The following is a 115233-nucleotide window of genomic DNA, read 5'->3' on the forward strand; positions in this document are numbered from 1 at the left end:
ATCTTGTTTACACTATTTGTACCACCAAATAGCGACGGCTCCCCTCACGCAATTCTAAATATCGTGAGACGAATCTACAAAAAATTCATCCTGACAATCAAAATAAGGATTTAACGTTTTTCATGAACATCATGGACAAGTTTCTAAAGGCACCGTCTGTCTCAGGCTTAGTAGTAACATGATCACAAAAATGCGACGATGGTTTGATAGCCTCTTATATTATATCAAAAGTAATTGCTAAATCAGGGAAAGCTTATACCATCGGCGAAAAGTTGAAACTGCCGGCTATCCAGGAAATTTCAGAAACGGTTTTACACCATTAAGTATGTATAAAAAATGTCCCATTAAGCAAAGATACAGTGAAACGAAGAATTTTTTATCTGATAAAGACAGTGCTGTACTCTTAAGTTGTTTGGATTGCTAGTGTGATGTTGTTAATAGTCGTTGTGTATTGATTTTCATTTGTATGGGTTGAATTTGTGTAGTTTTATAGTAAAATTGCTGTTGTTGCATAGCATTTTGAACCATGTTTTGCATTAGTCGTTTCTCTGAATTGTGAAGGATCCGTTCGGATTTTCTTCTTGTCAAGTTCCGTTCATCTGCTAGATGCCTTTGGCCTTTTTCCTTTTGGTACCCATCTCACTTTTCCTTTCTCCGTTTTCTCATCCGAGAAGTTTTCCATTTCCTGAATTCATTATGTCATGTGCCCTTGGGCTTAATTTAAGGAAGCGGAAACGTTGCACTTGCAATAGCTTGGTAATATAGAACTGTCTAAGACGAAGAATTTGATGAGATGGTTGAAGATGTTGAGGCCTTTTGCAAACTTTTTTATACCTACCGAATTTTTTCTTCAGGCGGCATATTTTGAATGCCGCATTTTTCCGTGGAAACATTATTTTATAGAGGTTAGTCATGTATATCCCCGAAACAGATGAAGAATAATGAGATTCGGAATTACCACAAGGAATTAAACTGAGAAGAATAGTAGTTTTTACTCTAGATAAAGTATTGATAGAAATCACGAGATTTCAATAGCTACATACTCTTGCCATATACCTTTTTTATTCCATGAAAACTTCTGAGCGAAAATTACGAATATCAATTAAACTGTGATCACGATAACATTAAACAAGCAAGAATTCCTCATCAGAGAAGTCTTCCAGAGTTTTATTTCCATTGTTGCTAGGAAAAACGAAACAAGAAAGCGGAAGGGAACGCTTTTGAAGTTTCGCAGTTTATTCTAAAATATAAACGCCAGGATAAGGTTTCAAATATTGTAATACTACTGAAAAGTTTCCTCACAACTATTGTAAGCGCTTCTAGTTGTGAGAAGAGTTTTCTAAATTTTTACGAAGTATTTTCAAATATTTATTTTCCGTTTAAGAAATTGTTCTATGCTGTTTACATAACAGCAGTTACAACAAGAAAGCAAAACTCTACAATGTCACCAATGATTTTATAAACTAAAATACAAGAAAATTAATAATACAAGTTTAAAATATTAGAATTAACCTTTCTTCAAAACTAAGCGTAGAGTTTAAATTTATTTCCCTATATGTCATTTTTACATTTTTTTAAGTTATTTGTTTTTATATCAAAAAAGGCGGCAAACTCATGGACCGCCCTCGATTCTAGCTACGCCACTGCATATATGCTTGCATTTTTAATTATACAAATAGTTTCAATTAAATCTCATAAATCCATTTAGCCTCAGTTACGAATTCTGAGTACCCAGTTAGCCGCAGGATCTGCGTATCATCATTTTGGTATAAACGCAGGAGGTAGAGTCTTGGATCTCTTCGAAGTAGAGACACAATGTGAACTCTTGTACCTTGATTATTCTTTTATTAAGAACTTTGCGAATGAATTTTGGTTCAAGAGTTCCTGTCCCTTTTAGCAGTTTTTCTGTTTTGTTAAGAGTCAGATAATTCACAATGTGCAGTCTTATCAAATGAAGGACTAATGTACTGAATGTCAGTATTTAACTGATAAGCTAATAATCATATTTTAGCATATCTTAATAAATCTGATGTGGCCATCACATGCCTTCCCGCCAATACCATGTTTTAAATAGTAACGAGCTTTAAGTATCACTTCCAGTTGATCTAATTTATTGTTCCAATAAATAGAAAGGTCTGCAATATGAAATGTTTATCATATTTTATTAGATATAATAAGCCATGCGTAAAAACTGATTTTTCTAAATTTATACCAAAAAAATCAAATGTTTGCTCCTTTATCTCTTTAGTAGACTAAACCGTTGAATAACATTGTGGTTTTTAATTTTAAAAAATTAAGTGATTATAATATATATAACATAAAGACTTTGAAACCAATATCATAATTTAATTTGCTTCTGTGTTATTTCTATAGAATGAACAAATCTAAATTCATTTTGATCTGCAGTATAACCCTGCGTTATTTAGATATAAGAAACAATGCTCGTTAGTTTTTGGAATTACTGCTGAACAGTGACTATCATACTTTCCGGGATCAGCAATAGGAGTTATCTCTTAAGAGTTCTAAGTAAATACCGCTTCCAATCTGACATATGTAGTCAAAAATCTAATATATTGTTCTCAGTCATGCATCGCATAGTATGCATGCAGGTGTTTTGAATACCAAATATGAGAAGTTTCGGATTGTCTCATAATGTATATTTTCACGAAAATCTTTTCAGAGTTTAGGTTTTATCCAAAATCTAATACACTTCCAACTGATATAAAAGTTTTAAATCCTAAAATTAAAAAGATTTGTAGTATATTTTAATAAAAGCTTTACGAGCTCCAAGTAAATTACTACTTCCGATTGTCCAATTTTACCCAAAATCTAATCAAATCTTTATATGAATGAAGAAAGCTGTTAAACAGAGAAAACTAATTTTTTTTAAACTCAGTATAAGAGTTATTTCGAACAAAGAAAATCGTCAAACATATATACCAAGACACAAACAAACAGCCGTCATTGTAAAAATGTAAAAATTGTAATATGTGTTGCGAATGCCTTAATTCTTTTTTTTTTAAATTTATTCTGTTATTAATTAACAAAGTAAGTGATTTTAAATGCGAAAAACGCAGTTCTTTATTTCTATTATTATTAACTAGCAGCTTCGCTGCCAGCCTTCGTCTGGCTTTTAAATGTACCTGAAAAATAGCTGAAGGGAACATTAAACGTTAAATTTAAAAACTGCGTAAAATTTTACTCTGCAGAAAAACTTCATAAAAAATGTTATTACGTATAACAAAATTACAATTAAATAAGCACTATCCCTTAATACAAATATTAATTATCCATATAAATAAATTAACCAATTTCCCTTGGCAAAATCTTAAGAACTCAAATGGTATAAAGGAGGTTAAGAACTTTGTTTCCTAAAAAAATCACTCAAAACTTTTCAATATCTTAAAAACAGTGAAATGAGCAATAAATAACATAAAAGAATACAAAAAACAAAAAATTCTGAAAAGCAAAGTATAATTAATGATATTTTATCTTATATTTTCAAGAGAGAAAATTTACAATGAAATAAGCTATATCCCTTAATACAAATATTAATTATCCTAATAAGAAAATTAACTTACTTTCCGCTGAAGAAAAAAAAAACTATGCAAAACTTTTCAATATCTTACAAACAGTGAAATAAGCAAAAAATAACATGAAAGCACTTCAAAAAACATAAAATTCCGCGCAGATTTTTATTCTGCAGAACAACTTTATCAAAAAAAAAAAAAAAAAGTTATATATATATATATATATATATATATATATATATAATGACAATGAAATATGCCAATCTCTTAAAAACAGTGACATAAGAAATACGGTGAAAAACTGTTGCCAAACCCATATTTCTAAAAGAATGAAACTATTCAAAATGATGCGATTTCATCAAAAATCTATCAACAACAATAAGACAGGAAAATTGTTGCCAAAATCACATTTTTAAAGATGTGAGATGTGTACTCGGAAGCTTCATTTAAAAAAAATTTTAAAAATACGAAATATTATCATTTTTCCAAAATTCTTTTTGTAAAAGCAGTCGCAAGGATGAAAGTTTAACGTGTCCAAAAATCAAAGAAAAATAACCTGTACCTTTTTAAAAATAAACTTTTTTAGAAAAAATTCCGTTGAAAAGGTGTTAAGCTTGTAAGGATCTTAAGTTTTACTAACGTTTATTTTATTTTAAATCTTTACTATCACTTCTTATTTTTTACTTCCGGCCAGAATTAGTAGCGTTAACTTATTTATGCAAAATTTGTCTGGCGAACGCCAAGTACTTAAGTTGTGGCTTTTTGCCAAGCGAGAGAGAGGAAGGAGTTAATCGAAGCAGACCGCTTACCTTAGAAGTTTTACTCAGTTGCTGGTTGCCTTCCAGGCCAGAGGTTTAATCCTCTTGATAATTTTACGTATTGTAGTGTTAACAGTTCTCTGTACTACATACGGCTTCCTGTTAATATAAGGCCAATCTTCCACGTTTATTATTTTAAAGTAGAGTTTAGTTATATTTTTATATTCTTACGTTTAGACCACAAGTAGTGGGTCTTTGTATTCCGAAGTACGGAAATTATTGTAAATAGAGAAAAATAAAGGGTTTTGTATACCCTTCTTGTGTATCCTGTCTACTTCCCACAGTTATTGAACATAGCTTTAGTAAGCTCCCTGTACCGAGTCAGGTCCTTGCATGTTCCCAAAGAAAGTAAGACGGAACATTGAACCTGATAAGCTCCCTTTGTTAAATAAATTCGTATTTAATCGATTTATTCAAACACGAAATTTATTTTAAGTCCGTAAAAGCTAAGTGCCTACGTTTCATGACGATGTGAAAATGGAGTGTGTAGAGTAAAATCTCGCTTTCCTATAGACTATTATGTCTCAAAATGACGCGAATTCGTCACAAAACATAAAATAAAAAAAATTCTAATTCAAATTTCAAAAAAATCGCTTCGAGGTGCACTGGCTCTTGTCTAGATGCACTTATGTACCAAATTTCGTAGCCGTGGGTCTATTAGCTTACGCGCAAGCGCGAACGGAAGACACACATACACACAGACAGACTCTTTTATTATATGTAGAGATTAATTGCTAGCTCGTCCCTTTAGTATCATTATATTTTTCTTTTTTATAATGACTGTTGCCTTTTTTTAAGCAGTTGGCTGTGCAAGCTATGGCTAATACGTTAAAAGAGCTAGTATAAAGGGCTAGTATGTTAAAAGACAATGAAAAAAGGAAAGGAAAGCAAAAATAATAAGAAGGTTAATAATTTGTAAAAATAGTCTTTCAAAATGTAATATTTAAAATGTACAAAAAAAAAAAAAAAAAAAAAAAAAAAAAATGCAGCTACGTCAGGAATTGATCATTTCCGGTACTTAAACGTTAGCGCAGTCACCTTATAATATCCCACTTTCCTAGCGTGCCTTCGTGGTGTAGTGGTCAGCACACTGAGCCGGTATTTCAGAGGTCCGTGGTTCGATTCCCGGCGAAGGCGTAGCTAATTTTTCATCTAGCCTGCTTCCGAAAATACCTAATGTCTCTACAACGATATCGAATTTTCTCAGATTGCGCCAAACCATAGCAACCATGCTCACAAAAATTCTTCATGCAATCATACATAGTTCTTCAGTTTTCATCGAAATATCGATAATAGTTCCAAAACAAAACATACGCTTATGAGATTTGCATGGTAGTAGAAAACTTGCGTTGTAATTTCTGCAGAAATACAGTATTTTTGTTGCAAATTTACTAAAGGGAACAACTGCTTTGAACTGCTCTTAAAACAATTACTATAAAATTTCTACTAGGAACAAAAAAGGGGGGGAAAGAAGAAAGAACATGAAAAGAAGAATAAAAAAAAAACCGCTTTCATGTAGGTTTATTGATTGATTTTCAAAATAAATTATAGAAGGCATAATAATAATCTGTTTGTGCGTAATTAAAAATTCTTTGCAATTACAAATCATCCCCTGTAAAAGTGAGCCAAACTTTGACAAGGTGGCTACGTTAATACATAAGTACCTATTTTCCACTTTGCACACCTGTTCATCTTTTACTATTGAAAAAATTTCATTTCACGTTCTTGAAAACTTTTTAATCATTTTTATGGAGGAAAAAATATTAAACTCAGATTATTTTAATTTATTACTCTCTGAACTGAAATTCATAATGCATGTTTTCCCCAAAATTATGAACTCATATAACAGAAATGTTGCAATTAAATGTTTGGAAATGTTGGAATATTATTTGGAAATCTTAATCCAGTAGCTAATTATGGCCTCTCATAATTCATTAGCATAATTTTGCTGCTGCTGCAACGCTGTAATATATTAGCTCTAAAAACAGCATTAACAGCATTTTACGCTCATTGTAATAATATAAAATAATAATGTAATTCTACGTCAACAGACAGGTAATCATTATTAGCGTTTATTCAAAACCATCTTTAATAAAAGAACTTTAGAAAACGATAAATATGAATATAATCATAAGGAATGCCGTAGATTTGTGCGGTATTACATTATGAATGCAACCATACTGAAGAGAGAATGAAACTTAGCACGACCACTACAGCTTTAAGCCTACCATTTCGAACAGTGATCACTGTTTTTGACAGCATAATGAAGCAATGATATTAAACATCACATATAATATTCTCTAAAGCAACTATCTCAATGGAAGACCAAAATCGTTTGCATTTCTTGGAAGGTTTCGTAGAGATTTCAAGCCGTTATGAGATAAAAACCAAGGGTAAGAAATTATGACTAAAATTATTCATATTTAAAAGCACCTTTTACTTTGCATTAGACAATATCTTATATATTTATAAATTAAAAAGTTCATCTAGTAAGAAGAAATGCATACTGTGTATTAAAATAAAATTAAATGCTATTAATAGAAAATTTCAGTTACTTTTTATAAATCTTCAGATCTCACAGAAAACATCATCCAAAAACTGGACACCAATGACATAGATAACAAATATTCGCGTCGAAACCTTTTTTCATGGCATTTTAATAAAAAATTGCAATATAAATACAGGAACAAAAAGTATTATCACAAAATTAATTAATTAACTTACGGATTCTTAAGTCCTGACATTGTCCTATTATTTTACTGCATTAGACATAAATACTCTATCGTGAAATTGAATTTGCACAATGAAAGAACAAATTTGTCTGTGAATAAGATGTAAAAGCCGGATGGAAGCGGATTAATCCAGATCGAAGGTAAATATGGGAAAGAAAATGCCTTGTGTTTATCATAGATAAAGAAACAGAGAATGCATATCACTAAATTCTCAAAATGTAAACTATAGTATCGTTCCAAAACACATTAAACGTAGACTTCAAAACAAACAAAAATATTACTAACAAGATTTGTCGTAAAATTATTATTCCCAGAAAAAAAAAAAAAAAAAGAAGAAGAAGAAGTTTAATTCCGGTTTCTTTCTTTCTTTTTCTTTTTTTTTTTCTTTTCTTTTCTTTTCTTTTCTTTTTTTTTTTTTTTTTTTTTATTTTATTTAAATTTATTTTGAGTTATTTGAGCAAAATTTATTCTGAGTAAAAAATACATACACTCCCTTAAGGAACATTCAGAAAATTCTTTCATTCCCAAAATAGTATTATTTCTTTTGAACTGACGAAACGGGGGTACTGTGCGCAATTATTCGATGATTCAACTGAGCAGCAACCATGATCGCCAAGCGGATGTTTAAAGTGAATGTGGTTTCTGAGAGTAATCAGTATTCAGTAGTTATGGCTTAAAGGCACCATATAAGAGAAGGTCAAAAGTGGCGAATAATTGGTAAAATCAAGCGAGGTCAAACACAAATGAAGGTCGTCCAAGGTTTGAATATCTCCAAAGTGTCATATCAAAAGTTTGCGGCCGCTTTTTAAGCACCGGATCAATTGATAGACAGCCTGGTCAAGGGTGATCAAGACCATTTTCCGTAGTGTTTTTCTCTTGAAAACTAGTAATTACAAAAAAATAATAAAATTTCGATGGAAAGCTTGCACCCAAATGTTTTAATATGCTCATGCCAAAAGATGATTTAAAGATCATACTGTTTTCAAAAGGATAATGCAAGAATTCTGAAAGAAACAGGCGAAGGATCTTCAGCTTCCATCCTCTATGGGCCTTACCAGTAACTGAGTATCTAAAACGCTGAACACTAGTAGTTCGACCAGAGTTCAGATCTTGGCAAACAGGTGAGTTGCATTAGCGTTTTAGCGGTCTTTTTCTTCTGTTACATAAGTATGAACCAGTTTCTCTTAGAAAGACCTACACATGAGCCGCCTTCCTTGGCAGATAGATTTTGTTTGCTTTTCTTTATGATTATAAATGATTATTAATGATGATGATCTTATGATAATGAAAGAATAAATTTTGGAAAGAAGCAAATTATTTCATATGTTTTTCAGCTATAAGGCACTCAGTAGTTCAAACAATCACAAAATATCGTACAATTTAACCGATGGTCTGTCCCTGAAATCTGAAAGAAAGTAATCCTTTATCTCTGTAATGGAGTTATGACATCTAGCGATGCGCGACGCCAGAAGAAAATTTACCGAGAAAGGAGTTCCTCTCAGAGTTGATTTAAACGTGAGAATTTCTAGCTGAAAGAGTCCCACTGGAAGCTATGCCCCAGCTGCGTGTGCTTGACATTTTGTGACGCTGGCGAAAATGTCTCACTTGCTGCTCTGTCTCGCGTAGGGTTTAGCGGAAGTCAACCAATAAGATATCCCGAAAGCGAAAAAATATTTCTTTCGACGCGCAATCACGGATAACTTGCTGATAGTTGATCTATCTATACAACAAAGGAGGGGAACATAGAAACCCATACCTGGTTACAACTGAAATCTCGGCTACCGAACACTTCCTGCTTTCAGCACAAGAAGCATATATTAGATTGCCAATGTATAGCTCACTCAGTGTACCATCCAACCAGGTTGGGTTCATCAGCTATTCCTGAGAAAATTTCACGCATATAATACGTTGAAGTAGTGAATATTGTAACACTTTTATCTTAAAGAAACGCATTACAAATTTTTCAGCCCAAAATCTGAGGTGCAGATGAGATACACTTTTGTGGCAGTAGATGTCTATTCTTTTGCTATTTAATTCATCATATTTCATGGATGATTATTTTTCTACGATTTATATTCCTCAACAATTTCAGTACTTATGTTTTATTTGATATCTAAATGCGATGCTCTGTTACTGGCTACATGAAAATATTTGCTGATTGACGATATTTTGAATTTTCCAGGAGTTTTTAGTCAGGCATAATCTGGTTCGAAAATCAGGCTCATATAAAAAAAATACGTAACATTTATTTATACAGAATGAACATAAGCACCGAAATCAATAGCGTACACTCCTTTTTTCCCTAAAGACACGTTATCCCTGGTTTTTGCAACATTGTCTACCAACACTCAGGTTCCAGATTCCACTATAGCCGAACTTGAGAAAAAACCAAGCTTTCTGCCGGCAATCATCAGTTGTGTTGCTTGAAGCGATGCAGAGATGAGAGTGACTGGACTGACTGTTCCAGTATTGCCAGAATACCGCACAGAGTGCAGTGTGTCCGGCTCTATAAAATAATGCCACAAAGGCGCATCACGTGGTATAGTCCGGGCGTAGTATTCCCGAAGGTAGGGAGCTAGGCAGGTAGGAAAGAAAGGGGACCGATACATCGCTCGGTCAGAAATAAACCGATCATGGACAGCAAGGCCTGTGGAGTAGTATCATAAAAATTTTGAAATCACAAGGGAAAAGAAATATGATGCAGAAAACAATTAATTTAGGTATACAAACAGATATCTAAAACGCTAAGTAAACATATTTACGGCTATATACAAATATACAATGATAAGATATCGCACTATGTGTTAAGTTGGAAAATTAGAGTCTTTAACGAGGTTTGTAATTATACGGAGTACCGTGTTTTGAATCACCTGGAGCCTGTGCAGATCTTTTTTCTTCGCTGCACTCCAAGTCGGGGAAGCATAGGAAATAATTGGCCTGATATTCATTATGTAAATGAGACGTTTTCTACGTAGTTCTAAGCTGGAAAATTTGTTTAAAAGTGGCTTCAGGCTATTGATCACACCGTAAGCTTTCTTACAAACATTTGTGATATGGTCGTTCCAGTTCAGCTTATTGTTAATCACGACACCCAGGTATTTGGCCTTATTAACCTGCGGAACTTCCTCATTGAATAAATGAAGTTTTCTTTTGAGAGGCGTTTTAGTGTGATTTCTTCTGATTACTAAAAGTTGGGATTTCTGGGCATTAATGGAGATCCTCCACCTAGTACACCAATCCTCAATTTCCGGCATGATACTTTGTAGCTTCTTGACGGCGTGATTAGCATTGACGGACCTCACAGCTAAAGCTGTGTCGTCCGCGTAGCATCCTAGAAAATTGTTCCTGTCTAGGTGGGCCCTAGGAAAGTCTGCAACGTAGAGTAGATAGAGCACGGGTCCAATAATGCTCCCTTGAGGAACCCCAGCGTTGATCTCCTTTGTGTCAGATAAATCATTACCTATAGAAACTGTGAATTTCCTCCTAGTGATGAACGATACGATAAGTTCAATCAACTCTCTATCAGAGTTGAAATTAAATAATTTGTAAATAAGCCCCTCATGCCAGACGCGGTCAAAAGCTTTTGCTACGTCTAGCATGAGGATAGCAACATTATTACGATGATGTAGAGCATCTCCGCAGAATTCTACGAACCTGACAAGTTGCATCGTAGTGGAAAGTTTACTGCGAAACCCGAATTGCTCCGGTGGCAGTACGGCTAAGAATGGCCTGAGCCTATCCAAAATAACTCGCTCGTAAATTTTCACCAGACCCGAGAGTAAACTAATGGGCCTGTACCCCTCAGGTCTGTTACCGTCCTTACCAGGCTTTGGGAGTAATATAATCTTTGCGTGTTTCCACGCACTAGGGAAATAGCTGCGTTCATTCATTCATACAAGCGTTCAATATACTTCTGAATTTCGTGATTACGTTAAGTGAGAATTTCTTAATAGCCATATTAGAAATTGTGTCGTGGCCAGGCGCCTTGCGTGCTTTTAGCTTTTTAATCAACTCTTTAATTTCCAACGGGGTGACGTATTTAATTCGCTTTCTTGCCGTGGAGTCATTTAGCCAGTCTTGAACATTATAGCAGATATCGTAGACAAAATCAAAGTCTCTGGGCGACCGATTAGGAGTGAATTGCTGCTCTAAGTATTCCGCCAGAATTGCGGGCTTCTCAACATTAGTAATAGCAATTTTCTCATTCGTGAAAATCGGCCTTGAGCAGGTGGGTTTATTCTTTAACTTTTTAATAAACGCCCAAAGGGAACCATCCATAGGGTTCAAACTTAAAATTTTCTCCTCCCAGGAATTGTTCCTAAATTGATCGATCTTATTTTTAATAATTTTGTTCAATCTATTGAGCTCCCTTTTAACTTGGAGTGACCATGTGAGATGCCACCATTTCCGCAGACGATTTCTCTCCTTAATTATATCTCTAATGTTACTAGGGAGTCTTTTTGCATACTGCTCTGTTGAGATGTTACGAGAAGCGTTATCAATGACTTTGTTAATACAGTTAGTGAAAACAGCAGAGTCAATATCTTTCCTGGTCTACAGGCTCCCAATAATAGGTGGGTTCAACTGTAACGATTCTTCAAAGATATCAGAATTTGTAACTTTAATTATCTCATCGCAATGAGCCTTTGATGCGCCAAGCGTGACAATAACTGGGATATGATCAGAGTTTAACTCGTGCATAACCTCATAAGAATAAGAATAGTCATAATAGTCATAAGAATTGCAGTGTTGGTTAATAGAATGTCAATATATCGGCCCTTTATAGATTGCTCGGCCTTATAGATTGCTATACGTGTATTCGACCGGGGCGTTTAATGCAACAGGGTGCTTTAGTAAGTATTCATACAAAGTCTTCCCGTTCTTATTGTTGCAGCGGCATCCCCAAACTGTATTTTTTGCATTCAAGTCTCCAGTGGTGATAAAGGGCTGGTTTTCTGGGCAGAAGCTTGAAATAATATTGCCATATTGTAGATTGAATTTTGTGTGGGGCGGCACTAATCTGAAAGGCCAATAGCCAGGGAGGAGTCGCCTCGCACTACGAGTTGTCATTCAAGGGTACAGTGGGCGGGTTATAAACTGAATTAAAATAAATAATTCCATAAGAAGGGAGATTCACAGCCACAGTGACTGTCTCATGTCCGTTGCTTCTATCAGTATCAATAAGGCATGTCTGCAGAGATTTGCGAACATAGATAGCGACACCCCCACCTAGATGACTCCATCTATAAGTGCGAAAATTGATGATATTAATACTTTTAGTGGGAGTGACATGGGTCTCGGTGATTAGTGCGCAGGGGCGTAGCTAGAGGGGGACAAGGGGGCATCTGTCTCTGGGCGCAGAATCCAAGGGGCGCCAAACTGATGTTACGACATTTCAGAATTAAATGTTTTCCATCCTTGGCAAGCAGTAGGGGGCGCGAAATCTTAAGTTGTCCCTAGACGCTGAAAACCCTAGCTACGACTCTGTTAGTGCGATATCAATATCATGACCAATAAGAAAATTGTGAAGCTCCATGAGCTTATTTCGAACGCCCCAAGCGTTCCAAAACGCTAATTTAATGAGAGCTTTGCTAATGGGTCTCTTATCTATTATTGGGTTCAGGAGTGAGGTTATCTTTGTTTGAAATTTTTACCTGTTTAATTTGTTGTGTAAGTAAAAAGCCTGAAATTTTAATAACTGACACTAACTCCGCGAACACTTTCTTTGCTTCATTTATTGTGCCCGTGTAAAGACCCGTCGATCGTGCTTGTGCAAACGACTTATTTTCTACCAGTCTGCTTGCGTATGTTTTAGTTTTGTCTTTACTGACCTTTTTCGGGAACTTATCACAACCACTGAAGTTCGAGGTATGTTCCTAATTGCAATTCGCGCAGCGAGGGGGCTTGCTCTTGTCCTTATTGAGGTATACATAGGAGAAATGCTTCTCACCGCATCGAACACACTTTGGTGAGTGGTTGCATCCTGCCTGGGTGTGGTGGAACCCTTGGCACCTGTAGCACTGCAAGGGTGCCGACCTGCCTCTGTAAGGTTCAATTTTAATTTTGAGATCTAGCAGAAATTCTTCATTATGTATACTCCCTGATTTGGAACGCTTGGTTGCGTGGAAAGTGTGTGGCTAGTATTTTAAAGACTTTTAAATCTGTGTAAATTGCTTGTGTTGATTTTTGAGTGCGTTCTTTGCATTGGTTATGTTCTCCGCTATCAAGATATATCAAGTTTCGTGGAAGAAAGTGCATATTTAAGTTTTTATGAGTGTTTTTCGAAATCGACCTTGCTGAAACGCCCACCTGGCATGGTCGGGTAAGTTTATATTCATGATTCGTTAAATATTGTGTGTAAATATTATCTGATTGAAGAATTCTGTTCGGTATAATTGTATCTTACTGTAATATTAAATGCACAATCTTATCTTGTACATTTATTGAGATATTGAACTCTGAAAATCTTGAGTGTACGAGGCCTAACGTGGAGGACATTGTTTACATTGCATGTAGATGTTCGTCAAGTATAGGGGGAAAAAAAAAACATTTGGTGCACCATTATATGAAGTTTTTCTGCCCGGTGGAAATGAAGTTCATATGTCTTTTTGGTGCACCGGATTTTCTGGTCTTTCCCCCCGCTGGTCAATTTGTTCAATTTTGATGCCAGAACTTTAGTTTTTACTTTAAAAATTATTTTGAAGTGTTTTAAGACTATTTTATTCTTCAGAATTAGATTTTTTGAATTTTATTGAGAATTTTAAGAAGATATTGATTGAGTTAAATGTTCTTATATAGGTTTTAGTGTTTTTAGTGTCTCCCTTACCGCAGTTATTTAGAATTTTATTATATTACTCTTATTGTCTATTTTACAAACATGGGTGAAAGAGATAGTGAAATGTCGAATATAATTAAAGAATTCTATAGGATTATTGATGAATTAAAAACGAAGCGAGTACCCAAGGATTTAATCTCTGAGTTAAATACTCAGGTTGAGGCAGTTGTGAAATGGGCACATACGTCTACGCTTAAGATTATGGAATTAGATATGCGTAAGAGTAGTGAGGAGACTCTTTTAGAATTCAAAGAGGAGATAAAACAAATGATTGATGAAAGACTGGATAGTAGGAGAGATAGAGAAGTTGATGATCAAAGAAATAATGATAAAAAGAAAAACAGTGAAAAGAGATCTAGGGCTAACGATTTGATTATAAGACCAGTTGATAAAGATGTTGATGTCTATGATGAACTTAATGCTGAACTCCAACCACAGGATATAGGTGTTAAAAGTTTTAATACTTTTAGAAAGAAAAATGGTGATATGATTATCAATTTAAAAGATAGGTCAGATATACTTGCTGTTGAAAAAGCTATTACGGAGAATCCGAAATTAAACACACTTATTAGGACTCGAAGGAATAAGTTTATTAAGCCGAAGGTTATTTTGTATAATATTAGTGATTCCGTTGAAGAAGACTTGGTTTTGAAAAGATTTAATGAATTTTGTGTTTGTGATGGGAAATGTTCGAGATCCTTATTTCGTATTAAAACTCAAGAACATGGAATTTCACATAGGATTTTTGAGATTTCTGCTAGGTGTCAGCAAGATATCCTTGAAGGGAATAGAGTTATGATTGGTTGGAAAGCATACCCTGTAAAATTATTCATTCAACCTAAGCGTTGCATGAACTGTCTTAGATTTGGGCACACCAAGAAGAATTGTAAGTTTGAAAGGGTTTGCTCTGCATGTAGTAGTAGACATGAGAGGAAAAATTGTCATAGTGAAAAGAAAGAATGTATCAACTGTAAAGAAGCTTTAGATAGATATGGTATTAATGTGGAATATGACCACGATACCTTTTGGAGAGAGTGTCCCTCGATTATAAGAGAGAAAAAATTTATTCGGGAACATTTAGATCTAGAAACTTGAGGTGATTTAGCTTCTGCGGTGGGGAGATTTTGATTTGATTTTAATTTTAAACTTTTTATTTATTCCTGTGGCTACGAACTAATAATTTACGGCTTTTACACTGTGTGAAATAAAGACTTTTGAACTATTGTGTAATTTATTTCTAAAAGAAGACTTCTAGGAAAGGATATAATTGAAAATCTTGGAAGAAACTATACCCTTGCCTCCCAGGTAAGTTCAGGATAATTATTGCTGATTTTAACTGTATATATTGTTTTTAAACTGTATATATTGGATTTTAAATTATATTTATTATATTGAATGGTTTTATTTTGGATCCTTTTAACTATGCACATTTTAAATTGTAATCTTAATCATTGTAATGCTGCGGCATGCCGGCTCTCTGCAATAGATAATATTTCTGAGGATATCCCTGATATTATTACAGTTCAAGAACCTTATTATATTGGAAAGAAAATGGCTTATATTAAAAACAGTTGGAGGACCATCCATGCAGATACAGGAAGAGCTGCTATTGTTGTCGTAAACCCTGGGATTGAATTCATAGTTAAACACGCTTCTGATATTATCGTTGCCATTGAAATACAGAAAGAGGGAAGGAATTATGGTGTGATTCCAGTTTATTTTTCTCCTGTGGAATGTTTGAATACGTATCTTTTAAAATTAGAAGAAGTTATATCTGTTTTTAAAGACAGTTTTATTATTATTGGAGATTTTAACTCAAAGAATTTTATTTGGGGGGGCTAAGAGTCTTGATGAAAGAGGGGTTTTAACTTCAGATTTTATCATTTTAAATGATTTGATTTTATTGAACAAAGAAAATTCTAGACCCACCTTCTCTTCTTCATGTGGAGATGGATATACGGATTTGGTGTTGTGTTCTCCAAATTCTCTTATTGAGAACTTTGACATGCAAATATTGGAGGAAAATTCCCTTAGCGATCATAACCATATTTTGATAAGTATAAAGGATGTTAGTATTAAAGATAAGAGGGATATTATTCTGTCAAATAATGTTAAAAGAATTGATAGTGTTGCGTTAAGATGAGAAGGTTTATTTTTGAGATTGAAGACCGTATTGTCAATACGAAGGATGCTGGGGAATTTAATGATTTAATTTTGTATATGGAGAAGCGAATTGAAGAAAGAATGAGAAGAGATTTAAAGTGTGAGATACGACAACGTAGTGGTACTGCTTGGTGGAATTATGAACTGAATACTCTTAGAAGGAGAGTCAGGGCTATCCGCAAGAGTTGCCAGGTGAAAGACTTGGATGATGAAACTAGAATACGAAGAAAAATAGAATATAAAAAATGTTTGGCTTTTTATAAAAAGAAAATTAAAAAGGTGAAGGGTGATTTCAGAAATAGGGCTTTTATTCAAGACAAGGAATATTACGAAGGAATTTTTAAGGTTGCTACGAATAAAATTAAGAAACAGATTATATTACGAGATAGTGATAATAGAGCGGTTACGGATGTAAAGGAAGAATATTTGAAAATTGTTAAAAAGACACTGAATATTGAAACTGATGAAATTGATGATCCTGATAATAATGGTGATAACTTTGGTAATGACGACTTAGATGGTGTATTGGACTTTACCTACGAAGCAATTAAGGAAGTCATTTTAAGTCTTAGAGACAGAGCCGCTCCAGGATTGGATGGAATTCGGGCAAGAGTTGTAAAAAGATTGTTTGTGAACTATCCTTCGTTTTTTATTATTTTGTTTAATAAATGTTTGTCTTTGCATGTTTTTCCTATTGCCTGGAAGATTGGAAGATTAATTTTGTTGCCTAAAAAATGAAGATAAATATCGCCCAATTTGTCTATTAAAGGTTTTTGCTAAGGTATTGGATAAGCTAATTGTAAATAGACTTTTATATGTCATAAATGATAAACAACATCTTGCGGAAAATCAATATGGATTTAGGAAAAGAAGATCTGCTAATCTGGCACTCTTTAGGGTAGTTGATAAAATACGTAGAATAAAAAGTATTGAACATGTCGCGGTTGTTTCTTTCGATGTCAAGGCTGCTTTTGACTCTGTTCGATGGTCCTCCGTATTAAATAAATTATTTGAGCTGAAGATTACAAAAGATCTTTATTTACTTATCAGGGATTATTTTAGTAATAGAAGAATTGTTTTTAAGAGATTTTCAGAAGATTTAGATATAAATTTGGATATGTTTAAAGGCTGTCCGCAGGGATCGTGTAGTGCTCCCCTGTTCTGGGCCCTAATAGTTAATACTCTCCTTGTGGATTTTGATGTTTCTAATGCAGAAATAATTTGTTATGCAGATGATATTCTGCTTATTATTAAGGGCTCCTCTCTGGAAAAAATACAACATACCTTTATAAAAGTTGAAGAGCAGATGTTGAAGTGGAGTAAATCTGAAAATATTTATTTTAATGTGGAAAAGACTTTTGGACTTTTCTTTCCTAGAGGGGGTGCTAGAACTAGAGCACCAAAATTGAAATTTGAGGGTAAGAATATCCGTTTTCAGAGAAATATAAAATATCTGGGTGTTATTATAGATGAAAAGCTAAATTTTATTGAACATTTTAAATCTATACATAGAGAAACTGATAGAATTTTACATTTTTATCGTAGTACTTTTAATACAGAAACTTTGCATAAAAAAGCGCCGATACTGAAGAGAATTTTTAAGTGTTATCTTACCTAAGATTTTCTATGGAATAGGTGCTTGGGGTGCTAGGGCAGGGGAGTTGATCCGCTTGCGAGATAAATTGAATACTTTGCAGAGAAGCTGGATGCTGGCAGTTACGAGAGTCTTCAGGACAGTCTCTACAGAGGTGGTCTGCCTCCTTGCTGGTGTCCCGCCCCTCTCATTCCAGTATAATTTTTATTATAAAAAATTTTTACTTTCGAATAATTTGGTTGATCATATAGATATAAATGAATGTGTTATTAAAAGTGAAGCGTTTCTAAATTTTGATGATGACTGTATTCATCCTAGTAATAAGATTTTGATTCCTTATGACTGTGCATTTCTCGAATGTCAGGAAATGAATATTTTCACAGATGGTTCAGGACTCGAGGGGGGTATTGGAGGTGCGATCGTGGTATTCTTCTATGGAATTGAAATACAAAATTGGAAATTTCGTTTAAATTCTATGAATTCTGTCTATCAAGCAGAAATGTATGCTATTTTTGAAGCTCTCAATTGGATTAAAGGCACATTGAAAATTAGATATAATATAAATATTTATTCTGATGCATTGTCGGTGCTACAGACCCTCTCGGGTCCTGAAAGTAAAAACTCTCTTGTATTTGACAGTATGTATGACAGACTTGTATAAAAAAGACATATGCACAATTGAAAGATATACATAATATTAAGCTTCACTGGATAAAAGCACATGCAGGATATGAAGGGAGTGAGAGGGCGGACGAATTAGCTAAGTCTGCAGCTGTGGATGAAAATGTGATTATTAAAAATATCCCAGACTCTAGAAGAAGGGCCACCTCTACTCTATATAATTATGTTTTGAACGAATGGAAAAATAATTGGGAACAATCTAATAGAAATTGTGGTTTACTGAAAAATATAAATATTGAAAAGAAAATGAAGTTATATAAAGATATAGATGCCAATCAAATGCTTACGGGACATGGACGCTTCCCTGCATATTTGAAACGTTTTGGATTGCAGGACAATGATAAATGTAATATTTGTAATGTCACTGGAGACTCTATGCATTTCTTTGAGAACTGTATTATTACCGGGAGTGCAAGGGATAGATATCAAAAATATTATAGAAGTGATTTCAAGAAAAATTATAAGAACTTTGTGGAATATTCTAGACAAATTATGAAGATTGTGAATAGCTCAAGAGAAGCCATAGGAATCTACGTGTGAATGGTGTTTTTGCATTGTATTTGCTTGGTTATGTGTTGTCTTATTTTTATTTTCTAACAGTTTTTTATTATTTTATTATGTTCTTTTGTGTGAATGTTTAAGGTCCAGTGATGACATGAAATTCACTGGTCGTATTTATGATTTTGTTTAGTTCTCTTTTTTCTAACTTTTTTGTTACTCGGTTCCTGGGGCTTTTGGTTTCCCGGGATTCATAGTTTAATATTTTATTTGTTTGTTTTCTTTGTTAGTTTTTTGAGCACGGCCGGGTCTCTGGCCCCTCGTTTGTTGTTAGATGGGCCGGCCCTTGTGATAAGTCATATGACCAAGTGTTCTTGGTTGGGTGGGCTGAGGGCTGCGCCCCCGTTAATTCACCCCCTGATTTGGCATTTTTTGGGAGTGAAACTAAAAATAGTGGAAGTTTAGTGAAATCATCATGAGATGAGAGTACATGATCTGGTCCCGTATATAGGATGGTACATGGGAGAGGGAGTGACATATTGTCACGTGAGACGAATCCGGGCATCTGGTTCGTTGCAGAGATATGTCAGAACATATTTCTTTCGTAACAGAATACAAAAAAGATAAGCATTTGATAAGTATTTTTCCATAAATGAAGTATAAACGAATTATGGCAGACTAAAAACACTTAAGTAGGGAAATTTTTATTTCCACAGATTGAGAAGGCAACGAAGGGTCTAAGATATTTGTCTTCTGTTAAGATCTCGTAATGAAAAGTGTTGAAGAATTGCATAAACTCATATTCCTTAGCGTCACGAAAAAACTTTTCATTAGCCTTATACAAACCAATACTCACTCATTCACATGTCTATTTAAGCAACATTACAGACCGGAATTCCAACATGCATCCATTGCGCACCACATTGTCTACCACGTAATTTGCAAATTTCCGGCACTAAGTGCAATTTTTTGTTCGATTGTATTTAATAAATAATTACAGCATCGGAGATGGATTGTAATATTAATTTAGTGAGCATATTTTTTTTATTCTCCTTTAACTTTGATTATCAGTGTATTTTACATTTGTTGTTTCATCAAAGTTTCTTAGCTATGAGCTAGCTATACGACTTTTTTATATACAAATATCTTGGCAATAAAGAAATTTACATGCATTACACTAAAATCATAATTCTAATATTATACTCTAGAAAGTGTAGCTTTGCCAGGAGTTAAAACATTTTCTTTCGATTTTTGCCTTACCTCTGGCCATTGAATACTGGTAGGTCGATGGAAGTTCACATTGTAGGCTGCCTAGATGGGTACTGTTTTCCAAATATATAATTGAACACGAATTTTCTTTTCTTTTTTAATTCAAGTAACCTTCGAGTTAAAACTTGAGCTTCGTTATAACGAGTTAAACAAATAAACAAACTTTCCGGAATCGAGCCTTTGAATTGGGCTTAAATATGTGTAAAAATGAGCTTTTTTAGGATTGCAGATATGAAGCATTATTATAACAGATACCTACCTGCATTTGGGGCTCTGTGGCTAATGAAATCCTCCCTTCAAGAGGGCGCTGCTAGCACAGTCTTTGTAACAAAATTTTGTTTCTTAATTAACAGCCTGAAATATAAAAAAAAAAAAATAAATAAAAAAAAAAAAAATAAATAAAAAAAAATTCTTTCACACTCCCTTAAAATAGCGCTCCTTCCACTCAGGCGCCTTTGTGAGAGGCACACTCGCACGGGATGGCCATGCTTTCAACATACATTACATGAAGAATAAAATCATTTGAGTTGATTATTAGGTGCTACTGCCTTCTACAACAATTAGTTCTAAGAAATGAAACTTTGAAATGCACGACGTAGCGTAGAAGTCCTTTCGCTTTTCGAGGGATCTGCAATGAGTTAAATGAAACCTTATGAAAATGTACAGTTCTTTTGCAATGACGTCACAGTGCATTTGACAAAGAGGTCTCCTGCATCACGAAAGGAGTTGCCACTGCGAAAGACATACACTGGCTTCCAAAAGTTAAGCATGCAATGCAAATTAGCACATTTCGAAAGCATAATTGGATTTCAGCGGATGCAGATCGCACTATGCAAATATCGTAATTTATACCCAATGACTGTCCGAACATATGCTAATTAGTTAGTGGTTACCACCAAGTCTTTGGTATTCTGTCAAATATTCAATTTTTTATACGTTCTATGTAACGGTCCCAATATCCTAGTATCTCTTCTTTGCCCGCATTCTTCTCTCCTTTAATGGTTTCTTGGCCAGCTTCACCTTTTCTTTGAATGCAGCCATCTTAATTGCTCACCATCACTCTTCTCACCAGCATTCAATTCCACATTGGATACCAAAAATTGTTATGCGCTACGGGTTCGTCAGGGATTGAATGCTTACGGTATCGATGACAGCTTAATAAAATTTATTTCCAGAAAAGAAACACTTTCCAATTCTGGAACTTTCCACAAAAATATTCGTACAGCTCTTCTCAATATGATAGAACACAATCAGTAGTTACCCCTTTGAACTACCAAGAATGTTAAACATAATGCAATGCTAAGCGCACGTAATAAGTGGGGCTCGTATGGAGGTCTCTCAGTACTCAGTACTTAGAATTGATGCTGTATTCGCTCTTACATAGTTTTTCCCGACCGCCGGGATATTTCAAGTACCTAACATTTCTTGAAATTGCTGAAATCCAGTGTCGCCAAATAGTCGAGGAGTTTGGCAACAACAATTATTCTCGAAAACATTGCCAGCTTGGCGCTATCTTGCGAATTTGGTGAGATAGCCATTTGCCTCAATTTTAAATAGACTTGGCCCTGTAATCTTACTTTTCTGGCAAAGCTTCGCCTTCTTACAACACTTCGTGCTATATCATATAACAGATACTAGAATTTTAAACATACTTCACTACAATTATTTAGATATATACAAAATTCGTAACAACAGAATAAGGTTATGTAAGGATAACAATAAAGGAAATAAGCAGACCATGAGAAGCAAACATTGTTTAGATTAGATAATTAGAAGAAATGATTTAAGATTAAAAGATACAAGTCATAAAATCCTAACTATTCTTCCACGCAATATTCACCTGCAGGCATTATTCCTATTTTTTACTAAAATTTTCGATGATAAAATGCTTAACCAAACCAAGAATTTGGACAAAGTGGAATACTCAAACTCTATTAAAAGTTTGTCACTAGAAGACAGTAACAAATATGCACGATTTGATACGAGCAAGAATTGAATGATGAATACAATCAAAGTACACCCAACTATGAGTTTAAAAATATGCATATCTGGGGGATTTAAAATATTACTATTTACACAGTTCTGTGTTGTATCTCATTTTAAGCAGATGAATAAATAAATGGGATACTTGCATAAATTAAATACTTTAAAAACCTAAATGAATTTTTCCTTATAAAAATATATCATAATCACCCTTATCAAATTTAGAAAATGAAATAAACAACCAAAACAGTCATGGAATAAATTATTGGAAGATCTACTTTATAAAATTAATATATTATTTCGAACTTCAGACAAACTTAAATCATCTATAATTACTTCAAACTACTGCTGAAATGGAATAATTTATAAGAGTTTCATATCTTAAAAATAATAAAATGATTAACAGCTAAAACAACAACAACAAAAAAGATAATTCTACCTAAAATGAAATTCTTCAAAATAGTTCCCATTTGATATTCATTCATTAATGCTTTCTTGATACCCATTGATTAATGCTTTCTTTCTTCACTTAACCTTCTTTGGCTGTGATTTTTATATATTTTAAAATGTGTAGATTAGCAATTCCTTCTACATAACGGAAATAAGTTATAAATACCGAAAATACACCTAAATTAACGCTTTTAAGATAGAAGAAAGGAAGATTTAACAAAGATTAAATGAAAGGAAGATTAAAGGAAAGAGAAGAACAAAGAAAAGAAGAAGAATGAAGGAATAAGTTTCAAACGTTTTTTACTAAGGACAAATTTTGACATTTTATAAAGAATTACTTACAAAGATACACTTCATGAAGGACTCTAAAGTACTACTTTAAGATTTTTATTTATTTTTTTTTATATGGCACTATATGGCAATGTAAAAACCTTTTATTTATTAATAAATACTAGATAAGGGTGGACGTGGGGAGAACCGATTAACCGTAATGGTAGGGGGATGGTGCTCACGTCCTCCGTTACTACTACTACTACTACATTAACACTTAGTTTAAACAAAATCTATAGATATATCTCACCATTTTCCATATTTTTTTTGCTACAGATATATATAGAGAGAGAGGGACCATAAATTGTTATTATCACAAATACTTTGTTATCCTGATCCTTTTCTCCCTTCCCATAATATGGCTTGAATATCATTTAGAGAAAAAAAAATCATCTTAACAGGTTAAGCATTTTCAATTACTATTCATAATTTTTTCCTACTTAAGTCACAGAAATAACCTTGGAGGGGAAAAATGTCCTTGGAATATAAGGGAATAACATTTAATATATGCACAATATTATGTCCCTCTCCAAATACGAAATGTATCAGTTACTTTTTCACATCAAGTACAAATGGTTATCCTCTTATTCTGTAAACTTGTATAACATTAATTATATTTTAAGACTGTTTACAATTTTATTGTAAAAAGGAGCAAAGTAACTGTTTTATCAAAGAAAATTCTTAAAATTAATTTTGAAAATATGAACAGATTTATCAGGCAGTCCCTATTTACTATCATTCACCTTTGCAATCTAATGAACTCCACTAGCTGGTTGTCCAAGGGATTTATTTATGCTTTGTTTTGGACAGAAAAATGTATCTTTGAGATATTCCAATATTCTAAGTGTCACTAAGCCAAAGGCCTATTCCAATTAATTATCAGTTTAGCAATAATAACTGAATGGATTTTAAGTGTTGTATTAAAAAATAATTTGTTTCATCAATTAAAGGAAACAAATTTTCTCAGATAATATAAGGCCTAGAAACTGCCCACACAAATTAAACAAAATCATAAAATACTTTCAATTGAAAATAACACCACGAATGACAGTTGGAAGAAAAAATATGCTTTTATTTATTGAACTCATATGGTCACAGACCTCAGGATATTTTACAGATATTGTACACAGTAACAACACATGCAATACTTTTGCATATTCGTGTGCAATGGCACAATTATCAATGTTCCCTTATACTGAACTGCACAACCACCCAGAAAAATAAAATCATATATAAAATAAAGATTTTACCCTAAATAATTCCAAAATATAAATTCTTTATCATATTTAAAAAAACAGACATAAATGAAACAAAATTAGAGGTCACAATTCTTTGAAGTGGATAATGCATTTTTTCATTACTTGTCTGAATATATAATCCTCTAAAATTTTGTGGAAATACCTCTTGTAATACAGTTATTTTTTTACATTCTATTACCTACCAATTAAAGCTGTAGGTGGATCAAGAGAATTAAAATGGATTTTGCCCTTTCCAAAGCATTCATTATTTATATTCTTTGAAAAAGTAAAATCTTAAAACACTGAGAAGTGATAAGAAAGGAAAGACATGTACTTTTATTTATATACTAGCCTTTTGCTTATGCCTATCTACATATTTATACACGTTTGTACAGAGAACAGCAAAATCAAGTAGCCTAATGATTTGAATGTAACTGCACATAGACACAGAAATGGATACATACGTGCATACATCATACAGAAAACTGTTATAAAGCAGAAAACTAATACGGATCATTTACATGAAGTTAAAAGTCAAAGTTAAATATATTTTCTTCTTCAAAATATTTTTTAAATATGTGCATTTAAAGTGCCAATACCAAAGTGCTCATAAGCATATTTATTTTACAAATAAATACACAGTCAAACAATTAACAACACTTTAAACAATCAAGATAGGGCTACCTTTGCCTTCGTCTGTACGTTGTACTTCATAGGACAGATATTAATGTATGTGCAATATTCTGATTCAACAAAGGAAAAAATAGAAGCTCTAAACATTAGAAAATCATTAAATTAATTTTTATTACATTTTAATACTACATTTTCATTATTAATTAGTTTGAAAAATGAAATGACACTTTTTTTTCTTAATGTGACCAATAACTCCTCCATGTCATCAACATAATATACATATACTTCACTTGATCATATAAAGGAATTTAACCAAAATTAGCAATATCATATAATGCAACTCCTAATTAGGCTAAATTAGGAGCAAGCCAAACTGAGACAAAACACTTGCTGAAAATGTGTAACACTTAAATTATTCCAAGAAATATGAAAAGGATAAGGCATATATATTAAAACCCCTTTTCAACATCACACCAAAACACAGAAATCTAAACATTTTCAATTTTTAAAAACTATAAAAAAATAAAATGCATTTCAAAAAATTATCTACAATGAACAGAACTTTAAGAAATTACAGATATGAATAGGTTAAAAATGAAAGAAGTGTTCTTAAATTTCATTGCTTCTAATACAGAATTATATTACATACTTTGATTAATTTTTTTAAGAAATTTAGAAAACATTTCATAATTATATAAATGCATGTTTTTCATAGAAGATATTAATCTAATTTTTTTTAGCACTCTGAAATAAGGAATTCTTTGCTAGAAACTGCATTCTTAGATCACAGTTCTTGTTCCAAAAGCAACCCCCTCTCCAAAGAAAAACCTCACAAAAAGTCATTTATAAATAACAACTCATAACTTTAAGGATGTGAGATAGATTCATTTATACAGTTTTCTGCAAACGCAAAAATTGCATTTACTTGCAGATTTTCTAATTTAAATCATAGCACATAAAATAAGGAATATTCAAAATGAATATCTAAACAGAAATATGGTTTCTCTTGTCACTTCATAGGTATGACCACAAAGAAATTTTTGATAGTTTAATAAAGGAAGTTACATCAGAACTTGCAGAATTGCTGAAATATACATCAGAAAAATGAGCTCATAAATTAAAATCTTCAAAAGACATTCATCAAGTAATTTAAAAGTCAAACAGCTCAAAAAAATTCAAAAAGTAAACTCTTTTGAAAACTTACAAGATAATCAGATACTTGAATTATATTAATTTAAAATGTTTCTTAAAAATCTGATGAAATGTATTCAAATGTGCTTTCAAAATTGGCAAAAATCTATGCACACACACACACACAAAATAACAGCAAAGAACTTGAAAAATTATTTAACTGTTTCAACTTTCTAAATTAAAAAAATTTACAACTTTCTATTCAGATCTTAAATATGTTTAAAGATTTTACACTAATATCAATACATATTTTTATACATCAAATGGTTTAATATAACAAACAATAAAGTATTTTAATTCAAATATTAGAGTATTTTTCAGAAATTTTATGATCAACTCAATAATACACTTACATACATGAACAGAATAAAATTTTAACCGATTTCAAAACTTTTGAGAATTTTTCCTTAGCTTCTTATACTCTGACATCACAATCCAATACAATTCTACTTGGAAGAATAATTTCTTACAAAGATGCAACATTCAAATACAATAATTCAATGAACATATGGCACAAAAGTACATTACAATATTAATAATAGTAATTAACATATTACAAAAAGCTGAAGAGAAAGTTTGCACTGCAACATACAATCCAAAATTTACTAATCAACTAATAACTCCATATTAAGATTTCTTATGTAAATTATACATTTTATTTAATATATCTGTAAACCTTAAAAAAAATGTCATGCTTAAGAAATATGTAATATTACATTTATTTATAATCTTCCCATGTGGAAAATGCTTTTTATCTGCTGAAAAGATATAAACTATACTGGTTTTTACAAATAACACATTTTTTATTATATCAATATGACAGTGAATTCAGCTTCTAAACAGTAAAAACTGTAAAAATGGTTAATAGTAATAAAATGAATTACATAAAAAATATAAAAACTCGGAATATTTATTGAAGGTTTAAGGTTGATATAAAATTGTATATTATTATATAAAGTTTATGATAATCAAAATCTAAATTATATATTAAGTATCTGAAATTGAGAAAATACTAGTTTAAAAAATTATGCAAAAAATTACTTTATATTTCAAAATAGAATTTTATTCAAATTTTATATATAAAAATTTTTAGTTGACTGAAATTTAACAACAGTATTATCAAACTTAAATAAGAAAAATGTGCTACATTAGTATAACTTCATTAAAGTTCTTAATTGAAAAGAAAAAAGGAAATTCCAAAAACAAGAATTTTAAAGGAACCACATATATACATATGCACACATAATTTAATTAAAATTATTATTACAGAAAATGAACATATATAACTCTTATATATTATAATAGTAAACTAATAATATAATAGTAAACTAATAATATAACTCTTATATATTATAATAGTGCTTCTCATTAAATTTCATACATGTGTCTTCAAAATTATAAACAGTCAAAACAAAATGTTCTAAAATTTGGAAACAGATGAAGATAACAGATTTAACCCTCTGAGCGTTACAGCTGGAAAATTCCATATAGAAGGCTGACTTCTACATTCATTAAACATGAAAATTTCTCCTAGCTTTTAGTGTATCTGATTTCGGTTTGGATGTATATTGGAAAAAAAGTAATCAAGGTACAAAATGAGAGAGTCAGTTTTTAATAAAAATCACGAAATTACCATGACATTTTGAGGAACTTTGAAATTTCAGGGCTAAACTCGTAATGCTCGGAGGGTTAAAAAACATCAATTACCAGCAACTGACTGAAACAATAAAGATATTATTTTCTCTATTTACAATATACATAAAAAGAACAAAATAAATGACTTATTGTCAAAACTAATAAGCTTACATGTTTGATAGTAACAAATAAGCTGATTTTGTGAGAACATAGTCCTTAATGCATATTTTTCATCATATTTACACAACAATCATTGAACAGCAGGGCAGACATCAATTTATGAAACAAAATCATCATGATATTGAACAATTAGACTTTTCCTGAACATTTCCATTAGCTTTCTCAATTTCTAAGATGATTGTCTTAAAAATATCACTTACACTCTAAAAAGAGAAAAAGAAACCATAATTATTATTAATTTTTGTATATAACATCACTCTGATGAAAGCATTTTTAAGGACCTGAAAAAGATTATTACGATTTTATTTCCTTAACTGCTAATAGTACACATGCATTTCGCATTATGCAGATTTTCAAAGCACAGTGCAGACAGAATTTTATAGAAACAGTTTTAACACTGGTTGTAAGAGAAAGCTATAAATATCAAATTTTATTTTTATATGTTTCCCCCAGAGTAAATAGTCCAATTTTAAATATTCCTTACACAAATATTATTAAATATAAAAATACCATACTTTCACATGTAATATTCAAATAGGTAAAGTTAATAATTTTAAATATAAGTCATAATTTAATCAGAAATGTTATTTTATCCAATTTGGAACCATTAATTTCAAAACAAGTGATATTTATTTTAAAATTGCATCTTAAATTTAAGGAGTTTTCCTTAAGTCCAACAAACTAGTTTTCCTCACATAATCTATACACAGATAGATCCTGTACTCTTTGTTATAATCAAAATAATCCAATCTAAAATCAGTTCATAAATTTACCTGCAAAGCACTGAATTTTGATCCACAATAGGCACTGAAAAGTAACTATGGTAATAAATATTGATATAAATTCTTTTTTATGTATGTCTCTGAATTGGAATATTAATCTTTTCCTAGGGGCTGGGACATGTATGTCCCATGCATTCACTGCATTAAATTACTCGAAAAAATTTATTTTATTATGGAGATCTGAAATTTGCGAATGATAATTTAGTCAAACTGAAAGCAAAATTAAAATGGCTTCAGTACATACAAAATTAGTCTCTATAGCCCATGTGCAAAGGCTAATGTATGAAACACTTCCTGTATTTCATTTAACCAAGCGTAATACTTATTTGATTTACTGGAATGTTTGCTATGCAGAGATAATAAGAAAAGTTAAGATAATATATTTACAGAACCTTTGTACAGTATTCAAAGTATATCCCTCAAATTCTCTACATTACTTTGAGAAAATTTTTATTGCATACTTCAAGGATCAACATTTATGAAAATAAAGACTGTAATACTTTTCTCAAAGTTAGTTTATAAAGCTAATAAAAATTTTTATATCTTAATGTAGTTCTTCTAAAAGAAAAATTTCTTTATATAGATGATATTTCATGACATTCCTAATACATTTTAAAAGACTAAAAGCTAAACAAAAGAGAGAATGCCCCCCATTTATAATACATATAAAAAGGTTCTTCTACACTAACTGCATTTAATAAATAGTGCATTTTCAGAAAATTCATTTTAAATTATGAATGCACTGTCATATGAATGAGCATTCTGATTATAGAAAAGACAACCATAAGAAAAATATGTCTTCCCTTTCAGGACTCTCACTCTCTTCTCCCAAAAACAACTAAGTATATGCATGTAGATCCAAGTAATTCATGACTATGCACTTACATGGATTATGATACCAAGTATGGTAAATGCTAGCCTTATGGATAATCAAAGCAATTACAAGTGAAAATACCACTTGGCTTCAAAATCTTTAAAGAACAATACAGTTGTTCTGCAATGACAATAATAAAATAAAAGTTTAAAAAAAAGAGAGAGAGATATTTTAATGAACATCCCTACACACACACACACACAAACAAAGAATTGTGCCAGAACTTTAAAGCTGTTTTTAAATATATAACTATATTTAATATTAGTCACTGCTATAAAATGAACAGATTTTATCTTTTTATACTTTCATAGCTCACTTCAGATAAGATTAGCAAGTCTTGATGTTTTAAAACCTGCTTTAACACGACCATTAATATTTAAATTATCATGATTTGTTCCAAAAAAAAAAGTATTGGAACTTGGAATACAACATAAAAGAACGCATATGAAAATGGCGATATTAAATTTATATGGTTAGACTGAACTTAATACTGGAACTTTAGTCCTAACAGACACATAGCAAATTTTCATTATGTCTGAGATAGTACAACAAAGTCTTAAAAAGGTTTTAAAACAACCTTTTTATTTAAACTGAACTGTTAACAAAACACAGCATAATTCATGCTACAGATAACTACAATTAGTGGCAATGCAAATAAAGTAAATAGTCTAAGCATACACAATTAAACAGCTATAAGCTGGCTCAATAAATTTCTGATGTATCAGCTTTAAGTATCGATGGCAAGAGCAAAGCAAAGATGGAGAATGCAAAGCTGAGATAGATACAAATAGCTAAGGTTGGCAGAATCTAAGCACACTTCGCTGCTGCCAGGAAACACTCTCTCTGTCAAGACTAAAAAAACTCAGCTTAAATACACAACCACCTAATTTGCATTCTGGTGAGGAATACAAAAAGAAATTGGAGATCAAAATAATTAAAAATGGTAAGTTTAGAATAAAAGCTTTATATGCTGAAAAATTGTTTTGCGAATGGCTGCCAGAGCTTGGCAAATTTGTAAAATTTTCAGACATTCAACTTAGGTGGTTGTGTATTAAATTACTTGCCAATTTTGAAATATGAAAAACTATGAGGTTTTCTAGCAAAAATGGAGAATATCCAGGTGGATTTCATGCTGCGCAGCAACTCCATTTAAAAAAAGCTTCAAATTGAATTTAATTTATTTTATATTGCATGTATTCAGGTTACTGAACTATCTGTACGTGCTAAAGTAAAATAAATTAATATTTAATTATACATTTTCTAAATTTTACATTCTTTGGCTAATTTCCTTTTGTAATTATCTCACACTTTTATATTAAGAAAATTCTGAGTAGGGAAAGAAACTTTTTACATATCAAAATACTTTTAAAAGACAATGAAAAAAATAATTAATAAACATACTATTGTGCAGTTAAACTCAATAATGTACAGTACATTAATGTAAAATAAAAATAATAACTGATAAAACATTAATTGCATTTTTGTAAAAAGTTCTATAAATGTTTTCAGTAGACCAAATAAAATTCAATACAAAAAATTATGCTGAAAATCACTAGGAGTGGGGGAATGGAATTTGAACAATTTAAATTTCAATAATTCAAAACATTTCTTTCCTTGATAAGGAACATTTTCCTCAATAATGGCTAAAAATTAAACTAGGAGATTCAATGATTTATTGGAAGAGCAGGATATAAGATAAAAACCCAGGATAAGCTAAAAATGAAATAAAATATTCTAGGTTGGCACACTAAAGCTACATTTAAACACATGAGTAAAAATAGCAGCTTTCACAGGTAATCCATTTGCTTGAAACAGTTAAAGCTGGATAGAATGGCTGGATCAAGTTTTTTCTCTTTACTGCTATACTTCTCAGAACTGATGTCCAGATATTTGGCAGAATGAAATGAAGGTTTCTGTATCAACATAATCTATCAGCAATTTTTAGCGCTTCTCTGATTAAAACTGCTTTTATGCTGGGGTTTGTTAATGATGGAGATATAACAAAAGATGCACAATTGACAGTTTATTATGAAAAGATGCACAAGCAAATTTAATTAAAGCCGACAATATTGTTAAAATAATTTAATAAAAAGGATAGTTTTTGCACTGGAGAAATGCTGTATTCATGGTACACAATGAAAATTTTTCAACAAAATGTTAAAATAAATCTCTTAGCCCAAATATATATTAACTCCAGAAATTCCAATTGAATTTTAACTGTATATCCTGGATTTTTAAAAATATTTAACAGCCAAATACTATTTTACTTATTGGCAGAAAATTATTTTAGATGCTAAATATATTTCATTGATTCAATATTTTACTACAAATTACATACAACTATTGTAATATGCTTTAAGCACTTTATATCACTTTTAAGTTTCTTTTTTAATATTTTAACTACATAACTAGTCACTTGTCTTGTAATTAAAAAAAGATTCGATAGAATATGAAATTACATTGCTTGTTTTGAACATTTCAAAATTATTATGCACAAACAAAATGATTAACAATTAAAATTAAAAAAACAAAATTATAAAATATTAAAAATATTTATTTTCTGAACAGTACATAATTTTTAAACATACCGCCATCAAACTATAATTTTCTGAAGTATGAGGGCTTTTGAAGTTAATTTATTTTTGAAGTTATTAAAATAGCTAATTTATCCAAGAGAGAAAAAATACTTCACTCTGTGTTTCTAATCATCCACTAAATTTAACTTCTGACTATTCCTAATACTTTGCTATTTTAAAATACACTACATCACAGAAATATGTATATTTCATGAGCTAACTCATTTTCATAGTATACATGCACATTCTTCCACTATTAAATTACAAAATACTACCGTCAAAAGTCTTTAATCCGGACTCGTCGGGACTTTGGCGATTCTGGATTATCGGTTTTTCAGGATTATAGATCATCAGTTTAAATCTGGTAAGATGGCATGCAGAAATTATAAAATTAAAAATATGAAACCATAATTTATGAAATAAAGAGCAATTATGACCTAAAGGGTATCAAAATTTACAAAAAAAAAAAAGCTTTATATTTATTTGTTTACTTTATTAAACATTAATTTCAACACGCATGCGTAAAGCATACATTACGCATAGTCGAAATTAGAAAATTGCGACCAGAAAACTATTTGATGTGTATTTTTGATATTTAAAATGACGAGGAATTTGATTTAAATCATATCAAAGACGGAGTACATTTAGTACGGAATTATAAGCCGAATAAAATAAAAACATCTGCCCTGAAGATAAGGATAGTGCTGAGAGATCAACTTACAGTTTATTGTACGCCGTGTCTCCCCCCCCCTGCAGAGGAGCGTGAAATTGATAAACATATTTTGGAATGGCTAGAGAATCAAAGGATATGCCTTTATCCATTTTTTTGCAGCAATTCCACTTTCTGTTTGATGGACATCGAAACATGCTTTCGCTTTGTAGATCCTTTGGTAGCTCCAGAATCAGAAATTCTTTTTGACATAATCGAAAGTTCAAGCTTACTTTTATAAAATTGCTCTAACAGTCTGCAAAAAATAATAAGCCGGATTCAATTAGAAGATTAAGGAACAACGCAATCTGCAACATTAACTGAAATAGATAATTAGATAATTTTAGCTTAGCTTATACCATCCGTTATACATTAAACGCGCATGCATAAAAATATTATGCGCATGCGTTAACACATTATGCGTTGATGCATGCACAAAAAGTTTGTAGCTTTGAGGTCCAGATTATAGATCATTCCGGATTAAAGACTTTTGACTGTATATTTTTCACATTTATTTACCTTTAAATTTAACTTCTCAATTAGAACCAGCTTCTAAATCTTTAAAATTGAACTGCTATTTTAGATAATAAAAACACAGATTTAATATTGCCTTTTAACTTATTCTCATAAAAGCATCAATTCTACTTACAAAATACATAAATGTAAATGAAAATCCTTCTACAGTGAAATATATTTGGGCAAACAAGTAGAACAAAAAATAGGAACCATACTCAAAGACATGATTCACAAGTCCTATACCCTTTGAGCAGCTTGATAGCTTATAACCAGTTATGAGATTTGCAATCATTTATTACAAAATTAGGTACTTTTCTGTTATCAGGACCAGATTCAGAAATGCTATATAGGGGAACCTCGAGAAGCACCTCTATATACGAGAAATTCGAGTAATGAGGAAAGTATGAGCAAAATATTTGTCTCTAAAATACGAGCACTGACTCGAGTAATGAACAATGACCGAGTAACGAGCTGTTGGTATGTGTCGTGCCATTTCCCGATCCGGCTCGACTCAGGAAATCCCCTCGTAAGATCACTTAATGATCTTTGATCTACCTGTTTGTGCACTTGTGAATCAATTGTTTATGACATTTGATGTGAAAATAATTGTTTCACAATGCCTCCTAAGAAGATTGTTGCCTCAGATAGTGCTGCAAAGATAAATAAGGAAGCCAAGGATGTTGAAATTAAGAAAGAAATCATAGATAAAGATAAGCGTGGTATAATGAGTGATGGAATTGGCGAAGACTTACGACCTTTCGACATCAATGATCTGCACTATTCTGAAGAAGCAGGAAGAAATTAAGAAACTTTATATAGCCAAAGGAGTTACCGTTACTTCCAAGCACCGTTCAAAACTCCTAGAAGATGTTGAGAAACTGTTGTTGGTGTAGATTGAAAAGCAGTTAAAAGGTTGGTGGTCGGAAGCTATCATGAAGGTTAAACTATAATTATATTATTTACCAATGTTATTTATTAGAAAAATTTATTTTTATGTTGATATTTTTGGAAGGTGTGGAATGGATTAACTGGATTTCCATTATTTTAAATTGGGAAGTTTGTTTCTAGATACGAGAAATTCGTTATACGAGCTCAACGCTGGAACAAATTAAACTCGTATCTGGAGGTTTCACTGTATACGTATGTGTGTATTCACATACATACATACAAATTTCTGAATCTAGTACTCATAACAGAAAAGTACCCACAATTATACAATCCAACTAACAAGTATTGTTTACATACACTCATTCTCAAAAAGTAATGTTGCTCAGAAAAAAAAAAAAAAAAAAGCATCATAAGCTATAATACCTGATGTATCCCCCAAAATGGGGAAAATACAAGATGTGACTTAAAAAAAAAAAAAAAAAAAAAAAAAAAAACTTTAAAAAAAAGAGTACAGTTGGCAAAAACTATTTGGAATTGTAATGATAGAGTGGGTTTCCAGTAGTCAGACTATTAATCAACACTACTTACATTGCAGTACTAAAATGACTTCGTGAAAAAATTAGGAAAGGAAGGCCATAGTTGTGGAGTGATGGATGGCTGTTGCATCAGGACAGTGTACCCACTTACATAGCCCTATATGTCATGCAATTTCTAACCAGCAAAAACATTACTGTGATGGGGCATTCTCATTATTCACCTGATTTGGTTCCATGCAACTTTTTTTTTATTTCCTAAAGTTAAATCTTGCTTAAAGGGAACCCATTTTACCTCAGTTGGAGAGGTTCAGGCAAAAAAGGAGAATCTCCTGAAGGACTTCCAAAAATATCATTCCAGAATTGTTTACCAGCAATGACAGCACCAAATGCAGAAGTGTGTGAATGATAAAGGAGTACTTTGAAAGTGATAATATCATGGAGAACTGATTCTGTAAGTACAATGATTTATTGGACCAGTCTTGTTTGTTTTGTGTCACACCTCATATATACATATTACAGCTGAAAAAGGAACATACTTCATTCTGCTTTGCTGATGCTTCTAGAAATTCTGCTCGCATGCTTGCTGCAGCTCTTTTCCCTTCTTCAAAAGGAACAACCCTGTTGAAGAAATAAAATTTAGAAAGTTCGTTTAATTACTCCAAAATACAGCATGAAATATGGAAACAAATTTTATGCAAAGGTTATCTTAATCCTTTACAGTTACTGCTAACATGATAATGTTAATTTCCTTTAAAACTCTTGAACCCTTCATGATAAAAATACCAAGGAAATTTATCACAAAAGATGTCAACCTGAACAGGTTTCAAAAGTGTATAATGCACTGCAAACCCGATATCTGGACATCCAATAATGGAAATGATCTATTAGTCAGACCCTCTCTCTCTCTTTTTTTTTTTTTCCTTTTTACAAGAAAACAGAGAATATGATAGTAAGAAAAAGCATGTATGTTTGTAAATCAATTTTTCTCCTAATTAGCTGAGAATTTTCTTATGAAGAAACATTATCTGCAAGAGCACTGAATCATCCTGCATGTTTTTTCCCTTTTAACCTTTTGATGGCCATCAATGAGATCAGCTTGCATTCCAGTCACGCACCACATTGGGCAAATGAACACAGCTTGCATTATGAACCTATGACTGACAGACATTGCACATAGTTGTAAAGAAAGAACAGCTTATTCTTGCAACTGCTGATGGGTTAAACAGCTACCAACTTATAGGCCACATTTTTATTTTCATCTCTTCAACGGCTGGAGGCAGCTGTTTTCTAGCTTATCAATCCTTACACATGGTAAGTAAAGTGAAGACAGAGGAGTCACATCTGACTGAAGCAAAAATCTGATTATTTTGGGAATTCAGTAATTGGATCTTGCACCATGTACTGTACATGAAAATTAGCTTTAAGTTAAATAATCCGAGCTCTGTTACTGATGGTGTAACTTAAAAGTTTATTTGAAACAAGCTACTCGTAGAAAAAAATAATTAAAGCAATTGAAAGTTAAAACAGAGGCATTATATTTATATATAATTTTATTTTTTAAAAAACGTTATCTATAGACATCCTCACACTTAGCAAATAAATAATATTAAAAATTTTAATATAGAATTTTAAATTCAATTTTGAACTCCACGATTAAGTATTCTAAATAATGCTTCTAATTAAATTCTAAATTAAGTTCTACTTCAAAATTATGCTTTAAAGAAGAATATAACAACTGCTTTAATATCAAAACTACCAAGCTAACATATAAAGGTAAATGAACAAGAAGGTGAGAAATTCCTAATATAAAAAAGTGAGAAGTTGGTAAATATACTTAAATAAATCTTTTGACAATTAAATGTCTCTTCTACACATGCTTACTTGTACCATCATTGTAATGATGTTATCTATAAAATTTAATAAATAAAGTATATCTTTACAACACAATTGCTCTCCAATGTTCTTGTGGATTTAATTTCTTAATTTAATCCCCCCAAAAAATAGAATCGAAATTGGGTTGAATCTCAGTTGAATGAAAATTAAGAATGCAGAATTTTCAGCCTTTTATTTTTGAGATCAGAAGAACATGGTGACATTTTAACTGATGGTATTGGAGAAGATTATGTTACAGATGATATTCCAAATGTTTTAGTTGTTTTTATGTTTAGTTTAATATTAATATTTCTGAAAATAATTTTTAAAATATTCAAAATGAGTTACCAGTCTTAATCTATATATTATTGTTCATATACGACTATAAAAACATTAAAATGTAATTCCCATTTTAAATCAACTGTCCTGGAGGAAAATTTAAAATTAAGTGAAAATTATAATTTTATATGAAATTTAAAAAAAAAATTACTCTTCTCCTCTACAGATGCTGCAACTGCAGTAACTTATAATTATGCCATAATACAAAAACTATTACGTGAAGAAAATAAAAACAAATTTTTAAGAAAAGTAATCAAAGAAATATTGTTAAAGAATTAACGTCTAACTCATATTGATGAATACAATTTTTTCTTAGCAGATGAAATTTGTGATAATGGCAAAATGGCCATTCTAATAATGTTTTATTAAACCTAATTTTTAAAACAACTACATTTTTTTGTTGTTGTTGTTTACTGTACTAAAAAAATCATCACATTCTCGTAACAAAAACTGCAAGTTTCAATAGTAATTCAAATTTCCATATGAACCCATTTTTCCCCCAGTACATGAATATATTTTCTAAGTAATATACATACTAATAGCAAATTTTAAAATAAACATATGCGACTAATAATACTTGTTATAAATTAATTAGCTGGTGTGCATGATGATTACTTGATGAGAAATGAGAGTGTAATTATTATTAAAACTCAAGATTTCAGAAAATTTTATTCCATATATAAACTGCTCTTCAGTTTGCTGAAAATCTGTATCATTTTGCATAAATAATGATTAAAAGAAACTGTGTGCATTGTTTTTAAAATACTTTGTTAGCAGTCTATGCATATTGTATATTTCATAAATAAAAGACATTTTATATGTCATTATGTTTGCATAATAAGTGTGAGCAATAACGATTGTCAAAAATTGTATGACCTATATCATAAAGTCTGCCGCCTAGCTGGTATAGTGGTTAGTGACCTTGACTGCCAAAGCGAGGGACTCGGGTTCAAATCCCGGAGAAGGTATGGTTGTAACTTCAGTCCCTTTATAGGAGGCAGCGGTGGCCACCTATTAGGTGCTTCCATAATAAAATGGCCAACACTTCCTGCTCTTGTAGTGAAGTAAGGCTAACGCTATTAAATAAAGTGCTAAGTCATGTTAAAAAAATATATATATATTATAAAGTTTAATTATTATTGTGCTGAAAAACTGCAGTGCATTAAATAAATTATTATTAAAAAAATTGTGTTTAAAAATTTGTTATTATGTTACAAATTTTAATTTAAAAAAATTGCTTAATATCAAGCTATGTAGATTATAAATTTTAAAAATTAAAAACATTTTATGTGATTCTGAAACATTTAAAAATTTTGAAAGTAATTTTATAGTAACTTAATGTATGATTAAATTTTGCTTTTTTGTTAAACTTAATTATGAACTGATCTTGAGTAATATTATTATTCAAAACTGCATTAATTATATTACACTTATTAAGTCTAGTTATTAGTTATGCTGAAAAACTGTAATGTTTTCAATAAATAATGCTTAAATGGAAACAAAGATTTAAGTATCAAGCTGTTTAAATAAATTTTTTTATGAATCGCATAATATTTTTTGTTTTAGATTTGCTTGTCATGGATATGTACTGCAATAAATATTGTGAATTATTTAAAAACAGCTTAAAATTCAAAAGTTAATTTACAGTAATTCACCAGCCTTGCTAACCAGTGAAACAGTCACATTTCTGTCTTGATCAGCTACAAGCCTGTTTCTTTTCCTTTGCCAATTACTAATGATGTCAGGTTGCAGTGCCGAGATCTTGTTATTTTGGTGGTGACGGCTATGCAAATGTAATCCAGTTAACAGACTATGATTTCACTACTGAACATTCATTCAAATGACCATGCACGATTTACAATGCTACCTATTAATTTGCAGTGTACATAGTTTCCAGTCATCACTGTAATGTGTATTATAATTGAACCTTATACCTTAAATGCCTCTTTGGCATGCTATGTATTACTTTTTCCCCCTGAAACAGGCAGTGGGGAGTGATGACGTAGCCATGATGACACTGAGCGTGGAGATGCAACTGACAACATAAAAATTAGCGTTTTAAATCTGAAGAACCAGCGTTTAAAATGAGCTGCGTGTGACAGATAGCTATAATTTTTGCTGCAGTATGCATTTTACACCGAACATTCAAAAATTTAATAGTACTTACTCAATTTTAAAATAACAGATCGAATGCGCTACTCTTAGCATAAAGTTCCTTTTTTTTTTTAATTAGCAGGGATTTTTTTTTCCCTTTAAATGCCTGTTTATTTCTAACTATTTCTTTATCTGCATGTTAACTAAGAGAACTGTACTACTGCTTATAAGATAACTATAATAACAGTTATATAAAATTAATCAAAAACCAACCTTAAATTGGTTAAGTTAATTAAGTTTTCAAAGTTTCTGCTAATCTAAGTTTAAGTTTCAGCCTAATTGTAAATTTTACATTACCATATTTTTCTCCCGATTCAATATAATAACATGTATTTTTTAAAATAATTTTGTAACTTAGGCTTACATCAATATTACATTTAAATAAATGCATTAAGATTGTTATCTTAATTTAGACACTCACAGTACCTAAAAAAAATTATTTAATTTTTCAAAAGGGGGGATTAAGGAGGCAGGTTTTCTTATGCCAATTACTTAAGTGTTATACTATTATATTTTATCTAGAATGCTAAGCTAGCATAAAATCGAATCAATAATAACACAGGATACAATAAAACTAACTTTAACAATAACTTAACAAAATTAGTTCTCATTTGAAATATGCTTTACGCTATTGACTTCTAAAATGCCATCTAGAAATATTTCAAATCAAAACATATTAAATATGCTTACTTGTACTTGTCACAATGCAACCACAAGTTGTTGAAATATTATTTATTGGCTACCACATTCGAAGCAATCTACTTTTTTGCCTTTTGGGTTGCTTTTCTTTGGGAAAAAACATATGCATTTCTATTTATGAAATGTATTCTACAGAGCTCTTATGACAATGCAACGTGAAATATCTTCACTAGTCCACCTGATTTTTCCTTCTTTTGTAGCAATGCGTTAATCTGCGTCTTTGTAAAAATATGCTTTAGACGTTTTTCCAAATTCTCTGATCTGTGCTGTTTTTTCCTAAATTTCATTGTTTGGGATTTTAATTTCTGAATTTCTGATACAAATTTCTTCCTAGATGTCGTCCACCTTCTTTGTCCCTGAGCAAACATTCTAAAATTTTTCTTTTCTCTATTTTTCAATATTTTATTACAATTTTCTAAGGATATTATTTTGTTCCTCAAATTATCAATACATTCTTGTTTATCTTTACACTTAGGTCATTCAGAGATATTGTCACTTTTTATTTCAATTCGTTCTCGGCCTCAAAAAAAAAAAAAAAAAAAAAAAAAAAAAAAAATTCTTTGGGCTTAATTCATGTAGTCTTTCAAAAGCACTCTGCATTAGTTTTCCTTTCAAATGTCACCGATTTCTTGGTGTTATTTCATTAACTGCACACGATAAATTTACTTTTGGCACAGTATTGCATTTCAACAGTTTCTTTTGCAGCAATCCAAGTACGTGATTTCTTTTATCATCTTCATAACCACTGCACAGAAAATGTTTGCCGCAAATTCTTGCATTTTTCACATTAATAGAATCCTGTCTTTTATGTATCCATTCTTTCGACAAAAGCAACTTTGGGAAAGTATGAAATACAATATCTCTTCCTTTCGTATTTCTATAAGTGTTATGGCACGTTGCTACAGCACAAGAAGCCATATTACATAAAGGATACTTTAAATATAGAATTCAAAAGGAAAACTGACTAAAACTAAATATATATATATATATATATATATGCAGGAATTATTAAATATTTGCATTATTAGAAAACAAATATGTATGATTAAAATTAATTTGGGATATGCGACCTCCAGAAAATCGTCTCGCAACTGAATGAAACTACAGTTTTAAACTCGTGAAATCGGAGCAGGTGCAACACAGACACATCAGATTACTTCCAGTTAACCCCCTCCATGAGGCTCGCGTCGGCGAGGAGTCGAACAAAAGAATGACCTAGCCCTTCTATTTATCCCTGATTACTTCATCATCCCTTCTGCTATATTTTTCTAAAAACACTGCCTCTCAGGAAGATAATTGCCACTAGATTGGGGGCATTTCATTCCAATTTCTGATTTCCCTGCCAAGACTTAATAAACAGCACTTTTTCTTTGCTGTATGGCAGTTGCACTTATAACTTCACAACCGCCAAAGGCCTTGAGCAAACGAAACACAGGTCAAACCCAACAAGGCTAATGATAATTCCTACAACAAAACCCACTTTAATTTTTTTTAATAAGAAAATACTATTTTGTATGAATAAAATTAGATATTATTCAGTTTGTGCAATTTCAAACACTTTAAGAACAAAAATTTTTCCAAGACTTACAAAAGCCAAATGTAGAATACATAGAATACTACTTACCTTTCCATATGCAAATCTAATTTGTTTCCTACTAGCACAATGGGAACACTGCAAATAAAATTAAATATATTGGAACATACATATATCAGAGCAATAACAATTACCAAAAACAAGTCAGAAATATGGACTTAGGAAATAAAATTATTTTATGAAGATAATCTAAGTAATGGAATCTATATAAAGATAATTCAAAGTAGTAATTTAAGCAAATGGAAGAGAAACATACCAATTTAAAATTATGCAAAAAAAGCAACCACAGTTTGGAAAAAATTTGAAAAGAGCTCAATTTCAAAGGCATTCAGACACAAACCCATTTCTTCAATGGCGTTTTTTTTTTTTTTTTCCCCCCAAAAAATGGGAAGAGTAAAACTCTTTTGCCTCAAAAGCAATGTGTGGAGCACAGCGAATGCAATCATAGTACCATCAATCAATGAAAATAGCAATAAAACATGAAAAACTAATATATAAGAATTACGAAAACATTAAAAATGACTATATCAAAAATTAACATCACTAACTAAAGTAAATAAACTTTTGTGAGCATGAAAAGCTTTATAAGAAATCGAGTTCACCAAATGAAGAAATTTTATTGATGATTTTTGCAGAGCTAAATTATCCACCTATAATTAGCTATTGAAAAGCTATTTATTTATACTTTTCAAACTACAGAGGGTGTTTACATAATTTTTAATGGTTTGGGGACCATTTAATTAATTAGCAGTTTGCATTATGATTTTCATGACACTGTCAGGTTTATCCTAAGTTTATAACAGTTATTTTTAAGCTCCTTTCCTATCTCTCCTAATTTCAGCTTGCAATTCCTTACCAGAATGAATTTTTAGAATTGCGTTTAATGCAAATGAGGAGTAGTATTTAAATCGAAGTTCCACCTACTTCGAAAAGGAGAAAAAATCATAATTTCTAAATAGCACACTTTTGCCCTTTGGCTACGTCTCTCTAAGCTGTAACTACGCTCGGCCGTTGTTACGTGCCCTTGACAGCTTCACTAGATAATTTGATATTTAACTTTCTGAAGCCAGCCTGGTACAGCAGTTGTACCAGGAAAATGAATTTCTCTGACGCCGGCATTGGTACAACTGTCGTACCATCCATGCCCTCCCTATTTTAGAAAATCGCCTATCTGTAGATCTCTGGGTGGTCCATTGTCGCTGCTCAGAGTAGCAGCTGGCTACGCATTATTTCCCTCTTCTTATCAGTTTGGCTACATTTTGGCAAAAACCGCAGGTTTCGTCTCGCGCCAATATACTTGAAAATCAAATAGAGGACATCTCTCTCTCAATCTGTCTCATAATTTTAATGCTAATTTTTTTAGTACTGTTGCTGTGATTAAAACGTCAGCGATTTTGCATGCTCTTTAAGCTTACCACATTTAATGTTTTTTAATCATAGCAAATAAGAATAGATTAATATTTTAGATTTAATGCCCTTCTAGAAAATAGGTAAAACCACTTTTATCGTTTACTTTCTTTTCATACTTATGAATAATAAGATTTTATTTTGAAATTTTTTTGTGGAGTGCATAAAACCCTTAAGAACTGTTAACTCTTTCAAAGTGCTTCTATTATGTAGGCAATTTTGTCTGATTTATCAGGAGATAAATAAGAGACAATTGTATGCATAATAGTTTTTGTGATTTTCATTCATTCAGTGATTGCTTTCAATGATTTTCATTGATTGTAAATTAAACAAAATCAATTTATCTTTAGACCCTCTTTTAGGATGAGATCTGCCAAAAAGTATTTAAATATCAGTAAAGCTCACGTTACTTCAAAATTGAATCAAAATATCAGTTACATTGTATAAAATTTCAGCCAGTTTTATTTGCTGAAATTCTTATACTCCTCAAGAGATAAAGGGAAGTTAATAAAAAAAATATCTTTAAAAAAGGTAGTTATTTTGTCTGTAATAAGGTGTATGTCAACTTACTATTAAATGTATAAAAATTAGGATTGAATTACGGAAAAGAACGCGAACGCTATCTTAAGGGGATGGATGCTTTCGTGTAAACATTTTTAAGAGAAAATTGCTCGCATTTACGTTCCTGGTGGAAAACTCCACATGTAATCAACCCGTTCTTCGGGTTTGATTGGATTAATTTTGTTCGCTTACTGAATTACATCAAAGCACACAACAATTACCTGTATAAGGGGAGTTATGCTTTCGCGGAGGACTTTCTAAGAGAAGCTGGCTTGCATTTATGTTACACAAAAACCATGAATCCAACTATTTAGCCGGGATTCAAACCCAAGCGAGCTACAAGTGTTCAGCCACCTTTACTGCTCTACTGAAGAGCCCGTAAAAATATTGATAAAGGAAAAGTATTGAAATAACCGGTTTAATTTACTAACCTATATTTCTCAATCGACAGTACATAAATTACGCATACGAGGGGATTATTTGTGAATAAATAAACTGTATTGCACTTTTCTCCACTATTTCATATTACGATGGAATTATTGCATTTCAAAGTTATTTCTAATGAATTAATTTTGCTCCGTTCATGATTTTTTATATTTTCAAAGAGAAAATTTCACACTTTAAATAAAAAAATACACGAGAAGATACTTTATGCAAAATTTGGTGTAACGGTTTTCTTAATTTTGCTTTGAAAATATTCCAGGGTAATCGTTTTCATTACTGGAAGAAATATGAAAAATAGATTTACTACATTGTGTCAAAACCCAGTATGTCCTTATTCTTTTGAAAATGTGAAAGATTACTCTTTCTAAAATAAATTAGAAAATATATTATGTGCAAATAGAAATGAATAGAAAATGAAATAGACTTCAACCTTTGGATATAACGATGGTTTTAGACGAAATTTCTACCTATGAAAAGAAATTGACATATAATCAATTCTTCATGAACATTTAAAACTGTTCTCAAAATTCTTTTGATGATTGCATGTATAAGTCACAGACTTTTTTTTTCTGCTAACATAAACAAAAGCCTCCTTTGCCTGTAATATTTGTTAAAGTTAAATGATGAAATGCAACCAATGTATCTCGGATTTTGATTTTTATATTATAATAACAAAATTATCAAAAAAAGCAGATTTAAATCTCTGTTATTGTTATGTAAAGCTTTATTATTGCTGTAAGTTCATCTTAAAATCTAATTGAATTGAATCTCATTCTAATCATCTAATGGTAATAAATATTATTATTATTATTTCATTAAATTAGACATTACCATTATTTTGTTAATGAAAATATGCTATTAAAAATCGCATTCCAGCCTACAGACTTACAAAGCTAGTCCGTATTTACTATATTTTGTTAAATTTTGTTCTCGTTTTCTAATTTCTAATACGAAAATACGCAAATATAAATGAAGAGTGAAAACAAAGTTAAAAAATTCACAAATTATTTACGAGATTGATCAGAAATAGTGAGTGAAATATAAACATTGCATACATTTTGTTCTAAATAAATTGTGCACTGTATATGCATCCAGTACTGCATATTTATTTATGCACTATTTATTTAGAACTTCATTTATATGAATGCAAAATAATCATCGAAAAAATCGCAAATCTAGCAACCCCTCTACTATGGGACGTAAGCGTCCGACAAACATGTAAATTTTACTTCATCCATGGAAAGGGACTAACGACTTTTCTCATTAGGAAAATGTCAAAGAGGAAGCAAAACTGTTTCGGATCGTGCCAGTCTGAAGGATATATTACGAGAATTTCGGCCCGGTTTTAGAAGGTTAAGGGGCAACTAGTTTAAATCAGTGTTAGCTTCAGCTAAATCGCTATAGTTAATCATTAGTTAAGTTCTTATTTCTTATACTTTTTAGTTTAAGCCAAAGTGGAGGCTTTGCTGTACACCAGGAGAGAGGGGTTGACTGTATACCTTTATTTTGAGCAATAAGGGGTAATTAACCCTTCGTGAGTTTATGTTTCTATTTCTGAACTTAAGAAATTATTCGTTTAGCTGTTCATAATGTTTCTCAACACTTAGTGATTAGATAAAAGGCAGAAACACTACAATAGAACAGTCTTTTATAAAATTTCCATGGGTATTGATTTCCATTCCTCTTCCACTACTTCCAAGAATTCATCAATTGTGGTGGCTTTGCACTAAGAAAGAGCTTCTTTCTAGACTAAAGGCACAACAGTCAAACTGCAGGGGACTTTGCAGAAATATGTTAAAAAGGTAAATATGCAATACCTGTATCAGTCTTCATTTTTTCAAGGAATGCAGTGGTACTTTTCGAAGTATGATTTGCAGCTTTGCCTTGATATAGTTTCACTCTCTTAAAATCATTGGGATAAATAAAGGAATGGAATTTCTTCAGCAAATATTGGACATTCTCCGAGTTGATTAAAACCGTTTTCCTATTCTTCTCATTTTTAATTTCCCATTGTACAAGAATCCTACGATAGTCATAAACCCCTTCCTCAAACTTTCTTTGCATTGACAGAACCATGTTTGTAAATTTTTTCCCCTTCATTTTCAATAATACATAGATATTTTTTATTGCAGTCATTTAGGTAAAACCATGCTTCATCATGATCACAATATATTTCCATTTATCTTCTGCTAAATATTGGGAGTACAAATAAGTCTCCCCTTCCTTCTTTTCCAAAATTGGTCATGTAGAGTGAAAAAACAGTACACTATTTTATTCATGTAGTGACCATCACTAACCACTACCTTTCCCATCTTTCTGGCAGTATACGGATACCACATCAGAAGAAAGCTTCATCTTTCGAGGCTATCCACAAATCAACCCAATTTTTGGTATCTTCACATGATGTGAAATTCTATCAGACATCATCAATTGAAATAAGTAGTAATCAGAAGAAGCAATGCTTGGTGAATGCAGCAGGAGGGGTAATATTTCTCCTTTGAGTGTTTCCAATTGATGCCACAACATGTGGATGAGCGTTATCATGCAAGAAGATAGCTTAGTCATGTCTGGATGCATTTTTCTTTGCAGCCTCGAATCAGTTTTAACAATTGTGCACAGTAGAGAGCTCTAGTAATGGTTTAGTTCGAGGAACTCATAATACATAACACCAAGTTGATACTACCACATACACAACATGATTTTTTTCCATGATGTTCGGCTTGGTTGTCGATTTGTTGATACATGGCCAGGTGGTCTCCCACGATTTCTTCTTTGGGTTATCACAGGGGATTCATTTTTCATCACCAGTGACTATAAGATGGAAAATATTCTTTTGTTTATGCATAGCAAGCAGCATTTCACATGGTAAAAAAGTGGCACTCAACATGTCTCGGCTTCAGTTCATAAGGAACCTAATTTTCTTGTTTTTGAATCATTCCTAATGATTTTAAATGATCTGAAATTACTTACTGACTCACTTCTAATGTAAGTGCAAGTTCTACTTGCATTTGGCATGAATCTTCTCCAATTATGCTTTCAATCCCGTGTCTTCATACACTTTCATCCTTCTGCAACATTCTTAGTCTTTGTGAAATTGTTGCCAGACCTTTTCATTCCAAAACATTGGCCTTTTCTTATTTCTTTATTGAAATTGTTTGAAAAATATGTAACCACCACCCACCTATAAGATTCATGCTACGTGACACGAAATTTTAATTCTTGAGGCATTCATAGCATATTTTTCAATGTGGTTTGTAATACACTGGCCAAACTAAAGAGTATTAAAATTAAGAAAGCACTGTTAATTTATTTTTTGTTAATTTCTTAATAAAGTATTTTTAATACATCCAAGAGAGAAAAGTAGTAAAATAATTTAAGGAAAAATTTTACTTTGATATTGTTTGCAAATTTCAGTGTTTTCAGTTTTTAGTCATAACGATATTACACCAATACGATGGCAGCAAACTACTCTCATTATTAATGAAAAAGCAATATAAACATCTGAATCACTGTAACGTCATGTTCTGCCGACTTTACCTCATACAGGAAGTGCTAATTAAGTTCACATACGGCTATAAAAGGCATCTGCCCAACTACAGCAGATATTTCTCAGTCTGTTTCCAAACAAATTAGGCATGGCTAAACTGTGGCTTACAAGATGTAATGCAGTTCTTTGGCCCTTTAAATATGACTTAATATAAATAGACTGACCAGTAGTATTATTTTGAAATCAAAAATATGCTATGACAAGCTCTCCAACAAACATTTATTTTAATTGTGTTATGTATACAATAATTTTAAAGAATTCCGAACTGTAAGCTAAATCATCAAAGTAACAAATAAAAGAGAAATAATACTGTTTCTGCAAATTTCTAATGTAATAATGCTACTTTCACAACAGGCAATCACTACAAGGACAGCAAAAAGATGCAAATATATTGATATCATCCTATGTTAATGTAAAATCCCATTAAATGGTATTAGAAATACGCATAGTTTTTCTCCTGCAATTGGAGGGCGAATACAGTAAAGAAAAAATACTTTTTGGTCTTGTTTTCAACCAACGATTAATTTATTTAAGGCTAAATCATATCTTCATGTCAATTGCGCAGAAAAAGTTAAATTATTACCTTTATGAAAAACAAAATGGTAGGTTGCCAACTCATTTTAAAGTAATTTTTAAATCTCAAAAAGAAATATTTTCCCAGCTTGATTTGCCTATACCATTTGTTTTAGTATCTTCAGAATAGCACTTAAAGATTATGAGCAAAAAATGCTCACTAGGTCCATTTTCTAAATTACTACAGTCAAAAGTCGTTAATCCGGACTCGTCGGGACTTCGGCGATTCCGGATTATCGATTTTTCCGGATTATAGATCATCAGTTTAAATCTCGTAAGATGGCATGCAGAAATTATAAAATTAAAAATATGAAACCGTAATTTATGAAATAAAGAACAATTATGATCTAAAGGGTATCAAAATTTGCAAAAAGAAAAAGCTTAATATTTATTTGTTTACTTTATTAAACATTTCTTTCAATGTAAGTTGTTTAAGTTTTGCTTCGTTTCATGTGATAATACTTTCTCTTTAATTCTATTAAACAGACATAATTTCTTGTTCAGTTACAAAGTTCCGCCGTTCAAGTCCTATAATTGCTGTGTCAAGAATACCGACTAATTTGTCAATCGAAATTTTTTTTGTTTTCAATAACCTCTGTCACTTTTCTTCGCTATCGGAAGCGAATTATAATGACGAGGAACTTGTTTTAAATCATATCAAAGACGAAGCATATCGAGATGAAATACTACATTTGGTAAGGAATTATAAGCCAAATAAAATAAAAACATCTGCGCTGAAGATAAGGATAGTGCTGACAAATCAACTTCCAATTCATTACGCGCCCGCCGCCGAGCAGCGTGAAATTGATAAACAGATTTCGGATTTCAAAACATACTTTCGCTTTAGATCCTTTACATATTAACAAATATATATCGGAAATTCTATTTGATATAATCGAAAGTTTAAGCTTACTTTTATAAAATTGCTCTTACAGTCTGCAAAAAATAATAAGCCGGATGCAATTCGAAAATTAAGGAACAACGCAATCATCAACATTAACTGAAATAGATAATTATTTAGCTTATACGTCCATTATACATAAAATGCGCGCGCGAAAACGTATTCTGCACTTGCGCACACTCATATGCGCAGTCGTAAAAGGTCTTATGCGCACGCGTGAACGCCTCTGCGCATGTGTCAACGCGGCGCATGCGCAGAAAGTTTTTAGTTTTGATGTCCGGATTATAGATCATTCCGAATTATGGGTGTCCGAATTAACGACTTTTGACTGTATATTATTTCATTTAAATAAAAAGGCCTTATGTTATAAAAGCACTACATTTTCTTTAGTTTTCAATTTACTTTCCTTAAAAATCAGTTCACAGTTACAAAGGGGGGGAACGTATTTGAAAATGAGAATAAAAAACTTGATTTTCCACCTTAAAAAGGAATACAGTACAAAGTCTTTAATTCGGACGTCCATAATCCAGAATGATCTATAATCCGGACCTCAAAGCTATAAACTTTCTACGCATGCATAAACGCATAATGTGTTTACGCATGAGCATATGCTTTTATGCATCTGCATAATACATTTACGCATGCGCGTTTAATGTATAACGGATGGTATAAGATGGGCTAAAATTATCTATTTCAGTTAATGTTGCAGATAGCATTGTTCCTTAATCTTCTAATTGGATCCAGCTTATTATTTTTTTGCAGACTGCTAGAGCAATTTTATAAAAAGTAAGCTTAAACTTTCAATTATGTCAAAAAGAGCTTCCGATTCTGGAGCTGCCAAAGGATCTACAAAGCGAAAGCATGTTTCGATGTCCATGAAACAAAAAGTGGAATTGCTGCAAAAAATAGATAAAGGCATGAAGAAAGTGACACAGAGGTTAGTGAAAATGAAAAAATTTCGATTGACTAGTGAGTCGGTATTCTCGCCACAGCAATTACAGGACTTGAACAGTGGAACTTTGTAACTGAACAAGAAATTATATCTGTTTATAGAATTAAAGAGAAAGTATTAACACATAAGACGAAGCAACTTAAACAACTTACATTGAAAGAAATGTTTAATAAAGTAAACAAATAAATATTAAGCTTCTTTTTTTCTTTTTTTTTTTTTGAATTTTGATACCCTTTAGATCATAATTGCTCTTTATTTCATAAGTTACGGTTTCATATTTTTAATTTTATAATTTTTGCATGCCATCTTACCAGATTTAAATTGATGATCTATAATCCGGAATCGTAGAAGTCCCGACGAGTCCGGATTAAAGACTTTGTACTGTATTACGTAGACTGTGCAAAAAAAAAAGTCGGGAACAGTTCTATATCTCCCGTTCTACTGGGCTGATTGATGAAATAAAAATTGCATTTTTTATGTCTCAAAAGCATGACTTAGTATATATATATTAGATTTATATATAGCGCTGTTCTAACATAGGTATTTTAACACAAAATCGACTTTTTCTGAAATAACATACCAATTTTTTTTCCATATTTTAATTCTATGACTCAAAGTATGCCTAAATATTAAATTTTGAAATTTTTGGTGAGAAATTTTAAAATTTACCCCGCTGCATTTTTTTCAATTTGTCCCAAGAATGGAAAACTTCTTAATACACATGGCGAACTACTTAACTTATAGCAACCTATTTTCTTTTCTTTGTACACAAGTGGAAAAATGGTCATCGTTCAAACTTTCAATAATTTTCACAAAGTGCGTAAATCACATTTGGCGTTATTACCACTTATAACAAATATGCCAAATTCCAAAATGAGCCAATATGTAAATTCATATATAGCTTAGGAAATTTTGAATAATTACTCTAATTTTTTGCAGGTGTGCTTGTAAATACATCTACTTTATATACTGGTACTATTCGGTTTCGAGGGCCGTAAAAAATCGCCAAACTATTGTTGATGCCAATGCTGCAAAAATAATTGCATCAACCCTAATAATTGCAGCAAGAAAGAAAGTATAATAGTAAATAACTATCTAAGATTGATGTTTTAATTTACAGGAAAGGTTAATTTCATATAATACTTTTTTATTATTATAATTTATATGAAAAAGGCTAAACATGACTGAATGGAAGCATAAGAGAAAATAACTATTTCAGATCATTATTATAATTTATATAAAAATTGCTAAACATAACTGAATGGATGCCTGCATCGCTATTTCACTACGGACTTATCGCCAAAGCATAATTTCATCTCGTTGGTTGTTCAAACGTAATTTTCTTTAATGAATGATGCCTTTTCTTTGAAAATATTCAGAATCGGAATCCAGAAGTGCAGAATCGCTCACTTATTTGTTTGCCACTTTTTACAAGGGTAAAAACAATTGGATTTTTGTCAATTTTATTTTACTTTTTAAATGAAAATAGGTTGATGTGTACATAGATAAAGTCAAGGGGGTGCGCAGTGCCATTTTTGTGCAATTCTGGGATTTTTTTTTAAGTGAAAATAGGTCGATGTGCACATGGATACCAAGTATGTGCAATTCTTAAAAACGCGTCAAGCAGTAAGTGATTCTGCACTTTACCCAAAATTCTATTGCCGACTTTTCATCATGGGCAATTCCCAAATTGTTAAATCCATAGGATATCAAAAAAAGGTTTAAATTCAAAAAAGGATTTAAAAATTAAACTAGTATTTCAATGGTGTCTTAAGAAATATAGAACTATATAAACTTACGCAATCTGAAACCAGCGCATATGCGAAATTTGGCGCGCTGTTAAATGGGCGTGTTTGCTAGATTTGGCGCTTTTGAGCATACATTTTCGCTGCAATTTTTTTTTTACGGCCCTCAAAACAGAACGAGTACCAGATAATGGTACAAATTTTATAAGTTCTAATTCAAACCTTTTTCCAAAAAATTTATAAAAAATATTTGAAAATACAAACTTTAAAAATAAATCAAAAAGAATGTGCAAATTATATTTCAATTAAGACTAAATTTCAAATTCTGGAAGAATGAATCAAGTAAGTTTAATAAAATAAATAAATAAAAAAGATATACTAATAAATATATACCAAATTCAATTAACATGGAGGAGCCAAAATTTTGAGAACTAATTTTTAAAAAACTACTTGTGTGATTTTTTACAAAACTTGGTAGTTTGGCATAATTTTAGTCATAAAATCGAAATATGGAAAAAACTAGCATGTTCATTTCAGAAAAAATCCAATTTTGTGTCAAAATACCTACATTAGAACAATTCTATATAGAAATCAGTACTACTCTGTTTTGAGGACCATAAAAATTGCCAAACTATTGTTGATCCCAGTGCTACTAAAAATAATTGCAGCAACCCTAATGCAAGAAAGGAAGTATAATAGTAAATAACTATCTAAAATTTTATTGTTTTAATTTAGAAGAAAGGTTAATTTCATATAATACTTTTTTATTATAATAATTTATATAAAAAAGGCTAAACATAACTGAATGGATTCCTGCATCGCTATTTCGCTACTGAGTTATCGCTAAAGCATAATTTCATCTCATTGGCTGTTCAAACATAATTTTTTATAATGAATGATTTTCTTTGAAAACATTATATTGCAGATTTTTCGTCATGAGCAAATCCCAAATTGTTAAACCCATAGGATATCAAAAAAGGATTTAAAAATTAAACTACTATTTCAATGGTGTCTTAAGAAAAACAGAACTATCTAAACTTGCGCAATCTGAAATCAGTGCATATGCTAGATTTGGCGCATATGCACTGATGGGAACACTGCAATTTTTTTACAGTCCTCAAAACAGAATAGTACCTATAAATCTAATACATTTTGAGACATGAAAAACGCAATTTGAATTTCGTCAATTGGCCCAGCAGAAGAGATAATTTTCCCGTTCTGTTCCTTTTTTGGGGGGGGGCTGCATTTTGCATCATTCTGTTCAATTTTTCTGATTTCTGTCCCCCCCTTTTTTTTCTAGTGTACCTAATATACCATGAACATAATTTTTTGAAAATATAACAGCAACATGAATTATTTATACGTAAGTTAACTTTTCCCGTTCTGTTCCTTTTTTGGGGGGGGGGCTGCATTTTGCATCATTCTGTTCAATTTTTCTGATTTCTGTCCCCCCTTTTTGTAGTGTACCTAATATACCATGAACACAATTTTTTGAAAATATAACAGCAACATGAATTATTTATACGTAAGTTAACCTTTTCCCCGTTCTGTTCCTTTTTTTTTTTTTTTTTCCTGCATTTTGCATCATTCTGTTCAATTTTTCTGATTTCTGCCCCCCCCCCCTTTTTTGTAGTGTACCTAATATACCATGAACATAATTTTTTGAAAACATAACAGCAACATGAATTATTTATACGTAAGTTATTTTTTAAGTATAGTGGATCTGAAATTTCATGTATGCTTGCGGATGAGCATGTGCACAGACTCTTGGCTTTCTTTGCATAGAATATAAAGCATTTGTGCTATCAGACTGTACACTTCATAGCATGAAAATAAAATGCTTAAGAAAAAATGTGCCCCACCAATTGTAGAATATGGTGAGTCATCCAGTTCTTAACAACAATATATATGAAAATTGCAGATATTCATTGCGAGATATGTAAAAATTACAGTGATGATTCAATGGTTGGAAGCAGAGTGCTAGAATGAGTGAGACTGCTCAAAGGATATTAGGAAAATACCTATGACGAATGCATCTGGTTAGCAATGTGTAAACATCGATACAACTGGTGCAGACGACTGAGACCCTATTTCATACACACAAGAAAGTTGAGCAAATGGCTTAGAAAAATGAAAACCACTGATGGGGAAGTGAAAACAGCTTTGGCTAACATCACTAGTGACAGAGTTCTATGAAGAGAGTATGCCAAAACTCGCTATCTGTTAAAATAAATGTGTAACCTGATAAGAAAATTATGCAGAAAAAGTAGAAAATTTTATGTAAATTCAGAATTTTTTTAAAACAATTTTACTTGTTTTATATTTATCACAAAATGGACTTTATTTAAGAAATAACTCTCATGCTAATAACTAACCATTTCAAATAAAATTGTGAAACTTTTAAAACTGTTTTCCTATAAAATTAGCAAAGTAGTAACCTTCCGTTTGGTTTAGATTTAGTCAAGAACTCAATCGATTTCAAAGACAAACAGGTATAGGTTTTCATCATAATCAAAGATCTCTGACAGATTTTTGAATATTCCTGAATTTCATCACCTCATTCCTACTCACATGGGTACTTTGTCATTAAAGCCACACCCCTCGGTGTTTTTTTTTTTTTTTTTTTTGCTTTGTCAAGAGTTAATGTCTATTGAATTTTATTAACCAAAATGAATCTCAACACAATGGGCGACTGGAATTATTTCAGAGAAATAGGAGCCAAATCCTTTTTTATTTCATCTTCATGTTAAAGTCAATAAATGTAAGAAAATTATGGAAATACATGAAAATTTATAAAAAGAAATACAGGTTGTATTCTATTACGGGTCCTAATAATAGGGTTATGGAGGAATTTTGCATGGATATTTTTTTGTTGCCGTTTCTGATTGTTTTGCCTCGTCTAATATCAAGCCAAAGGCATGTGCAGCAACATGACATCAAAAATGCATAATGTGGCTTTAACGTGAAAAGTACATTGACATGAAGCTTGATCATTCTTAAAATATAACATAATAGTCCACTTAAACACAAAGGATTTTTAAAAAAAATCAAAATTTCAGAGAAAAGTCCTACGAGATAGAGCAAGCTTCATGTTTTAACTTACAAATTCATGCTTATTAAAATCTTTATGATTTTATGGTGTTTTAATGTGTTTACAAAGTAATATATAGGGAAAATTTTTATTTGCCAGCTAGATCATTATTTTATACAGAGAAATTTTCTTTACTGATATTTTTTCTCTTTTTCTGGTAATACTCTGAAACTGTGAAAACAAAATAATATGAAAAATAACTTACTGTACTTTACCAGTCATATCTAATAATCTATGATAAATAGTTTTCACTATCTCAAAACTGAAAATAAAATTAAAAAAAAATAAATAAATAAAATCAGAGATCAACATAATTACAAATTACATTATTGAATATGTTAACACAATAAAAATCAAGCTTTTCAGATTTAAACTTATTTTATCTTATACATTATACATCAAATCACACAAGTAAATCAACACTTACATAAAAATCAATCAACATTTACATCAATGTAATGAAGCTCTAGTATAAGTATTAAACTGCAGTTATCAAAAATGAAATACAACTGCTTCTAAATGATTCAAACTCATAGGAACTAGCAAAGTCACTTTAATTATTGAATACAACTTCAGCTTTTGTTCAAACTTATCAAAATTTTAAACTCTCAAATTCTGAATCAATCACACACCAACAATGATAAAAAGCTCAGTGATATGATTTATCAGAAAACTGCTGCAAAATAATATGTTGCAAAATGAAGAAAACGTATTCCTTTAAAAAGAAAACAGAAAGCAAAAACTTAATTTTCAATACTATAATTTCAATAGACATAGAATTTTAAAACTTCAAAATTTACCTTCGAAACTACAAGCTACTACAAAAATTAGACATTAACCCTACTTGCATATAATAAAAAAAATTATTTACTTTAAAAAAATAATAATAATTACTTAATTATTATAATATATACCTTCTTGCTTCCTTTAAAAAGAAAACAGAAAGCAAAAACTTAATTTTCAATACTATAATTTCAATAGACATAGAATTTTAAAACTTCAAAATTTACCTTCGAAACTACAAGCTACTACAAAAATTAGACATTAACCCTACTTGCATATAATAAAAAAAAATTATTTACTTTAAAAAAATAATAATAATTACTTAATTATTATAATATATACCTTCTTGCTGAAGTAATGGAATAAACAAGAACATAGCCATGGATATCCATTGAATATGATTGCGGGAAAATGGAAAATTCATCCTAAAAAGTAAAAGAAAAATTCACGTAAGCTACATCTATATATAACAAAAGATTTTCATTTTTCAGAGATTTGACATTTAAATAACATGGAAAAATCACCAATTTCTGTTTTAAATAATTTATTACAAAATAAGCATCATTATTTTTCTTAATAATATATATTATATATATAGAAGCAAACATCTCCTCTGATGTTTGCTCAGATGCTTGAATCTATTTCCTACCTAGCACTTTCTCCCAGTCACATTAAAGGCTCATGTAAAGGATGGTTATGGGATTAAATTATAAAAATTTTATGATAAAAGATTTACACTAATATTTTCAAAAATCTTTATTACATACAAAATAATAATTAATACAAATACTGTCTTTTAAAACTTAAAGTACAATATTTCTTTCACTTTTATATTGGGAAAATACATAATATGAGTATTAAATAAAGTTTCTAGATGAGATAAAAAAATAAATGCTCAGTTATATGATGAGCACTGGTGACAACTCTTTCTTAGGACTTTGCTCTTTCAGCTAGAAGATTGCAAAGCACAAGAGTACATTAGATTGTTGCCATTTTATAGCTGCAAGAAAGAAAAATAACTGCTGTTACAATCAGTAGAAAAAGCACACACATAGATTGATTGCCAGAAGACTAGAAGACTTAGTGTTCATATTTCACTCACTCCTTCAAATGCACCACAGTGAATATGATGGAGAAGACAGCACATCTTGTGTAGCAAAGAACAATTGCACTCGGTACTCTATGTAAATGATTCCAGGGTGCCTTAGATATGATCTCTACAGAACAAGAAACATATAGCTTTTGGTCTGCCTTCGAGAACATTCTGTTTCAAACTGGTAAGAACTTGTTCTAGAAGGTTCTTCATCAGTCTATGGTATATCGCCAAATTTGCTGCCAAATGGGCAATTTCGTGCTAAATATGGCAGCCATGGCTTTCCTTGCCATGTTCTGGCAACCCTAAACCTGATAAATATTTACACTATGTACAATTTACATTACAGAGATTAACCACATAACAATTTTTAATTATACCACTGCAATTCTCAGATGTATTTAGGTTTTGCATATCAGTGTGAAGATTCAGTCCTTTGAGACTTCATCCACAGGAAAATCTGAAACAGTTTGTTCACCACTCTGTAGTTTATTTGCATCATGTGTACAGGTCACCTCAGTATAGCAGTTGTTATATGCTTATTTTCTTCTGTTTCCTGGGAACCAGTTCCAAATTTTGCATTATAGTTATGAGTGGAACCTGATTCTTTACAAACAGGAGTACCTTGGTTTAGAATCAAGTTTGTGTCTTTAGAACTTGTATTACGAGACACACACTTAGTTTGTGAAGTCGGTGTAATCTCTTTCCAGACTGAAGCACTCTGCTTAAGCTGTACGTCAGCTTCCCTCAGCTTTGCATCACGTGAATTTTCAGATGATTCAATACTTTCTAACTGCGACTTCGTAACTTCACTATCAGTTTCTAGGAACTTAACAGTCACATTTTCACTTTCTTCCACTTCTAATTCAGGCACCTGAGATAAGCTTCTTTCCTCTCTTTCATTTCTTCATGTTTTTGTTCTTTTTCTTTAATTCTATTAAATGTTTCATTCATCATTTCTTCATCTTTCTCAAAAACTGCACCAGCAACTTCCTTCATTTCTATATCCTTTGATTCTTCAGATGCCACCTCTGTCATTTCCACATCTTTTTTTATGGCTTCAAGCTTTTATTTCTTCTTAACACAATTTAATTTTGATCAATAACTCTTCTAGTCCAAACTTCATCTCTTCATATCTGGCTTTCAATTCTTCATATCAGGCTTTCAACTCTTCATCTACAGCTTTCATCTCTTCTCGTATAGCTTTCATCTCTTTCAGTCCAGCTTCCATCGCAGCCTGGATTTCTTCCAGTCCGGCTTTTACAGCTGCTAAGAAGTCTGTGAACTTCATTTCCTCTGCAATGGCTTTTACCTGGTATTCGCTTGCAAATCCCACTTCTGACACCAGTTGCTGCATTCTTGCACAGGTTGCTGGATTTGGAGCGATTGCCGACAACACTTGATGAAGAATAAGACACAATTTATTCAATATCACTTAGGAAAGCTCCAAAATTACATCTACAGTCATCAAAACTACGACAAGCATGCTGAAACAATCAGCAATACAGCCTTCAGGCTATTACAGAGAAGACAGCTACATAGCAAAGCACCAGAGCACAGTTCCCAACTTGGTTTAGTCGTTCTCGGAACTCTGCGTACTCTCAAGACTACAACTCACAATGCACTAAATGATACACTCGCTAAACACTGACTATTGACTGACTTTCACTCACTACTACTCCACGTGCATGCAGGGTTTATAGAACTTTTGGGCTGCCTTCGAGAACATTCTGGTCCAAACCAGTAACAATTTGTTCTAGAAGGTACTCCATCCGTCTATGGCATATCCCCAATTTTGTCACCAAATGGTCAATTTCGTGACAAATATGATAACCCTAAACCTGCTTTGCGGGGAAGCTATCCTACCGCAGCTGGACATTTCGTAACAATATGCTAACTAAGCAGTTGTTGAAGAAGCCAGAATTCTGAAGGTGAAAAAGTTTGAAAAGCTTCATTTATATGCCGATTTGGGGTGTTAGTAGCTTTTGCAGGAACATTTTTAATTATACATATGTTTCTACAGCTGAAAGAAGATGAATGGCAAATAGGGGATGCTGGCACACTGCCAAATGCATTGAAGCAGAACAGTCAATCAAGACATTGCTCTTTTCTTTGATGATCATTTGGTAATTTCCCAAGTGTAGAAACAATTCCAAACAGGTAAAACAGCCATCCAAAAGCCTGTGGTCAGTCATCCAAAGGTTACCACCCTTCTGTAGATTGGTATATTGCTATCATAGCCAAGGAAAATCCACGAGAAACCTACACAACTGTTACATCCATGGCTGCAATGTCACTTTGGTAAAACAATATCTGCCATCACTGTACAATGAAGGCTTCAAATGAAGGGACTATACAAAGCATTTGTATTTTGCTAGACAGGCAAGATTAAAGTACTGTCATCAACATTTAAACTGATGAAGTTAAAAGTCCTCATCACACTTAATTCCCAAAATTGCCACATTTAACTACTCAGTCTCTCTCATGCAATTTTCAAATATTGCAAAGGTATATGCAATGACAACTTTAATAAAGACACATCTAATATCATATTAGAAAGCAACAATTTTTCTCTAAAATTTTTTATTTACACATCGAGGTGGCATACCTAGCTAAAAGTGACTTTAGGAATAACTTCTGTATGAACTATTTAGTGGTAATAATATCAAAATCAAAAATATTTCACTTGTGTTAAAAATGAGATGATTTCTGTGAGCTAAAAACAGTTAATATATTATTTTCTACAAAATTTTAAAGGAGCATTCCATTCAAATTCTAAGCATCCATATCTCTGGTTATTGTTATTTTGCAGTTAACAATAAGATCTGGAATAAATATTTATAGTTTATGAGAATAATATTGCCATTAATTGATTATGCATATTACATAACCTTTTTCCATCAAATTCTTCTTAAAATTAAATCCCAAATATTTCACACAACACTTTAAAAAATATAAGCATTAAAATGAAATAATATTAATAATACACAAATAACAGAACTAAAAAATTTCACGCATCTGTATGCCCAACAATCTACTTTAATATACATCTAAATTCTGAATATAATTTAAGTAAAATATATTCAAAAGAAAAGGAATTTATAAAGCAAATAAACAAATGAGAAACTTTCAAATAATATAACTAAGTAATACAACAGTTTGACTAAACAATTTTTATTTTGTGATTACTGAACATACCTGCCCAGCTGTGTCCACCAATTTCAAAAAATATTCCTGGCCTCCTACTTTAGTAGTTTTTGTAAATGCTAAGAAGAAAGGAGATATATGACAATCAACCTACGTTTATCATTTTTAAACATAATATCGAATATTCCAAATATAAACTTACTATTTTCAATGGTTGGCTCATAGGAATCGACAAAGCGAGCTTCTACATACTGTATAGTAAGAGACGACTTTCCTAAAATGAAAGAACAATCAGAACATAAACTCCAAAAAGCATATCTGGCATGAGATCACAGGTATCATAACATAATGTACATCATATTACCTGTATAAAATGTAATTTGGAGATCATAATTTTATTTAAAACATTTCATTGAATAAAAATTTCGCAAAGGATACTGTTGACATTACTTAATATAAAAACAGTTCAATGATTTTTAAAATATGTTTTTAAATTATTATAAATTCCCTTGAGGTCAAAAATGCATCAATTAATCATTTGACAGCACCCACCGGCAGAAAAAGAAAAAACTGTATAGCTTTCTAATGGTATTTTCTATAATGTTATAAAATGAATGAGTAATACGCGATCGTTGAATTAATACCTTCACCAAAAAGTGAATTATTTTCCCCAACAGAAATAACTAATAATCATCATATGACCTCAGATAATATATGCGCAAACTATCGCAGAACTCGGAATAAGATATCTACAAGAACTGCATTTTCTTAACCTTCCCGATAACTTCAAATCCCCAGCGTTTCGAAAAAAAAAAAAAAAAAAAATTTCCCACCCCGAGATACTTAAAATTGTAAAAAAAAAAAAAAAAAAAAAAAACCTTCCCGTGATGACGTCTTTCTTCAATGCAGAAAATTGGTAATTTACTTATCATAAGCGTGATATCAAATTTCTGCATCATCACAACAAATCGCATAAAAATATTTAAAAGTACACGGGAATAGAGAGCTCATTGGAATTTTTTTCTCACCAACTGATCGATAGCCCATAATGGCTATTTTTCTTTGTTTAGGAGGCATTTTCTTGATTTTCAAATATTATTCAGTGTCAAGAAACATATTTTTAACTTAAAACACATTAAACTTGAAATTTTCTACTATGAATGCACAATTCGTATACACACGCGCATTTCACACCGATTGAGGAAGAAATTCACAATATGGCGGATTTGTTATGATTATTCTTATTTTTTTATTTACATTATATATTTCACTGCTAGAGGTCGCGTGAAATGATCGCGTGATAAATTTTAAGTTCTTCCCTGGACTATAACCAATGATTTATCTGCAGTTTTGTTAGGAAAGGGAACGAGAAGCATCCCAATAAATGGGGGAAATTAAGATTTTACTGTATCAACATTTTACTACTCTCCGTTTACAAACTATGATCAACAAGTAAAATAGAAAGTAATTACAGAAAAGTGCAAGTAATTACTAAATCTGGTTAGATATGATATTATTCTTTCAAATAATCTTAAATGAATTATAGTCTATTGCAGGACCTTCCTTGCTTCCCAGAATGGCCTCAAATTTGAGTTCAAAGATTATTATGAAAATCGCAAAAAGTGAAAAATGTTGAGTCTACATTTTTTCTCAGACACTTCTGAGTGTACTACAGTTCTTTAAATGGAAAATACAGTTAATAAATCACTTTATTCGCCAAAAATATGTAAGTGATAAAGACAAGCTTCTGAAAAGTATGCACTAATTTTATAATTGTTTACGGATAGTTCTTCAGAAGAGAAGCTCCCTGTTGAGTATAGCATTATTCAGTTTTGATGTGAGTGGCAACAGCTGTAAAATGATATATTTGGGTAGGATAAACTTGTTTGGTTGTGTTTAAAATTTTACGGAGATTATTTAGGTAGAAATGAGTTTATAAACTGACAAAATGGTGAACATTTACTGTCTTATCTAACATTTGGTGATCCTCAGTACACGATTAAAATATAAGAGGTAAATACTTTATCTAAGAAATAATTAATTGAATTTTTGGTTTTGGTTTGCAATGGAGCATCTTGTTAAGAAGCGTTACGAACATCGTTTATTAAGACATATAAAAGTTTAATGTCTCTGTTTCATGATGAAAATATAGAAATAAGTAATGTTACGATTAAATTAGCTACTTCAGAACGCATTAGTGAAATTTTAGAACTTGCAGACGATAATGGTAAAAGTTATTCCGACGAATTTGAATTTGTAGAAGAATATAAAGTCAAATTTTATAAAGCTATAGTTTTCGTCAATTCTTTAATAGAAAGTAAATCACAAGCAAACAGGAATATATTAAGTAATGAGAAATCAAAAATAAAACTTCCCAAACTTGAAGTAATGAAATTTAGCGGTGAAGTTAAAGAATGCTTGTGTTTCTAAAGTCAGTTTAAACAAATTCACAATCATAAATAAATGGAGTTGGAAGACAAATTCCAATATTTAATATAGTGTATGTCGCCAGCTACAAAAGTGAAAAAGATTATCGATAGCTATCCACCTACGGCAAAAAAATTATACAAAAGCGATTGAAAGTCTCAAGGCAAGCTTTGGCCATGAGGAATTGCTAGTGGAATACTATGTTCGTGAACTATTAACTTTAGTTGTTAAAAATGTTATCAAATCAAGGCTTAGTATCACTCAATTATATGATAAACTTGAATTCAACTTCAGATCATTAGAAACCATTGGGATGACCTCAGACAAATATTCTGCAATGCTCTTTCCCATTTGTGGAGTCGTGTATTGCAGAAGACGTGTTGAGAGTTTGGTTGAGAAACTCAGTAAATGAAGAGAAATCATATCAAAACTGACCCAGCTTTTAAAATTTCTAAGGGATGAGGTCGAAAGGGAAGAAAGAATGACTCTAGCAAAGTCAGGTATGAAGCAAAGTGATTCCTACAGAAAAACTCATAAGGATAAGGAAGATATATTACTATACCTACTGCAAGCAACTCGTTTTCGGGAGCAAAAGAAATAAATACCAATAATGTAATAAATTGTAAATGTGAAAAATCTCATCAAAATAAAGATTCAAAGTAAAGATAGCTACAAAGCACAAAATTTAAGTCATAATGAAAAAGGCACAGCTTTAGTATAGCCCACCCGGAATTTTAAACAAAAAAATATCGCCAAGAGCGGCGATAAATGATATGATCTGGTAACCCATACTATTCGCCAAACGCAATGTAAACAAGAGGATGGAATTACGGTTACAGCTAATTTAGTAGTCAGTTACATTTATTCAATTTCAGTACAAATTACCGACATATCCGTTTACTCAAAGTTTAATGCACGTGCGCTGTATTCTTACTTTTCCGGTATAGGTTTCTCTTAAAATTTGTCTCACGCTGCGTTGTAGGAGGAAATACAATATTTTAAATTAGAACTCTACTAAAATTAATATCTAAATACACAATTCGTAACACTGTTATTGGCGATTGTTTAACGCTCAGATACCGTGAATATTGTTTTGTATATATATTTTTGGCTACTTGAGGTGATATTTTTGCGTTTAGTTGTTGCTTGCTCTAAAACTGCTGTTAGTGATGTTGTAATTAAATATCAGGAGATTATAAAGGAAAATTTAAGGTGGGAGTTTTCAAACAAGCGTAAAATTTTGGGAACAGATATTTTATGTATGAATTAACAATAGTATGAACTTTTTAGAGGATTTTTGATGGATTGTCGATTATTGAAGGATAACGTTTTCTGTGAAAAATGTAAGATACTATGCTGGTTAGTTAGTCAGAAAAAGTCATCGAATGGTAGTATTTGCAAGAAATGTACGGCTGAGAAATCAATTAGGCTAGGATCTTGATTCGCCTGTAGTAAACTCAATTTTTCTAGAAACGTTTTTTTTTTAACGCGAATCAATGGAGTTCCTTATGCGCGAATTTCTGCAATTCTCCGGTTTCTTTTAAGTGAAAGCAGATTCCTTAGTATATGAGCAATGCAGAGTTTATTCAATTTCTGATTTCTAAGTAAAAAGAGATCGCCATATACATGGGCAAAACCAATGCAGTGCGCAATGCCGAGGTTGTGCGCGGTGCCTAGTTCCTGCAATTCTAGGATGTTTTTTTAAGTGGAAATAGATCGATGTGTACATGGGCAGAGCACTACAGACCAGGCTTCCGGCCTCAGGTATAACAAATCGGAATAGTGCCTGACCTGCAGAAATTATCTACTATCTACTTCCGCCACTGCCAGGGCGAGCCCCGCAAACCAGCGGCATTTATTGAGTCTAAGTCAGAAGTTACCGATTCACAGTAATGGTTGTTACAATGGCACCTTTGCAGACGTTGTCTGCTACATGAAAAGATGTAAGTGCTGTACTGAGCTGAGTATTATTCATACGCGCGTGTAATTACAATTGCTCTGATTGTGTAATGTTCCATCGGCAGTAATGGGTTAAGAGCACTGCATGAAATTTAGTACATTGAGTTAGTAAGGTGTCCGGACTTCACTACAAATCGTTATTGGTGAACTTGGCTTAATCTATCAGGGTTGCCACGCTACCTGGAAAACCGGGAGAACCGGGAAAAGTCAGGGAATTCGAAAATTGACCAAAAAATTCAGGTAAAAGTCAGGGAATTTAAGTATTTTTGTCAAAATCTGGAAAAGTCAGGGAAGTTCATACAACGATCCCGCCAAAAAAAGCGATTTTTGCGCCGACGTCGGAAGAGGTAACTTTTTTGGCGAATTGTGTATCACGTGAGTGTCATTCGGGCAGCTGGCATAGAGCCAATTTTCGCAGCTCCAATTTGATTGTCTTTTAGAAAGGCAAAGCAAGTTTCCCGCAACTTTTGGTTTCCAGTATTCTCGAGAATCGCATGTGCAGTGGATGAACTAAAGAAAGTACCTGTTCTCGTATAAAACAAAATGGGTTTAATCCTAGTATACGGTACCATGGACGTTTGAATCAAAGAATATGTATTGTAAAGAAGGAAAACCTCTCTGCAACTTACGTGGCTCCGTTCCATCATAGAGGGAAATAGCTGTGCATGCGGTGATATATCTGTCGCCAAAGCTCGAAACCGGTGTCGAAGTTCGAAGGTCAGGTTATCAAGAGTTCATAAAATGAATATCGTTTAAAATTTCTTCAACCACTTGCGCTAAAAAGACGTGCCACGCACGTCGAGATGCTTTTGTTTCAAACCGCGAGCGACGTGAACACCACATCGATAAGCATTTATCGCAAAAATGAAAATAACGTGATGCACACGTCGCCTAACAACGAGATTGTTTATTTCTCGAGTTACAGCTCTGGATTGCACTCGCAGATGCGGAGCGGCGTAAATGAGACACTTTACCGCTTGTTATATTGTAGCGCACGGCACCGCAACCGTGAAGTTTAGTCTTAGCGCAAGTGGTTAAACTCTAAAGGAAAAGAAAATATTTTTTGGCGCAAGTAAATTAATTCATGGATTAGTTATTTTCAGGGGAAAAAAAAAAAACTACGAAAATCCGTTTTTATAATTATTGCGAAAAATCCAAGAAGAAACGTCCTTTGATAAAACGTTTCTTCTTGGATTTTTCGCAATAATTTAAAAACTGATTTTCGTAGCTTTCTTTTTGTCAAAGAACGTTTCTTCTTAAACCGTGTTTCTCAATTTCGGTACACATCGCGGAGAAGGAAATTCTGGCCGCCAGGTTCCGTTGCCAAATCCCTTGGCAAATTTTCCCTCCGCATTCTAGCGGCGTAATAGCATTTTACTTGTATGGAACCTTTTCTTCTTTACATAGACGTTCTTTGGTTAGAATAATCTCCATGTATGGTACAATGGGATTTGGTGACACGATGATGCGCAGTAAACGGGTCATTTTGGTTTTGGCGACAATTTTCAAAATCGTGCCAAAACCTTACCGTATGCTAGAATTTTACCGCAAAATATTTTTAAACCTTTTTTTTTTAAATAAATACCTTGCCATTTTCCAGTAAAATAAAAAAATAGTAATCAGTCATCTAGGCTAACCATGTAATATAACTAACTATATTCGCTAAAATATCGTTGATTATTCTAATTCAATTTTAAGTAATTAGCTTTATTTTTATGTTATTCGTATAATTTAATGTTGCTTTTTCCCTCTAAATTTATTTATTATTAGTAAATAATATTTTCAAATTTCAGGAAATTTTCTCTGGCATAATCCTGAAATTAATTCTAGCAGTATGATGACATACAATCACGAAATTTAATGCACATATTTTTTTCCTTACGTATGCTGCGAAATAAATATAAAATACCTCAATTTATTAAAATAGATTTCTTTCTTTCGTTTAGCTGCAGAATGTCTGCAAAAAAAAAAAGCCTTATTTTATTCCAGATTGGGAAGATTCTAATCTCAATCTTCAGTGAAGAAAACAACTACTATTATAATTATATTTGTGTTTTCAAGTGTTAAAGTGCCTTTTAAATTTACCTAAAATCTAACCTAACTATTTAGCATTGCGTTGTGATTTATAAGGACCGGATTAGCCTCATGTTGAACTGGTGATGATCATGAGTAATAATTAAATAAAACATACATTTGTTATCCAATGTATATATCTTAAATTTTATTAAGTTTCTTAAGTGGAAAAGTAAACAAAATTATCAAACAAAGTATACCAAGAATAATTAAGAATAAATGTCCTCTGGGATTTATTGAATAATTAAGTGAATTTGCTACACTATACAAGTAATACCATAATTAATTTACCTCTTAGCACAGCCAATGTACATTACGCGGATAGACTGGAATTTTCTTGAAACACACCTGGAAAACCTGGAAAAGTCAGGGAATTTTATTCTCCTGTTTGAGTGGCAACCCTGATCTATGCTGCGTATCTGTCCGTGTCACATACTAAAGACATACTGTACATACATACATACATAGCATGATGATATACATAGCATGAAGATTACATACATAGCATGAAGATTATACATAGCACTAAAAATTACACATAGCATTAAAAAAATATACATAGCATCAAACATTATTACTGTTTTGCTCAATGAACAAATTATATAACTTACTATCCGCACAAATATTGTACTCATTAGTAGCTGTGCACACAGAATATTATAAACATTAAATAGGTCCTAGCAGCCACACGTTATTTACATATTACATAATATATGCGTTTCATAATATGCGCTTACATAATATATAGGATTATAAGATAAATAATTAAATACTGGAATGCAGAACATTGCAAATTTGAATAGGTAAGTAAATGAATGATACTGAGATACATTAATAACGATTAATAGTGAGTAACTAAATAGTATTTAATACTAAAGCTCATAAGTGCATAACAAAGTTCGCAAATAGTACTATAAGTTTCAAAATTTCTTAATTTAATGCAAAATATACAGCTGTGTTTCAGGAATTTTTGCGGAAATCGAAATGATGCAACTATCTTATAACTATTAATACTAAGTAAGCGCATGATAAATTCTAGATTAGATATGCTTGCTTAGTAGGTTACAGGATTTGCAATAAGGCATAATTACATAGCAGTAAAATAATAAAGAATATAGGGAAGTGCTATGGCTGACATGACTTAGTGCGCATTTTGATTACATGACACTTCTTGGTAATATGCAATAAAAACATAAGAGATAAAAATGGCAACATACTGAGATGAATGAGTACTAAGAATGAAGTTTCTGAGTACAGTAAGCAAAGCACAGAATACCATGGTACAATGATTAAACAAGCATGAAATTTTGTACAACTGGCAACACATATTATTGATACGCATACAGGATCTTGCTTACATTACTTATGGCAATGCTTAAATATACATAATATAATACATTCTTAAGATAATTTGCTTATGAAACATACTTATAAGAGTGTCAGTTCATTACTTAATGCTGATGGGAATCCACTTACATATATATACGTTGGATTATGTATTTACTACATTAAATTTAAGTGGAAGGCATAAGATTACGATTATAATGATTAAATTAATATATTAGACACGTTAATGTGTTGACAACATATACTGTAGTTACAAAATTCAGATTAAAATGAAAGCATATGATATCAATTATAATAATTAAGTTAATACTATAAACACATCGAGGATGATTATTACAGTCAAGTAAAAGTCACATAAAGTGTAGTATTTAAGGTAATACGTTAAATGCATCTAACGAATAGGATAAGAGTATGATGAAAATAATATGGACATAACAGTAGCAAACAGATATTACTTATCTTTTAGCAGGGTTATGCGCTGGGAGGTATTAGGTGACAAATGGAAAGTGTACCCTGCAGAACTTGATGATCTTGTGAAGTTTAAAGCACGCACCCCTCCGTTCTAGTAGCACTTTTGTCCATTCTCTCCAATATCTATCTGAAGGAGGACGCATGTGGTGCGCCTCTGTCAATCTGCATGTAAATGCATAATGGTCTGGCGCTCCGATTAGTCCACATTCACAGAGATCACAGTCTCTCTAAGTCCAAATCTGTGTAGGTAATCAGGAAACGGGCCGTGCCCAGAGAGGAACGTAGTCAATGAAGATGAGTTGGAGAAGACAAGGTCTGTAACTTTTGGGATAAATTTATACGTCCTTCGACCTGTCCGGGAAGTATCCCATCTCTGCTGCCATTCTGCGTAAAGGTCGCCGCGTGTAATCTTTTTGAGATAAGAGGAAGGCAGAGGTAGAGCATGTTCTGGCAGGAAGATACCCGAAGCCGCTTGTTTTGCCTGTTCATCCGCCAGCTCGTTACCGACTACACCTGTGTGCGCTGGTACCCAGCTAATGATGGGACGATAATTGAGTGGGAGGTTGACTAATGCCCTTTGTATGTTGAGTACGAAGGGGTCTCGGCTGGCTGGTCCTTCTATGGCGGCTATGCTCGACAGTGAGTCACTATAGATATAGACAGTTTCTTGGTGACCATATGAGAGATCGATTGCTTTTTTAAATGCTAACAATTCAGCTTGGTAGACTGTGTTGTTCGGATTGAGTCTACGTTTCCAGCCGTATTTGATTTCTCCATCGATCATTGTGCATAAGCCGCATCCAGTGCCATCCTTTGTTTTGGAACCATCCGTGTTGATGGCTATTGAGTTCTGCCGACAGAGAAGTGTCTGCGTGTATATATTTTCCGCGAGGTTATGCTGGGCTGGGTGGCAGGGATAGTCAAAGATCTTGTGCATAAACTCCGAGGTATTCAAGTTCCTGTTCCAGAGTTTATAGTCTTTTCCAAGTCGGAGAGTATTGGAGATGGCCGCCTCTCGCTCTGCCACCAAGTCTAGTGGTGGTATCCCTGTTAGGACTTGCAGTGCCGCTGTTGAAGTTGTCCTGTATCCTCTGCTTATTTGCAAAAGGTGTGGGCGTTGGAGTGTACATGGGCAAAGTCAATGTAGTGCGCAATGCCGAGGTTGTGCGCGGTGCCTAGTTTGTGCAATTCTAGGATGTTTTTTTAAGTGAAAACAGATCGATGTGTACATGGGCACAGCCAATGTAATGCGCAATGCCGAGGTTGTGCGCGATGCCTAGTTTCTGCAAGTATATTATGTTTTTTTAAGTGAAAATAGATCGATGTGCACATGGGCAGAGCCAATGTAGTGCGCTATGCCGAGGCTGTGCGCGATGCCTAGTTTCTGCAAGTATAGGATGTTTTTTTAAGTGAAAATAGATCGATGTGTACATGGGCAAAGCCAATGTAGTGCGCGGTGCCTAGTTTGTGCAATTCTAGGATTTTTTTAATGAAAATAGATCGATGTGTACATGGGCAAAGCCAATGTAGTGCGCAATGCCGAGGTTGTGCGCGGTGCCTAGTTTGTGCAATTATAGGATGTTTTTTTTAAGTGAAAATAGATCGATGTGTACATGGGCAGAGCCAATGTAGTGCGCAATGCCGAGGTTGTGCAATTCTCTGATATTTTTAAGGTGGAAATAGATGGATGTGTACATGGACACCGAGCTTTGATGTTTTTCGGGCGAATACGGATCGTTGTGTACAAAGGAAAACGAGATAATGTGTGATGACGAGCTGTAATGTAACGTATTTTATATGCAATGTTTAACATATTGTTTGTGTATTTTAAATTTGTATTGTTCTTTTAATTGTGAATTATATTTAAGACATCATTTTTCATTTAAATTGTATTTTTAATTTTTTGGTTTTGATATGTTTATAATGCTTTCCGACTTACTATATATATCGATAGCTCGACGATCTACTCAACAGTAGCAAAACTGTAAACTTTGACCCTATAAGTAAATTTTACCTCATTATTATAATACGTAGTTTTTGCAATCGTAATCGCACTTGATAATATGAGTTCTTTGATAATACAGTGTCTCACAAAAGTGATGGGACACTTGTGCTTTACAAAAGGAAACTAATAAAATAAATTAAAAAAAAACATGTAAAAATTTTTTGTGGGTGTGTTTCATATTTAAATTTAGTAACAATTATTACATCACATACATTTTCTCAAAATATTAATTTAATAAAAATTTAGAACGGAGCAAAAAATGGTTCACATAAGTGATGGGACACCATTAGATACTACTACGTACTATGCAACAAAAATCGTCTGAAGTAAGCAATAAAAATATTTTTTGGGGTTTTTATTTTTACTCAAAAGCTATTGGCAATAATTTATCGCAATCGTCTGCAGTATTTCTCTCCAGTTTGTTTTGGAATTCTTGTATTTTTTATCTCTGTGCAGCCATGAATGCTAAACGAAAAGAAACTTTGCTTGAAATTCGAAAATTAGTTATTAATTTGCATATTGAACGTGGAAATTCTATTAGAGAAACTGCTGAAACCGTTAACCTGAGTCATTCCACAGTTTTTAATATCATTAAACGATATAAAAAGAATCATATGATTCAGGATAAAAGAAGACCTGGCCGACCATCAAAGCTATCCAATGGACTAAAGCGAATTATCGTTCGAAATATTAAAAAAAAATCCAAGAATGAATGCTCCCAAAGTTGCTGCCTGATTTACAAGCATTATATGGAGTAATTGTTAATCCTGAGACTATTGGAAGAGTAATTCGATCTGCTGGATATCACGGTAGAGCAGCCAGGAAAAAATTCTTCGTGAGTGAAAACAATAGAAACCTCAGACTGGCTTTCGTAAAATCCAACATAAATAAGAATTCTGATTACTGGAATGAAGTTATATTTGCTGATGAGAGTAAATTTAATATATTTGATTCTGACGGTAGAATCTTGGTGTGGAGAAAACTCAGGGAAGAATTTCGCAAACACACCATTTCTTCAAAACAACAATTAAAATCGGTGCTTCAAGAAGAATGGGGTAAAATCACTCCAGAAATCGCAAAAAAATTAGTCGAATCCATCCCAAGAAGATTAAATCATGTTTTAAAAGTAAAAGGAAATCCAACAAAATATTAAAACCTTTTATAAAGTAAAATTTTTGGATAAATATTTGATGGAAAAGTAAGTGTCCCCATCACTTATGTGAGCCATTTTTGCGCCTTTCTAAACAATTGTATTTTTATTAAATTCATATTTTAATATTTTGAGAAAATGTATGTTATGTAATAATTGCTACTAAATTTAAGTATGAAACACACCCACAAAAAATTTTTACATGTTTTTTTTTTCATTTATTTTACTACAGTTTCCTTTTGTAAAGCACAAGTGTCCCATCACTTTTGTGAGACACTGTATGTGTGTGTGTATGTGAAGCATTGCTTAGTGTTCCTAATTTGTAGTATTTATTTTCTTATAATATTTTCTTTCATTGCGAGAAATTAAATTTTTTATTTATTTATGTGTAGAATTCTAGTATGCCTGCCTACAGAGAATATAATGTGATTTAGAAATTTAAGAACCTGTTTTTCATTAATGTGAAGTTTAAAATTTTTAGAAAATAATGAAAATTGTCTACTTACTGGTATATAAGGGATTATGTTGTTACGTAGCAAAACGTTAATTTGTAAATATGATAAAATTGATATGTTCCAGAGTATTAATTAAAAAAATCTGTTTTTATTTGTATAAATGCTAAAGCTTAAAAATCTTTGAAAATATGGAAGCTGTATGAAATACAAGTATGAGAGACTGCGACGTTCTTTATCGTTGTAATAACTGGTACAATTCGCTTACTGTATCATGATAATTTTAAATATCAACAATTTATTATACTTATTTTCAGTTACGCCTTAGCTCAGAAATGTAAATTTAAAGAATTTGATGTGAATTTACAATAATAAATAATTCATTATTTTTTTTAAAGAGAAAATACAAATTACGCGTAGCATGAAGAATACATTGTGACGTCACACCAAATTATTTATTAAAGGTGAAATAGCTAAAGGTTTCCGGTATTGTTTTTAAAATTACATCCTTTTAACCTTAATCATTTTTATTAATCATTTCTTAATATTTCTTTCTCTTAAAATCGTGTATAATAGTCGTAAACTTATTTCTATTATCCACGATTTCTGGTGAAATCAAGATGGCCGCCATTTTTTGAAACACGGAGTTTCGTCGAAAATCTGGATGACAACCATTTTTCAAAACAACGTATTTCATGTGCTTTGGCGCCAAACCAAATTCGCCAAACTTTGAAGGTGGGCTATACTAAAGCTGTTCCATGAAAAATTTTAAATTATGAAAGAGAAAAAATGTTGCTTTACGTGTTTGAAAACAAACCATCGAGCTAAAAATTGTAAAAGCAAAGTTCTATGCATGTTTTGTGGTAGGAAGCATTATATTGTTTGTTGTCCTGAATTTATCAAAAGTTCCTGTCGAGTACAATCAAGAAAATTGTGAAATTAGCACTTTTTCTTCACATGCACTTCAGGAAGAGTTTTGCTTCAAATTTTAGTGGTTTCACACTCAGATCGTATTTTATTCTCGAATGTCAAGATGTAGAAACATCTTTTTACTCGACTTCTGAAAAGGATCAGGTGGGAGGCGGAAAAAAGAGTCAGGTCCGCACTAGCGGCGGCGAAAAAAAAGGAGGGGGGTGGCAAGTTTAGTGTCGTTATAAGATGTAGCCGCGGGTGGTAAACCGCAGAGTCAGTTTAGCGTGAATGAGTCAAGGCTATAATTCTTATGTGGGTAGGATGTGACATGGGTACCGATGTTTTTCACTAGGATGTGGAGAGTGTCTGAGAGTGCTAATAAGGTGGGTTTGTACTGAATAAAAAAGTTGACCGCTAATCGTTTAATATACTCTTGATAATCAAGAGTGAATCCCCCCTTTTTTTCGCAGCCGCTAGTGCGGACCTGACTCTCTTTTTTCCGCCTCCCACCCTACTCTTTCTCCTCCCACCCTATCCTTATCAGAAGTCGAGTAAAAAGATGTTTCTACATCTTGACACTCGAGAATAAAATACGAGCTGTGTGTGAAACCACTAAAGTTTGAAGCAAAACTCTTCCTGAAGTGCCTGTTGAAGAAAGAGTGCTAATTTCACAATTTTCTTGATTGTACTCGACAGGAACTTTCGATTTCTGCTTAAATTCAGGACAACAAACAATATAATGCTTCCTATCACAAAACATGCATAGAACTTTGCTTTTACAATTTTTAGCTCGATAGTTTGTTTTCAAACACATAAAGCAACATTTTTTTCGATTTGAAGGTCTCTGTGAATGTAGATGTTTGGAATATACCAAGGAGCATTGATAATTTCTCGTAGAATTTGTAATTGTTTAATATTGGTTTTAGCTGCATGTCCCTAGATCGGAGCTGCATAAAGGAGTCCTGGGCGAAGTATGGAGCGATATAGAATTAATTTGTTTGTAGTAGATAAGTTGCTTTTTCTACCAAGAAAGAGGTCGCATAATAGCTGTGGTGATTTAAAATTTTTGTACTAGGGATCAGAAGGGGGTTCTGAAGGTAAGGTTTTAATCAAGGGTGACTCCAAGGTATTTGGTTTCATTAATCCAGTCTATTTCTTCGTCAAATATTTCAGGGGGGAGGATAGTATTTCATGTTTCTTTTAAGGAAAATTATTGACTTAGTTTTATCAGTGTTAATTTTAATCCTCCAAAGGGTGAGCCATTTTTCCAGTTTTACGAGATAGTTTGAGTTGGTTCTTACGGTGATAACTGTGCAGGATTTAGTAAGTATGGCGGTGTCATCGGCAAAGAGTGCAAGATGAGCAGAAGGGTCTTTAGGGGATGCCTTGTGTAAATATTAAAAAGGTACGGCGAAAGTGCCGACCCCTGTGGGACACCAGCATTGATTACTCTGGTGGTTGAGTAATTGATTCTGAATGCTCTGTTGCTGAGAAAAGAGGCTATTAAGCGAATAAAATGATTTGGAAAATTGAGAGTGATTAATTTGTAAATAAGGCCTCGATGCCATACCCTGTCAAAAGCTTTCGCGAGTGGTTTCCATTCAACATGTAGGAAAGAAATTTCATCTCCGAGCTTTGATCGATATTGGATCTGTATATTCGTGTTTTTTTAAAATCAACAGTAGAATCCTTAGGAATAAGATCAGAAGCTCAGAAAAAATTAACACACATTTCATTTGGAGGAAGGACATCTGATATGAATCATAAATGTTATAAAATAAATGTTGAGAATCTGCATACTGGTTATAGCTGCAAGATTCCTGTGTTAGATCAGCCTATAATTTGTATATCTATACCTAGTCTACAGAAAAGACCTTGGGTAACAGAATTAGCTGGAAAGGGAATTCATATCATAGATGCTTATTGTGTCAACCCGCATATTGATCTTTTGATAGGCTCAGACTTTACAGTAAATATTTATACAGGAAAATACAGAAATTAAGTGCAGGTATTTTTGCCATGGAAATACTGCTCGGAGGGGTTTTAATGTGTAAATCGCCAACAACTGGAGGTGAAAATTGTATTGCTGCTGTAGTTACCTCTTTCTTAATTCACAATCAAGATACCAGAAACCTCTGGGAATTAGAAGCCATTGGCATTACAGATCCCCTTCAATTGAAATCTAGAAGTGAAATTGATAAGGTTGTAAACGATCATTTTATGGCAGAGAAGATGAAGAGGCTGATTATATAAAAACGTTTGAAAGGTCAAGAGAAAGAAGTACCAAAAAATGTTAAGAAAGAAAAGTCCTTTATGAAGAAGTTTATGAACAATTCAAACCTGGATGAGAATGAGAAATTTTTAAGAGATTTTATTTTAGATAAGAAGTGTAAAAGAACATATAAAAATGATGAGATTCCGACTTATGAAGAAACATATTTTAGAGCTAAGTGATGATGAAAAGATATGAAAAAGCAAGAGCTGTTTTAACATAAATATATTTTCCGATTTGAAGCCAAATTCAAAATTCATTAAACGATATTCAAGGATGACTGAAGATTCTCTCAGACGTGTTGATAATAAAAGAAAGAAAAATCCTGAAAAATATGTTGAAAGAAAACAAAGGAAGAAAGAGCAGAAAAGAGAAGCTCTAAAACGTTTCAAAGATTTAAAAGAACTTGAAAAAATTTTAAAGTTGAAAGAAGTGCCTGACCAAGATGAATTGAACCTTAACGAAGTTGAAACGATTTTGATCCTGAAAAAACATGACCAGTAAACGAAAGAGCTTTTATTTTGCTATTCAAAAAGAAGAATGTCCAAAAATTTCCATATGATGAGGAACTCGATAATAAGGATTGGGACCATTGGATTGTACCAAGTAAAAGTGACGAGTGCGGTGAAGAACAGCTTGAAGAATGTGCTTCTGAAACATCAGGTGTTGAGATTACAAATTTCAAGTTATTCTAAGTCACAATTTGAGAAAGAAATGATTGAGTCAATTCACACAAGAAGATTAAACGTTACAAAGAAATCCTTATTTGATAAAGTAATTTCTAAACTAAACCAGTTTTTTATTCAGATGGCAAAAAGTTTGATGACTATTTGGATGAGTATGAGTACTATAGATTAGATTATGATGTGGTCGAGCTATAAAAGTGCCTTCTATATTCAAGGACTTTGAACTTTAAAATAAACTTTTAAGTGTACTTTAAAATAGACTTTTAAATGAACTTCAAAATGGACGTTTAGGTTAAATTTTAGTTTAATTAAATATTTGTTTTGATAAAAATCCTGTTATTAAAAAGTAGGAGTATGTTGAGTATAGCATTGTTCTTATGCATTCAACCACTGTAGTATTATTTTCCCTTTAGTTTTGCTTTGAGTAGCAACAGTTCTAAAAAGATATATTTTGATAGAATAAACTTGTTTGGCTGTGTTTAAAATTTTACAGAGATTATTTATGTAGAAATGAATTAACAAAATGGTGAACATTTATTGTCGTATCTAACACTCCCATAGACATAATATGTAAACATTTTTTACCACTGTGGGGATGTTCGACCAGCATAAACAGCTCTGAGCAGTGAAGCAAAGAGGAAGGCTGCAAATAAAATGTATTCACGTGAAAAATCGGTCTTATTAGACCAAAGGGGCGATTTGCCCTGAAGGAATATTAATTTTGTTTTGGCATTTTGCATTGAAAACTATAAACGGCTAGTCACTTTTCAAATTGTTGCCACCAAATATTATCGCCCTGTATTATATTTAAAGAAATTAAATAATGAATAATCTGCATGAATGTATGTATGTTTTTCGCATTGTGATAAAACAACGGTACCTAGAGTCATCAAAATTTGAATAATGTAATCTTCCATAGAATATGGGTATATGGAATGCCTAATTTGAATTTGAAATTTATTTTATTATCGATTTCACCTTTTGTAACACTTCAATGATTTTTTTTAATTAACAAACTAAACGATTTCAAAGCGAGCAATGGCAACACTGTAGGAAAAAAAAAATATCTCCAGCGCGCGAGACGCTGTATGGGAAATTCTAGAGATATGCTCATTTTAAAATTATTCTGCGATATTGCTGTTGAACTGAGTTTTATGGTTTGACTACGAAGAACATGTGATATTTAATAAATAAAGGTAACACACAAAACGTTAAAAAAAAAGGCCCTTTTGGACGTAATTTAAAATCTGAAACCTTTCAGGTTTTTTTTTTTTTTTTTTTTTTTAATTTTAATATTATTTGATTAAAAAATCTAACTCTTTGTTTTAAAATTAATTTTCGGAATTGCATTTTTCTTAAAATTTCTATTGTTTAGTATGTTTCATCTTTCCATAATTATTTCTTTCCGGGCTTAAATAATTCATAAAATTTCAAATTTTGAATTACCGTATTTGCCGGCCTATAAGACGCAGCCCTTTTTTTAATACATATTTTTGAAGGATAAATTTTTATTACTGATCATTCTAATGAATTTAAAGTATTTTAAATATAAAGTAATACAAATACAAATACTTACTGCCAATACCCAATCTATCTGGGAAAGAACACCTTTTAATCTCCTTCGTCAAAACCCAGACACTCATATCCAGAGCTAAGTGAAGAGTCACCCGAAACCTCTTCTAAATCAGCATCTGAGTCGTCATGCAACAAACTGTCCTCTGTATCATCCACTGCATTACTAATACCACACATTTTAAATGATTTAACCCCTGTTTTTGTTTTCACAGCATCTCATGAAGCTTTGACCTACTCACAAAGTACGTAACGACGAAATAAGTATCGATGTATAAGACGCACCCCGTTTTTCAGACCTATTTTCAAAAAAAAAAAGTGCGTCTTATACGCCGGCAAATACGGTATGTTCCAGTTTTCATTCTATGACTATTTCCAACTTTTTAAAAAATAGTAATAAATGCAACATTTACTATTCCACACATGAAGTGATGGGTGCTATGGGGGGGGAACCTATCATAAAAAAATTGTATTTCACGGAAAGAGGAAATTCGAAGAGATTTGCAGCAATTATTGCAAATAATGTTATCTCTACCTTAATTCTTCTTATTAAATATCAGCATTTTAAATTTCAAATTGTCTTAGAAAATTGATTAGCCAATAGAAAAAATTAACAAACATGTAAGAAAATTTCATTTTATCAATAGTGAATGTTTCCAAAATTTATGGTGTGAGTTTTTTTGGGAGGAGGAGGAAGCTTTACATATTAAGATCTGTTTTCTGCATTTAAAATATAGTTCATTCTAGTATTTAAGAAAATAAAGTTTAAAACAAGCCACTTCGTTTGAATTTTCGTTTTCTTTATAATTTTGTTTATGATTAATTTGTTGTTTTATTAATATAGTGTTATTAAGGGCACTTTTATGGTATATTCGCGAGGCCTACGTGATATACGTGGTATATCCAAGAAGGTTAGAATGAGGGAAGGCTGTAAGGATCTTAAGTTTTACTAACGTTTATTTTATGTTAAATCTTTACTATCACTTCTTATTTTCTACTTCCGGCCAGAATTAAAAGGCTTTTAATTTATTTATGCAAATTTGTCTTGCTAACGCCAAGTACTTAAGTTGTGGCTTTTTGCCAAGCAAGAGAGAAGAAGGAGCTATTAGAAGCAGGCCGCTTGCCATAGTAGTTTTACTCGGTTGCTGGTTGCCTTCAAGGCCAGAGGTTTAATCCTCTTGATAATTTTAAACGTATCGTAGTGTTAACAGTTCTCTGTACTACATACGGCTTTTTGTTAATATACGGCCAATCTTGGAGTTAGGCACTTGTTTATTAATCCATAGTTAGTTTAGTTAGATTTTTAGTTAATATTTTTTATATTCGTACGTGCAGACCACAAGTGGTTGGTCTCTGTATTCCGAAGTTCCGGAAATCATTGTAAAGAGAGAAAAATAAAGGGTTTCGTATACCCTTCCTGTGTGTATTGTCTACTTCCCAAATTTATTGAACATAGCTTTAGTAAGCTCCCTGCTTCGAGTCAGGACACTTAATGTTCCCAAAGTAAGTAAGGAAGAACACAGTACCTGATAGTAGCGCCCGACGAAGAAGAATAACCATGGCAGAGTTTCAAGAAGAACCTGTGCTGCCTGCAGAAGCAGCTCAGAATCCAGAAATGCCAGCTGCCGCCCTGGAAGGATTTGGTTACATCGTCCAGACCATGCGCGCATCGATGAAACCAGAAGCAACATTTAATGGAAACTCACCGGTAACCAGTTATTTGGAAAAATTGGATGACCACTTCATGCTGTATCCAGTACATGAGTTCCAGAAAGTCACCTTAGCTACCAGCGCTTTGAGAGGGCAAGCACTTAATTGGTTCAAATGTATAGGCAGAAGTTTCTTGGGTCAAGCGGGAAGTCCCACCTATACTTACGAAAATTTCAAGACTGCCCTAGTAAAAGCCTTCCCTGTCGTAAGGGATCGTGCAAAATTAGAAACGGAACTTTTCAGCATATACCAGAAACGAATTGAAAATCTCTCAGGCTTTATTTTAAGAAAAATTCACGTCTTCAAACTCTTGTATGGAAACCGTCCGGATCCTGAGATAATTCAAGTGATTTTGCCGAGGTTACTTCCCCAAGTACAAGACTTTATTGAATTAAGGAATCCGACTACACTGGAAAAGTTATTTGAGCTAGCAATCCAGTTTGAAAGTAGAACGGCGGACATTGAAAGAAGACGCCAGTATGAGCAACGAAGCCAATTTGGTGCGCCAAGACCACACTTTAAAAGTCAAGAACACGGCTACGGAAGCAAAGCGAATCAGTGGGCAAGGAAACCCGAGTATCCAAAAACAACCGGCGAACGTCGACAGTTCAATAGTAAGCCAGAAAAAAAGTCTGAAAGCCAGCGGAAAAAGAAGGAAGGCATGGAAAGGAAGAAACAAGATTCAAACTAAAACGGATTTCTGCTGATGGGAGGGTGCGGAAATCCGAAGGCCAAGAAAACCCCTTTTCCTTCAAGTTAAATACAGTGATGGTGAAAAATTTGACTCTTCCGAAGATTGAAGTGTTGGTGAATAACATCCCAGCCACCGTACTCCTGGATACAGGCGCGCAGTGTTCCTGTGTGGCAGAAGAATTTTTTAGGAAGTATTTCCGTAAATACCGCATATATAATTCGGATAATACGACAGTGTTATCTGCGCAGGGAGAAAGATGCAAGTGCATAGGTAAATTACCGTTATACATTCGTATCAAGGACGAGCAAGTAAAGATGTTTTTTATCGTAAAGAATTTTCAAGCACATGTCATTTTAGGGTTAGATTTTCTTTCAGAGGCAGAAGCAACGCTGGATTTTAACGAAGCGTTCCTTAAGCTGACGATGAAACCAGTTCGAGAAGAAAAAACAGAACCACCAACGTTAAACCTCGACCACCTGCCTAAGGAAGAGCAACAAAAAATTCGACAAGTGGTAAGTGAATTTGCTTCGTTATTTAGTGATATTCCCGGATTTACTCCAAGTTACTAACCATAGTATCGACATCGGAGATTCACTGCCAGTTCGCCACAAACCATACCGATATGATAAGAATAAAGAAAAAATTATAGAGTGGCACATTCGAGATATGTTACGTAAAAAGATCATAACGCCCATCTCAAGTAGTTATGCTAGCCCGGTTGTGTTATGTAAGAAAAATAATGACTATCCTGTAACAGATCCGAAAAGGTGGCGTTTTGCAATTGACTATCGTAAATTAAACTCCATGACTAAATATCCGGTATATCCGTTACCTATTATCGAAGAAATTCTAAGGAACATAACTTCTACCAAATATATGACCACTTTAGACTTAACGACTGGTTATTTTCAAATAGGGGTTAGACCGGAAGATGGGCCTAAGACTGCTTTTATAACCAAGTCTGGCACTTATGCATTCCTGCGTATGCCGTTTGGCCTTTCAGGGGCACCGGCAACATTTCAGCGATGTATGGACATTGTGCTAAGGCCTGTTCTTGGAAAGTCCACATTTATCTATTTAGACGATATCATTATTACTAGTGATAATCTGGACCAACATGTACAGGATTTAAGACAGGTGTTTTCATTATTAAATAAGGCCGGTCTAAAAGTTAATGTCGAAAAGTGCAAATTTACAGCCCCTGAATTAAAATACTTAGGTTACAAAATATCTCAGAAAGGAATCGAGACAGACGAATAAAAAATAATCGCTGTGCAAAAGTATCCGCCGCCAAATACGGCGAAGAAGCTTTCTTCTTTTCTAGGACTTTGTTCATATTATAGGTCCTTTATAAAAGATTTTGCAGCTATTGCTGAACCATTGTTAAAATTAAAATGGAAAAAGGCAAAATTCTCGTGGACGGCCGAAGCCAATAGTGCTTTCGAAAAATTAAAGCAAGCAATAACGCAAGCCTCTGTGTTGAAATTTCCTGAGAACGATGAGAATTTAGAAATTTCAGCGGATGCTTCGGATTATGCGGTGGGAGCGGTACTTTCGCAAAATCAGCAGCCCGTGGCATTTTTTAGTCGAACTTTAAATCAAACACAAAGAAATTATTCCCCGACTGAGAGAGAGGCACTTGCAGTTCTGTTAGCAGTGCAAAAGTTCCGAGTCTATTTTGGAAGGGCGCCAATAACAGTGTATTCTGATCATGCGGCGGTAACTAGATTGTACTCAGGAAAAAACTTATGCCCAAGGTTAATAAGATGGGCACTCAAGTTACAAGAGTATAATCTGGTAATCAAGCACACCCCCGGAAAGGAAAATATCGTAGCAGATGCCCTATCCAGAATAAAAATAGATGAAGAAGGTAATACTGTAAAGGTGGAAATGCTCACAGCATGTACGATACATTCCCGAGAAACTGTAATAACCGAACTGGGTAAGGATCCTGAATTTAAAAACATTTATGAGTATTTAAAGGATCCTGAAAGTCTTAGCCACCAAGATATTGTGGCGATAAGAAATAGGGCGGCCCATTACGAACTAATAGATGGTCTATTATTTTATACAAAAACTACGAATTCCAACAACGAATTTCGACCTGTTATCCCAGCTAGTCTTAGATTAAATATACTGCAGGAGTTACACGACTGCCCATTAGCTTCTCATGCTGGTATTCGAAAAACCATCCAACGCGTACGCGAAGCAGTTTATTTTCCTGAGCTGCAAAAGTTAACAAGGGCGTATGTCCAGTCCTGCCCAACATGTCAAGCAGTTAATTATATTAATTTCCGCCCGGTCGGGTTTCTAAATAGCATTAAATCCGAATTCCCAAATGAAATAATTGGCATCGATTTATTGGGCCCTTTCCCAAAAAGTCAGTTAAATAAAAGTCGGTATCTCCTTGTTATGGTTGATCATTTTAGTAAGTGGACCGAAATTGTTCCCTTAAAACGAGCCTCCGCGAAATTAGCTACTGATTCTATTTTAAATAAATATATTTTAAAATACGGGGAGCCCCTAAAAGTTATATCGGATAATGGTCCTCAATTTGTAAGTAATATATTTGAAGACATGTGCCAAAAACTGGGCATACGTCATTTAAAAATGGTCCCGTATCGGCCGCAATCAAATATAGCGGAACGGGCCAATAGAAATATAGTGAAAATTATCCGTAGTTATGTTAAAAATTTTTATAAAAGCTGGGATAACTATGTCAATGAATTAGCTTTTGCCTTTAGGACCGCAAAACATGATACGACGGGCAAAACTCCTGCTGAGTTATTTTTAGGCAGAAAGATTATAACGCCGTTAGATAAATTATTTTATGTTCAACAAAGAGCCCCAGCATTTAAAATGGGCGATATAGAAAAATTAATTAAAGAAGCAAAAAAGAACACTGAAGTAGCACAGAGAAAACAGAAACTTTATTATGATATGAAACGACGGGGAGTAACTTATAAAGTAGGAGATGAAGTGTTAAAAATTAAGCATTCACTTTCTTCAGCACCAGAAGATAAAACTGCCATTTTTTTCCCCACGATTTGAAGGACCATATGTCATAGAAAAAATAACTCAGGCTGTAGTGGTGTTAAAAGCCAGGAATGGTGAAACATGCTCCGCAAACATTGACCAGATAAAACCATTCTATAATCGTAATAAAATGCCAATATTTAAAGATCTTTTGCAGGATCCGGCACGGCAGGCACTGCAGGCACAAGCTCCAGAACAAGCCCTTGTTTCAACGACAATCACAAGGGCAAGCCATTAGGAGGCAGGAGCAATTGAAAAGAAAGTTTCCCCGTTGGAAAGTTGAAGGTAACAAGAAAAAGAAGCCGTTCCACCGACCAGAAAAGAGAGAGCACGACCATCCCCAGAATGAAGAAGGGAGAAGTACAACGAATGCAAAGAGAGCGAGGAGAAATGACGGCAACTATAACCCGGCTCCAAAACGGAAGATCTACCCATCGGATAGGAGTCTACGCAGCAAATGTCGACGAATGGATAAAGGAAGACCAGCTGCAGATGCAAAGAAACAAGGAAAATTTGAACGGCCAGCAACGAGATCCAAGCAGGAACGAGAGAGCAGTGTCCCGGTTCCACCAAGACCAGCTGCCATCAAACGGCCAAGACCACAGGCAGAGTCTAAAAAGAAGGTCTTCAAGGGTGACCGAACTGGAAGGAAAAGAAAGCTCATACAGGAAGGAACTGAAGGGCGAACCCGCACAAGAAGGAAGATAAACCAAACGCTAGTCTTTGCTACCTTCCAGGACTGGGCAGAAAAAAGGATGTCCGAATATCACAAAGATAAGTAAAACTTTATGTTACTTTGCAACCTTAAGTTAATCTTTCATTCGTACTGCAGGTGGCAGAATTCAAGACGTTTTACCTCATGTGAGGTCTACCTTTATCGCCAAAAAGGCGAGAAATGAGTTGTTACCTATTTTGGTATTATGTTTTTCAATTACTCGCGAGTAAAACTAAAATTAATGTATAATAGGAATGTGTAAATACTTGAATATTGTAAAAGCATTGATAATCTTTGAGAAAGGTACCTTAAAAAAATTGTAAAAGTTATTGTATAAAATTTTATATAAAAGGTTCTGGCAAGAAAGAAGTTTTAGTCTGAAAGACTTTTGAAATGTAGTATTTCAATGTAGAAGAATTGGCACTTGCTTGGAAAAGAATAGGAGTTAACAATGTACTACTAAGGTATGTTTTAAAATGCGTAAAATTAACGGCATGTTAATATGTCCTTATATACAATGTGAACTGTTATTTTAAAAGTTAAGAAATACTCTGATATGTTAAAAGTGAAAATATTAGAGTAACGCCAAAAATTTTTACTTATTCGTGTGACTGTAAAAAGAGCAAATTATTGTGAATATGTGTTAAAGGTTGAATGAATGTAGTGAGGCTCTCTGACGCTACACTTCAGAGTTAGCCACTTTTCAGAATAGTACCTCAGGGTTTAGAGATGAATATAAGGTGTGTTCTGAGGTCTTGTTATGTTGAATTTTAACACGTTAGTGTTTTGATTGCAGGCGGTAGTGTTGAACACTTGTACATAAACACGTTCGTGTTTGGTGTTTTCCTTTACAACACATGTCAGAGAGCACGGGGAGATAATTAAATAACGTCATGAATGAAATAAGAATGTTAAAACAGAAATATAAGTATTCATGTTACTTGCCATTTAATTGTGTAACTTTTCATTAAACTAGTTTTCCTTCCAGATCTCTGGAAGGAACCAGATTTCAACTAAGAACTTCTGTTTAGATGCAGTACAGATGAAAAATCTTGTCCAAGGAGTTGATAATGCAAAAACGACTTTTTTTAATTTCTAGTTTCTAGTGAGAAATGTTTGTAAAAGATTGGCTTCGCGTTAGATTCTAGAGCTAAAAGTTTTCAACAAGGTCGTTTTAGACCTCAGTTTCAAACGAATTAACTCTGGCGGGAAGTATGTAAGGATCTTAAGTTTTACTAACGTTTATTTTATGTTAAATCTTTACTATCACTTCTTATTTTCTACTTCCGGCCAGAATTAAAAGGCTTTTAACTTATTTATGCAAATTTGTCTTGCTAACGCCAAGTACTTAAATTGTGGCTTTTTGCCAAGCAAGAGAGAGGAAGAAGCTATTAGAAGCAGGCCGCTTGCCATAGTAGTTTTACTCTGTTGCTGGTTGCCTTCAAGGCCAGAGGTTTAATCCTCTTGATAATTTTAAACGTATCGTAGTGTTAGCAGTTTTCTGTACTACATACGGATTTTTGTTAATATACGGCTAATCTTGGAGTTAGGCACTTGTTTATTAATCCAAAGTTAGTTTAGTTAGATTTTTAGTTAATATTTTTTATATTCTTACGTTCAGACCACAAGTGGTTGGTCTCTGTATTCCGAAGTTCCGGAAATCATTGTAAAGAGAGAAAAATAAAGGGTTTCGTATACCCTTCCTGTGTGTATTGTCTACTTCCCAAATTTATTGAACATAGCTTTAGTAATTTCCCTGTTCCGAGTCAGGACAGTTAATGTTCCCAAAGCAAGTAAGGAGGAACACAGAACCTGATAAGGCTCAACTTAAACAGTGAATCTTCGTGGCCATGTTACTACTACTGCTGTGACTTGTGCAAGAAAGTCTGTCATTGCAACATCTTTTTTTTAATTATTCTTTAAGCATGGTATTTTGTGTTGCATATGGATGTACGAACCGATTTTCTAAAAAGATTCCTGAAATTACTTTTCTCGCGTAACTATTGAATTTTTGTAATGTAATTTGATAAATATGTTGAAAAATATCACAATGTCATGTAATTTTCTTTCGAGTTGGAAAAAAAAGTACTTAATAATAATCAAAATAACGTTAAATACATTTTAATGTCTCTGTTTATAGCTGGTATCTTCGTTCCTTAACATACAATGATAAATGCTCAGATTCAGTAAATAACCAGAAGTTTAAAAAGTACTTGGTTTCATATTTCCAGAAATGATAATTATATTGCTACGGATTTTGTATTTCGTTAGCTATTTTTAGTAGAATTGTAATTAAAATTGTTTTATTCCCCCCGTTCAATGCACTGCGTGACGAGTTTTAAGAGAAAGCTACACCGAAAAAGTATAAATACAGGAGCACGCGCATTTAACATTTAGTTAATAGATATCTTATAATTGAAATCTTTTGCTTTCCAGAAACCTCGAGAAATTACCAGAATGTTCTCGTTCATGATTAAAAAGCTTATGAAAGCCGGAAAAAAAAATCTCAGTTTAATTGTTTACTTATTTTTTGTTGTTGACTGTAGCGAATTCGCGGTGTGACCGGATTAGCTTTCTCTCTGTTTGGGATTGCGTATTATTTAACGTTTTAGTAGTTTCAAATATAACTACTGTGTGATATTGTACGAATAACTGTGAGGAAAAATTTCAGCATTTTGTTTTATTTCTTGTGATAAGAATAAATTTTATCAACTTTTCATCAGACTTTAGCACTCAATCTATTACGAACCTGTACGCACGCAACAATATTTATAATGAATATATTATTACACTTATGTACCTTTTATGAAGAAGAAAGTGTTATAAATGTTTCTAAATTAATGAAAGGAATTTGCTTTAGAATGCTATAAATTAACTGATGTAAAATTATTAGGATATTTATTCTCTTTTTATAGTTTTCTTCTTAATTGTCTTTAAAGCATAATCTTTTTCACCTAAATGGTCAAGGATATATTTGAATGATAATTGAATATAATTTATTTTTTATAAACTTTTAGATACCTTTGTAATATATTAGGAACAGTTGTACTGCGGTATTGTGTGTACTGTTGTAATTTTAATAAAAATGGGCATGATTTTTTTCGATGATGAATTTTTTATTCAATTTCAGACAAAGATATTTTCCCATTACACGAAGAAATTTTCTGATCAGGAAAGAATTTGAAATAAGATTAGGATTAAATAAGCTTTTAATTTTGTTAATAGAACTTGGAAATTCACTGAACTGAGCAACCATTTAAATCCACCATCCCTTAATTAGCTGTCGCTTTTAACATGTATCATGAAAATTTATTTGCTATTTATTTTTTATCTTTATTTGTTTAGCATTTTAGATTTTCTGAATCCATGAAGTTGTTTTATTTAATGCAGCTGAATCAAAATTAACACTTTTGTCAAATTTCCACGAAAACAATCTTCCCCGCCTAAGAACTTCTAAACATTGATAAATGGATAAAAGTTAAAATGTGCTTTTTAATTGATATTAAGAATTATTTAAATAAATGCCTCTAAAGTATAAGTATGCCTATAAATGCTTTAAAAGAAAGAGGGGAAATGAAATTTTTTTGCACCAAGTACCAGTCTCCTGAAATTATCTATTTCAACAACTGATATAGCCAATTAAAAAAAAAAAGTGTGAATTTCTGTTTTAGTGTATTACAGCTTAAAGCTGAAGTATTACGCATACTAGAATAAAATAACTTTATCATCTTCATAACTTTAAAATAAAAATGTAACAATAGCGAGGCATCTCATTATAAGTTTAACATACTTTTACTGGAAATACATGCACGGAACAGCTTAGAAACACGTCGTTTCACTATCGTAATGCAATGTTTTGATATTACTAACATGGACGTCGCTTGTTAGGTAGAGTTTCATTCCCCGATAGTGGAGGAAATTGCGAATCCTTCCTCCTTCTATTCTAATTCCCTTGGGGCACGTAGGCCTCGTATATTGGGGATTTACACTAGGGTGCCTAGGTACGGACAGTGCAGGATTTACGTATAAGCTACACAAGCTATAGCTTAGATCCCCCACTTTCTTATTGCCCCCCAAAAATTGTCCGTGTATCATTTAGTACTGGAAAAATGTTCTTGAACGAGTTGTGGTAGTCATAATTGCTATGGTTTGTGCAGTACACTTTCTAGACACAACAAGTTACTTATTTATAAATCTATGTTGCGTCTCATGCTTTGTTATGCCTGCCCGGTTTGAGCGTATTCATGCAAATCTCGCATTGCTCGCAAGTTCTTTAATGATCAAAAACGAATCAATAATCCTGTCGTCAGGGTGTATGATTACGATGTAAACGAACCTTCGTATAGTAAAAGACCAATGGCCATACTTGGAAAATTAACAGATTAATGTACCTGTATGCCTTAATTGACATGTACTTTGTATTTTGTATTTGTGTAGTATCTCCACTCATATATTTATTATATTTTGGTATTTATATCATGCATATGTATTATTTTCATTAATTTTCATATCGCATCTCTGGGTTCACAGTAGCTTAATAAGTTGTATATATACATATACATGTGTGTCATTTCACAGGGTCGCGGCTCAACGGCTAATTTCGTAGCTTTCCAGATAGTGTTTTCGCACCTCAGATCTTTGTACGACCTACCTTATATTAATTTAATTATTGAACACTTTTGGCTTCTCTTAACTCCAAAAAATTATTAAAAAAATTACGTGTGTCACGTAAATATGTTCGTATATACATTTCTTGAATTTATTATGTGTAAGCTGTACAAGTTATTTTCCTGTACCATTAGTAAACAACATTTTTCTTCGATGTAGGGTAGGGTCTTGGACCCAGGCACCCTGGTGCTACACCAAACTTTCCTCTCCTTACTATGGCAGAGCGTGGTTTACCTTTCAGAGGAGGTAAGGAAACATTTGGTTCGCCCCACAATGGCATATTGATCAGCTCATTGTTATTGTGAGGTATGTTTCACCAGATGATGGGCTCCTTATTAAACGTTTTCTAACTTTCCTAGAGATAGGTAGAAGCACAGAGGAAAGTATGTCTAAGATGATTTACAACTACCTTACAATGAGTACAAAATAGATTTTAGTAAGTATCCAGGCCAGTCATATGATTATGCTGCCAATATGTTTGGCAAATACAAGGATATGCAAAAAATAATATTGAAGATTAACAAATATGCTATGTCCATACGCTGGTCATTCCCTGAATCTTGTTGGTAGAGCAGCAGTTGACTGTTGTTTAGATGCAGTAAACTTTTATGGAATTGTTCAAAAAATATATAATTTCTTTTCATCGTCTACACATAGATGGGCAGTACTATTGTCATTCTTCAAAACTGATTCAAAAGGTTCCAAAGGCATTGTCAGAGACTAGATGGGAAGCACATTCAATGGTTAGAAGTGCAACAGGTGACATTGGGGCAATAGGTGGTTCGAGCAATAGTGCTCGAAGGTAGCATCCTAGTCTAGGCCACAGTGTATGCTTTACTATCAAAGAAATGTGTAAGAAATATGTGATAGAAAATTAATGCGCGACAATTTCTCGGATTGCGACGGAATAGGCTTCAGTATTAGGTAGGTGAAAAAATCCTTGCCTGAAAATCTAGATACGATTCAGAAGAGTATCTTGGACAATTCTACCAAAATTAAAAAAACTGGGCGGATTGTTCTTGAGAACGAATTTCCACGATAAATGCTTATGATGATAATTTTTATTTATGGCTTGTAGCTACAGTTGGGACCTGGATTCAACAGTGTGGCCTGGAAACGAAACAAAGCATAGTGGTATGGAAGCACAGTAATCTTCCTGACCAAATCAGTTGGAAGTATAGGATTTTGCTGGGAAGATTTTGGCCACCATTTTAGGGCATGGAAAAAAAGCCCTTGCTTGCTGATTTCTCACCATCGAACAACATGGCAGAATATCTTTATTAGACCAATTTATTAATCCAAATACTGATAGGTCATAAAAGAAGAAACCTATGGCAACCCTAGACTGCTCTCCATCAAAATTGCGGCGTAACTGAGCAAAGTCGTACTGTCACCTGTATAGGCTCAAGGCTCTTGCTTACGACAAGCGCACTTTTTCACTCCTTGCTGCGAAGAATTTCATGGGTTAGTGCTGATGTTACTGTCAGACGAGTGAGATAAGTCACAACAATAGCATTTATTCAAACAGATTTTTCTCTCAAGTTTCTGTTATGTTACACTGCAAGACTTCTCTCCCTTTTTACAGCATGGCTTCATGATGTAACTGGAAAACACGTCGGGCTAGCATCAGGAGGTCCTGAGTTTGAATCCCGACTAGATAATTGCGAATTGTTTTCGGTTTCTTGGCTTTGAAACATTTTTAAGCACTTTACAGTGGTGGCCGAACTAAAACGTGATGGATGATAATTGTCATCATTGAGATTTGGAGAGAGCGTCCCCTTCTCTACAGTCACCCTTTAAGTGGGAGGGGGGGCAATTTAAAGCTTTTCTCCCTTTTTTCTTGGAGTAATTGGAAAGCATGTCCAACTAACACTCGGAAGATTCGGAGTTTCAGTACTGGCAGTTTCAGTACACTTTTCAGGTCTCCTGCTACGGAATGAACCTGATAACAGTTCAAGACGTTAATGAAATATGGAATAAGCAAAGGTTTTTTTCTTCACTTTATTTAAAATAAAAAATTAGATAATAGCTGAGATTATTTAGAGAGAAAGCATTGACTGGTATTAGCTTACGTTTTTCGAAATTCATTTTTTTGCTTCACATTGAACAATTCGAATAAATTTCAAGATGAAATAAAGCGTATCTAGTAATAGAAGGGATAGAGCAAAGCCAAACTGAACATTTAATTAGACAAAAGTTAATCTGATTAGCCTTAGTTTTAAATTTTATGGAAAATTTTACGTATGTCGATGAATCTGATACAAATCAATCCCCGTCATAAAAGCAAACTGTTTCTGGCATTGTTGTGCAGTAAATCTTAAAATTCTTTTCACAACGTATTATTTACGAATTGAAGGGAAGTTAAAAATAATCCACACTGTGGACGCTAAACAGTACTAAAATAACGAAAAGAGTATCTTTAAATAATATGTGTAGTAGTAAATAGTATGTGTCAGAAGAATAAGGAATCTGCTTTTACTTTTCGTTGTGAATTTATTTCTAGTTGTAACTTAGTTCTAAATTTTATTTTATTCTCTGTCTTCTAGCTCCGCATATACAATAAGTTTCTCAAAAGTAGATATAAATTGCTAATGCGAAAAAATTACTGTCGAATAAAAATATCCCATGTAAATTGCAATAGATAATTGATTGCATAGTTTGTACTGAAGCGAACTGTACAATGCGTTCACTGGCCCTACACACTAGGGCTAACTGCGTATAAAGCAGAGGAAGAATAAAAAAGGGGGAAAATATGTTCGCAAAAAAACTTCCGAAAGGGAGATTGGCTGTTTTATGTTACACTTGAGAAAAATCAGCATTTAACTGTTACTGATGTTGATTAAACTGACTTGTATCAAAGTACAGTCAAAAGTCGTTAATCCGGACTCGTCGGGACTTCGGCGATTCCGGATTATCGATTTTTCCGGATTATAGATCATCAGTTTAAATCTGGTAAGATGGCATGCATAAATTACAAAATTAAAAATATGAAACCGCAATTTATGAAATAAAGAACAATTATGATCTAAAGGGTATCAAAATTTACAAAAAGAAAAAGCTTAATATTTATTTGTTTACTTTATTAAACATTTCCTTCAATGTAAGTTGCTTCGTTTCATGTGATAATACTTTCTCTTTAATTCTATTAAACAGACATAATTTCTTGTTTAGTTACAAAGTTCCGCTGTTCAAGTCCTATAATTGCTGTGTTGAGAATACCGACTAATTTGTCAATCGAAATGTTTTCGTTTTCAATAACCTCTGAGTCACTTTCTTCACTATCGGAAGCGAATTATAAAGACGAGGAACTTGATTTAAATCATATCAAAGACGGAGTACATCGAGATGAAATACTACACTTAGTAAGGAATTATAAGCCAAATAAAATAAAAACATCTGCCCTGAAGATAAGGATAGTGTTGACAGATCAACTTCCAATCAGCGGCGTGAAATTGATAAACAGATTTCGGATTTCAAAACATACTCTCGCTTTGTAGATACAAATTACATATTAGTAAATATATATCGGAAATTCTATTTGACATAATCGGAAGTTCAAGCTTACTTTTATGAAATTGCTCTAACAGTCTGCAAAAAATAATAAGCTGGATCCAATTTGAAGATTAAGGAACAACGCAATCTTCAACATTAACTGAATTAGATAATTTTAGCTTAGCGTATAACTCCGTTACATATTAAAAGCGCATGCGCACAAACATATTCGCAGCCGTAAAAGTCTTAGGCGCTCTCGTAAACGCCTGTGCGCATGCGTGGACTCGACGCATGCGCAGAAAGTTTGAAGCTTTGAGGTCCGGATTATAGATCATTCCGGATTATGGGTGTCCTAATTAACGACTTTTGACTGTAATTGGTTGCCGTGAGCTCTTCTATCCGGCATCTTTGCCGCTGATGGATGAAATTTATTATCCGTTAAGAGTTTTCAGTGAAAATTATAGATGGTAAATATTGAATTCTGAAATTCTAGCAGCTAGCTGATAGATACTATAACGGTCCATACGATTACGCTTAAAGCATTTGACTTATTGAATTAGAAATCTCATTTGAGAGGCACATTTAACTCGCCAAGAGCAGTTTGTGCCATATTTGATTTAATCGCTAAGCTATAACTTTCTGACCCTGAGAGTAAGTGAGCTTTGTATAAGTAGGTCATTAAATGCAAATTTAAGCAGTTGGTTTACACTAGAAGCTATAGGATGATAAAAAAAAAGGTCCACTATGCATTTTGGCTTACATCAGAAAAGCTCGAAAAAACAGATAGTAATCGAAAAGCGAGATACATCTGTACCTTGCTTACTCTCTTTTTATGGCATTTCAAGATCTTTTTCTTTTCAAACTCTTCTGTCTTTAAGTAACGGGAATGATTAAAAAATCAGTTTATGAACACACACGCAATTTTATAATTTGCAAAATAAACGCGTTGAGATTCAATACAGCAATCCAATGTTTATGCTACTCTTCATAGCAGTCTTTAAAATCTTGTTCAAACCCCTCTCTGCAGCTATAGAAACGCTATCAACTGTCTCATAATTATGTGGACGCTAGACTGCATAGGGCTCGCATCGTGGATGATTATCTTCAGCTGTAAACAATTTAGCGCATGAAGTGACCAGCTTGATCACCAGACCTGAATACTATCGAGCATGTTTGGGATGCTTTGGGAAGACGGACAGCTGCTCTCAGTCCTCCTCTTCAGACCCTTGACACTCTTCCAACTGCTTTGCAAGAGTAATGGCCTCACTTACTACGGAACTGATAGATTGCACAGTTGACAGCATCGCACATTGCTGTATAAGCTGTATTGCTTGTAGGGAAGATCATACTCCATACTGAAAATAATTTTCCTGTACTAAACTGACACATCCGATTTTTTCATTTTATGCAGATGCTAATTTCTACAACACCATAATCATCTGGTAATTTCTTTTTATGTTATTTTATACCTTACTATGTATAGTGTGGGTCAATTTCATGTAGCGTTTTTGAGTAATCGTAATTTTGTAACTTTTCCTCAATTAATGATAGCCAGGGCATATGTGAAAGAACGCACTGTAGTGAAGGAACCATGTATTTGCAGTTTCACGGTGGCGAGGCCAAACTCATTTTTATTTCCTTGTACGAAGTAAAGGAAGTGTTGTAATCGTGAAAAATTCCTTGTAGCATATTTCAACGAAAATATTTATTTTGATATCTATCGAATGCAATTTAATGATGTTTTTACGTGACTTGTGTGCGTAGGGAGAGAATAAAGTACTCTTTTTCCCCAAACGAATTATAAAACTGATTTAAAATAGATTCAGAAGAGATTTTGTACATATCCATGTATGTATGCATCTCGCATAACTCAAAAAAGATATAATATGTAGATGTGCACCTCCCTTTTTTTTGGTTGCAAATCAGCCGCACCAAAAGTACAGTAAGACCCCGCTTAACGCGGTGGATACGTTCCATCGAAGTAGAGCGTAATGTGAAACAGCGCTAAGCGAGGCTATCTTAACATGTAAATAATGGGGTTAGGGGAAGACGGATAAAAAATGGTTAGGCATTAAATTTAATAATGTTTTTTTTTAATAAAAATAAAATCAAACATTTATTTCTTACAAAAATAAAAACAATATAAACGCATATACTTTTAAAAACAAATAAAATTCTCAGTCAGATCATTCAGTCTATTCTGGCTTTCCAATTTTCTGCCTTTTTGTCAAGAAGGCATTATGATAGATTGGCTTAATGACATATTGCGTTCAATTTCGTCGTCAATCCATATAGACAGTCGTTTTTCCATTTCCTCTATAATGTTATTTCAAGAACGGGTAATTCTAGTTGCAGAGCTTGACGTAGTTGCAGTTGCCGATGACAGTATTTTTTCTTTATTCTTAAGAATTGTCCTTATTGTTGAAGTTGCCAAAATCAATGCAGCACTAATTGGAGATTGACGTTCACCAGAATCTAATCTTCTAATCACTTGCATTTAAGTTTCCAGTGAAATGCTTTTTCTGGTTGCTTTCTTTTCTTGTTTTTTATTATCACCCATTATAAAAACTAAAGATCATAATATTTGTCACTGTATTAATCGTTATAGTATTATACAAATTTAAACTTACAATAATGTCAACAAATGTTTCAAATGATAAAAATGCGTCCACCAAGCAAGAAACACAACTACACTGTTTCGGATATGTTATTTGGAAACCTAGCTCTGCGCACAATTTCGGAGAATCCCCGGGTTGAAATAAAAGAGCACTAAACCGAAACAGCGCTAAACGAAACAGCGTTAAGCGGGGTCTTACTGTACATAAATTTATATATACATATACATATCCACACTGTTACTCTGCTCAGTGAGATCAGTTTTTTTTAATTCTTATATGTTGGTAAACTTTGCATTTTTCGCTTTAAAAATTATTGAATTATGTTGTTCTTATCTCCCGGTTAAGGTTTTTATGCCTTTAGTTAATCTGCATGTGATAGTTGTAGAATTATCAACAGTTTAAAAGTTGTTTAAGAGCGGCTAAGCCTAATTTTTCTTACCACAGCAACCATGTTTGCTTACATTTGAAACTTACAAGAAACTTTTCTGTGCCTGCTGGCCGAATTACTTGTTTTTGCGCAGAAACTCTAATTTTAATTGTAAAAATTATTTTTTAATTCTTTTAACTGTATTTGGTGTTTTATATTTTTCCTACATCTTTGAATTTTTAACTAAGATATTCTGAGTTTTATGTCTTTTTGCCTTGCCGCGAAGTGAGTGAATATTGTCGCAAGTCTGTCTCGGACAGAGGAGAATGTTTACGAGTAGCGCATGCGCATTAGGTAAGCGGCGCTGCATTGCCTGTGAAAAACTGTTTCTTTTTTATTTGCTTAATTTCTTTTATACATCGTTTTAGATTTATTATAGTATTTGAATAGAACGTGTGGCAACGATTTGAAAATTCTTCAGATGATATAATCTTTGTGCATTCTGAGTTATAAAATGAATGAGATGTAACGCTGTTAAGTGAACCTAACGCCAGAGTGTCACAATGGTAAATAAATATAGTGAATTTTAAAGAGTGCATTTATTCTATTGTGGTTTACGCGCTATCGACGAAGTAGATTTAATTAAATTTCATAAGTTTAAATGACATGCAGGAAAAAATGCGTATAATTTAATATTCCGTACAAGAAAGTCATGTGGTGTGCACATCAGATTTTTTTCCATATGCTAAAGTACTCTAGGCGCTTGTAAGAGTTGTCGTCTGTTCTCATTTTTTGAAGCCGCTCTTTTTGTTTGTTCTCAACACGCATTATCATGTTCATGAATACATTATATCACTTGAATAATTTGACTGAAGACGATGCAGCATCTTATAAACTCTGTTTAAAAACTGCAACGTTTGAGAAGCATATTTTTAAAGTGTCAAACAAAACTTAAACGCATAGCGTTGCTCGAGTCTCCTCAGCATTTTTACCTGCAACAAGAGACAGAAATTGCAATGCACATTACTAAAGTACAAACTGCTACAAATAAAGCAGACTCTGAGGAAAGTCAAACTATACTCGTTCACTACTTGAATTCCTCCTCAATCTAGTTCGATTCACATTTTCCTTTCCTAGGCTTTCGGTGAGGCACTCTTCCTCCCTCGCCTTCCCATAAAAATAATATCTAACTACACCTGTAATAATCCATATATATCATACACATAAACTTCTTTTAACTTTCTTTGCCACTTTCAGTTGGGTATGCCATCTGTTTCTGTCAATGGAACCTTATGCTATCATTCCACTATCACTTTACGTAGCACTTTCCTGATATAAAAGTACGATTAAAAAATTAGTTGTTTGATTTTAATTATGTTTTAAGGTTTCTTACAGATAAAATAATTTTTGTCATTGATAGACTCTAACTTCTGTTTTGCATTGTGAAAAATATGTATATACATATTCACACAAAGAGTATACGTATATATTTTTCAAGCAAATTTGCCGAAAGTTTTATAACTTAAATTTTTCCGATTAGACGAAAGTTTTTGCTGCTGTTTCAGTTTCTGGTTATCAAAGTTCGACTGTATTTTCCAAGCAAGGAAAAGAGCAATTAGGTTCAATATGAAAATTCGGCGTCCTGGAATCCATTTATTTCAAGCTGCAAATTTATTGGGGAGATGAGATGTGTTCTTTCAATAGAATAATATTTCTTTTTCTGTTTTATTTTGCAAATTAAAAACTTGAAATAAAACAAATTAATGAGTAACTTGTGGATCTGCTTTAAGATCTTAGTCTTATCACATTCTTCTTTAAAATATCTTGATGTGAAATAATTCGTGGAATACAAATCTATGAAAGTTACGACAGAGCTATATGAATGTAAATTAGAAACTTTGTAATAGACCAAATGGTTTTAATATATTACAGTGTTGATCAAAATTGAAAGGAAAAATTTAAAAGGAAGGAAGTTTTATTATAAATCAATAATTTCCTTTTGATTTAAGAACTTTAAATGTATAATGATTGTAGACGATTTACATGAACCAAATACTAATTTGTGCATGTAATTGGAACTCACCAAGCTAGTTTTGGTACCTGACACTACAAGGTAGTTCTCCGCCTTCTTAGCATGCCTTCGTAGTGTAGCGGTCAGCACGCTGGGCGCGTATTCCAGAGGTCCGTGGTTCGATTTTCGGCTAATTTTTCATCTCTCTTACTTTCAATTAACCTAATGTCTCCACAACACAAATAATTTAATGCAATAAATTTAGTCTATTATAAAGAATCAAATTTTATTCAATTATAAATTATTCAAAATTTTCATTCTTGCTTTATGCTTTCGCATAACATTAATCATTAATCAAAGCTGTTAAAAATATAGCATAAAATATATTAATGCATTTATAATGAATATTATAAAATATAAAATGTCTTGACTAATGAAAGAGATACTTTGCACGATGGAAAATGATGAATTTGCATCGAAGCTATTTTTACAAATAATTCATGATCGTTGTGCGTGGATGTTGACTGTTTTCCAAATTCTCAAAAACTTGGAACTGTTCATTGGTGTTAATTTCCTACATTTCTTTTTCTCTTTTCAAATAATCGTTTTTATAATAGCTTTCTAAAACTTCGCACTATAGAACTGTATAATCCATTATACATGAAAGTTGTATTATTTCCTCAGTTTGCACATTATGTATCCTTTTTACGACTTCTTGAATAACGTTTGAGCTGAAAAAATAAATGTTTTGGAGCGATTTTAATAATTCACAATACTATTTTTCAAACTTGATTTCACTATTTTTCACAGTTTCTTCTTTAGCTGTCATCACATCTTTCTTCTTTGCATGGCGCGAACGTTTCTTTTTAGACCTTTTAGATTCTGTATTCATTTTCCACAGCACGAGTTGAACACATATTTGCGCATCTTCAATACTATCATGTGCATTAGAAGGATTATGTATCGATTTATTCAAACATTTCCATGCAAGTCGCTTTAAAGATTGTCTGTAAGGAAAACCCTTCTTATGAGGTATCAAAATTGATGTGTCTATTATCTTCTCGTGCAGAAAATAGAGACCTAATAAATCGTTTTCTAAGCCATGACCTATTATTATGCTATCTTTGTCAAACAGAGATAATAGTGTTTCTTGTACATCTTCTATTGTCGTTGTTATTCCTGCAAGGTCTTCAAGCCTTATTCCACTATACATTGTATTGTAATCCGTTATGATATTCTTAGGTCTGACATATGTATTGTATACCACAGAGCAACAAGGAAATGATAACACTGTGACTTTAGCAACCTCTAGTCCTTTTGTGGTGTACACCATTTCAGTATCCAAAGCAAATGCATTAATATTAACAGAGACATTTTCCTTTTTTCTGGATGCTTTGACAAATTCATGTTCTAGTAACGAATGATAGCAACAAACATGATACTCACTTTTGAAAAATTCGGATGGAGGATTTGCATTATTGTTTGCTTTGTTATTTTTTTTCTTTTTACGTTTAAGCCCTTTAGGAATGTAATCACATCCATTAGGATCTATGTACCAGTCTTCCTTTAGAAGCGACACCTTCTTCCCACAGCGGCAGACTTGCTTCGCCGGATCAGAAGACAAGTTATAGCATTTTAAAGGGTTATACGTTACTCTCCCTGGTTTAGTAGGATGCTTATAAGGAAAACCCCACTTCTTTATATCCTCCGCAGTTAAAATGTAATTCAGTAAAGTATTGTATAGTTCATTATCTAACGTTTCATCATGCGAGCTAACCGACGCCATTTTTACAAGATTTCAAAAATGTTTTGTTTCCAGCAGAATTTCCATTTCCTCAGCAGAAGAACCTGAATAAAACGAAACACATTTATTAATACTTTTATACTATTTCTTTCTGCTTACGATTATTTTTCGAACAAACATATTTATTTATGCAAGGAATAGAAAAGTAATATAATGGTAGGAAAGAATAAACATATTTCAGATGTTTATAAGTTGAACTATATATGTGAAACACTTATTATTATGATAGTTTCCTCTAATTCAGGAATATTAATATAATGTTTATTTGGGATAGCTTCATCTATATAAGACGTATTATAATAGATTGTATTAGATTACATAACGCATATGCGTAAGATACATCCCAATTTTGGCCAATAGCGTTCCAGTTTTGACCAATAAAATATAAAAGGAGTTTTTCTTACCCCGAACCTCCAGAGAAATTAAAATGTACAGGGAAACATCGGTGCACTAATTTAATTCCTTTCTAAAAGGCTTTTCAACTTCCTATATGTATGTATATGAACTTGACTTTTTGTATACACATAATTTGCTCGTGAGCCGAATTGTTCATTAAGTGCAGCTTTCATGATTCGAGATTTCAATATTCAATCATTTCACTACATTTATTCAAAATTCCTATCCAATTATAAAATTATAATTTTTTTCTGATCTTTAATCTTAACCTACCCACTAAACAAAACAAGTTTTCAAGTTTCATAAGCATGTTGTGTGCATAATAAGAATAAAACACGATTCTGCAAACTTATAATGTCAAACTCATATTTATTAAATAGTATAATTTGCAGTGCTTAATAATTTTTTTAAAAAGTTTTATCTTGTCCCAGATGTAATAAACATGTTCCTTCAGCTGGTAAATCAGCATACTTTTCTTCATCATTACTACAAGGAGGTGGTGATAAGTTCTTGGCTTTGATTCCTCCTACTAAAACAGAAAAACAAATTTAGGTTCATTTGAAAGTTTGATATCTTAATATGTAAGTATGCAAATATCAGGTGTTTCTAATTCCTACAAATTTTTCTGTTGAAGCTGAGAAGGCAGAGCTAAAGCAAGATTCACATCTTTGGAGTTAAGGGCACTCATAAATCTTTTGTTCATCCAGGGAAAATCATCAGAGGAAATTAATACTGAGATATCACAAACACTGCATTGTCACAAACGCTGTCCTTCCTACAGCACTGTGAAAACTTGAATATCTCATTTCAAGACTGGAAATTTCACAGTTGAAAAAGAGCCCTGCAATGAGCATATCATACCGCAAGTGATACTGCAACATGCAATGTGTCCACCAAGCGGTAAAGTTACTGAACACTGTAGTTTGACATGGAATCGAATGCCAGCGACGAGCTGGCTCTATAGTTGGTTTTCGTGGTTTTTCCCCACGCGTAACGTACATAGAGTCAGTTTCTTTTAAAAAGTCCTCCACGAAGGCATCTCTCCTCATGGGCAGATAGGCATTAAGTTGCTTTCCTCTAGTCAATTAACCTATTAACATGCGATGTTATTCATGACTTCATTCTTGAGGACCTGTGAATATCCTACAAAAAGACAGGTTAGATACTGGACATCTCTCACAAATGTGTAAAGTTTATTATTACCACGATCCTAGACATATGCAAGCTGTTAGAGAAATGGGGACTAAAATGTTTGAACAATGATCCAGCGGAAGGAACGAGTTGAGACATCGAAAGCGATTTTGGCCCATTTTTGAAGTTATGCAGGGCATTTTGGTTAGACTAATGTCTGAGCATGTAACCTGGCTTGACATTTATGATCCTGAAACCAAGGAAAAGTCAAAAGAATGGTGTCACCTCTCTGGCGGCCACGGACTTCCGCGGGAACGACTTCTTCAGTACCCGCCACGGAAGACGTTCCGCAGCCAGAAATCGGCCAAAATTGTCATGGCGTTCGTTTTCTAGGTCGACATTCTGTTAGTGAATACCTACCTCAGAGATCCAGCATAACCGAACAATATTATGTAAACCTTTTGAACCAATTAAAGAAGACAATTAAGAAGAAACGTTGTGGAAAAGGGATCCTTTTGGTGCATGGCAGTGCACCTGCACACACGCCCATAAGAAGATATGAAAGCTGGCCAAGAACAAATGAAAAGAGAAATTACTGCCATAATAGAAAACCAATTCGAGGCTAGGCAAGGCAGAATAAACATAGTTGAAGACAAACTTGGAGAAACTGAAGAAGGAATTTCTGCAGTAGAATAAAAATCGAAGAAAGAGTTTCTGCCGTCCAAAAACAAATCGAACAACAAACTGATGATAGGGTTTCTGCTGCTGTCGCCAAACAAGCTGAGGTTTTAACCTCTTCGTCGTCCGTAACGCGTCTAGCGCATTCAAGTGAAACTACCGCAGGGCGGCCGTAACGCCCTATAAGCGTTCTTCTCCATTTGAAAACTTTTAAACGTTTAAAACGCTTTTTAAATATTTACTTGTTTGAGTTTTTATTTTTGTTCGTTCTAATACCTCCTAGAAGACAGCACTAATCCAGCATTCTATTTCTAATTGAATTTGCCCCGGGTTTTATGAATATTCGCGCCATTTTACATAAGATACAAGACAGTGAGAGACGGCTTCAACGTATATTCAGCAGAAAAAGAGAAAAAATGAGGTTGTGAATTGGAAAGAAGGATATACGTTTGATGAGTACAGTCCATAATAACTCGATGACTGATGTTGGAACGCAGAGAACTGTTAAAAAACCAATAATTGTAAAAGATTGCAACAACAAAATGGGAGGAGTGGACCGTCTGGAACAGATGTTATTGTTACGAAATGTACAAGCGCGTTAAGATAGCTTCCCCGCAAAGCAGTTTTAGGACTGCCATAAAATGGCAAGAGAAGGCGAGAAATCGCCAATATGGAGACAAAATTAGCGATATGCCATGGATGGATGGGAGAACCTTCTGGAACGAATTCTTACCGGTTTAGCCCAGAATGTTCTCGAACACCAGCCAAAAGCTATATAAACCCTGCTGGTACGCGGAGAGTTAGTATCGTGTGTGTGCCTCGTCTAGCGAGCTGATAGTCAGTCATTGAGCGAGTGTCTCGAAGTCTAGCGCCGAGTTGGTCGTCGAGTGCATCGAGAGAGTTTTTTAGTGCATTGCGAATTAGTGCATCATCGAGTTTTGTCTTAGACTGTGTTGAGTCGAGAGCTATACTCTTGTGTATCGTCGAGTGCATCGCGTGGAGAGTCTTGAGAGTACGTGGAGTTCCGAGAACGACCAAGCAGAGTTGGGAGCTGTACTCGGGTGCTTTGCGGTGAAGCTGTCTCCACATGACAGTGGGAAGACTGTGTCGCTGAACGTGTCAGCTTGTTTATAACAGTTCGACGACTGTAAAAGTGATTTTGGAGCTATCTGATTAATACTGGTAAATAAAAGTGTGTTTCGATACTTCATCAAGTTTCGTCATTATTATTCACTCCAAATCTACGAACCCCGTACGAACGTGAAAGAAGAAAATAACGTAAGAACCAATAATTGTAAAAGATTGAAACAACAAAATGGGAGGAGTGGAGCGTCTGGAATAGATGTTATCAAATTATTCTGCTGTTAGAAATAAGCAGATATTATTTTTCCATTATGCTTTATTTCCTTATAATTTTTATTTAATATTCATTGACATTCATCCACTACGAAAGTTATGTATGGAAAGTTATGATGTACAGAGAAAACAACATTACACGCTACGAAAAATAGACGGCCGCCGGGGAGAGATTTCGCGGACAGGAAGGGACGGCGAAAGGTTTAAAGAGATCCATAACGACAGGTGGCCACACTTCTAACTCCTTTAAATTCGAGCATATGTCACCCGACCCTCTCTGAGTCTATCCACATATGATGGAAAGAGATTCTGGCAAGTGTACAGAAGTTTGGCAAGTGGCAAGTGTTTTAAATAGTGGACCTGGTAAGTGTTTTCGATAGTGGCAAACGCAAATAGATGGAATTCCGAAGCTAAAATCTGTCGTCTCACCACTTCGTTAAGAATAGACGCAGTGCACATCCTTCAAACTCTGCCTGAAAAGCAGAGGCCAGATTTGAAAGCTCCTTCCGGCGCGTTGGAGATCCGCTTTGGGGAGACGTGTTGAAAAGGCTATATCAGGTTTAGTTAAATCTCACCAACAGAAGCTCGCGGAAACACTTCAAGAGCTAGCAACTGATTTGAATGGCTGTCTCATCTCGCTTTTTCGGACTGCCAAATAGAAACAAAGGAAGTACTGCCCGTGCACTACTTGAGCGATGAAATCCAGGATCCTGAAATGCATAAAGTCCTGAGAATGGCTGATGTCAAAAATTTAAAAAGCGCTCTAGAGTACGCCATGAAATTCGAGGCAACCCAGCAAGCAACTTGTAGAGACCGCAACCCAAGAAGGGTTGCAACCTGCTCAAATCCAGAAGACAGTGGATCAACTGACTGCTTGTCTAGAATATTTAAGCAGATAAATGAATGCTCTGAGACGGAATAGGAGTGACAAGAAATCGACCCTAACGTGTTAGAACTGCGGTGCTGAATGCAAAGTACGAAAGAACTGCAGAATACCCCAGGAGACGGAAGATAAGACCCCTTCCAGCAAGATGGGCAGAAACTATTTAGTGGCCATCTCACAGGACGAAGGTAGCCAGAGAATAGGAAGCTCCATTTTAAAGCGCTTCAGGTTTCTGCGATGAGTAGTGGTAGTAATGGGCTATTCATCATAGGACATATCAGTGGAGCTCCTTGCAATATGACCATCGATACTGGAGCCAACGTTACCATCATCCGAAAGGAGTTAGTTCAACTGTTGAAACGTAAACTCATCTGGACGCTACCTTCTGCGTAATGGACATATTAACTGAGTTTCTTGCAATAATACCATCGATACTGAAGCAAATGTTACAATCATCCGGAAAGCGTTAGTTCAACTGCTAAGAAGCAAACTCATCTGGACTCCGCCCTGCGTTACCCTACAGACTGTGTCTGGTGATAAAATTGTCAATGATGGAAAATTAAACGTAAGCATCATGTTGCAGTGCTGTCTGCCATCATATGGCAATTGTGGCAAATATTAACGGCCTTTGCATACTCTGATTGATGTTCTACGAAAATATTATTTTCTTTGGACTTTTGCAAACTGCATTCTGACTCTGAGGACATAACTCTATTTGGAATTAATGATGAAGGCGTTAAAACTGTTCACGAAATCTTTGTTGAAGACGACAGTATCAGAAAGATCAGAATTTTTATTTCCTGGATTCATAGCCGAAAGCAGAAATATCCGGTACGGTGTAATTGAATATCCCGTGAATTGTAACACCCCGCGAGGAGTACTAATAGCCTTGCCAATCGTTGATTTATCAAGGACAGTGATACCAGGGAGAAATCCCAATGTCAGTGGTAAGGCAAAAATCATTACGAAAGCTGAAGTGACATGTACTCCAGTGACCTGCATTAAACCACCCAATAGTCCGCCAGTCCCTGTGTCTTCTGAGACCCTAATCGGAGTTATTACAGAATGCAGAACTAAATGGGAAGACAAGACTGCTGTTGAGCATGTCTTTCAAGATGCTTTCTCCCGCTCGTCTCCTGACATAGGTGTCGAAACAGTTTGACACTGCTGTTTCGACACAGAATTGATACAGGAGATCATCCATCAATCAAGCAATATGCAAGACGTCTACCGATGGTTTCGCCTGAAGAAGTAATAAGTTTGAAAAGTCATGAAAGAAAGAGATGTTATCGAGCCTTTAGCAAATCCATGAGCCTCTCCTATCGTCCTGGTCAGAAAAGCAGACGGTTTAACTAAATTTGGCTTTGACTATCATAGGTTGAACGAGGTTACGAAAACACGCAGCTACACTCTTCCTAGAATTAACGACAATCTAATAACTCTTTCTGGAAGCAAGTGGCTTGCGAAGCTTGATTTAAAGAGTGGAAATTGGCAGATAGAATATCCTGTTAAGAGGTCTTACTTACGAAGCCTGTTTGATATACCTGGATGACATCATCATTGTCGGGAAAACACTTTTGAAGAGAATTTAGAAAATCTTAGAAAGTTGCTACAGAAACTGAAAGAAGCGAATCTAAAGTTAAGCCCCGCCAAATATAAACTATTCAGACAGGAAGTGACTTACCTGAGTCATGTCATGTCACCCGAATGTGCATGTGCTATATCGTTTCTTTCAAAACTATCCTCTCATGCGACAAGCAGCCTAATAGTTATCTTAAAAAAGAAAATGTATATCACGATTTTAATAAATCCAGCTAATGTAATTTCATAAAATATTGCATAGTTCTAATTAAACATGTCATGATTTTAAAACATGTTTATTTAAATCAATCACATTAAAAAGTAGGAAAAAAAAATTCTCAAGAACTGCTCTTATTGGTTTCAAATCACTTATGTAATTATTCAGTAACCTTTCAGATAGAATACGAAAGTGTTTTAAGCTTTATTGAAGAGCAATACACTAGCGAGTAGAAGATAAATATATGTATATACATATACTCTCGGCAGCGGTAACACATTGCTTTCATAGAGTCGAGTTTGTTAATTAAAATTGAAAGATAAATAAATATCTTACATTTTTTTCGATTGGCAAGAGTCTCATGAGCTGAGATAAAAATGTTTTATTTCGAACAGTATTACCACTGCTCCCTTTCATATCGTTAAATTTATTAATCAAAAATTGATTAAATTACAAAAAATATGAAATAAAATAATAAGACAAATTGTAAATTCAAAATTCGGGCTTCCAGGTGCACATATATACAGGTTTTTCGTTTATTCAGAATTTAATGGCTTAACTTAATTAGGTACCGTCGGTCGTTTTTTCAAAACGCGAGAAACACGCATTCATAAATGAGAAATCTTCAGTCTTTAATTCCTTTTAAAAATAATACAAGGCGATAATATTTGTTGGCAACAATCTGAAAAAGAATAAGCCGTTTATAGTGAACCAATGCTATACGTATTATATTAAACTGTAAAGAATCACTCATATTGATCAATTTAATTTTCAGTTTAATATTAGGAATGATTTTTGGATTTGGTTTAACTCAAATGCAGAAGATGAACAGATTAAATATACGAACAAAATTAAACGCTCTAAATGACATATTGTGAAAACTGAGAACTGCAAATAACATACTACGATTTCTCTTTTAATTTGTAAAGTTCATTTCAAATTAAAGTACCAGAATCGTGCTAAGTTACTTCTTTGATTTATAATTAAAAAATGTGTCTATTCATTATTCGATCGTAATAACGAGAAATATAGAAAAAAATTAATACGCCAAATAGTTATATAAAATTAAAATAACACCAGTATACTAAAAAAATTATTATACCTGTATTCAAGCATCTTGTTATTGTAGTTTAATTATCGTGTAACTATAGTTTAATTAATCTTCCTTTTAGTGAAACAAAATCACTAATATGATTTTTTTAAATAAAAATCTACATTTAATGATGTCAGTTTCCTGCAGTTGTTGGTTTTATTGTATTAAATTATGCAGGTTTAGGAATTATTTCATGGGTATTGAAAACGTATTACAAATTAAAATTAAATGCTTTATGCATCTCTTGCTCAAACACTTTACTTTATGTGTCCCTAGAAACATAATAACTTAATTGCTGAGAAAGTAAGGTCCTATTTATGTCCTGAGTTTGATTCTCGAATGAATATTTATTTTTATCGTAGGAAACCTAAATAAAACCAATTGTTTTGAAAATTTTGCCTAATTTCTAATTATTATTTTTGTGTAATTTTTATATTTATCTAATTTTCATTCGTTGTTCATTCAAGGATTACAGTTTATCTCCATCTTTTTTCCTTCCTCCTTTCAAAACTTTTTTGTGTAACGTGGTTGTATAGTTAAATTAACTTTCAATTATTAAATTCCATCCACTGCAGAGCATACAGAATGAAAACAACCTGGGATTTGAACTCTGAAATCCTTTTCCACTTTTATATACTCCCTTCATTATCGAATTGCAACCAGCGATCGCTCTTGGAGGCCCTCGAGTGTGCTTTGTAGTACTTGTAGTGTTCTGGATCTGCTGCTCTGGACCACTTTGGACTTTTGAGCAGATATGATTGTCAGTACCGATTTATTTCGATTTTAACTGAATAATTCCCCTGAATACGTGATGTGTGACTCCAGAAAAGGTGTGACTGATGCTTATCTGAGCGAGTGTTATGAACTAAATAATTTTTATTTCATTGTTAAAAGTATTGGAGAGCTCGTCGCCTAATGACCTGATGGTCAATGGCCTGGCATTTTTTAATAATTAAAACAATTCTCAAGGCCCGTTCGCGGCCAAACGTTAAAATAGCTGAAAATTGCTAGATCGACCATTGCTCAAATCCCCAAAGAAGTTCCTGCGTGGGAGTTTTCGTGATTTTCCCCCACGCGTAGTAATGTGGTTATGAGCCAGTTCCACTTAGAAAGCTTCTCATGAAGACATTCCTTTCTTTAGGCAAACTGCTTTCGTATGCTTTGCTGTAACCAAAATAATCCAGTCCAAAGTAATGTTTAAAAGCTACAAGCAGAACAAGAAATAGTTTCAATTAAACATGCCAGGGTTTTAATTGGAATAACATTAATGAAGTTTAAAAAAAATTATTCTGAAACTGTTACAAATCGCTCTTATGTTTTTCATCCTTCATCACGTGATCATCAATTACTCCAAATGTACGAAGCCGCAAAACGCAACAAATAGCTTAAAAAGTCAATGATAAAGTATGAAAATCCTATTTACATTTAATACGTACAGTGACAAGCCGAAATAATCATTGAAATTTAGGTAAGTATGCTTACCTAAAGATCTTTCATCTGCTTTACCATTAATTATTATTTGATGATTTACAATCAAAGAGCTGACAAAGCAGACAAAATACCTACAAAGTAAAGTTATTATCCATTGTTTGAATTCTTCCACAAGACCCACTTCTTTTTTACTGAGCGAATTTCCGCAAATTTTAAGGATTTTTCGTAATTTTGCCACATAATAAATAAAAAAAATCACGAATTTTTCTGATTTATATTGAAGTTTCGAGATGGTTTCCAATGTTTAAATGCTCTTAATATTTGCCGGCATACTTGAACAATCCATTTTCGAATACAAACCACGTTAGATGATAGCAGATTAGGTCACCGACGACCAAGCGGGGTTCGAATAGCAGCGAATGGTCTGGTTGCATGGGTGATTTCGTGATTTTTCCCATGTATAGCATGGTACAAGCCAGTTTCACTTAGAAAAGTCCTCAACGAAGGCATCCCTCCTTTTATGCTGATAACCCTTGCGTGCTTTGCCGTAATGAAATAAATAACCAAACCAATGATTATAACAGATACCAAATTAAAAAAAAAAAATATGTGGGGCGTATAACGTATTACATTATACTATCATCTTAAATCAAGATCTTAATCGCTTGTAACGATTCTGGCAAATCTTGAGTGTTTGAAAATAAATATAACTTAATGCGTCGTTATCTAACAGGTTCTTTGAAAGAAAGTTTAGTGAAAATCCTCGGCTGCGAAATATTCGCCGAATTTCACGATTTATCTCTCGAGATGTTCCTTAACTTCCAATTATGCCATCCTTCCGGCGATGAAATAACTTATACTACGTGATGCAAGAAAAAACATTGAAATATTGAAGGGGCAAAATTTACTTTAACGAATCTTTATATAAAATAGCACACTATACCTAATATTTGAAAACTATTTTAAATCCGTTTTAGTTATGCTTAATTTCAATGCATTCAATGAAGTGCTGACCTAATATATAATGAGATTATTAAAAAAATATGAGTATGATTTGAACGCATTCTTTTTCTATGATTAAGTTCTATAAATTACTCCATGTAAATATCAGTTTAGCATTCAAGATTTTATGTATAATGGTTCAAAATTGGTAACTGAGGCAGTTTTAAAGATATTCCTAACGCTCTCTGAAAAAATATCGAATGATCTTTCCACGTTCTCGCATAACCCTTAGCTGAATATTTATTAATAGTATTAGTCAAATAATTAATCATTTGAATTATATTTAGCGGAGAGCCAAACATTGCTCTTGAGAAATCTTTCGTTGAATGCACTAACTCGTTATGGTTTCCAGACTATGCAGATGGCTATTGAAAACGTTCAACGTTTTATTATCTTGATTGGCTAATGAAAGCTTTCAACGTTTTGTCCTCCTAAATTGCTTTTTGCAAGGGTTATATACATTCGAAACCTGTTCAACTCTGCAGACGATCTACAACACAGGCGTGAAAAAATTCGCCAAATTTCCTACTTGGCGAAAGATGCAATGACGTTAAACCTTTAGGTTTGCAAAGTATTTGAATAAGTATAATCTATGTATGTGCACATTTTGTGCTGTAGAAATAACATTTTGTGAATGAAACGTGTCATGGTGGATCTGTAAATGTTACTTCGTTTCCTAAGATAAAAATATTAACCATTTTAAATGCAGAAAAATTAAATATTACCTCAAAATGAAAATTGACAATCCGCCGAAATAGAGTTGTGGCGCCCTCTATTTTTCAATATTGATACTAGTCGAAAAAACGCTAAAAAAACAAAAGTGATATTCGGCAAATATTTATTTATAACATAATAAAGTATGCTATTTTTTTTTTTAATTCAGCAGAATTTCGAGGATGTATTCTATGTAGCAGCAGACTTTTTCAGTACTGCACTGCATTTTTTTATGAGATAATAAAGGGCTAAATTTCCTTATATTGAACGAATAGGCAGACATTTGTCATACAACAGTACCTGTGTCAACAGTACCTGTGACAAATAACATACAACAGTAACCTGTGTCAAATATTTAAAGTTCAGAATTATAGCGACGCTTAACCCTTTGTTGCATCATGTCCCCTCTAGTAGACAAAAGTTTAAATTTGTTTATTCTTCTGTAAATGACTTAACAGATTCCATTCCTGTCTTTATTCAGTCTATATTATTAGAACTTTCAACTATCGATCATAGATAGCTGTATAGCATCACTAAGTAAAGCATTGCTATTTGGAAAATGGCTGCTACTTCTGTTTCCAAGTTAGTACAATTTCCTATAGTAAACATTATATAATATTGCTTATATTTTCTTATACTTGCCATTTTTTTATTTATAATTAGTCATTTTACACATTTTATTTTAAATGTCAGTTTGAGAAAATTGTGGAGTGGGTATATAAAGATCTACCGAATAGAGTGAGTTGAAACCGAAATGTACTGCTTATCAAGCCAAAACACCACTGGAAATGTTTATGTTTGGCAAGGAATTTCTAGAACATTTGACATTTGAATCCAATAGGTACAGGTTACAAAATCGTAGCAAAATGAATTCAATCACAATCGACGAAATGAAGGTATTTTGGGGGATCTGTATGTACATGTCAATTGTAGATTTACCATTTAGAAGATGGTAATGATCACTGCAAACTAAGCAGGAAATGATTTCAAATGCAATGACCGTAAATCGTTGGGAAGAGATTTGTATGCATGTACGTATATGCATGCTATCCACTGAAGTGAACAAACTGTAGCAATTATTTAAAACGAAATTTGAATAAAATTATTTTTTATTATTATTACTAAGGTTATTTTAAGTAGAAAAAATACAAACATTTTCGCTTAACTTCTCTAGGTTATTTGTATGCAACAAAGGGTTAAATACTTGAAGAAAATAACTTTGTGCAGTTTAAAATAAATAAAATGCAGTTCAACGTAAAAGTAAAAGTGAAAAAATCTTGTCATGTGTAACGTGTGCTAAGAAATTGTTTTTAAACCTGAAGAGCCTAGAAAGCACGGGTAAATTAAACCAATACGTGGGAACTGCAACTGATAGAAATGCGGGATATTCAATGTTAAATCAAGCAAATCTAGTTCAATTCTAATCTAAAGATAAATAGGGGGAAAACTAAACTAGAAATTATTTTAGATAAAGCTTTAAGGAAATTATCAAATTACTTAAAGTTTTCGTAAGTACTTTGTGATACTGGTCATTAGTTCAATACCATGATAATATTTAACGTTTTAACGAAAGTTTCCCGCCACCGCAAATATCATGTGGGCAAACAGTTCGCGTTGGCGTGTTTAATCATATTTTGTCAAGCGATTTTTGGCATTTGAAAGAAAGAGACTAGCTTTAGAAAACTGCGTTGTGAAACTTCTAAAACAATACCCTTATCATTAAGTCCAAGGTGTCAGAAATGGAACTATTACGCTACCAGATAAAAAAACATCATTTACTTCCAGTTCCGTAGCAAAACGACCGCTTCAGACGCTACAGATTTGACGCTGTTATCAAATCATGTGTACAAATTTAGGTACTAATGTTGTATCATATAGCACTGTGAACGTTTTGGTATTGAAAGTTCAAAAACAAGGATTATGACATTCAAGAAAGAGAGCGCTCTGGCCGGCCTACTGATATTGATGAAGCCCGCCTGCGAGAACTTGCGGAAGAAGATCAGTATGCAACTACTCGAGAGCTTGCTGACGAGTTAGCGGTTAGTGCCATGTCATTTAGTTGGGCTATGCGTCTCATAAACTTGACGTACAAGTTCAATCGCTGGGTGGCCGCATGAGCTGACTCAAACCGACGTGATAGACGTGCTGGGGTCTGCACTAATCTGCTCGAATATCAACGCAAGCACAAAATTCTGGACCGAATCGTCCCTTGTGATGAAAAGTGGATTTACTTCAACAACACAGGCCGAAAAGGGAGCTGGTGTGCTCCCGGTCAGTTCGTCGGCAGCTTCGCAAAGCGCAATTTGACTAACAAAAAGATCATGCGTATCTGGTGGGATTGCTGTGGTATTTTCCATAAAGAGTATCTGGAAAAAGGTAAAACTCTCGACAGTAAGATGTACAGCGAAATGCTAGTCCGTGTTGACGCTGTTATCAAGGAAAAACGTCAAACTGAAAAAAAGTAACGTTCCTTCAAGATAATGCAAAACCATGTGTGTCAGCATCCATCGGCTGGATTCTATACGGACTCGAATGGGATCTTTTGCCATACCCTTCATATAGCTCCGACATCGCTCTTTCGGACTTCTACCTTTTTTTTACACCTGCAGTTACGTCTTACTGGTGCTATTTTCCATTCTGCACAGGACGTCCGAAATGAAGTTGATTTGTTTTTGGACTCGCGGCCACCAAGTTTCTGTGCCGAAGGCTTTGAAAAACTACCAAAACATTGGCAAGAAATCATAGATTTGGGTAGTGCACTAACCCGCACTAAAGGTACTGTTTCCATGCCCTTTTTCTTTTCTAAGAAAATTTTTTTGGCGAAAAACTCTCGTTAACCAGATATTTTGGGTTATTCTGAATAAATCTCGCTAATTAGATTTATTCAGAAAGTATTCATTTTGAATTCACTATTTATTATAAACTTTATTACTTACGTGCTTATTTTTTGGGGGGGGGAGAGATATATCTTACTTTTTAAATTATATTTTAAATTAAACTTGTATTTAAAACTATGTTAACCTCCATTTAAGTAATTTATTCAAGAAATTTTAATCGACATATAACATAATGCAATACCATTCCAATTTTTACTTCCTTGTACGAAGTAAAACGGAAGTATTATAATCGCGAAAAGCTTCAAGCAGCATATTTCAACAAAAATATCCACTTTGACCACTTTCGAATGCAATTTAACTATGTTTTTGCGTGATATCTGTACGTAAGGGCTGAATAAAAGACTCTTCTCCTCCAAAAAGACTAAAAAACTGCTTTAAAATGAATTCTGAAGAGAGGTTTTCGTGGCGTCTGTACGAACGTATGTACGTATGTAAGTACGTATCTCGCATAACTCAAAAACGAGTAGCCTCAGAACGTAGAAATTTTGTATATAAGACTACTATAACATGTAGATGTGCACCTAGTATTTTGGTTTCAATCGGCCGCGCCAAACGTATATAAATATATTTATAAATATATCCACTCTGTTACCCGGTTCAGTGATCTCAATTTCTTTACTCTTATAGGTTTGTAAATTGTACATTTTTTGCTTTAAAAATGATTGAATTATGTTGTTTTTATATTCCGGTTAAGGGTTTTATGCCTTTAGTAAATCTGTATGCAATATTTTTAGAATTATCAACAATTTTAAAATTGTTTAAGTGCCGCTAAGCCTAATTTGATGGCGGCCATTGCTGTTGTTTACATTTGAATCAGCTGAGTAGCGGATTTGTTGCCAATCTAGAAAAACTTAGCTTCGCAACAAAGATAACGCCTTCATTTATTATTTAAATCATGCTTAATCCTTTCTGGAATTTTTTCGAGGAAATAAGCGTTTAAGATTTACTTCGTAATTTTTAATACAGATATTTTGAGTTTTTATGTATTTTTGCCTTGTCGCGAAGTGAAAACTGAATTAATTGAATGAGAAATACTCAATCGTCTGTGAAAAACTGTTTCTTTTTTGTTTTGTTTTCTTAATTTCTTTTATACATAGTTCTAGCTTTATTATAGTATTTGAATGTGTGGCATGTGGCAACGATTAGATAATTCTTTCAATAATATAAATTTTGTGCATTCTGAGTTATAATATGAACGAAATATAATACTGTTAAGTAAACCTAGCGCCAGCGTGTCGCTATTGTAAACAAAGTTAATTTTACAGAATGCATTTATTCTATTGTGGTTTATGCGCTGTCAGCGAAGTAGGTTTAATTCAATCTTATAAGTTTAAATTAAATGCAAGAAAAAATGCGTATAATTTAATATTCCGTGGAACAGCTTTAGTATAGCCCACCTTCAAAGTTAGGCGAATTTGGTTTGGCGCCAAGGCACATGAAATACGTTGTTTTGAAAAATGGTTGCCATCCAGATTTTCGACGAAACTCCGTGTTTAAAAAAATGGTAGCCATCTTGATTTCACCAGAAATCGTGGATAATAGAAATAAGTTTATGACTGTTATACACGGTTTTAAGAGAAAGAAATATTAAGCAATGATTAATAAAAATGATTAAGGTTAAAAGGATGTAATTTTAAAAACAATACCGGAAACCTTTAGCTATTTCACCTTTTAATAAATAATTTGGTGTGACGTCACAATGTATTCTCCATGCTACGCGTAATTTGTATTTTCTCTTTAAAAAAAAAATGAATTGTTTATTATTGTAAATTAACATCAAATTCTTTAAATTTACATTTCTGAGCTTAGGCGTAACTGAAAATAAGTATAATAAATTGTTTATATTTAAAATTATCATGATACAGTAAGCGAATTCTACCAGTTATTACAACGATAAAGAACGTCGCAGTCTCTCATACTTGTATTTCATACAGCTTCCATATTTTCAAAGATTTTTAAGCTTTAGCATTTATACAAATAAAAAAAAGTTTTTTTTAATTAATACTCTGGAACATATCAATTTTATCATATTTACAAATTAACGTTTTGCTACGTAACAACATAATCCCTTATATACCAATAAGTAGACAATTTTAATTATTTTCTAAAAATTTTAAACTTCACATCAATGAAAAACAGGTTCTTAAATTTCTAAATCACATTATATTCTCTGTAGGCAGGCATACTAGAATTCTACACATAAATAAATAAAAAATTTAATTTCTCGCAATGAAAGAAAATATTATAAGAAAATAAATACTACAAATTAGGAACACTAAGCAATGTTTCACATACACACACACATACAGTGTCTCACAAAAGTGATGGGACACTTGTGCTTTACAAAAGGAAACTGTAGTAAAATAAATTAAAAAAACATGTAAAAATTTTTTGTGGGTATGTTTTATACTTAAATTTAGTAACAATTACTACATAACATACATTTTCTCAAAATATTAAAATATCAATTTAATAAAAATACAATTGTTTAGAACAAAGCAAAAATGGCTCACATAAGTGATGGGGACACTTACTTTTCCATCAAATATTTATCCAAAAATTTTACTTTATAAAAGGTTTTAATATTTTGTTGGATTTCCTTTTACTTTTAAAACATGATTTAATCTTCTTGGGATGGATTCGACTAATTTTTTTGCGATTTCTGGAGTGATTTTACCCCATTCTTCTTGAAGCACCGATTTTAATAAATTGTCTATCCTGGGTTTTCTCCACACCAAGATTTTACCGTCAGAATCAAATATATTAAATTTACTCTCATCAGCAAATATAACTTCATTCCAGTAATCAGAATTCTTATTTATGTTGGATTTTGCGAAAGCCAGTCTGAGGTTTTTTTCTTTTCACTCATGAAGAATTTTTTCCTAGCTGCTCTACCGTGATATCCAGCAAATCGAATTACTCTTCCAATAGTCTCAGGATTAACAATTACTCCATATAATGCTTGTAAATCAGCAGCAACTTTGGGAGCACTCATTCTTGGATTTTTTTTAATATTTCGAACGATAATTCGCTTTAGTCCATTGGATAGCTTTCATGGTCGGCCAGATCTTCTTTATCCTGAATCATATGATTCTTTTTATATCGTTTAATGATATTAAAAACTGTTGAATGACTCAGGTTAACGGTTTCAGCAGTTTCTCTAATAGAATTTCCACGTTCAATATGCAACTTAATAACTAATTTTCGAATTTCAGGCAAAGTTTCTTTTCGTTTAGCATTCATGGCTGCACAGAGGTAAATAACACAAAAATTCCAAAACAAACTGGAAAGACATACTGCAGACGATTGCGATAAATTATTGCCAATTGCTTTGAGTAAAAATAAAAACCCAAAAAAATATTTTTATTGCTTACTTCAGACGATTTTTGTTGCATAGTACGTATCTAATGGTGTCCCATCACTTATGTGAGCCATTTTTTGTTCCGTTCTAAACAAATGTATTTTTATTAAATTAATATTTTGAGAAAATGTATGTGATGTAATAATTGTTACTAAATTTAAGTATGAAACACACCCACAAAAAATTTTTACATGTTTTTTTAATTTATTTTATTACAGTTTCCTTTTGTAAAGCACAAGTGTCCCATCCCTTTTGTGAGACACTGTATTATCAAAGAACTCATATTATCAAGTGCGATTACGATTGCAAACACTACGTATTATAATAATGAGGTAAAAGTTACTTATAGGGTCAAAGTTTACAGTTTTGCTACTGTTGGGTAGATCGTCGGGGTATCGATATATATCGTAAGTCGGAAAGCATTATAAACATATCAAAACCAAAACATTAAAATACAATTTAAATGAAAAATCATGTCTTAAATATAATTCACAATTAAAACAACAATA

At 32.9% G+C, this 115233-nt stretch overlaps 2 protein-coding genes across 4 annotated transcripts in view; both read right to left on the minus strand.

The window, feature by feature from the left end:
* Window positions 1-23934: 23934 nt before the first annotated feature.
* On the minus strand, window positions 23935-60784 carry Rheb (Ras homolog enriched in brain). Its single transcript, XM_035365361.2, has 8 exons — window positions 60572-60784; window positions 59746-59817; window positions 59595-59662; window positions 55646-55728; window positions 54726-54782; window positions 41330-41377; window positions 35178-35259; window positions 23935-27963 (listed from the first exon to the last, which is right to left on the minus strand). The coding sequence occupies exons 1-8, from the start codon at window positions 60618-60620 to the stop codon at window positions 27874-27876; spliced, it is 549 nt and encodes a 182-aa protein (XP_035221252.2). The 5' UTR covers window positions 60621-60784; the 3' UTR covers window positions 23935-27873.
* Window positions 60785-96440: 35656 nt separating this feature from the next.
* Window positions 96441-115233, minus strand: part of LOC118194166 (putative exonuclease GOR) — a 23686-nt gene continuing 4893 nt past the window's right edge. Inside the window, exons 2-3 of one of the 3 annotated variants that reach the window (XM_035365363.2) lie at window positions 104113-104201; window positions 96441-98028 (exon numbers count right to left, since the gene is read on the minus strand). In XM_035365363.2, coding sequence (XP_035221254.1) covers window positions 96956-97966 — 1011 coding nt within the window. In that variant the 5' untranslated portion in view covers window positions 97967-98028; window positions 104113-104201 and the 3' untranslated portion in view covers window positions 96441-96955. The other 2 variants (XR_004759056.2, XM_035365362.2) reach the window with 2 other exon arrangements.

The sequence above is a fragment of the Stegodyphus dumicola genome, chromosome 2 (assembly GCF_044657685.1).
Source record: "Stegodyphus dumicola isolate Sdum_Otavi_A_Nest chromosome 2, ASM4465768v1".
Taxonomy (NCBI): Eukaryota; Metazoa; Arthropoda; class Arachnida; order Araneae; family Eresidae; genus Stegodyphus; species Stegodyphus dumicola.

What these genes read in the sequence shown, in the direction of transcription:
- Rheb (XM_035365361.2), bottom strand. Translation starts at nt 60,620, where the DNA reads ATGCCTCCTAAACAAAGAAAAATAGCCATTATGGGCTATCGATCAGTT. An exon ending in TGGTGGACACAGCTGGGCAG is followed by an intron (nt 55,729 to 59,594) that starts GTATGTTCAGTA and finishes TTTACTTTTTAG; the next exon opens with GATGAATTTTCCATTTTCCC. An exon ending in TCCATTACTTCAGCAAGAAG is followed by an intron (nt 54,783 to 55,645) that starts GTATATATTATA and finishes TTTTATTTTCAG; the next exon opens with TTTTGAGATAGTGAAAACTA.